General features: G+C 51.4%; 6 protein-coding genes and 1 long non-coding RNA gene across 13 annotated transcripts; 1 reads left to right on the top strand and 6 right to left on the bottom strand.

The window, feature by feature from the left end:
* Nucleotides 1-601: 601 nt before the first annotated feature.
* Nucleotides 602-10,245, bottom strand: Ak1 (adenylate kinase 1). The gene is made up of 7 exons (XM_042681000.1): nt 10,158-10,245; nt 6,429-6,467; nt 5,031-5,066; nt 4,773-4,936; nt 4,058-4,174; nt 1,212-1,403; nt 602-1,051 (listed from the first exon to the last, which is right to left on the bottom strand). Exons 2-7 carry the CDS (start codon nt 6,433-6,435, stop codon nt 983-985), a joined length of 585 nt encoding a protein of 194 aa, XP_042536934.1. The 5' UTR covers nt 6,436-6,467; nt 10,158-10,245; the 3' UTR covers nt 602-982.
* Nucleotides 10,246-13,373: 3,128 nt separating this feature from the next.
* St6galnac6 (ST6 N-acetylgalactosaminide alpha-2,6-sialyltransferase 6) lies at nt 13,374-35,383 on the bottom strand. 5 transcript variants are annotated; one of them, XM_042680902.1, is made up of 7 exons: nt 35,379-35,383; nt 26,958-26,977; nt 26,127-26,217; nt 23,612-23,791; nt 18,938-19,344; nt 14,900-15,007; nt 13,374-13,993 (listed from the first exon to the last, which is right to left on the bottom strand). In XM_042680902.1, the coding sequence occupies exons 3-7, from the start codon at nt 26,139-26,141 to the stop codon at nt 13,729-13,731; spliced, it is 975 nt and encodes a 324-aa protein (XP_042536836.1). In that variant the 5' UTR covers nt 26,142-26,217; nt 26,958-26,977; nt 35,379-35,383; the 3' UTR covers nt 13,374-13,728. The 5 variants fall into 5 exon arrangements, with proteins under 5 accessions (XP_042536836.1, XP_042536833.1, XP_042536835.1 ...); XM_042680899.1 differs by lacking the exons at nt 26,958-26,977; nt 35,379-35,383 and adding exons at nt 27,598-27,652; nt 28,412-28,494; XM_042680901.1 differs by lacking the exons at nt 26,958-26,977; nt 35,379-35,383 and adding exons at nt 27,460-27,652; nt 28,412-28,454.
* Nucleotides 35,053-44,180, bottom strand: St6galnac4 (ST6 N-acetylgalactosaminide alpha-2,6-sialyltransferase 4). Of its 3 annotated transcripts, none has more exons than XM_042680898.1 (6): nt 44,057-44,180; nt 43,562-43,699; nt 41,495-41,677; nt 39,594-40,006; nt 36,541-36,648; nt 35,053-36,059 (listed from the first exon to the last, which is right to left on the bottom strand). In XM_042680898.1, the coding sequence occupies exons 2-6, from the start codon at nt 43,571-43,573 to the stop codon at nt 35,870-35,872; spliced, it is 906 nt and encodes a 301-aa protein (XP_042536832.1). In that variant the 5' UTR covers nt 43,574-43,699; nt 44,057-44,180; the 3' UTR covers nt 35,053-35,869. The 3 variants fall into 3 exon arrangements, with proteins under 3 accessions (XP_042536832.1, XP_042536830.1, XP_042536831.1); XM_042680896.1 differs by having other exon boundaries at nt 43,562-43,716; XM_042680897.1 differs by lacking the exon at nt 44,057-44,180 and having other exon boundaries at nt 35,878-36,059; nt 36,561-36,648; nt 43,562-43,676.
* A 4,153-nt stretch (nt 44,181-48,333) lies between these two features.
* Nucleotides 48,334-56,943, bottom strand: Pip5kl1 (phosphatidylinositol-4-phosphate 5-kinase like 1). Its single transcript, XM_042681164.1, has 10 exons — nt 56,891-56,943; nt 55,926-56,123; nt 54,732-54,785; nt 54,382-54,536; nt 54,087-54,211; nt 53,770-53,804; nt 53,630-53,685; nt 50,450-50,562; nt 49,503-49,656; nt 48,334-48,695 (listed from the first exon to the last, which is right to left on the bottom strand). Exons 1-10 carry the CDS (start codon nt 56,918-56,920, stop codon nt 48,428-48,430), a joined length of 1,188 nt encoding a protein of 395 aa, XP_042537098.1. The 5' UTR covers nt 56,921-56,943; the 3' UTR covers nt 48,334-48,427.
* A 1,728-nt stretch (nt 56,944-58,671) lies between these two features.
* Nucleotides 58,672-62,461, bottom strand: Dpm2 (dolichyl-phosphate mannosyltransferase subunit 2, regulatory). The gene is made up of 4 exons (XM_042681082.1): nt 62,361-62,461; nt 61,996-62,085; nt 59,976-60,078; nt 58,672-59,295 (listed from the first exon to the last, which is right to left on the bottom strand). The coding sequence occupies exons 1-4, from the start codon at nt 62,361-62,363 to the stop codon at nt 59,240-59,242; spliced, it is 252 nt and encodes an 83-aa protein (XP_042537016.1). The 5' UTR covers nt 62,364-62,461; the 3' UTR covers nt 58,672-59,239.
* A 1,798-nt stretch (nt 62,462-64,259) lies between these two features.
* Nucleotides 64,260-99,537, bottom strand: Fam102a (family with sequence similarity 102 member A). Its single transcript, XM_042681039.1, has 11 exons — nt 98,946-99,537; nt 76,756-76,876; nt 76,525-76,554; nt 74,153-74,269; nt 71,591-71,637; nt 71,261-71,418; nt 69,283-69,387; nt 68,995-69,190; nt 68,413-68,534; nt 68,231-68,300; nt 64,260-66,829 (listed from the first exon to the last, which is right to left on the bottom strand). The coding sequence occupies exons 1-11, from the start codon at nt 99,089-99,091 to the stop codon at nt 66,784-66,786; spliced, it is 1,158 nt and encodes a 385-aa protein (XP_042536973.1). The 5' UTR covers nt 99,092-99,537; the 3' UTR covers nt 64,260-66,783.
* Nucleotides 99,538-115,963: 16,426 nt separating this feature from the next.
* Nucleotides 115,964-123,369, top strand: LOC122108861. The gene is made up of 3 exons (XR_006147645.1): nt 115,964-116,082; nt 120,505-120,651; nt 123,276-123,369. It is a non-coding gene; the product is annotated as an uncharacterized LOC122108861 (long non-coding RNA).
* The last annotated feature ends 9,781 nt before the right edge of the window (nt 123,370-133,150 follow it).

A 133,150-nucleotide genomic window follows, 5' to 3' on the forward strand; every position in this document is an offset into this window, starting at 1 on the left:
AATCGAACCCAGGGTCTCATGCATGCAAGGCAAGCGCTCTACCGCTGAGCCAACTTCCCAGCCCGTCCCTGAGACTCTTATCTCCAATTAACCACCAGAAAACTGGAAGTGGCGCTGTGGCTCAGGTGGTAGAGCACTAGCCTTGAGCTGAAGAGCTCAGGGACAGCAACCAGGCCCAGAGTTCAAGCCTCATGACTGACAAAAACAAAAAGTCTCATAGACTTTCCTGCTTCAGCTGGCTTCAAACCCTCATCCTCAGATCTCAGCCTCCTCAGTAGCTAGGATTACAGGCGTAAGCCACCAGTGTCAGGATCTATTTTAGATGTAGAAACAGCTTGAAGGGTGGGCTGGGACCCGGATGCAAGCATATGAATGGCTCCCTTTAGCCCTCCTCTCTCCTCAAGAAGGTACCCTGTCCTCTCCCCCCCCCCACTTAGTCCCATGCCCTTTGCAAACCCTCAGAGCTTCTGCCACCAAGAAGACAGATTCACTGCCCATGTCACTGGCTAGCATGTGCCAAGCTCACTGCCCAGGAGCCCCAAAGCTCATGGCTTTGTTGTCCTGCTGCCCAGACCGCCCAGAGTCACACATAGAAACCGTGCTCAGAGAGACAAGGGGTCAATAGCAGGGATGCAGAGGAGCCTGAACACGAGGCTCCACGAGCAAAGACCCCAGCCTCTCTGCCACCAGGGGGATCCCAGGCCTGGGGCGGCCTGGTACGGCCTGCGCCAGCACAGCCTGGCACCAGAGCAGGAGGAGAAGCGCGAGGAGATGGAGCCTCAACTGGGTTTGGAAACAAAGAAAAAGGAGTAAAAGCAATGTCCTTCGAAATTCCTTTAGTGCTTCGCCACCCACAAAACAGGATAAGGTGGCTTCCTCCCCGCTAGCAGTGAGGCAGGGCGGAGGCCCTGGGCTCTGGCCAGCACCGCCTCAGGCAGGGCAGGGGTAGGGTGGCTCCGAGCTGGAGAAGGGCTCTACATGGCTACTTCAGAGCATCCAGGTGGGTGCAGACCTGGGAGAAGACACTGTCCACCGTGCCTTCAGCGTTGACCTGTAAGGGAGACCAGCCATGAGGCAGGAGCCTGACCTCCCCCACGGATCAGGCCAGGCTCCCCAAGCCAGCCACCATGACATCAACCTCCCACTGGACTAGTAGGGAAACTGAGGCCCAGGACACTGTGATGAGAGGCAGGGCCAGTCGGGAGGCCCACCTTACACACGATGCCCCGTTTCTCATAGAAGGCAATGACCGGCTCTGTGGCCTTGTAATAGGTGTCCAGGCGCTTCTTGATGGTTTCTTCGTTGTCATCTAAGCGGCCGCTGGTCTCCCCGCGCTTCAGGAGCCGCTTGGTCATGGTTTCGGGGCCCGCGTCCACATACAGCAGCAGTGTGGGCTTTCCGATCTGTGAGAGGCAGTCCGGGAGAGGCAGGCGCCATGTCACAAGGACCCATTCCTGTCCCATCTTCCCATCCAGGTCTCCATCCCTTCTCCAAGGCAGCTTGAGGGACCTTCCCTGACACTTCCCTGTTCAAACTTCCTCCACGGCTCCCAGCGCCCTCTAGAGGAAGCTCAAGTCCCTACCAGCGCCAGAGGCCCTGTGTGGTTCATGCTTTGCCCTCTCCGCCTGGGTGGCCATGCCTGGGCCCTCAGCCAACTCCTTCCCATGCCGGAGACCTGTCCTCTCCCCTCTACTGTGAATCTTTCCCCACACACCCGAGCTTGACCCAGTGCTTATCTCTCTACCTAGCTTTAGCTAAAATTTTGGTCTTCCCAAAGGGTTTTCCTGGATCCAACCCTGGCCCCCAAGATGTCCCTCCTGATAGGATGTAACAAAAAAACCAAGGGACCACCCATGGAGGGAGGGCTGCTGGGGGCATCCAAGCAGCGTCACTGTCATTGGAATAAGAGGGTCTTGTCAGGGATGATGTGGAAGGGTGGGGAAGAGGGGGCCCCATGTCCTCTCCCTCTATTCTGCCACTAGAGTCCCTCCATAGTCTCCCGTACTGACTGACTTCCACACTGAAGTCAGAGCCTGCAGCCAGCCCTCCCCTCTCCTGATCATGGGTCCTTGAGGACAGCAACTCTGCCTCTGTCAGCCTGGGCACACTGGGCACACTGGGCACACACAGCCCAACCTGGGCACACTGAGGAAGAAAGGACCCTGTCCCCGCCAGAGCTGGCAGAGAGACAGAGCCATCGTGACCCCCCCTGGGCCAGGACTTTAACACAAACATGAAGGCCCACCCCTCCCCTGGGCTGGACTGTCCATCTGGCTGGCCCCTCTAAGGGTTTGTGCACAGCTGTCACGCACTCTCCACATCAGGGCTGCATGGGCACCGTCCTTCCGCAGGGTCCGCACCCAGGCTCTCCTGACTCTACCTTCCCTGTGACTGTGGGCAGGCCCCAGGCCCTCACAGGCCTTGGTTCCCTTGGTTATAACGCACTTTGTGAAACACGTTCCTCCCCCCTGGGTGGTTAAAGACTGTAGAGGCTGGGCACCGGTGGCTTATGCCTGTGATCCAAGCTACTGGGGAGGCTGAGATCTAGGATTACAGGCATGAGCCACCAGCGCCTGGCTTCCCAAGCTTCTTTTGCTCAAGGCTAGTACTCTATGCTTGCCTTGCATGCAGGAGGCCCTGGGTTTGATTCCTCAGTACCACATAAGCAGAAAAAGCCAGAAGGGGGCGCTGTGGCTCAAGTGGTAGAGCACTCACCTTGAGCTGAAGAGCTGAAGGACAGCGTCCAAGCCTAGAGTTCAGGCCCCACGACCAACAACAACAAAAAAAAAGGCTAGCACTCTACCACACTTGAACCACAGCACCACTTCTGGCCTTTTCTGCTTCCATGGTACTGAGGAAGCAAACCCAGGGCTTCATGCATGCTAGGTAAGCACTTTACCACTAAGCTACATTCCCAGCCTGTGTAGGACAATCTTTATCCACCCTTAGTGGAGGTTATGACTGCACAGAGACAGCTCCTGGAGAGGGTGGTGCCTCAGTTTCCCAGCCAGGAGATGGGCATTGTTGACTCCCAGGACAGTTCTGGGACCTTAAACCAGAGTGACCAAATCTCGAATCCCATTCTTCTACTTCAGAGAAGCCTTGGCGCCCCCTGGTGTCCAGAGCTGAGAACAGTGGTGGGGGCCCCCAGAGGCCACCACAAGAGTCCTGTGTGGAGATAGTCCCCCACAGCACCCCCATTTTTTAGCCTTCAGGTGACCTCACACAGTTTGTACACATGAGCCATCACAGGATGCCCAACCAAGGCAACAAGGCTGAGCCAGGCAGAACTTCCTTGAGTTCTTGCAGACAGTCAGAGGTCAGGAAATACAGTCTCTGGCTACAGCCCACAGAGGTCTGGGTAGGACTGAGGTGCGGCCTCTTCCTCCTAGCACCTGTAGTTCCATGCCCCCTCCCATGGCCTTGTACAGACAGCATGAGTGTCCCAGCCCACATGTGCACATGTGTGTGCCACACTCTTGGCTTTCTCTGAGTGTGCATTACGCAGTGCCTGTGGCCTTGTGTAAGTGTCCTGTGGTTTTGCATGTTGCCTATGGGCAAAAATGTGCTTGTGTGGGTAGTACCTCCACCCTGTGGACAGTGTTCTTCCATTCGAAGAAGCTGAAAGCCATTGTCCCAATGCCTACTCTTTCCAGCCAGACTCCCCTTGTCCCCTGAAAGAGACTGATGCCCCTTCTTGGCACTCCAGGCTCCAACCAGCCCCAAACCTGCTCACCTCTCCCCACATATCCTGTTTTCCTCCTGTCAGTTGTACATACAGTTCCAGCCCTGCCAGTGCTTCTCCCTACCCCTCTCACTATGTGTTTATGAGGAGCTTTCCCTTCAAGGCAGCTGACAGACCTATCTCCCCACATTGTTCAGATAGGGAAGATGACTGATCCAATGTCTCAAGGGATTGACTTGGACCCTAAGCCTACTATGGCCCTTCCCCTCCATCTATACCTTTTAGACTTCTAAAAATGACCTTCACCTTCACAGGCCTCTCCGGTCACCCTCTTCTCTCTCCCCTCAGCCTGACCCCAAGCCCATGACTTACCCGACGCTCAAACTCTTCTCCTTGCTGCACCTCTCGAGGGTAGCCATCGATCAGGAAGCCATTGGATGTTTCAAGTTTGGCTATCATGGCATCTCGGAGCATCTCCAGCACAGTCTCCTGCAGACAGAGCACCAAAGGAAAAGCCTGAACCTCCCTTCTCCAACCCCTTTTCTAGGGCTTTGCTTGTGCCAGTCCTGCCTCTGAGCTGCCCTCCCGCCTTGAGCGCTCATTGCTCTAGTGAGCCTCCCTCTCCTGTGGCCTCCTCTGACGGAGGGCTTGGCAGGAACATGGTTCACTCTCCATGGAGCCCCTAGACAGCCTCGCCCTGTCCTGCGCCCTGAGCAGAGCAGGCCTTCCCCTCCTTGGTCCGGGCAGGGAACCGACAGTGACCGCTGGCTTGTATTTCCAAGGGTGGCACGGTTCACATGGGCAAAGAAGACTACTGCATTATAAAATTAGGCCCAAATCAGAGGAATCGGAGGGAAGAGGTGGTCTGAAAGCTGGATGAGAGGGAAGATCGCAGCAGGCGGGAAAGGACACGTGTGGTTTGAGTGGACAGAAAGACCTAGGTGGCAGGCGAGGTGAGAGGCGGGGCAGGTCCCCCAGGTCTTGGTCTTTTACCAAGGCCAGTGGGGAATCACAGGAGGCATGGTCAGTGTGCCACAGGCTTTGCTGACTGGCACTTCCTTGGGGCACACAGCACCCTCACACTCACCAGTGGTACCAGCTGGCCCTTCTCCATGATTTCTGCCAACTTCTTGCCCCTGTCTGAGCCAGAGCTGACCTCGGCACGCAGAAGGTCTCCGGTGGAGAGGTGAGTGTAGCCATACTTCTGTACAATTTTCTCACACTGGGTGCCCTTCCCTGAGCCAGGCCCACCTGCGAGGACCCACAAGCTCAGAACTCCTCTGAGAGCCAGGCCTCTAGGGGCTGCTGGGGTCCCTCCCCAAGACCCTCCCAACTTGAGACTCACCCACCACAAAGATAATCTTGCTTTTCTTCAGCTTCTCTGTGGAAAAAGCACGGGAAAAAGATTCAGCCACTTGTTAGAACATAGCCAGAGAGACCGCTCAGAACTGGGGGTGTGTGGAGGGAGAGGTGACAGAAAAGATGATATTCCAGAACAAAAGGGCCTGGAGGCTAAGAACACAGCACAGCTGGAAGTCTGGGTGCCAGCCTCCACCCTGCCTCCCCGTGGGTGGCTGGAGGTCAGTCACCTTATGCCTTCCTATGTCCCTCTTCAAGTTGCCTACTAAATAAACAACAGTCTAGCCTTCTGTCTTGCTATGTCCCTTGTCCCTCCCAGGCCTGGCCGCCCCAACGGTATTAATGTGGAGGAGTTGGAAACCACAATGCATGTTGCCATGGAGATGGTTGCCAGGGAGGAGCTTGCTGTGGTGGGCAAGTAAAATTCCTGTCCAGACAGGGAGGGGAGCTTACACACATTCCGTTTCAAACTCTTGCCTTGTTAGAACTCACAGCCCAGGCTGGGATAGAGCTCACGGGAGAGCGTTTGCCTGCCATCCACAAGGCCCTGGATTCTATTCCTCAGCAACCCCCAAAAAGAAGAACCCACAAACCACTGAGCCAAAAAAAAACTGAAGCCTAGAAAGGAAGTGGCCTAGTCAACATGTCAGAACCCAAATGGGGACCTGTGCTCCACTTCTGACACGTCCCCTCCTGGGGTCAAACGAGCCTGCCTTGCTGTATAATTGCAAAAAAGAAGCACTTGACCCTGACCCTGGAGGTGGTGGGCATGGCAGCCACAGGGAGGGAAGCAGAATGAAGGGGGAGGCTAGGAAAAGCAGAAGCTATGACCCTGTGGCAGCCCAAGTTTGGAGCTAAGGGCAGAAGGCTGACTGCTGGCCTCCAGGGTACCTTTAAGAGCAGCCCAGGCCCAAGGCCCAGGGCCAGGGATTAGACAGGTGGCACTGCCAGAAATCAGGCTGACCCATTCCTGACTCTCTGCCCACCCCATGGCTCCCTGTAGGTCCCAGTGCACAGAAGCTAAGAAAGTCCAGACAGCCTCAGGCCCACACCTCTCTCTCTGAGTGGCAGGAAAAGTGGGTACATTTGGCACACTTGGAGCCTGTCCAGAGGGCCGTCTCCACCCCCAGCCCCTCCCCAGCCCAGAACCCACCCTCTTCAGAAGAGACTCAGCTCCGTAAATGCCAGCGTGGGAGGTGAGCTCTGCCCTCCTCCCCCCAAAACCTTGGGGAAGCCTCATTGTTTCTAAAACTAATCTTGGAGTGATGCATCCTGTGAGAGGCTGAAGGAGGAGGCTGGAGGCCCCAGATGGACCCAGGACCACCTCCAGCCCTTCCCATATCTGCCCTTCACAGACGGGCACAGGCAACGCCGAGACTCATACCTTCCATCTTGCTGAGGTCCTGGGAGCCGGGTCAGCACTCTGCAAGTCAAGGCACGGGGATGTGAGAGCTTCTCCCCACCCTGCCTGGGCCTCCACCAAACCTCACCCACAGCACCAGCAGGTGTGGGCCGGACTCAGAAGCCAGAGGATACAGGGAAGTCCAGGAGGCGGGGTGACCTTGGCAAAGTCCCTTTCCTGTTGGCTTCTATTACCTCACCTATCCCAGGAGAGCTTTGGTCTCCAAGAGGACCAGGGTGAAGGCTGCACAGAGGGGAGGAAATAGGACTCAACCCTGGAAACTCCTAGAGACAGTGTGGGATCAGCATCTGCCCAGACTCCCTGACAACGCTCCTCAGGGCCAGGAAAGCTGAGAGGAGGATGGCACAGAGGCCCAAAGCCTGTCTGGGGGCCATAGCTCTTCCCAGTTGGGGCATGCGCATGTGTGTGTGTGTGTGTGTCTGTCTGTCTGTCTGCTTGCCTGCCTGCCTGTCTGTGTGTCTTCCCTGTCTGTGTGCTGGCTCTATGGCTTAAACTCAAGAGCCTCACACCCTTGCTTGGTTTGTCCACCAAAGGCTGGCACTACCACTTGAGCCACACCCCACTTTCAGCTTTTTTTGTATGTTGTGCTGGTTCTGGGGGTTTAACTCAGACCCTGGGCACTGACCTTGAGCTTTTGTGCTGCTCATGGCTAGTGCTCTACCACTTGAACCAGAGCTCCCCTTCTGGCTCTTTTCTTGTAATAGATAATTGGCGGTAAGAGTCTCACAGACTTTCCTGAAAGCCCTAGTTCTGAACCATGATCCTCAGATCTCAGCCTCCTGAGTCACTAGGATTATAGATGTGAGCCACCCATGCTCAGCCACTTCCAGCTTTTTTGGTGGCTGAGTCTCAAGGATATTTCTGCACCAACCAGCTTTGAACAGGGATCCTCACGTCTCTGCCCTGCACACCCCTCCATACCCCATCTTGGCCCTGCACATACCACACCGCGGCCTCCCCATCTTGGATCCTCTCTCCAACCTGTACCCTCTCCCTCCCAACTTCCTTATTCTAAGGTCTGGGGCCACTGTTCCAGATGTTTCCTTTGAGAAACAACAGACCTAGTCACTGGCTGGCTTACAACCTTCCCAGTATGGCCTCCTCAGCTTCCCAAACAAAGCCTGAAACTCAACCTACCTTATAGAAGCCTTGGAGATCTGACCCCTGCCACCTCAGCAGGTTCACCCCTATCAATTGTCGGTGATTCTGTCACAATGCCCACCATCGTGATGTCTTTCTCTAGGCATTTGTGATCTTGCACTCAATGTTTGGTTGTCTCTTCTCAATTGTGATGGCCTTAGGCCTCAGCTCTGAGTCACCTCTTCTAGAAAGCCTTCCTAGATTTCTCCCTTCACTCCCACATAGGCATGCCTTCTCTGAATCCTTCCTTCCTTCCTTTCTTTTTCTTTCTTTCCTTCTTCCTTCCCTTTTTCTTTCTCTTTCCTTCCTTTTTCTTTTTCTTGGTGTCTGCAGTAAGGCTTGAATTCAGGGTTTGGGCACTGGCCCTTAACATTGTTTTTGTGTGTGTGTGTGTACTTGTCTTGGAGGCTGGATTCAGGGCCTGGGCACTGTCCCTGAGCTTTTGTGCTCAAAGCTAGCACTCTTATCACTTGAACCACAGCTCTACTTCTGACTTTTTGGTAGTTAATTGAGTCTCATAGCTGGGTGCTGATGGATCATGCTTATAATTCCTAGCTACTCAGGAGGCTGAGATCTGAGGATCACAGTTCAAAGCCAGCCCTGGCAGGAAAGTCTGGGAGACTCTTATCTCCAATTAACTACCAGAAAGCCGGAAGTGGTGCTGTGGCTCAAAGTAGTAGAGCACTGGCCTTGACGGGAAAATCTCAGGGACAGTGCCCAGGCCTTAAGTTCAAACCCCATAACTAACAACAACAACAACAACAAAAAGTCTCACGGACTTTCCTGTCTAGGTTGGCTTCAAACTGTAATCCTCAGATCTCAGCCTCTTGGGTAGCAAGGATTACAACTATGAGCCGCTAGTGCCTGGTGAGTGACCTTCAACCTTTTCATCTAAGGCTAGCACGCTATTACTTGAGCCACAGCTCCACTTCCACTTTTGATGGTTAACTGAAGTGTCTTACTTTCCTGACTAGGCTGGCTTTGAACTGTGATCCTCAGATCTCAGCCTCCTGAGTAGTGAGGATTGCAGGTGTGAGTGCCTAAACCTTTCTCTGAAAAAAAAAAATTGTGGCAGGATTGGGATTTGAACTCAGGGTCTCTCCCTCTCTTTCTTTCCCTCTCTCTCTGTCTCAGCTGGTGCTCTCCCCTTGAGGCACACTTCAGCTCCTCTCTGAACTTCGGAAGCTTCACTGGGCACAAGACAGGAAGGACTCGGATACTCTGCTGCACCTCGGGCCTCCACCTGATTGGGCCTGGCTGGGGCTGAGTGTAAGCTGGAAGCTTCCTTCCATCCTGATCACAATCTGGGAGAGAGAGCTAAGTCTTGGAGGATGGGGTAAGGGAGCTCCAGGGCCTGGCAGGGGTCAAGTTCAGGTCTACATTTTCTGCTGCTTCAGGTCTGGTGCCCAGGCCCAGAGCAGGGCCTTCTGCAGCTTTGCTAATGCTGCACTGACTCAAGGCGTGAGTTATCGCTCTTCGTCCTGCTGAGTGTGCAGAAGGAGGTGTCCAGCTGCCAAGAACCCCTCAGCCACCCAGAGATAGGGGACTGCCAGGGGCAGTCAGTAAAGCCCTGAGACGTGCCCTGCTCCCTTCTGGTAACCTAAGCCCTTCTCTGTCCTGGGGACACCTGCCACTTCCTTGGTCCAAAATAACTTGGGTGCTGAGGAGTCCTCCCAGGAGCCAGGGGTCCAGCATGGAATTGAGTTACAAGCAAAGGCCCAGGCCTCATGAGGCCCCCAGGACAGGGCCCCAACAGCCGAGCCTGGCTCACCGGGCAGCCACCAGGGTAGCCTAAGGAACTGAGGCTCAGAGGACAGTGACTTGACCCCAATCACAACACAAGGCTGGCACAGTGCCTAAGAATAGCCCTTATAGAGCTTGCAAGCAGCTAGGGTTCAACTCCTACCTCTACCACTCAACTGTGTGCCCTTGGGCACGCTTATCTTTGCTCTCTGGCTTCTCCACTGCTGCTGAGAGGTCTGGGGTGGGCAGCTGAGCAGCCATGCCCCAAGCACAGACCCCAGGGGATTCTCTCCAACCAGGAGGCTGAGACAAGAGTGGGGGGGGGGGCCCTGCTCCTCCAGCACTTGTAGTGGTGATGGCAGATTAGGCTCTCTAAGCACACGACCCCAGGACTTCTGGGGGTGGGGAGCCAGGCTACAGCTTCCCTTCCCTGGGCCTTAGCTGGGACAAGCCAAGAGCAGGGACCCTGAGTCCCAAGAATGTAGGCTGGGACAAAGGGGTCTGGAAGGCTGGGAGGGGCTATAAGAATCATTCTCTCTCTCCCCCCTCCTCCATCTCTCCTCCCTCCCTTCCTGAGATTTACAAACGCACAGCAGTGTGGCACAAAACCCGAAATCCACAGGCAAGAGAGCACATACAAATACACATAGATCATAACTATGGATACACACACACACACACACACACACTCACACCAAGGGGAGCCCGACACAAACACCCGCCCCTCCCCCCAGTAGCACTTCCCCACTCCCTGCAGATGGCCCCCACGAGGCATCCACATGGGCTGTCGGGCAGTCAGACACTGACCTGGGGGAGGGTGCGGTGGGCGCTGGGGCCAGTGCGTGCCCTGCCCGTCCTCACCAGCCGCCTGCAAAGGCGACTATTTATAAGGCTGTCAGCGCACGGCATGCTGGGAGCCAGCACTCCACGATGGCAGGGAGGGAGAGAGGGAGGGAGGGAGGGAGAGAGGGAGGGAGGGAGGGAGAGGAGGGAAGGGGGACTGGACTAAGCAGAGCCCTGAGGGAAGCCAGGGCAAGACTGGCACCTCACTGTGTCCCAGGGGCTGTGCTCCAACACCTAGTTTTCCATTCCTGTCACTTCCACTGTGCTTGCTTCACTGAAGGGGGCTTCTTCTGTGACAGTAGGGGAAACTGAGGCCCAGCAAGATGAAATACTTTGAATAAAATCCCACAGTGTGATCCAGGTGTCAGCGGCTCACACCTGTAATCCGACCTATCCAAGAGGCTAAGATCTAAGGAGCACAGTTCAAAACCAGTCCAGGCAGGAAAGTCCATGAGCCTCGTATTTCCAATTAACCAGCAATAAGGCTGGCAGCGGAGCTGGGGCTCAAGTGGTAGAGTGCTACTATTGAGCGGGAAAAGCTAAAGGGGAGCATGAGGCTCTGAGTTCAAGCTCCAGTATCAGCACAGTAAATACATAATTTTGGTGAAAGGAAGAATTCAAGGCTGGATAAAGGTTCCTTGCCTGCTTCACCCTGAAGTTCAAAGTTGGGCCCAGGAGGGGGCAGGGTAACGAGAGATGGGAGGGATAAGAGGTGTGTGGGGGGGGGTGGAAATGCAAGGTGGGGTGGTCCTAAGTGGGCCTGGCTTATTAGCATGGCCTCATCATGATCCGCCTCCAGGTGACGGGTACAGGCCCAGATTCAAGAGCTGGAGGCTTCAACTGCCAATTGAGAAGATAGGCTTGGTCCTGGCAGGGTGATTGAAGGTTCTTAAGAAGGGCTGTGGAGAGGTGGGTTACCTTTATGGAGAGGAAAACTAACTTTGGTGATCAACAGCCAATCTCCACAGGGTCCCATCTAAAGCGGTGACGGGGGTGGAGGACCAGGCTCTGGGCCTCCTGCCTTCTGCATCCCCTAATACTCCGAGGGATGAGCTTCTTCAGGGCCCTCACCCAGAAACTGACTGCTCCAGACCCCTACAAACCTTGGCCTTGTGTCCTCCAGTGGGCAAACTGAAGAACTGCAAGTGATCTGGGAGAAATTCTACCCAGAAACCTGAGCTGGTCCAGATTCCCAGAAGTCTTTGCATGGAATTGGAAGCATACCCTTATCTCCAGGCCTTCACAGGGCACCCATGTCAGGACCCAGCAAGGAGTGCCGCCTTCCACATCCTCACCACCCCCTGCCAGTTCCATCCTGGGCCCTACGACCTCCCAGCTTTTGTCCCAACCATTCGTCCCAGGTGACAGCCCCTCCCTGCCCTTTTTTTTTTTTTTTTGTCAGCTGTGGGGCTTGAACTCAGAGCCTGGGCACTCTCCCTGAGCTCTTTTACTCAAGGCTAATGCTCTACCACTTTGAGCCACAGCACCACTTCTTGTTTTTTGGTGGTTAATTGGAGATGAGTCTCACAAGGACTTTTCAGCCCAGGCCGGCTTTAAACCTTGATCCTCAGATCTCAGCCTCCTGAGTAGCTAGGATTACAGGCCTGAGCTACCCGTGTCCAAGATCCCCTTTTTAACAAGGTGTGTAGCATGTAGCTACCTAAGAGCACATCCAGAATGGAAGACAAATGCAAGATGCCATTCTTGTGACCCAGCCCTGGTGGCCCATTATCCTGGCTGGCCTGACGCCCAGGGATAACTCTCTTTCTGGTCTCCAGCAGCCCCTCGGAGATCCCAGCAGGCAGCCAGAGCTTGTCTCACAAAGTCACCCTTTGTTCAGCTTCCTTCCCAAGGACATCTTATCTGCCTAAACAAGTTGTAATCTCCCGAGTCAGGGACCCCTTGTCCCCTGCCAGCCCGGGGTACACAGCCCTTGTGTGAAGAGGTTGGCAGCAATATGAGCTGCCACCGTTTACCACACCCTTGTCAGACTCCTCTCGTGTGCCCTGGCAGAAATTTTCCCTGCCCTCTGGCTCCCAGGCTCAGAGCCGAACTTCTGGCCCTGTCTGAATTGAAGCCACTCGATTGCTCGTTCATTCCCAAGATCCAGGCCTCCCCTCCCTCTCTCCCAGGCTGTCCCCCAAGGCCAACATCTTCCTCCAACCCCTTCCCAGAAGCCAGGCTCTTCTTCCCTCACCAGAACTTGAGCTCCAGGAGGGTGGTGTCTGGGCTTGTTTTATCCACAGAATTGAGATACAGTGACGACTTACCCAAGGTCATACAGACAGGGCGAGGTAGGTGAGGCCAGAAAAGCCAGGTCACAGAGTTGTCAGGCTTAGCTTGAAGACTCACCAGCAAGTTGAAAAAAGCTAATTGCTGCAACTCTGTGAGCTCCCAGCCCAGAGATGCATGCCTGGTTCTTCAGAGCCCTACCTTCCCCAATCTGAGATGGAGAGAGCTAGCTTCATCCAACACACGGAACACAAGGCTGGAGCTTCATTGGGTGTGTTTATTCCTGTACAAACCATTACAAAACCAAGTCGAGGGCTGGCACGGCCCTCATAGCCTGCCTGTGCCTTGAGTCCAGGCTGGTGGCCTCCACCTCCATCCCTCCCACTCAACAGCCTCCACCCAGGCCCAGGTTGGGGGAGATAACTCCTAAGCCCTCGGCATCTCCAAACAAAGACTTCCTGGCACCCCAGTATGGCTGGAACCCTCTTTTTTCCGCTCCAAAGGCTGCAGACTTTCTGCAGGAGACCCTGCCTACAGAAAAGGAGTCCTGGCCCTTTAAGAGGCCAAGTTAATGGCAGCTGAACTGAGGCTAACAAAACATACTGAAGTTTTCCCCATTCTTGTCTGTCTCCCAGCTTTGGGGAGTTGGTGGGGGAAAAAATGCCCTCAAGTCTTCCTGAAGAAAATGAGGAAGGGCCTTCTAGCCTCCCGATATAGCTGAGCTTCTTAGTGAAGAGTGGTAGCTGGGTACAGTCTTAGGACAGGGTGGTCAGTGGAGGGGGAAGAAAGTCTCAGACTTCACATTTGAACCTGTTGTGAGCCTGGGGAGGGGCTTGTCCAAGGTCACTTAGGGAGAAGCCAATACCCGGTCACTGGCTTCTACTTCTTGGGCCTGCCACAACTTCCACAAATTCTCTGGCCTGGTCCAGACAGTTCCTATCCACTCACCCCTCTCATCTCTTTGATGACTGGAATTGAGGGTGTAACACCAAGTTCCCAGCTCCTTGGGATAGGACACCAGCTAAGTAAGGAGTGATCTGGGCTCCATTCCTGGGGTTCTGAACCAAGGCCTCATGGGAAAGGAAATATCCTTAGCCTCAGATTGACTCAGAAAGACCCCTATACCCTGATTGACTAGTCTCAGACCCTGACTGGACAAGAAAGACGACCTGACACCCCTGATTAACCACAAAGAATCCCAATTCCCTGATTGGCCAAGAGATATCTCCCAGGTTGGAGGATTGGCTGAAGGACACACCCCTCCAGGCCCTGATTGGCTGAGAGGTACTCTAGCCTTGATTGGTCAGAAGTTGCCATGGTTCTGAACTGGGTCCAGAACGGCTTCTCCAGTGTCCCTCACGAGGTCCCACAGGCAAGATAGCCTAGGTCCAGGAAGGGTGGGAGAAGGTGATGCCATACAGTTGCGCCCAAGATGAGAAGACCCTCTTCTCAGTGATGAAGCGGTGGTGGTTGCCCTTGCGGCTGTGCTCATTCTGGATGTAGGTGACACACTCATCTGGCCCCTTGGGCTCATAGTAGTGGTAGGGTATGCGCTGCAGGCGGGGCCGCTGGCTGGGGCAGAGCAGATGGGGTATCAGGGCAAGGTGAGCACCAGTGGGGTCCTGGCCCTTCCAGCCCCTCACCACCACAGGGTCTCAGTGGGGGAAATCCCTGCCCCTCCCTGAGCCTCAGTTTTCCACCTGGAAAATGGGCAGAGTGGAATAGGTTCATGACTAAACTTTTTGCTGTTGTTTAATTAAAAAAAAATTGGCTGGTGCCAGTGGTTCACACCTGTAAACCTAGCTACTCAGGAGGCTAAGATCCAAGGATCATAGTTTGAAGCCAACCCTGAGAAGAAATGTCTGTGAGACTCTTATCTCTAAATAATCAGCAAAAAGCTAGAAGTTGAGGTATGGCTCAAGTGGTAGACTGCCAGACTTGAGTGGAAAAAAATAAAGCCAAGCAAAAGGGGCAAATCCTTAAGTTCACGCCCCAGTACTGGGATATAAAAAACAAAAAATCTTTTTGTGTGTGTGCTCATCCTGGGGCTTATTTTTTGTGCTGGTCTTAGGGCATGCACTCAGGTCCTAGGCACTGTCCCTAAACTTCTTTTGACCAAGGCTAGTGCTCTACCACTTGAGCCACAGCTCCACTTCCAGTTTTTTTTTTTGGTAGTTTTATTGAAGATGAGTCTCAACCTGCTTAGGCTGGCTTTGAACTGCAATCTTCACAGGTCAGTCTCATGAATAGCTAGGATTACAGGCATGAACCATCAGTGTCCAGCTAAAATAACAACTATTAATATACAAAGAGGCTGAGCTCGGGATACAGGCCCTTAAGGCAGCTCACATCTCTGAAGAGCAGCATGGACACCCCATTAGAGAGACCCTTGAATACACTCTAGCCAAGATGCCCTGATTCCTCCGATTCATTCTATAACCAGCAACCGGGGGCACTTTCCCCAGAGGGCTCACCTGCAGTAGTCAGGGGGGACCATGCCATAGACGTGCACATGATCACACAACTCCACCGCAATCGCCAAGGTAAACCAGCCTGTGCTCAACCACGAATGGGACTTTTCCCTGGGGGCAGAAGGGGTCACGATGAAGGGAGATGCGGGCAGCAAGGGGAGGAACAGGCATGGAAAAATAGCCAAGCCACCCAGTTTCCCAGAAATTTCCTAGCCACCCTTCAGGACCCTGCCTCCCCCTCCCCCCACCCATTGTCACCTCCGTCTATTTGCACTGTGGGAGTATGCATGCTGGCAGGATGCTTTCCAGAAAGAGGCGGCGCAGGGAGAATGCTCCTTTGAGGGGAAGAGGAGAAGCGAGGCATGCTTGGAATAAGGTCTGGGTCACAGCTGGGCAGGCTGGGAGTGGCTGTGACCACAGCATGCGAAAAGCGCTATGCCAGAGATAGAATCAAACTCCTAAAGGGAGGATTGATTAGAGAAGGCTGCGCTGGAGGAAGCATAGCACAAACCAAGGCGTAGGCCAGCAGCCAAGAACCTGCCTCACTACAGATGCCACCAGTCATGGATGGCCGGAGCACTCACACGTGTGTCAATTACACCCTGGGCTTCTGGGGAAGTGTGAGAAAAACAATGTAGAATATGTCATTGATGTTTTATGTGTCTCTGAAAATATTTTACATTTATGTAGTGGAATGTTCTTTGTCAGCAAAACTGGCAAAAGAGAGAGAAATTACCAGTATCAGGAATAAAGAATGAAAACACCGGGCTGGGAAGGTGGCTCAGCGGTAGAGCGCTTGCCTTGCATGCCTGAGGCCCTGGGTTCGATTCCTCAGCACCACATAAGCAAAAAGAGAAAAGCCGGAAGTGGTGCTGTGGCTCAAGAGGTAGAGCGCTAGCCTTGAGCTGAAGAGCTGAGGGACAGCGCCCAGGCCCCAGAGTTCAGGCCCCAGGACCGGAACCAAAAAAAAAAAAATAAAAATGAAAACACCTATAGATATTTAAGGGATCATAAGAAAATTCCAAGCCAGGTGCCAGTGACTTATGCCTGTAATTCTTGCAACTCAGGAGGCTGAGATCTGAGGCTCAAGATTTAAAGACAGCCTGGGAAAATAAAGAGACTCTTATCTCCAATTAACCAGCAAAAAGAAGTGAAACTGTGGCTCAAGTGGTAGAGCTCTAGCCTTGAGTGAAAAAAAAAAAGAGACAGTGTCCCTTTGAGTTTAAGACCCAGTAGCAGCACGCGCACGTGCGCATGTATACACACACACACACACACACACACACACACACGTGCGCATGCGCGTGCGAGGGAAAAAAAAAACCAAAAACTCTTCCAGAGACAGGTAGCTCAACACTTGTAATCCTAGCTACTCAAGAGGCTGAGATTCAAGAATCCAGGTTCAGAGCCAGCCTGCATAGACAAATTATAGAGACTCATATCCAATTAACCTACAAAAAGTTGGAAGTAAGCTGGGCGCCGATGGCTCACGCCTGTAATCCTAGCTACTCAGGAGGCTGAGATCTGAGGATTGTGGTTCAAAGTCAGCCCAGGCAGAAAAGTCCATGAGACTCTTATCTCCAATAAACCACTAGAAAACCGGAAGTGGAGCTGTAGCTCAAATGGTAGACTGCTAGCTTTGAGCTGAAGAGCTGAGGGACAGTGCTTAGGCCCAGAGTTCAAGCTCCACGACCGACCAAAAAAAAAGTTGGAAGTAGAGCTGAGGCTCAAGTGGTACAATGCCAATTTTATGTGGAAAAAAAATAAAAATAAAAGCAGGAGGCCCTGAGTTCAAGCACCAGTTCCAGCACTACAAAACAAAGGAAGAAAAAAAGAAAATAAGGGGAATGCTAGGCACTGGCAGCTCACGTCTGTAATCCTAACTACTCAGGAGGCTGAGATCTGAAGAGAGTGGTTCAAGGTCAGCCTGAGCAGTAATGTCTGTGAGATTCATATCTCCAACTAACTTCAAAAAAGGCAAAAGTGGAGCTGTGATTCAAACAGTAGAGCTCTAGCCATGAGCAAAAAAGCTCAGGGATAGCATCCAGGCCCTGAGGTTAAGCACTAGGACCAGCACAAAAGAAAGAAAGAGAGAAAGAGAAAGAAAAAGAAAGAGAAAGAAGAGAAAAAGAAAGAAAGAGGGAAAGAAAAAGAAAAGGAAGGAAGGAAGGAAGAAAGGAAGGAAGGAAAAGGAAAAGAGAAAGAAGGAAATGATAAAGGGAAAAGGAAATTTCAAACAACCTGTGTATATAAATGTAACAATTCAGATGAAGTCAACTTCATAAAATCCATATACTAGGGCATGGTTAAAGTGGGGAAAAAATCTCAGCAAACTAGGAGAACTTCCTGAGAAATTTCCTGATGAAGGGAAGCCACCACAGTTACCACTTCTAACACAATTGACATTGTACTGAAAATCCTCACCATTGCAATAGGGCAAGAAAAAAGAAACCAGAGGCATAGTTTAGAAAGAAGAAATAAAATTGTCCTTATTTGCATTCAACGTGATTATTAAAAACTTTCAAAAAAATATCTTAAAAAAACTATCAGTGAGCTAGGCAGTTACAAGGTCAACAAAAACTTTAGCATGGCTAAAGTGGTAGAGTACTTGCCTTACAAGTACAAGACCCTAGGTTCAAATCTCATACTACCAAAAAATTTCCACTATTTAAAAAATAAAAACAAGCCAGTGCTGGTGACTCACGCCTGTAATCCTAGTTACTCAGGAGGCTGAGATCTGAGGATTGCAGTTCAAAGTCAGCCTGGGCAGGAAAGTCTGTGAAACTTATCTCCAATTAACCACCAGAAGACCGGAAGTGGCACTGTGGCTCAAGTGGTAGAGCGCTCGCCTTCAGCTGAAGAGCTGAGGGACAGCGCCCAGGCCCAGAGTTCAAGCCCTATAGCTGACAAAAAATAAATAAATAAAAACAGTATCATATATAATAGCTCCAAAATCTAATAAAATATGTAAAACGTTATATGGTGAACATATTGTATCAAATGAAATACAGTAAAATACACTTTTTTTTTGGTCAGTTGTGGGGCTTGAACTCTGGGCCTGGGTACTGTCCCTGAGCTCTTCAGCTTAAGGCTAGCGCGCTACCTCTTGAGCCACAACACCACTTCTGGTTTTCTGGTGGTTAATTGGAGATAAGAGCCTCATGGACTTTTCTGCTCTGTCTGGCTTTGAACTTCAATCCTCAGATCTCAGCCTCCTGAGTAGTTAGGATTACAGGCGTGAGCCACCGGCACCTGGCAAAGTGAACAATTTTTATTTCTTTTTTTTTGGTTGGTATGGGGCTTGAACTCTGGGCCTGAACGGTGTCCCTCAGCTCTTCAGCTCAAGGCTAGCGCTCTACCACTTCAGCTACAGCGCCACTTCCAATAATTCTATCCATTTATTTTTTAGTTTTTGGCAGTGGTAGGGCTTGAACCTAGGGTGTGGGCACTGTCTCTGAGCTCTTCAGCTCCAGGATAGTGCTCTACCACTTTAAGCCACAGCACCACTTCTCAAAGTGAACAATTTTTAAAAGGACTTTTTAAATGTGGCTACAATGAATTTTAAATTACACATGGGCTCACATTGAATTTACATTGGAGCATGCTAATTTAAGTTTTCAAGGGAGATTAGTCAGAGAAGAAGGGCATACTGGGATGATGGACCTTTAGAACACAGCGTGCTGGGAGTAACTGTGCTTAAAGCAAGGCATGCTGGGAAGAGTCAAGATTTTACATATGGTGCAATGGTATAGAAAGCCTTCCTAGAAAGTCGCTAGATGATGCTGTATAACCTTAGAGCAGAGCATGCTAGGAGCCCTTGTTCCCTCAGATGATGCATGCTGGGAGAAAGTCTAAGGAAGATAAAGCCATGCATAGGACACGGGAGATGACTCTGTTAACAGCTGGACATAAAGAGAACTTTCTTTGGAAAACTGACTAGAATGTGACAAGAAATGATTATATCCCCAGAGCAGTGCATGCTGGAAGCAACAGGCCATAAGGCAGGGTCTGAGAGGGAGGGAGCAGGCATGATGCTGGTACCTGTCCTTGCCCGTCTCACCCCGGAAGAGGTCGTCAAACTGTTGCATGCGGTTGGGAGAGACGGCGTAGGCCTCCATGTTGGGGAACACCAGGCCTGCCCGCTGGATGACACGCACAAGACTGCCTTGGGGCTTCTGCATCTTGCTTGGGGGACCCCAAAAGATGAAGACAGTTTCAGGGGTCCGATTGACAAACTCCTGGGGCCTGCGCAGCACCCGAAACACACTGGAATGAGCCACCACTCGGAAGGTGGTTTTGTTGCCTACGTCAGCCGAGTAGCCTGTGGTGGGTGCATCATTCATGCGGATGGTGCACTCAGCCCGCTCGATCTCTGGGCCCAGTTTGGTGCCCAGAAGGTGGCTGGAGCTGGTGACAATCACACACTGGTGGCACCGGGAAGGCAGCGTCTGTAGAGTAAAGAAAATCAACAGTATTAGCCAGGTGCTGGTGGCTCACGCCTGTAATCCTAGCTATTCAGGAGGCTGAGATCGAAGGATCAGGGTTTGAAGACAGCCCAGGCAGAAAAGTCCTCATGAGAATCTTATCTCCAATAAACTAATCAAAAAAGCCAGAAATGGTGCTGTGGCTCAAGTGGTAGATCGCTAGCCTTGAGCACAAAGAGGCTTAAAGATAGTGCCCAGGCCCTGAGTTCAAGCGCCAAGACTGGAAAAAAGAAAAGAGAGAGAGAGAGAAAGAAAAGAGAGAAAGAGAGAGAGAGAGAGAGAAAGAAAGAAAGAATGAAAGAATGAAAGAAAGAAAGAAGGAAGGAAGGAAGGAAGGAAGGAAAAGAAAAAAGAAAATCAACAGTATCACCATCAGTCTTGTAGACTCGAACTCTATATATCCACACCTCCATAGTCAGGAACAAACCATTCAACATTCAACAAATATTTATAACCAGCTTGCCTAGTGGCCAAGTACTAGGCACAGAGTACTGAGCAAAAACAACTTGCTCAAGAGCCAGGAGCTGGTGGCTCACACCTGCAATCCTAGCTACTCAGGAGGCTGAGATCTGAAGCCAGCCCAGGGCAGACAAATCTTGAGAAACTCTTATCTCCAATTAACCAGCAAAAAGAAGGAAGTGGAAAGTGGAAGCACACTAGCCTTAAGAGCAAAAAAAGCTAGAAGAGGATACAAGGTCCTGAGTTCAAGCACCAGTACCAGCACCAAAGAGAGAGAGAGAGAGAGAGAGAGACAGACAGACAGACAGACAGACAGACAGACAGAGCCAGACAGACAGTGAATATAATAATGTAATACAAGCTAGGAAAAAGGCAGCCCAGGCACAGGTGATCAGGAGGGACCAGGACAAAGGCTCCTTTAAAATGGTCATTCGGGAGGCCTCTCTGGGTAGAGTCCTGAAAGGTGGAAAATATTCCAGGAAGGAAAAATAGAAAATACAGACCAGGGCTGGGAAGGTGGCTCAGTGGTAGAGTGCTTGCCTTGCATGCATGAGGCCCTGGGTTCGATTCCTTAGCACCACATAAGCAGGGGAAAAAAAAGGCTGGAAGTGGCGCTGTGGCTCAAGTGGTAGAGCACTCGCCTTGAGCTGAAGAGCTGAGGGACAGCACCCAGACCCAGAGTTCAGGCCCCACGACCGGACCAAAAAAAGAAAATACAGACCAATGTGGAAATTTAGGTGGTACCTTAGAAACCAAAAGGGGCTGAATTAGGCCAAGCTGACAATCCAGAGAACTGGGCATTCTCCGCTGGAGTGCAGAACCTGGATTTGAACCCATGATGGCATGACACAGATTTCCAGCTTGAGCATCAGCTGAGAATGCCTCTCCTGGCCGGCTCCCCATCTCCACCAACAAGCCTTCCTGACAGCACATCCTGTTCTGTGCACAGAGGCCCAACACAGGCTTTCCTGGCTCTCAGGAGCTCCCATCAGGTTGGAAGCAGCTACAAACCAGGCTCATCTCCTTCCTCTCCACCCCACCCACACTCTAGTCCCCACTTTCTCCTCTCTCCTTTTCCTATTCTTTGGGTTCTCAGGATACAGAAAGACTCAATTAGATGCCAGTCTATCTCTAAACACCTGCTAATGGGCCTCTTCCTAGTGCAGATGTGTCCAGGCAAAGGCCCTAGAGAAAATTCAGTGAGGGAGAAGAGAGAGCTCCTACAGGGAGAACTCCAGAAATACAACAGCTACTCAAGTCAGGAAGACAGAGGAGACAGTGCTAAATCCTAATACTAGATCAATAAGGAGCCAGCAGGAGTTGACAAAATACTTTGGCTCTCTCTCACATGCTGTGTGCCCTTGGACAAGTGATTTTACCTCTCTGAACCTTCGTTACCCCAGTTCTTCAAGTATGACAATAATACTCAACTCACAGGATGTGCCTGAGAGTTGCTAATGATCACAGAGCCCGACACTTTTTTAAAAAAAGCAGCCAATATTACTTCTGCTTTTGTGTTGTCCAGGATCCCAGTATCCTGCTCTCAAGTCTTGGCAGACACCAGAGAGACCCCATAAAAACCAGAGACATACTTCTACAGCAACCATGACTTGGCAGATGGTAGAATAATAGCACTGAAAAGAAAACCTTGTAGCATGCCAGCCAGTGAGTGAAAGCAAGCATCAGAGAGCAAGTTCAAGTACCAGTTTCGGACTCAGCAAAACTAAACTAAATAAATAAAACAAATAAAACCTTGGAAAGAGTTGAGGCCCAAGTTGAGCACCTGTGGCATACACCTGTAATTCTATCTACTCAGGAGGCTGAGATCTGAGAACTGAGGCTCAAAACCAGCCCAGGCAGAATAACCTTGAGACTTTTATCTTCAATTAACCAGGAAAAAGCCAGAAAGAGAAATGTATCTCAAGCAGAACACCAGCCTTGAGCAAAAAAAAAAAAAAGGGACAGTGGCCAGGCCCTGAGCTCAAATCCCAGCACTGGCAGGTACAGGTATGCATGCACACGTGCACACACACACGCACGCACGTACGCGCACACACACATACATCAAGGACTACTGAAAGGCAGGGAACTTATTCAAGGTCACACAGCATGCAAGGGGCTAAAGTCAAAGAGGCTGGAGCCTTGACTCTTATGGCTCATCCTTTCCTTCAAGAAGAAAGAGGTGAACAAGGCGCCGGTGGCTACGCCTTTAATCTAGTTACTGAGGAGGCTGAGGTCTGAGGATCACGGTTCAAAGGCAGCCTGAGCAGCAAAATCTGTGAGACTATTGTCTCCAATTAACACCAAAAAAGCAAAAAGTGTCCAGATACCCATGGCTCACCCCTGTAATCCTAATTGCTCAGGAGGCTGAGACCCGAGAATCATGGTTCAAAGCTGGGGCAGGAAAGTCTGTGAGACTCTTCTCTCCACCAAAAAAACAAAAGTGGAGCTGTGGAAGTGGAATTGCTCAAGTGATAGAGCACTAGTCTTTTTTTTTTTGGGGGGTCCAGTCGTGGGGCCTGAACTCTGGGCCTGGGCGCTGTCCCTCAGCTCTTCAGCTCAAGGCTAGCACTCTACCACTTGAGCCACAGTGCCACTTCTGGCTTTTTTCTTTTTGCTTATGTGGTGCTGAGGAATCGAACCCAGGGCCTCAGGCATGCAAGGCAAGCGCTCTACCACTGAGCCACCTTCCCAGCCCCTAGAGCACTAGTCTTGAGCAAAAAAAGCTCAGGGAAAGCTGGGGGCCAGTGGTTCACACCTGTAATCCTAACGGCTCAGGAGGCTGAGATCTTAGGATCATGGCTCAAAGTCAGCTAGGGCAGGAAAGTCAGTGAGACTCTTATCTCCAATGAATCCCAGAAAAAGCCAGAAGTGGTGCTGTGGCTCAACTGGTAGCACACTAACCTTGAGCAAAAGAAGCTTAGGGAAGCCGGGCATTGGTGGCTCACACCTATAATCCTATCTATTCAGGTGGCTGAGATCTGAGGATCACAGTTCAAAGTCAGCCTAGGCAGGAAAGTCTGTGAGACTCTTATCTCCAATTGACCATCAGAAAACCGGAAGTGCCCCTGTGGCTTAAGTGGGAGAGCACTAGCCTTGAGCTGTAGAGCTGACAGTACCCAAGCCCAACCAAAAAAAAAAAAAAGAAGAGGGGTGGGAAGGTAGCTCAGTGGTAGAGTGCTTGCCTTGTATGCATGAAACCCTGTGTTCAATTCCTCAGCACCACATAAGCAGAAAAAGCCAGAAGGGGTGCTGTGGCTCAAGTTGTAGAGCGCTAGCCTTCCGCTGAAGAGCTGAGGGACAGTGCCCAGAACCAGAGTTCAGGTCCCACTACGGACAAAAAGAAGAAGGAGAAGGAGAAGAACAAGGAGGAAGAAGGAGAAGAAGCAGCAGCTCAGAGACAGTGATCAGGGTCTGAGTGCAAGCCCCAGGACTGAGAGAGAAAAAGCAAAAAAAAAAAGAGCTGCAAGTGGGTGTGTGGTAGAGTGCCAGCCTGGAATGAAAAAGGCTAAGGGATAGTACCCAGATCGTGAGTTCAACACCTAGTGCCAGCACAAGAAAGAGAAGGGGGGGGGGGGAGGAGAGGGGAGAGAGAGAGAAAAGGAGGGAGAAATGCAAGGTGCTAAAGTAACAGAGGCAAGAGCCTTGACCCCAGGGCTCGCCATCGTTTAGGAGGGAAGAGGTAGAGGAGGAGAGGAGACAGCACCACTGATGGGCAGTGGGGAGGAGCCACAGGCACCAGGCAGCTCTCAGGGATCTCTGGCTGTTCTACCTTGTTGCCAAGAAGGGGGATGTAACCGTGGCTGATGCTCCACTTCTTGAGGTTGACAGGCCGACGTGTGCGGCCCCGCAGAGAGCCGTAATGGAAGACCTCATTGGCACTGTTGGAGCTGTAGAGGATGAGGATGGTGATGAGGGCAAAGAGGATCACGAACACTGCTGACCGCTGCTCCTGGAGAGGAAAGAGGCTGTTGAGGGCCCAGGCACCCAGCGGGCTTGGCATCTCACCTCCTTGCTGCCCACCATGCCTGGCTCCCTCTGGCTTTTCACACCAGAGCAGTCAGGCCCCCAACTCCTCCAGCAACCTGAGGTTCCCCCTAGCAGAGCACTGACAATCTGCTACCCCCTCAGACTGGGTCCCTGAGGACTGGGACAGGGTCAGCTTTGTACCCAGGTCCCAGGTCTGCAGCACAGGAGGTGCTTGGGGTGGGTTGGCTCCAGTGAATTGGGTGTAGGGACAGGATTCCCTCCAAATGCAGCTAAAAGGATGCTTAAGAGACAGGTGAGGGTACCAAATTAGAGGGCTTGGGTCTTCTCCAAACCATTCTCCATAACTTATCCTTATATAGTCAGTTTTCCAGTACCCGAAGCTCCCAATCCAGAGATTTAACCAACCAGGAATCAAAAATGTAGTTAGCAGGGCCCCAGTGACTCATGCCTATAATCCTGACTACTGGGGAGGAGAATTGCAGTTTGAAGCCAGCAGGGGCAAACAAAGCTGAGAGACTCTTATGTCTAAGCTACAAAAGGCCATACCTGGAGGTATGGCTCAAATGCCTACGAGAGAAAAGGCTGAGCAAGGAAGTAAGGCTTTGAGTTCAAGCCTCAGCGGGCACACACCTCTGATGGCTGTATCTTTACTGAACATGCACAGACTTTTCTTGTCATTACTCCCTAAATAACACAGTATAACAATTCATATAGCATATACATTGTATTCAATATTATAAGCAATTTAGAGAGGATTTAAAGTCCACTGGAGAATCTATGTAGGTAATATGCACATTCTCAGCTATTTTTTCTAAGGGACTTGAGCATCCCTGGATTTTGTATCCTCAGGAGATTCTAGAACTAGTCCCCCATATATATAAGGGAACAGCTATTTGTCCAAGCCCTTCTATTTGCCTGCTCTGTGGAAATGGATGTAAGCCCTCTGCATATTTTCCCTTGGCAGTAGAGGATGCTGGGGATGCTGCATTTGGGTCTGGGTGCTGGTGGGCTTACGAGGAGGACTCCTGCAGTGCCCACAGCTTCGCAGATAAAGGCTTTTTCCCCAGTGCCCAGATTAGCAGCTCTGAGCAGCCTAGGTGGGCACCCCAGTGACTCTGGCTCCTTCTGTGAGCCTGCTTCCCCCAAGTCCCACCCTTCTAGAGCACTCAGCTGCCCGCAATGCCCACAGGCAAACAGCTTTCCTTCCCAGAGCTGGCTCCATCAGGGCCTGGCTCTTAGCCCTTGGGTGGAGGCACTCTTTAAGGTTACATCCTGATAAATGCCTCAGAAATTGAAAATATACGAAATGAGAAAATACATTCAGTAGTACATGTAGCCTTCTAACTGCGAGTGCTGATGAGTCCCTCTCATGAGCACAGGGCTTTCTGGAAGTGGTGAGTCAGTGCCTTGCCAAGTATCACAAGAGTGTCACACTGCATATTACTAGCCACAGGAAAGATCAAAGTTCAAAGTGTAGTCCTTACTGATTGCATGTCCCTTTTATACCATTAAGAGTCAGAAATGACAGGGCTGGGAAAGCGGCTCTGTGGAAGAGTGCTTGCCTTGCATGCATGAGGCCCTCGGTTCAATTCCTCAACACCACATAAGCAGAAAAAGCCAGAAGTGCTGCTGTGGCTCAAGAGGTAGAGCGCTAGCCTTGAGCTGAAGAGCTGAAGGGCAGCGCCCAGGCCCTGAGTCCAAGCCCACACACACAAAAATCCTAAGTCAAATCACCACCCTGTCTGTGACATTTATATTTCTTAGTTTCAATCCTTTATTACTCCAATATCCAGAAAACACTGACATCCAGAGTACTGTGAACACTAGGCTACCACAACCATCCCCTACCTCCAGATGTCACCCTCTGCCGAAGGCTATCATGGAAAAAGTGGTGGAGGCTTGGCACACAGTAGGTGCTCAGGAAAGCATGAATAAATAAATGCTGGAGAATCTTGATATCATCTGTGATGATCACACTGCATCATCTTCTGAACTCTGCCCTCCCCCCAGCCCCCTGCTCACTTCCGGTGCTCCATCCCACCTCCAGCGCTCCATCTCCTAGTCACCTTTACCTGACTGATAGATGTAGAACAACAGGGGAGAGGCAGGAGCTTCCCAAAGCCACTCAGCACATCAGTGGCCACAGCAGGACTGGAACTGGAATGCCTCCCAGGCCAGCAGCTCCCTTTGGCAGGTTAGAGAGTCATGGGGGTCGCGTTGGAGGCAGGTCCAAAGGAGCCCATTTCACAGTGGAAAGTGAGAGACTCGGACTGGGATAAGGAAGGAAGGGGACTTACTTTGTTGCTACTCATCTCTCTCCGGCGTCTGCTGAGGGGTAGGGGCCAGCGTCCTGCAGGTGGCCCGGGGGGCAGGGATGTGGGGTCACACCTGCAAGCCACCAGAAAGGATTATGGCCTGGGCACCCTCTGCTGGGTCCAGCCGGTCACAGGCCTCGCCCTCTCAACCCTGACATCTCTCCCACATGCCCAGAACTTTAAGGCTCAGGGTGGTATCCAATTTACAGAGAGAGATACTGAGGGGCAGAAAGGGAAGGAATCAGTCTGAGCTGGTAAAGGTGGAACGCTGTGTGGTTCCACATCTACTTTCTGAACACTAATGGCAGAAGCCTTGTTCGCATCCTGCTCTAACCTCCAACATCCCTTGTAGGCCTCCAAACTCCTCTGCTGGTTCCCTTGGGTCTGAGGTCAGCCTTTCTGAGACTCTCCCTCCAACACCCTCCTGACTCCCACTCATTCTTCAAGCCTAGGGTAGACCAGCAACTTCCTGGGTCCTCCTCCAGCCTGGGAGCTCCTGGAGGCACAGTTCACACAGATTCTCCCCCTGGGCCTCCACAGCTGCAGGGACAGAAGGAGGTACACATCCATCAGAGAATTCAGACATTGGCAAGTGCCATCCAGGGGTCCAGGGCAGTCACAGAGGTCTAGTCCTGGCTCGGAAGACACTACCAGCGCTGACACTCCTCATCGGTCCAAGGCTCTGGTCTCAATCCTGGACAGCTTTCCTTCTGGCCCCAGCCAGGGCCTGGGGAAATCAGGCTCCTCGCTCCCGGGCCCTCCCTTCTCTCCTCCCCAGGGCCTGAGCCCTTCTGCACGCTTGAATTTCCCCACCTGTAACCCTGGCATGCGAACTTGCCTCCAGTCCACCTCCACCAGGCTGGGCCAGAGAGTGGAAAAAGGGCCTGCCTGGGGGAGAGGGCTCCCCCGCTCTGTCCCCTCCTGCAGAGGCCTCTCCCTCCGGCCACTATCTCCGCCCCCTGACCTAGCAGCTGGTTAGCTGTTTACTCCCACGCCAGGAATAGCCCCAGAAACTCAGGCCCAGCTCCACACACCCTGCTTCTGATTGGCCAGTCCCTGGCCCCGCCCCTCCCTAGCGCCCCACCCACCCCAGTCCAGCCCAAGGAGACCCTCCCCCCCAACTCCCATGGATCGGGAAACTGAGGCATATCAGAAAGGGGGAGCGCTTGTCCCCTCAGCCCTGCGGCCTTGGCCATTCAAGGCCCTGGCCCAGGACCAGACCTTCCTTCTCCTGAACCCCCCCTTCCTGTGCTTGCCCCTGCGCTCCGGGCACCTGGCAAGCTCCAGGTCCCAGCCCACGCCCCCACTTTCCCACCTTTGCCTGAGCAGTGCCCTCAGCCAGGACCACGGTCCCCCTGGTCAGCCCCGTCACAGTCCTGCTCTGAGAAGGCCATGGTAAAGTGACAGCAAGTCAGGTCAGGCGCCAGTGCCAACTGTCGGGTCCACCACTTACTGGCTGGGGGGCTTCGAGCAAGCCATGTGACCTCTCTGAGCCTCAGTTTCCTCATCTGTGGAATGGGATAACAAGAACAGGGGAAGGCGAGGTTACTGGGACAATTCAAGTCGACCCGGCAAGGGGCGCACTGGGCGTGGAAGTGCCCCATAAGGCCAGCAGCCCTTAAGTCTTGGGTTTTAGGGGTTTTTCCCTTCTCCACTGCTCAAGGCCCGTGTCTCCATGATGAGGCTGCCCGTGAACACCCCCACCTCGCCCGCCCCCCCGCCAGGACTCAAGGCCCGGCCCTGGCATCGCCCCGCTGAGCTCCCACTCTCCATTTCACAGATGGGGAGACTGAGGCTCAGAAAGGAGGCCTTGCGGCAGCCCGAGCCGGCTTGGGGAGCCTGCTTCACAGGACAGAACCCGGCGGGGTCCCCCGGGAAGAAGCCCGGGGGTGCGGGGCGCGCGCCGAGCACCGGCCTGGCGGCGGGAAGCAGACGGGGGGGGGGGGGGGGGGCTGGGCCCCGGGGCGGAGGGCGGGACGCCCCACGATGCCCCCTCCGGGGAGATGGGCCCCCACTGCCCCCTCCGCGCCCCAGGCTCCGGGAACCTTAACCCCACCCAGCCCGCGGGCGAAGCGGGCGGCGCTGAGCCCGGTGAGTGGGCGGCGGGAGGCCGCGCGAGACCCGGGGTCTCGGGGTGCGGCTACCCAGAGGGAGGGAGTGCAGGGGGGACCCCGGAGCCCCGCGTCCATCCCCTCCCCGGCGGCCCCCGATTTCCCCTGTGCAGGCAGAGCCCCCCCACGGCGCCCTCCGCTCAGCCCCCCGCTCACCTCCGCTGGGGAGCGCCGGGCCCCCCGCGGCCCCCGACCCCCCTCACATGGCGCCGGGAGCCGAGAGCCGGGGTCTGCGCCGCTCCGGCCGGCCGCCCAGGCCCCGCTGCAGCCCCGGCCCGCGGGGTCCTAGCGCCGCGCGCCGCCGGGCCAGGCCGGGAGGTGGGCGGAGCCTCCGGCGGTGGCCCCGCCCCGGAGGCGCGCCCGAGGGAGAGGCGCGGGCGCGGAAGGCGGAGGGGCGGGCGAGCCCCGTCCTGCGGCCCCGTGGGCGCATCAGTCACCCCGTCTGGACAGCTCACTGTGACTGTGACACTAACAACAGCCTTCTGAGCCCTTGTACGGTGAGTCTGGCCCACTTCTCACTCTCCTTACAAGCATCAGGTCCCTGGATGGGGAAACTGAGTCCCAGAGTGCTCTGGGCTGGGACGCTGATAATTTCTCTCGGGACATCCCAACAGAGAGCCATCCTTCCCAGAGCCTGGGAACGCAAAGTCACCCCGGGCGAATTTAAAGCTCACATACAGATTCAAGACCAGAGCACTCCGATTTGTAGCCTTACTACCTGCCTTACTTCTTGTTTGCCTCTGGGAACTGGAGAGAATGAGGATTTAAATATATCTTTTTTTTCTTTTTGAGGGTTGCCAGTGGCTCACACCTGTAATCCTAGCTCCTCAGGCCGCTGAGGTCTGAGGATTGCAGTTCAAAGCCAGTGTGGGCAGAAGTTTGTAAGATCCTTATGTCAATTAATCAGCAAAGTGCCAAGAAGTGGAGCTGTGGCTCAAGTGGTAGAGCACCAACTCCATGTGGGGGAGCCAAGAGGGAGGTCAAAGCTCTGAGTTTAAACTCTAGTACCAACACACACACGCGCGCGCGCACACACACACACACACAAGCACACTAAGCATTAATCACATTATTTTATGTAACAGTGAAAAGTAACTTAAGTAGTCCTTGTTAAAACCAGGCACCAGTGGCTCACATTTGTAATGCTAGCTACTCAGGAGGCTGAAATCTGAGGATCACAGTTCAAATCCAGCCAGGCAGAAAGGTCCATGAGACTCGTATCTCCAATAACCAGCAAAATACTGGAAGTGGAACTGTGACTCAAGTGGTAGAGCAGAAAAAGCTAAGTGATAATGCCCAGAATTCAAGTCCCAGTACACACACACACACACACACACACACACACACACAGTAACCATTGTTGGGGGACTGGTTGGGTAAATGTAACCCATCTAAGTACTTCTAAGCCTATTAAATTGAAATGCTATAGGTCAATGGGCTCTTCCAGAAAAGGGTGTCCAGGCCACTTATGGGATACTTAAGTAAAGAGAGCAAAGTTTAAAGAACCGTTTCTTGGAAAACAAAGTGGTAAAATTTTCCATTCTACTCCTGGGAACGTATACTCTGGGGAAATCCTCGCAGATGCCCACACCCAAGTCCACAGCAGCACTGCTTGAGATAACACAAGTAAACCAGCCAAATTACCCATCAATAGGAGAGCGGACTACTTTTGTACTACACATTTGCACTAAAGAGTTATTACACAGCAGAGGAAATGGATGAGCTTCAGTCATATGGATGACTTGTAGAGACATGAAAAAGATAAATGTTGGAAGATGAGTGAAATGATACAGCATTATTTAAGCACAAAGCAACAGTAGCTCAGCTCTTACAGCAGGGCCTGAAGATAGCTTTACCTATTACAATGATGACAGGTTTTTTGTGGGGTTTTTGTTTTCAGTCATGGGGATTGAACTCTGAGCCTGGGTGCTGTCCCTGGAGCTCTTCAGCTCAAGGCTAGCGCGCTACCACTTAAGCCACAGTACCACTTCTGGTTTTCTGGTGGTTTATTGGAGATAAGAGTCTCACGGGTTTTCCTGCCCAGGCTGGCTTTGAACCATGATCCTCAGATCTCAACCACCTGAGTAACTAGGATTACAGGCGTGATAACAGTTTATAAAACAAAAAACGAGGGCTGGGAAGGTGGCTCAGTGGTAGAGTGCTTGCCTCACATGCATGAGGCCCTGGGTTCCATTCCTCAGCACCACATAAACAGATAAAGCCAGAAGTGGCGCTGTGGCTCAAGTGGCAGAGCACTAGCCTTGAGCTGAAGAGCTGAGGGACAGCGCCCAAGCCTAGAGTTCAAGCTCCACAACAGACAAAAAAAAAGTCAAGAACACAGTTGTAGTCCGGTACCTGTGGCTCACTCCTGTAATCCTAGTTACTCAGAAGGCTGAGATCTGAGGATCACGGTTCAAAGCCAGCCCGGGCAGGAAAGTCTGTGACACTCATCTCCAATTAACCACCAGAAAACTGGAAGTGGTGCTGTGGCGCAAATGGTAAGAGTGCTCACCTTGAGCTGAAGAGCTCAGGGACAGCACCCAGGCCCAGAGTTCAAGCCCCACAATCGACAAAAAAAAACAACAACACAGTTCTGTCCCCAAGGGAGGATATGAAAAGGTGTACACATGGTAGTAATAGTCTAGTCTGTAAGAGGGACTTGAATTCAAGATGTTCATAATATTCTTAAGCGTTATGTTACAAATATGACATTATGTATACAAGGTAAACCGCACAGAAAAGAGAAAAAGATAAAGCAAATGAAAATGAGATGTACTTGCATTAAGATTAAAGTGTTGGGGGGGGGGGGGAAATTAATGTGTTATGGGCATATTGGCACACACATGTAATCTCAGCACTCAGGAGGCTGAGGCAGAAGTACCTAGTCCAAGGTCAGATTGGGCAACACAGTGAGACCCCACCTCATAGCCAGGCACAGGTAATCCTAGTGAAGAGGCTGAGATCTGAGGATCACAGTTCCAAGCCAGCTTGGACAGGAAAGTTTGTGAGATTCTTATCTCCAGTTAGCTACTAAAATGCCAGCAGTGGAGATATGGCTCAAGTGGTAGCGCATCAGCCTTTAGTGAAAAAGCTAAGCAGGAGCCTGAAGCTGAATTCAAATCCTAGTGTGCTAGCACATATGCACAGGGCACAACAGCACATGTGTACACACACACAAACACACACACACACACTCAAGTCACCACATGACACGTTAATAGTAGTTCTGGAATGCTATTTGGGACATTTTTTTTCTTTTGGCTCAACTATATTTTTTCAAAAATTAAGAAAATGGTCACACAAGATTTTTTGTTTTAATTACAATTTCTGGGCATCAGTGACTCAATCCTATAATCCTAGCTACTCAGGAGGCTGAGATCTGAGGATCAAGGTTCAAAGCTAGCCTGGGCAGGAAAGTCTATGCGACTCTTATCTCCAATTAACCACCAAAAAAGCCAAAGTGGAACTGTGGTTCAAGTGGTAAAGCCCCCAGGCCCTAAGTTCAAACCCCAGGACAGTACATGCACAAAAACAATACAATTCATACAATGTTTGTAAAGCTCCTGAAAAAGTGTGGACAGAATCCACCCCTGACAACAGAAGGAATTCCAGGATGGATGTGAGCAACGGGAGTGAAGTCACTCTCACTTTTAGCTTTATAAGCTTCTACATTCTTTGTAGGGTACTCATTCAGTAAATTATTAGCACTTTGCTGTTAATTTACCAAATTAGTAAATTTGTTACTTTTTTAACTGCTAAACAGGTCCTTGGTGGCTGCACCTTTAATCCTAGCTGCTCAAAAAGCTGAGATTTCGAGGCTTGAGGCTTAAAGCTAGACTCCATCTCCAATTAACCAGCAAAGAAGCTGGCCTGAAGGTGTGGCTCAAGTAGTAGAGCACCAATTATAAGCAAAGATTAGCCTGCTTGAAGCAGAATTCAAGCTCCAGTACTGCCCACCCCCCAAGACAAGTACAGACTGTCGCCAAAGTTCAAAGCCAGACCATGAGATTCTTATCACCAAATAACCAGCTAAAAGCTGTAAGTGGAGATTTTCAAGTGGTAGACAATTATGTAGGAGGATTTCTAGCCCCCAGAGTGTAAAAGCACCAGCCAGAGGGGGTGGAACATGGATGAATGCGTGTCTTCCCTTTGGAAGCCTACCTGATCCCACCCAGGTGGGGCCAGAGGCAGAACAGAAAACTAGGAAGGAAAGGCAGTCAGGTGGGAAGCACCGTGGCCTGAGGCCACGTGGTAAGGTTCCCCAGAGGTGGTATTTTGCCTCCAGCTCTTCTGCACTCAGGCCCACCAGCAGGAAAGTGAGAAGGTGCCAGATTTAGACCTGAAGCTCCCCTCAGCCTAAGGCTCTAAGCCAGCCTGGACTGACAAAAACAGCCTTACCTTAAACACCTAAAACCAAGCCAGGCACCTGTAATCCTCACTACTCAGAAGGCTGTGATCTGAGGATGGAGCCTCAAAGCCATCCCAGACAAGGAAGTCTAGACTCTTATCTCCAATTAACCAAACAAACAAACAAACAAAACAACCAGAAGTGGGTTGGGAATGTGGCTTAGTGGTAGAATGCTTGCCTAGCATACACAAAGCACTGGGTTCAATCCTTAGTACCATATACACAGAGTTCAAGCCCCTGGACTGGCAAGGAAAGAAAGGAAGGAAGAAAGGAAGAAAGAAAGAAAGAGAAAGAGAGAAAGAAAGAGCTAAGGGACAAAGCCCAGGCCCTGAGTCCAAGCTCCAGTACAAGCACAAAAAGAAAAGAAAACCAAGATTAAGACCAAGACCTAGAGGGAACAGGGCTTGCCAGACTCCCCAGAGCTGTGCACACAGGGCCGCTGGAATCCAAGCCTTCCTTTCAGCTCTGACAGAAAAGCCAGTGGGAGAGGACAGTGACCAGGAGGTGGAGGCCTGGGCTGGCCCGGAGCACCATGCTTATCTAGAAGCACAAAGTACCTTTGTCCTCCCAGACAAAGCCTGGGACACAGGTGGCCCCAAACCCAGGATGCTGGAGAATGAGCACCAGATCTGGTCCTGGGACACTTTGGGGCTGTGATCCTCACCCGGCTTCCCATCCAGGCTCAGATGGAGGTTGGGCAGATCATCAGTGGAACCATGAAATGGACAGAAAAGCAGAGTCCTAAAGAAGAGCTCCACACCTAGGTGCACCTCTTCTCCACAGAGATGTGGGGTATCTCCTGACACCCCCCCCCCACTCACCTTCCAGCAGCTATGGGGCCAGGAGAGGCCAAGGAGAGGGGTCCTTGGCCTCATGGTGGGATGGCCTCCTGCAGGCAGGCCGGAGGGGACAGCTGGGGACATCCACACCTTCCAGAAGGAAGCGATTGGTGAAAGTCTCCTTCCAGTCACCTCATCAGAAACAGACAGGTTTGGGGCCAACCCAGAAGTAAACATTCCACCCAGGGGCAGGGCTAGGACAGAGAAGCCTCTGTTCTGGGCCCAAGGGCTGAACTCTGGCTTCCTGCGAACAAGGAGGAAGTGGGGAGGGGTCTGAGTTCTAATCCCTTTAGGACTCACAGAACCTTGGGCCTTGAACACCCAGAACAAGACCCTAAGCAGGGAGACAACTAATGCAGAAGGCTGGTGCTACCCTCCCCTACAAGACTCGGTAGAATGCTGTTTTGTTTTTGTGCAGGTACTGGAGCTTGAACTCAGGGCCTGGATGCTAGTTAGCTTTTTCACTCAAGGTTGTCACTCTACCACGTGAGCCACAGCTCCACTTTGGCTTTTTGCTGGTTAACTGGAGATAAGACTCTCTTGAATTTTTCTGCCCTGGCTGGCTTTGAACCTTGATCCTTAGACCTCAACCTCCTGGGTGGCTAGGATCACAAGTGTGAGCCACTGACATATGCCTCATGGTGTTTAAATAGTGACTCCCACATTTCCAATGCCAAGCTGACAAGCCCCAGGGGGAGCCCAATGGCTTTGAACGCTTGTGAGGTGAGGACTATTTTAATACTTTCACAGATGAAGAAACTGAGGCACAGAGATAGCGTTTATCTGCCAGGGTCCCTCAGCCTGGCTATGAGTGGAGTCAGAATTAGGTCACGCTTCACTCTCTGGCATCCATTTCAGCTGCCACCCAATTCTTGTCTGCCCAACCCCTACTTAAGAGACACCGGTCACTGCCTGGCCAACGGCTGTGGTTTGGCTGCCAGCCTACTCCCCCACCAGAGGTTTTCCTCCCTCTTCCTACTCATATACCTTTCCCGGCCACCTGGAACTGGCTAGGCCAAGGCAGGGTACAGCAGCAATTCTGGGGCCCAGAGGCCAGGTCTCTGGGCTCTCCTGAGAAGTCAGAAAAAAAGACATAATGTCCCTCATGAGGCCCCAGTGTGAAATGATATTATACCTCTTTGAAAAAAAAAAACAAAAAAAAAAAACAGTTTCAAGTTGGTGACAGAAAGATCAAACTAAATACCAGGCTTGAGGTGACTACAAAGGTCACATTGGCACACCCTGAACCTAAAGCACTAGACCCCAGGGCTCCATACTTTAGTCTCCTGATTTCTGGGTGAAGGAAGAGGGGCAGGCCTGGCTGAATCCAGGTTCAGCCATTGTATCTCCTCTAAATGAGCACTAGCTTCCCCTCCCAGCATGCCCGTGTACCGTATGTGCTGCTTTCCCACTCTCAAGCTCAGCAAAGGCCAGGCGCTGGCCTGAGGCCTGGGCTACCACATCCGACCCACTTCTAGGCAACCGTCTTCCCCTCCCAGCACCCACCCAGCACTGCCCTCCCCCTTCCTGCCTTATAAAGGAACCAACTCCAGAGTTAATAGGGATTTAACTGGCAACATCTTTGGAATTTGACCCATGGGCCAGGAAAGAGACTAGGGGTGTCATTTCCTTCCCACTCAGCTCCCACTGAGCACAGAGCAGAGATCCCAAAGAAGACAATGTCCTGGGTAAGCACCACCAGGGCAGCCCCTGAGGAGTTCTGGGGTACAGAAGGGGCTGGGCTATATGGCAGACAGAGTCTGGGGTAGGGGGCGGGGGAGGGCATAGGGCTTGGCCTACCCTCTAGTAAGTGGGTTATGGGTCTGCCAGGGGTATGAGGCCCCATCCCCAGGCCAGACCCATAAGCACTCGAGACGCAGCTTCCAGAAAACACACGTTTACCCGTATGTTCCAAAGATGGCCCTGGTGGTCACGGCTCAAAGACCCTCACACCTATCAAACTCCAGGTTCTAGGCTGTCCCCACCAGGGCTACCAGCCTGAGAGAATGTGGCACCAGGGGCAGCTGGGGGCAGGACTGGCACAAGGTCAGGATGCTGGTGAGTGGGAGGGGCCACTGGCCCCAGGACAGAAGGCCACTTGAGAGACCTGGTGATGGGGTGAACCCCTAAATGAAGACGTGGATTCTTCAGGAAGCAGGTGTGGAGATGAGGGCACCCTCTCCACTGCCCCTTGAGTCAGGAGACCAAAGACCCCTCCTAATGTCCCCAGGGTGGGACAGGAAGAAACCCTAGGTCCATCTGGCAGATGGCAGGAAGCAAGAGTCATAAATTAAGGTTCACTGCTGGAGTGTAGCGACCCTGGCTGGCCGCAGGCCGGCTGGAGGGATGCCAACTGTAGGCCCCGGGCTACTGGGCCCTCCAGGATGGGTGGGCGAACACAATGGGCCTCTTCTTGGCCCAGCGGGAGAACACGGCCTTCTCCGTGATGAAGCGATGGGCGCTGCGGGGCGCCCGCTCATGGGCCAGGTACATCTGACACTCGTCCAGCCGGCCCTTCTCGAAGTAGTGGTAAGGCACGGAGGGGTGGCTCTTCTCCCTGCCAGGCAGAAACAGAGTTACATGTAATAGGCCTAATATGTATGGAGGAACACCTTTGCAGACTCCTCTCCCTAAATGGTTTAAGAACCTTTTGAAAGGTACAATACTTTTCCCCCTCTCTAAACGATTCAAGAACCAACCTTCTAAGAAAGGAAGGTGAAGTATTTTGTTGGCACCCAGGACCTCATGCATGCCGGGCAGGGCCTTTACCACTGAGCTGCCTACATACTCGGCCCACAGGTACGGTGCCTTCCTAGCTTCTATCCCCCAAAAAGGGGGAGCTTCCAGGAGGTAGGGGACAGCCTCAGACAGCACTACAGGGCTAGGCATCAAAGCCGATTCCAGAGGTTCTCCCCCCCAAGGCCCAGTCTCAGGCTAGGCCACCCACCCTGAGGGCCCCACAGTGCCCAGACTTTCTGGCTTGAGACTCAAGGGTTACACCCTCCCTGTCTCCTGTGCAGCCCTGCTGCTTGTCTGACCTGCAGTAGCTGTCGCTCACCATCCCGTAGACCACGATCTCCTCACAGAGCTCCAGGGCCAAGATCATGGTGAACCAGCCAGTGCTGAGGAAGGAGCCCGACTGCCTCCTAGGGGATGTGCAAACACTGTCAGCCCAGGGCAGCCCTTCTCCCGGGCCCAAGACCACACCCCTCACCTGTAGAGAGAGGAGCCTAAAGGGAAGCGGAGAAAGAGGTAGGGCCAGCCAGAGGTTAACAGAGGGCCTGAGGCAATGCTGGATGCAAATCAGGCAGGCCTTCAGCTGCAAAGAATTTGAGCAATCCCCAGAGGACAGAGGTGGGGGGGGGGGGGAGCCGGGGTTCAGCCCATCCTTATCTCATCGACCCAAAGCATGGTGGCTAGGGGGGAATCTGTTTCTAGTCAAAGGCTCCATTCTGGCCCTGCCTCTGCTGTGGAGCATCAGACTTGTTCCTGTACCTCTCTGAGCCGCAGCAGCCTGTCTGTGAAATGGGGATAGTTTCATGGTGGTTTGGGAGAGGGAACCACCTATGTCAACCCAGGCCATGTCCCCAGATCCCATCTGGCACAAATGGTTGTGCGGCAGCCCCAGGCCTTAGCTCAACCTCTACCAAGAAGTTCCAGCTGGTTCAGTGCATTCAAATGAAGCACCTCTAGGCCCTAGGCTGGCCCTGAACCTGTCACACTGGATGCTAATGTTTTCAAGGAAGGAGACTGCTGGGAGACAAATACATAAACAAGATAGTGTCAGAGGTAACATGCAGTACGAACAGGGAAACAGAGGCATGAGGTTAAGAATGTCACTGTAGGACTTTGTAGGATAGCAAAGAACAGATAGAGTGTGAGGAAGGGCTTCCTTGAGGAGGTGACATTTCATCCAGCCCTGAGTAAGCAATAAGAAACTAATCAACAGCTAGGAGCTGGTGACTCAACCTGTAATCCTAGCTACTCAGGAGAATGAGATCTGAGGGTTCAGGTTCAAAGCTGATTGGCAGGAAAGTCCATGAGACTCTTATCTCCACCATAGTACCAAAAATGCTTCAAGTAGAGCTGTGACTCAAGTGGTAGAGTGTTATCCTGAGCAAAAGCTCAAGGACAACCCTCAGGCCCTGAATTCAAGTACCAGGACCAGAGGAAGGAAGGAAGGAAAGAAGGAAGGAAGGGAGGGAGGGAGGGAGGGAGGGCGGGCGGGCAAGGGAAGAACTGGGGAGCCACACAGGCCAAGGCCTTCAGGTAAGCCAGTGTGAGTAGAACAGAGAGAGAGGAGGTAAGGTCTCAGGGCAGGTGGGGCTGGACGGCCAGGTCAGGACAGGAGAGGTGAGAGGGAATCTGGACTTCATTCTCCATGGGATACAAAGCTACTGGGGGCTGAGGGCAGATGGCTGATGGAAGTGAATCCAGAAGAGTACGTGGAGAGGCCGGGATTGCAAGGGGCGAGGGAGAAAGCCAGGCCCGGCGAGAGGCTGCTGCAAAGACATGAGAGCATGGTAGTCTGGGTCAAGGTGGCCCCCAGAGGCACAGAAGAGGAGTGAAGAGCCAGTTGTATGTATCGTGATTGCAGAGGGGAGCTGAAAAAAAGCCCAAGTTTCCAGCAGAACTACCAGAGGCTGATGTCAACTTCCTGAGCCAGGAAGTGGAGAAGGAGCAGGGGTGTGGAGAAGGAGCTGGTGGGAGTTGGGAGGCCTTTTTGGGATAAGGGATAAAACAAGATCTTAAGACTAAGTATAGTGGTTTATACCTGTAATCCAAGCCAAAAGGGAAAGTTAACTAAAAACAAAAAGGGACAGGAGCATGGCTCAAGTGATACAGTGCCTGCCTAGTCAATACAAAGCCTCAGTTCAAACCCCAGTACAAAAAACAAGGGCCAAGCACTGATTGCTCACACCTGTAATCCTAGCTATTCAGGAAGCTGATGTCTGAAGATTGAGTTTCAAAGCCAGTGGGAAAGAAAAATGTCAAGTACCAGTCTTGAGAAAAAAAAAAAAAGCCTAAATGAGAGCTCCAGGGCCTGAGTTCAAGGTCCAGCAACAGCATAAAAGTGAAAGAAAAGAGCTGGGCGCTGGTGGCTCACGTCTGTAATCTTAGCTACTCAGGAGGCTGAGATCTTAGGAACAAGGTTTAAAGCCAGCCCGGGCAGGAAAGTCTGTGAGATGCTAATCTCCAATAAACCACCAGGTAACTGGAAGTGGAGCTGTGGCTCATAGTGGTACAGCACTAGCCTTGGGCAAAAGCGCTCATGGCCCAAGTTCAAGCCCCATGACCACCACCACCACCACCAATAAAAGTATCAGAGAGCGATCTTGGTGTATTACTCAGTGCCTGGTGAGTGAAAGGGGCCATGTTTCTGTAAGGCACCTCAGAGAACAATTCAGATGTTAGAGCACCCCTCCTAAGGGCACTGATGCCCCCTCACACCTCCTCAGCCAGCCAAGGCTCGCAGCATGTGCTCACAAGCTCACCGTGCTACTGTTTTGTTTTGTTTTTTGTCAGTCCCTAGCTCTTCAGCTAGCACTCTACCACTTGAGCCACAGCGCCACTTCCGGTTTTCTAGTGGTTTACTAGAGGTAAGAGTGTCACAGAGGGCTGGGAAGGTGGTTCAGTGGTAAAGTGCTTGCCTTGTATGCATGAGGCCCTGGGTTTGATTCTTCAGTACCACATTAGCAGAAAAAGCTAGAAGTGGCACTGTGGCTCAAGTGGTAGAGTGCTAGTCTTGAACTGAAGAGCTGAGGGACAGTGCCCAGGCCTAGAGTTTAGGCCCCATGACCGACAAAAAAAAAAAAAAAAGAGTGTCACGGACTTTCCTGCCTAGGCTGCCTTTGAACCTCAATCCTCAGATCTCAGCCTCTTGAGTAGCTTGCTAGGATTATAGGCATGCACCACCAGTGCCTGGCTACCACTGGATTTTAAACTTGATTGGAACTTCAATGGCTGAAAGGCCCTCCACCTTCAGTCCCCCCTTAGAGGCCAGGACTGTGTGTGACTCTACCATGGGCCTCTGCTGAGCCCCGTGAAAGACTCCAGACGGATAAGAAGCCCCGCTCCAGGCCCCACTCACCGGTTCTTGCCTGTCTCATCTTGGAAGATCTGGTCACAGTAGGTCATCATGCGCTCAGTGAAGGTGTACACCTGCAGGCCTGGGTACATCCTGGTGAGCTGCAGCAGCGTGCGGTAGGTGCGGCCGCCTAGGGTCCGGTCCATGTGCTTGCCTTGGCCCCACACCACATAGATGGTATCTCGGGCTTGTTGGAAATAGTGGGAGTAGTTGCGTAGCAGCAGTGGCACGCTGGTGTGCGAGATCACACGCAGGGTGCTGCGCTGGCCCACGTCCGCCTCAAAGCCCATGGTGGGCGCCTGGTTCATGCGTAATACGCACTCTGCAGTGTCGATCTGGGAGCCTAGACCTGAGCCCAACATCTGGCCGGAGCTGGACACCACAGCACAGCTGTGGCATGGTTCACGCACAAGTGGCTGCCAGGGGAGGGGAGGGTGAGAAAATGTGAGAGGGTTGGCAGGTGGGCATAGGGCTTCCAGGCACTTGCTCCTTGCCCACTCTGACACATCCACCAACCTTCCCAAAGGCAATCATTTCAGTTCTAAGGTCTGATTTCAACCCAACTGGAAGACTGGACAGGTGAAGTAGATCCCAAGAGAGACAGAGATAAGATTCTCCGTGCAGAGCTGTGTGTGGCTGTGCTTAATTCCTTATAGTCCATCCATCATGGAACCCTGTTAGGGTTACAGGAGTAAACTGGCACAGACCAGTTGTCATGTATGTGCTTGTTGAGTAAACATGAACCTCAAAGCCAGTACTGGTGGCTCATGCCTGTAATCCTGGCTACTCAGGAGGCGGAAATCTGGAGGACTGTGGGTCAAACCCACAGAAAAGTAACAGAAAAGTCCATGAGACTACATTTCTAAAAATAACCAGAAAACAAGTAAAAATAGCGAGGGATACAACTGTGGTTCTAGTGGTAGAATGCCTGTCTTAACAGCAAAGGGCCCGGACTTTAAACCCCAGTATTTTTACAACAACAACAAAAAGTCGGGGGGGGGGGGGGCGGGGGGAGAAGGGTGGAGGAATCTTCGGTGTCTACAACAGCTTGGGGATCGCTAGTTCTCAGCCTGAACCCTGGCTCTGCCTCTTCCTAGACAAAATCCTCTGCCTCTGCGAGTCCATTCCCCCACTTGTAAAATGGGGCCCACGTGTGAGAATGCAGGGGGAAATTCCTGGGAGAAAGGGGAAGTTGGTGGCTGTTGGAACCCAAACAAAGGACGTTTGGAGGACAGGCTGCCCGCAGGTCGGCCTGGAGATGGAGGATACTCACATGCTCAGTGTTCTTCTTGGCAGCAGGAAAATTCCCACCCCAAAGGCCTGGAGCCTATTCTATTTTCCCAAGGGAAAGCCAACAACGCCCTATCAGACTTGTGAAAATCTGTCCAGAGAGGGCTGCAAAGGAGGTGCTTTGAGGGCTGAGGGTTGACAGATAAGGTTTATGTTTGGGGATGGTGTACTGTGTCAGACATTTTTTTAAACCTCATTGAACTATACATTTAAAAGTGGTGAATTCTGAGCCAGGCACCAGGGACTCACGCCTATATTCTTAGCTACTGAGGAGGCTAAGATCTGAGGATCATGGTTCAAAGACAGTCCACGCGAACAGTTATTTCCAATTAACCAGCTAAAAGGCAGAAGTGAAGCTGTGGCTCAAGTGGTAGACCACCAGTCTGGCATGCAAAAGCTAAGGAACAATACCCAGGCCCTGAGTTTAAGACACACACGCACACACATTCATCCTAGAACTTGGGGCTCAGAGAGGTGAAGTAGCTGGTAGTAATCCCCATAGCTGGTGAGCAGAGAAGCCAATCTCATAATGCCCCAGGCTGGCCTGGCACAAAATTGGCTCTCACTGCCCTTGGATTTGGGGCACCTTGAAGTCCTTTGCCAGGCTGACTCACCTTTCCATCCGGCACGCTGCTATAACCACTAAAGTGCAAAGGCCCCGGAACTGTGGGCTTGGAGGGAGGAAGGCGGCGGTCCAGGCAGGTGGCCAGGCAGAGGGGCATGCAGGCCCAGCAGCACAGAAGGATGTAGCCAGCAGAGGCGGCCAAGGAACACAAGGCAAAGAGCAGAAGGCGACCCTGAGGGAGACAATGCTCATGGGGGCGGGGCCGCACCTGGCCTCCACATCCAGATTCCACTTCAAAAGCTCCAGGAATCCCTAGTCTCCATTAACCAGACCTTCCGGGTACTGCCAGGCACCTAAGAGGCCCTGGAGATAATGTTAATACCTTCCTTCTTGATAAGAAACTGCTTTGCAGAGAAGCTTGTGGCTTAAGGCTAAGTGGCAAAGAAGGGCAGGGCTTATCTTAGTCTAGGTTCGGCAGAGCCCAAATTCTTACCTGGAAGCGCTTTCACTGTGCAGCCTCTAGTAGGCCTCTGCCATACCAGTGACCATCAGCCCACAGGTCTCAGGCCCTATTCTGTCCCCAGCCTCAACTAACTCAGTATATCCTCTTAGCTGATGCCCAGGATCTAGGTCAAAAGTCCAGGAGCTGGAAGGGAACTTGAGAAGTTCTTTCAATAACCAAAACGCTGGGCTGGGAAGGTGGCTCAGTGGTAGAGAGCTTGCCTTGCATGCATGGGGCCCTGGGTTCGATTCCTCAGCACCACATAAGCAAAAAGAAAAAAGCCGGAAGTGGCGCTGTGGCTCAAGTGGTAGAGCGCTAGCCTTGAGCTGAAGAGCTGAGGGACAGCGCCCAGGCCCAGAGTTCAGGCCCCACGACTGGACCCAAAACAAAATAAAATAAAGAAACAAACAGAAAGCTGCTGCCCAGAGCTCCTGCCTCCAAGAACCAGGTGTCAAAGTCAGTGAAACCAAGAGGTCCTTGGGCCCTCTAACCTGGGCTGGGAGCTGCTGGCAAACTCGACCAAAGTCCCAACAAGCTCTCAAGGAGTCATTGCCTGGTAGAGGGCAGAGCCACAGTTCTATACCATCATCTGTGTCTCTCTGGTTTCTAATTTTCCTTTTTCTTGTACTGGTAGTAGGTCTCAGACTGAAGGCCTAGGCACCATAGCTCCACTTAGGGTTTGGGGGTGATTAATTGGACATAAAGGGCCATTGACTTTGCTGCCTGGGCTGGCTTTGAACCTCAAAGATCAGATCTCAGCCTTCAGAGCGGATTACAGGCATGAGCCACTGTGCCAGCTCTGCTTTTCTTCCCCACCCCCCACCTTTGGCAGTGCTGTTTCAACTCAAGGTCCCATGCCGCCTAGATCGACCACTGAGCCATCTCTGAGAATCAGAGGTGGGAAAGCTGCCCCCACTCTCCGCAACCCCCCTCTACCTCCCCACACCCTGCTAGATGCCCACCCACCCTTTCTCTTTTGCCCATAAGCCACATCAGCATCAGCGTCTAAAAATAAGTCTCCTCAGTGCTGCCAGCTGTTCAGGGGAGGGGGTTCAATCCTGAGGCCTCAGGCTCTGGATAGCACCTGGTCCCTTGTACACAATACCCAGAGACCTTGAGTGGAGGATAAAATCCCTCTCCCCAATGTCCGCTTCCCCACCCCCACCCCCACCCCCACCTCGGGGCTCCTGATTACAGAAGCAGCCTGAGCTGAGTTCTCGCAGCTTCTAGGCTATCCAACCCCAGGAGTCTCACCCGGGGATCCCACAGCGCCATGACTTCCATTCCACGGAGGAGAAGAGCAAGAAACCAAGATTGGGGGGTGGGGGGGTGTGGTCCCACACCACAGACACCTCCTAACTGTAAACCTAGCTACTCATGAGGGGGAGATCTGAGGAGTGAGGTTCAAGGCCTGCCCCGGCAGGAAAGTCGGGGAGATTCAGAACCCACTCACTACCCCAAAGCAGGAAGTGGAGCTTTAACTCAAGTGGTAGAGCACCAGCCTTGAGCAAAGCAGCTCAGGGACAGTGCCCCCCACGAGTAAGCGTCAGTGCGGGGGGGGGCTGAAGGTTCTCTCCCCGGGGACCCCGGGCCCCCACCCCCGGCGGCGCTCACCGGAGCCTTCATGCTGCCGCCGCCTCTCCGCAGTCCAGAGGTCGCTGTCCCCGAGGCTCGGGCTGGAAAGAGGTGCGAGCCGGGCACCCGCCAAGACCCAGAAACTCAGAGCCAGGAAGCAGTAAGGCAGACCTGGTCCTGGGATAGGGGGGAAACTGAGGCAGGGAAGGGTTAAGGAAACCGGTGTCCAGGAACGAGACGCCCCGAAGTCTCGGGCGACAGGACGTCGTCCCGGCGTCCCCCCCCCGGAGCCCGGGGCGGCGACCTTGGGGGACCCCCGGCCGGGGCGACCCCGGGCGACGGGGCGAGAGCTCCGGGAGGGCGCTCGCGCCCAAGGTCACCCCGCGGGTCGGGGGCGGAGGGCGCCAGGATGCAGGAGCCCCGCTCATCATCCATCACGCCCTGCCCGCGGGCGCCGGCGCGGCCTGGGACCTCCGGCACGCGGGGTTTCCACCCTTCAGCCTCCACCGCCCCCTCCCCCGGCCGGATGCTAACCAGGCGGACGCGGTGGGGCGTGCGGAAGACTCACGACCCGCTGCACGGAGCTCCATGTCCCGCCGGCCGCGTCAGCCAGGCGGCAAACGCGAGCCCGGGGCGGAGGCGGCGCCGCGGCCGCAGCTTCTGCGAGCGGAGCTAAGCGTAGCCGGAGGCGAGGGCGGAGCCTGCGGCGACCGGGCGGGGCCGCGGGGGCGGGGCCCTGGGCGCGGGGCGGGGCCCCGGCGCGGGGGCGGGGCCTACGGGAGGCTGGCGCGACCTGGGGCGGGGCCTACGGGAGGCTGGCGCGACCTGGGGCGGGGCCTACGGAAGGCTGGCGCGACCCCGAGCGGAGTCTACGCGGTCCAAGCCGGACGTGTGCGGCGGGCGCCCGGGCCCGGCGCGGGGGCGGGGCCTCAGGCTCGGGGGCGGAGTCTGAGCTTGGGCTTCTGGGTTTTGGCCTTGGCGGTGACGGCTGGGCTAGGGCCTGCACCGTGGACGGCGGATGAGGGCCTTGGGGAGCGCTAGGTGCCCCTGAAATGGGGAGGGGAGGGGCTTCCGCCAAGCAGCCCTGGGCTGCAGTCTGGGAGGGTGGCTAGACTCAGCAAGTAAAATGTAAGATACCTGTTAAATTTGAGTAAGTCCTCAGATAAATATGAAAAGAATGGCCAGGCGCTGGTGGCTCACGCCTGTGATCGTAGCTACTCCGGTTTTCTGAGATCTGAGGATTGAGGTTCGAAGCCAGCCGAGTCACCAAAGTATGTGCGACTCTGATCTCCACCGAACCACTAAGAAAGCCAGAAGTGGAGCCGTGGCTCTAGTGGTAGAGTGCTAGTCTTGAGCAAAACAACAAAAACACCTGGGATAGCACCCATGCTCTGAGTTCAAGCCTCAGCACTGGCACAAAGAAGGAAAAACATGAGTTTTTTAATATAGTTGTTTCTTGATTTCATTTTGGTGTCAGTCCTGGGGCTTGAACTCAGGGCCTGTGCCCTGTCCCTTACTTTTTGTGCTCAAGGCTAGCGCTCTACCAGTAGAGCCACAGCTCCACTTCTGGCTTTTTGGAGATAAGAGGCTCACAGGCTTTTCCTTCCAGGCTGGCTTAAAACCAGGATCCTCAGATCTCAGCCTCCTTGTTGGTTGGGATTACAGTTGTGAGCCGCTGGCACCCTACTTGTTTTGTTGCTTTTAAGACAGCTTCTCACTACATAGGCCAAGCTGGTCTCAAATTTGAGATTCTCCTCCTTTAGCCTCCCACATGCTAAGATTATAGTTGCACACTCTCATACTGTTTCCTTTCCTTTTCTCCACTATATTTATTTCACTCTGAAATCCCTCTGCCCATTCCATAAATGTGTTCCCTTGTCCATGATCCTTTGTACCCCCACCCCAGCCTCAGCACTGCAATCAGCCCAGTCCCATTCTCAGGGGACTTGCCCAGAGCCCGGTGCACATGGAGTGCTGCTTAATGTGGGTTCTGTGGGTTCTGTGCCGGTACTGAGGCTTGAACTCTGCCTCACACTCTTGAATAGTTTTTTTTCCATTCACTGCCACTGTTTTACCATTTAAGCCACACATCTACTTCCTGCTTTTTGCTGGTTAATTAGAGATACGAGTTTCTCAGATTTGTCTACTTGGGCTGGGTTTTTGTTTTGTTTTGGTTGGTCATGGGACTTGAACTCTGGGCCTGAGCACTGTCCCTCAGCTCTTTAGCTCAAGGCGAGCACTCTACCACTTGAGTCACAGCTCCACTTCCACTTGGGCTGGTTTTAAGCCAAGTCAGATCTCAGCCTCTGAGCCATCAGCACCTGACTCATCAGATGTGAACCATCAGCACCTGGTTCCTTAATATTGGTTGATGAGTGAGGCCAGCCAGAATCCCGTGGGGCACCGGAGGTCTCCAGGGGGAGTGTGGGGGGGGAGGGGAGGGAGGGTAAGTATAGGGGGCTGAGGAGGGGGGGAGAGATACAGATTCACTCCAGTGTGTGCCCTCCAGGTCAGTTCCATGGGACCACACCCACACCCAGGAACCGTGACAGCAGATCCCACGAGTCCCTGCCATACTGCCTGACCACACCTGAGTGTCCTGCCCTCCCCACAGCCCCTCCCCCTTTTACTGAGTCCTTACCCTCAATGTCTCAACTTCCCACTGAGCAAGAGCAGAAGATGCAGGGACTGAGAGAGGTTGAGTAACCTTACCATGGTTACTCATCACTAGCTATGAGGAAATCACTGTTTTAAAACCAGAACCTACATCAGCCCTCCCCTTCCTCATCCTTTCCCTCCAGCCATCTGTCTTCAGCATTATGGGATGGCCCTGTAGAATGTCAAGTGGCTTTTCCAAGTTCCTGATGGCCTGGTGTAGCGTCCATCCTGAGCCCACACAGCCCCACGAACACACAGCTCCCTCCAGCTGAAATGTCTCCTTTCCTTCACACCTCCAGCTCCTCTCCCCATACATCTCCTCTATGTCTTTTTTTTTTTTCTGTGCCAGTACTGAAACTTGATCTCATGACATGGGTGCTGTGCCTTAGCTTTTTCACTCAAGGCTGGTGCTCAACCACTTGATCCACAGCTCCACTTCTGGCTTTTTGTTGGCTAGAGATAAGAGTTTCATAGACTTGCCGGGCACTGGTGGCTCATGCCTGTAATCCTAGCTACTTAGGAGGCTGAGATCTGAGGATCACGGTTCAAAGCCAGCCCGAGCAGGAAAGTCCATGAGACGCTTATCTCCAATAAACCACTAGAAAACCGGAAGTGGCGCTGTGGCTCAAGTGGTAGAGCACTTAACTTGAGCTGAAGAGCTGAGGGACAGTGCCTAGGCCCAGAGTTCAAGCCTATACCAAAAAAAAAAAAAGTTTCATAGACTTTCCTGACCCTACTGGCTTCAAACCACAATTCTCAGATCTCACTCTCCTGAGTGATCACAGGTGGAAGCCACCAGGTCCCCAGCGTCCCCAATATCCAGGTGGAGGGACCTTCCAGGGTTCTGACTGTGAACGCATAGACCATGCCCAGATCTTCAGAGCCCAGCATGGAGCCTATAACATGGGAGGTGCTCAATAAACATTTAATGAGTTAAAGAGGTCCTCTAGCATCCTATTTCACATATTAGATGACTGAAGCACAGAGAGATTTAGCACCTTTTTCCTGGTTACACAGCCAGGCTCTAGAACAGCTCAGGAAGAAAGGCCTGCTTGGGTGGTTGGATTGGACTGAGGGTGGAAGTCAGGCTGGTTCCTAGAGGCGGGAAGGAGGGGGTAGCCAGGGGATATTTAGGCTTCCCATAGGTCTAGATGGTAGCCTCATGGGCCACCATGGTGGTAGCTCAGAATCATGGGTCTGACCACTAAGCCTTGTGCCCATTTCACAGAAGAGAAAAGTGACTCTCCAAGAAGGGTGGAATTCACTAGAGATCAACGCGACCCTGCAGAATGCTCCACAGAGCTCCAGAAAACCCTAAGAGGATCTCCCTTGCAGGGCCTGGGTCTTTGGGCTGACCTTGCCACTTACGAGTGCATCAGCCCCTCAAAGTCTATGGGCCTCAGTTTCCCCATCAAGGCAGCTTCCTCTTTTTCCCAGAACTGAGGGATCTGGTGTTTTGTATCCTGGTTCAGCATTACTACTGAATGGTATCTTTTAGCCCCTTCACCCCCCTCCCAAGCCTCCATTTTGTGGTCTGTAAAAAGAGAATAATAGGGTTGGGGGGGGGGGGGTTGTTCCTTTTTTAGGGTTAAATAAGCCAATAACGTAGGGGAGTCCTTGGCACCACCGTGAATGGGGCCAAGTTGTTGACCATGAGGTGGGGCATGCTGCCCTCGTGTGGCCATCACTTGGAACCACAGGAGGGCTCCCTGCATGTTAGAGCATGCTGCCCTCGTGTGGCCATCACTTGGAACAGCAAGCAGGGTTCCTTTCAGGCTTTAGGGCATACTGCCCTCGTGTGGCCATCACTTGGAACAGCAGGTGAGCTCCCTGTATGTTAGGGCGTGCTGCCCTCGTGTGGCCATCACTTGAAACAGTAGGTGGGCTCCTTTCATGCTTTAGGGTATGCTTCCCCCTGTGGCCATTACTTGAAACAGCAGATGAACTCCCTGCATGGGTTACAGGGTGCTACCCACGTGTGGCCACCACTTGGAACAGCAGGCCAGCTCCCTGCATGAGTTACAGCGTGCGTGCTGCCCTCGTGTGCCAACACTTGAAACAGCAGGCCAGGTCCTTGCATGAGTTAGTGTGCTGCCCTCATGTGGCCATTACTTGAAATAGCAGGCAAACCTCTGCATGAGTTGGAACGTGCCGCCCTCGTGTGGCCATCACTTGGAACAGCAGGAAAGCTCCCTGGTTCTGGCAGGGGCCCTTGTCCAGATGGGGAGCATTGAAGCCAGACGTTGGTCACTCGGTGTGTGTCTCCACCCACTGGCACAGGCGACGGGCATAGCAAGCTGGACTGACAGTGGAGAAGGACCTGCCTGGGTAACGCAGTGTCTTCCACAAGTGTTCCAGCCGCTTGCGGAGCCCATAGACTGTGGAGAGATCCACCAGGCCCAGGAAATAGCGTTGCTCGGGCCCATCCAGGATGTGGAGGGCATTGGGGGAATCAGGCAGCAGCCGACGGTTCTGGGCTCCTGGATCTTCAGGGCTCTGCACCCCGTGCATAGATCTGCATGTGGGCCAAAAGGAAGGTGAGAGGGCTGCCTCTGCCAGGAAGCCTCAGCCTGTTCCCACACTCTGTGTGCTCTGGTCTGGGGCACCAGGTACATTGGAGGCCCCAATGGTCTCAAGCTGTACTGCCCAGCATGCAGTCACCAGCCACAGGAATGCAGCCAGTCCCCACAGAGAGGTACAGTGTGGATGAAATAAAACTGCTATGCGTTTGTGTGTGTGTGGGGGGGGTTCTGGGGCTTGAACTCAGGGCCTGGACACTGTTCCTGAGACTTTTCACTCAAGGCTGGTGTACTACCACTTGAGCCACAGCTCCACTTCTCTGTGGGGGGTGAGGGGGAAGATAAGCGGGGAGGGTTATTGGTGTTAAGAGTCTTATGGCCTTTCCTGCCCAGGCTGGCTTTGAATTGTGACCTTCAGATCTCATTCTCCTGGTTTGCTACGATTACAGTGTGAGCCACTTTTGCCTGGCTCAAGAACTTTCTATGGCAGAAATCAAAGTTTGTTCTGCTGCTCCAAAACCTTCCAAAGCCCCAAACTCCCTGCTGAAAAATGGGCAGATTCTATAAGTCAGCCACCATGCCCGTGTGCCACTGTACTTGGTCAGTTCTGTTCCCTGCTCTGTGGCTCATCTGTTCCCTTTTGCCTCTACCAACCAGTTTCTCCAGTCCTCCACCCTGTACAGCCCCCACATACATGCCCCACACAATGCCCTTGCCAGCCTTTGCCTGGATTATATCCCACATCCCACTGGCTTGTCTTCACACAACCATTCTTGCCACTGCCCTGGGGACAGGGTGCTCACCTAGCCGTGCAAAAGATGAGGCTGCTGCCCTGGCCCCGCTCATCATCATGGAGACGCTGGAAGGCCATCAGGAGGCTGTAGTCCAGAACATTGAGCTCCCGCAGGAAGGTGGTGTCCAGTTCTATCTGGCGGAGCAGCCAGCTCCTCTGGGACCCTGCAGCACCCGCCCAAGCTCTCAGCAACGTGCCAGCCTCAGGGCTCCACTTGCTCCTGCCCTAGGAGGGCAGGAATCATTATCCAACCCACTTCACAAACGAAAACTCAGCTACAGTTTATGTCAGTCACCCAGTTACTCATCTGAAGCCAGGATTTTAACCCCATCTGATTTCAGAATCCAGGCTCGTGTGTGTGTGTGTGTGTGTGTGTGTGTGTGTGTGTGTGTGTGTGTGTGTGTGTGTGTGAATGTGCTGATATTGGGGTTTGAGCTCAGGGCCTCCACTCTGTCCCTTAGCTCTTTTGCTCAAGGCTAGCCCTTGAGCCACAGCTCTAGTTCCAGGTTTTTTGTTTTGTTTTGTTTTGTTTTTTTGGGTCCGGTTGTGGGGCCTGAACTCTGGGCCTGGGCACTATCCCTCAGCTCTTCAGCTCAAGGCTAGCGCTCTACCGCTTGAGCCACAGCGCCACTTCCGGTTTTTTTTCTTTTTGCTTATATGGTACTGAGGAATCGAACCCAGGGCCTCAGGCTTGCAAGGCAAGCGCTCTACCACTGAGCCACCTTCCCAGCCCTTTTTCTTTTTTTTTCCTGCTTAATCAGAAATGAGAGTCTCAGATTTGTCTGTGCAGACTGGCTTCAAAACATGACTTCTAGATCTCAGCCTCCTGAGTAGCTGGGATTTGTCCAGCTCTGAATCTGGTCTTAGAGAATTTGGGAAGAGGGAAGTGCCAGGGTCCTCTTCCCAACTCCACCCTGAATGGAGGAAGAGGAAGCCAGGAACTACTCTGTGGCTCACCCAGGTTGATGGTCTTGCCCTGAAAGTTGAGGTCCTTCAGCACGAGAACAAGAGGGCTTCCCTCAGGGGCGGGCTCCACCCAGCGGCTCACCTCACAGCCCTTGATGTCATACCTAGGGGGTGGGAGGAGAAGTCCAGCTGGTGACCCTCACAAGATATTCATTAGAAACAGTCGCTGGCTGACTGCTCAAGTATATGCCAATACATGGCATTCCACCCCTCAGCCCGCCTGGTCTGTGTCCCTGATGAAAGATGAAGAAACAAACATAGAGATTTCCTCTGACTTGCTTGTGTCACACTGTAAGTGAAAACCAGAGCAAAACCCAGTGCTGGTGGCTCACACCTGTAATTCTAGACAATCAGGAGGCTGAGATCTGATGATCAAGGTTCAAAACCTGCCTGAGCAAACAAATCCAAGAGACTCTTACATCTACTAGCAAAAAGCCATAAATGGGAATGTGGCTCAAGTAGCAGAGCAACAGCTGTAAGCAAAAAAGTCAGCCCTGAGTTCAAGCCCCAATATTGTCACACACAAACACACAAAGGCAGAATTCACATACAGGTCTTCAGAAGCACAGCCCACATGCAAGCCCTGCCGGTGTGTCTCCCAACACATTGTATCCTGGACACAAATATTTCCCACTTGGGGCCAGAAGGAAACAGCTGGGCCCAGGGAAATTGCTAATAGAGAACCTGGGACAGAGACAAGGTTGGATGCAGTTAAGAGAGGTTGGCTTTGAATCCTTGATCCTACTGGCTGTCCAATCTTGGCCTTCCAGTTTCTCAGCAATAAAATGAAGCTGGTTAGTTAGGTGTGGTGGTGTCTGTCTGAACTCCTGGAACTCTGAAGGTGTAGTCAGGAAGCCAGGTTGTGTTCAAAGTGAGCCTTGGCTACATGAGGAGACCCTGTCTATATGTATAGAGAAAGAACGAGAGAGAGAGAAGAAGAAGAAGAAGAGGGAGGAGGAGGAGGAGGAGAGGAGGAAGAGGAAAAGGAAGGTGAGGAGGAGGAGGAAGGAAGGAAGGAAGGAAGGAAGGAGAGAGAGAAGGAAGGAAGGAAAAAGAAAAAAGGAAGGAGAAAGAATACAAAATTTATGATGGTGACAACAGCCACCCCTCAGGGTGCTCCTCCTCTTCCTCCTCTTCCTTCTTTTTGGTGTCAGGGGGAGTAGTGATCCTAGGGCCTCAATTCAGGCCCTATGCACTGTCCCTGAGCTTTTTTATTTCTCTCAAGACTAGCACTCTACCCCTTGAGCCACTCAAGTAAATTATATATAAGAGTCTCATGACTTTCCTGGCTGGCTGGCTTCAAACCTTGATCCGCAGATCTCAGCCTTCTGAGTAGCTAGAATTACAGGTGTGACCTTTCCAGCTCAGGGTCCTTCTTTTTTTTTTTTTTGTCGGTCGTGGGGCTTGAACTCTGGGCCTGGGCGCTGTCCCTCAGCTCTTCAGCTCAAGGCGAGCGCTCTACCACTTGAGCTACAGCGCCACTTCTGGTTTTCTGGTGGTTTATTGGAGATAGGAGTCTCACGGTCTCTCCTGCCCGGGCTGGCTTTGAACCGCGATCCTCAGATCTCAGCCTCCTGAGTAGCTAGGATTACAGGCGTGAGCCACCAGCGCCCGGCTTCAGGGTCTTTCTTGATGTAAAGTTTTTTTTTTGTTTTTGGTTTTTTTGTTTTTGCCGGTCGTGGAGCTGAACTCTGGGCCTGGGCACTGTCCCTCAGCTCTTCAGCTCAAGGCTAGCGCTCTACCGCTTGAGCTACAGTGCCACTTCCGGCTTTTTCTGTTTATGTGGTGCTGAGGAATCGAACCCAGGGCCTCATGCATGCAAGGCAAGCACTCTACCACTGAGCCACCTCCCAGGCCCGAGATTTTCTTTTTTTAAGATTATGCCAGGTCCAGGTTGCTTATCCCTATAAATCCTAGCTACTCAGGAGACTGAGATCTGAGGATCATGGTTTGCAGGCAGACTGTGAGACTTATTTCTAATTAATGTAAAAGGCCAGAAGTGGAGATGAGGCTTGAGTGGTAGAGCTTTGACAATACCCAGTCCCTGAGTTCAAGACTCATTACCAGCACAGACACGAAAAAACACCTACAGCCAATTAAGCACCTAAGCTTGAGTTACTCAAGAGATGCTGGCTGTGTGTGTGTGTGTGTGTGTGTGTGTGTGTGTGTGTTGCATGCATGCATGCATGGCGCTCCAGTTCTAAGGCTTGAACTCAAGGCCTGGGCACTGCCCCTGAGCTTTTTTACTCAAAGTTAGTGCTCTACCACTTGAGCCACACCTCCATTTCCAGTTTTTTGTGAGTAGTTTATTGTAGCTAAGAGTCTCATGGGCAAGCTGGGCACCAAGTGGCTGTCACCTAGCTACTCAGGAGTCTTAAGATCTAAGGATTCCAGTTCAAAGACAGCCCAGACAGGAAAGTCTGTGAGATTCTTATCTCGAATTAATTACCAAAAAGCAGGAAATGGAGCTGTGGTTCAAATGGTAGAGATCCAAACTTGGGCAAAAAAGCTCAGGGAAGGGGCTAGGAATGTGGCTTAGCATGCATGAAGCCCTGGGTTCAGTTCCTCGGTACCTCATAAACAGAAAAGGCCAAAAGCAGTGCTGTGGCTCAAGTGGTAGAGTGCAAGCCTTGAGCAAAAGAAGTTCGGGGACAGTGCCCAGGCCCTGAGTTTAGCTCCAGAACACACACACACACACACACACACACACACACACACACACACACACACACACACACACACACAGTCTCATGGATCCTCTTGCCCAGGCTAGCTTCCAACTATGATCCTCAGATCTCAGCCTCTGGAGTAGCTAGGATGACAGGCGTGAGCCACCAGCACCCTGTTCCCTTCTCCTTTTTTTTTTTTTTCTTTTTTTGGGTCCGGTTGTGGGGTTTGAACTCTGGGCCTGGGCTCTTCAGCTCAAGGCTAGCGCTCTACCACTTGAGCCACAGCGCCACTTCCGGCTTTTTTCTTTTTGCTTGTGTGGTGCTGAGGAATTGAACCCAGGGCCTCAGGCATGCAAGGCAAGCGCTCTACCACTGAGCCACCTTCCCAGCCCCCCTTCTCCTTTCTGTACCACGTGGCCGGTGGTGGTAGGGGGTTGGGGTGGTGCATGTGAGTTGGGGTCGAGGCTCTGTTTCTGCTCCAGGGGGGCGTGAGGGGACTCACCTCTCAGAGATGCGGCCGGTGGGGTAGAAGACGCTCTGCATGATGATGAAGTACTTCTGAGGCGGGGTGGGGAATGAGGGAAGTCAGGATCTCCCCTCCGGACACCCCTCCGCCCAGTCACCTGCCTCTACCTCACCCACCTTCTTTCCCTGGGCCACCCGCAGACTGTGCACTCCTGGAAAGGGACAGGGCGTCAGGTGAGCACCCCAGAGTCCGCAACCCCAGAACCAGGTCCCTGCCCGCTCAAGAACGGCTCCTCCCCCTCAGCCCATCCCTCAAGGCCCCGCCCACACTTTTCCTCAGTTTAGGTCAAGATGCCCAGCCCCAGCCACACAGCTCAGAGGTCTGGGCCCCGCCCCCCGGAGTGTCCAATCACAGCCGGTTTCTCCTGGCCCCGCCCACGCACCCGCCCTCTCCGGATACTTTGCCACGCAGGCCCCGCCCCCGGCCCCGGTACCCAGCAACCGGGCGAGCAGAGAGTGCGGGTGCCGCTCCAGGTGCTGTACGTAGCGGGGCAGGTGGGCGAGCAGCACCTGTACCTCCTGGCGCTGCTGGGTCTTCAGGAAGAAGCGCTGGTCGTGGCTGCGGGGCGGAAGCACAAGGTTCCCCCCAAGCTGGCTGGAGCGGCTCCCACCGCGTCCCTGAGAACCTGGGCCGCCCGTGAGTCTCAAAGAGCGCGCCCCGCATCCCCGCCGCCCGCATCCCCGCATCCCCGCCGCCCCGCCATCCCCGCCGCCCCGCCGCCAGCTCACGACAGAAAGAAGCTGGCCTTGCTCTTAGAGGTGCTGAGGAACTGGAGGTAGGGGCCACCGGGGCCCAGCGCAGCCTGGTAGTCCTCCTCCACCAGGCCCAGGGAGCGCCGCAGCCGCGCGAAGGCCGGGCCGGCCAGGGTGCCCAGCTCGAAGCCCTGCGGGGGGGAAAGCGGCCCCACGGGGGTCAGTGCCGGTCCAGGTGCAGGTGGCCTTGGTGCAGGAGCGTCAGGATGACCACACCCTTCCTCCAAAGGCCTCAGGGGCTACGTTACCCACCATGCAGTCAGGAAACTCGGACAAGGGGAACAAAGGCCATTACGGGCCCCTTCCACCCGTCTCGGGCTTCCTACCTCCTCATGAACCTGGGTCATAACTTCAGAGAAATCCTCCTGGGTGGGTGAGCCCTGCAGAGATAGGTAGAGGGCCTCAAGGAAAGTCAAGGCCTCCCGCCGCCCACCTGAGGATCTTTAAGTGTCCTGTACCTGCACCCCAGCCTCCATTTGGGTCCTTCAGCAAAGCAGAACCCATGACGTCCCTGAGTGTGCCTGCAATGGGCTGCCACATTGCCCAGGGTTGGAGGAGGAAGAATGACGGAAGGCAGGGCCTAGATGTGTCTCATTTACCACTGGGTCCCCAACACCAAAGTCTTGAGTTCAAGTTGCACATGTGTCCTCAGACACATGAAGCCAATTCCATCCCAGTACATGGAGATAGCCCAGAAAGCCAAATGATCGCCTGATGCAGGCTGGGGCCAGATCAGAGAGGCTGCTGCCTGGAGGAGATGACTTCTGAGCTGAACCCTCAAGGGTGCTCATGACAATGCAAACAGCACTAGTGGCTACCAGCAAGGAAAGGGATCGCAGTGTCTGCAGCCAGGGCAGAGGACAGAACGTGGATGGACTGGACTGCTGTCCCTTGCAGGGTGGCCAGGCCAGGCTGGAGGCATAGGAGATTTTTAGCAGGTGATGAGGTTAGGTTATGATTTAGAGAACTCCCCCTGGATCTTGTACTCTCCCTGGTCCTCCTGCCTGTCCTGTAGGATGTGGTCAGACTAGGCACATGGGCACACACAGAGACAACATATATGCTCACCCGCCTGCCCTGCTGCTGAGCTGGCAGCTGGGTGACCCTTTCTGCTGAGCTAGCAGGGCCCTAGCTTGAGCTCCAGGGAGAATGGGCTGGGCTGGCCTAGTGGGGGTGGGGTCCCTTAACCATACACTCTGGAAGAGCTGAGAGGGCCTCAGAAACCAAGAAATATAATCCCCCCACCACCTATACAGATGGGGATACTGAGGCAAAGCCCACGACAAATTACAAATCACACAGCAATCAATTCAGTAAGGGGGTTCCTCACACAGCCAACATCCACAACATTCCAGTTGCCAACCTGGAAGCGCCCACCATCCCATCCCTGCACAAGTCCCTGCCTTCTTCCTCTGAAGTGCCCTTCTCTGGTCCCAGTGTAGCTTTATTAGCAAGACAGACCATTGGCTAGGTCTTGCCCTCAGTGTTTTTGGGGTGTGCAAGATGAGGTGACCATTCACCGTGGGTGGGTGGTCGATGGAGACCTGCGTGGCAGCCCACAGTCCTGCCTGCATCATACATGTCAACCTGTGCAGCTCATGTCCCGGGTCAATCTCAAACAGGCCCAGGCGACACTGCTTGTCCCGTAGGCGCCAGAGGAAGCCACGGCGGCTAGAGGTGGCTGTTCTGTGTCCAGCCTCAGGAGAGGGGGCCAGGATCTAGGAGGAAGAGGCACAGGAAGGCAAAGAGCATGTGGTGGCATCTCAGAAGGGGAAAGACCCAACCAAGTCCAAGTCCCATTTCCACTACCTATGAGCCGTCCCTTCATCTGGCTCTGCCTGGGTCTCTTCAGCGATAAGGTAGGGTTCCTCACCAGGCTCACTCACCTGGCTCGGAATCAGCATCTAAATAAAATGTAGGCAGAGCCTGTGTTCTGCAGTCAAACCCAGCTGAGATTGACCTGTTCTCTCGATGCACAACCCTAGTGGGTAAATCACCTGGGTCAACCAACCCAGGCCCCTTGGTGACTGGTATTAACTCTTCTGTTGAGTTTGGAATCTGTGCACAGGTCTTGAGAGCAGCCGGGGGATGCGGTGAACTCTGCCCCCGGGTCTGTACCGACTTCTCCCGGCCAGCGCCGAGGGTCAGCATGACGCTGAGGTCATACCATTCGTTTCATTACTAACTGGGCGCCCCCCATGTGCCCCCAAACTGGCCGAGAGCTCGAGCTCCTTAGCAACCCTATGAAAGAGCTTTCATGATCATTTATCCCAGAAGGACACTGAGACAGACCTGGCGGGGGTTACCCGCCAGATCACACCCCGTCTTCATACCTGCGCCCCAAGCGGGGCGTGTCCTGGTCCTCACCCAGGCAGGGCCCCTCCCTGGCTGGCACGGGGGCGTGTCCGCGCCGCTGGCGGAGGGGAGGCCCAGTTGCCGCCCACCAACCCTTCTCCCTCCGGTTCCCCCTCAAGTCCGCACATACCTTGCGAGGCCCGGGGCTTGGCCCGGCCATGGCCCCCCTTCAGCAGCTTCCTGGGCTTGAGCTGCGCCCCGGCTGCCCCGCTGCAGGCACCAGGCCCCGCCCCTGCCTCGGGACGGACCAATCGCGAGGCAGAGATGATTACCGCGCCCTATCCGCGCGGGAGGGGCGCTGGTGACCGCCGGCGGGCCCCGCCCCCGCGGCTGCAGCATCCTTGGGACCCAGGTCCCGGTGGGGTGGGGCTGCCGGCCTTGGCTGGGGTCCTGGAAACGGATGGTCGACTCTCCCCTCAATTTCCCCCGGGAGTGAGGTGCAGGTTTTGGGGCCTCTAGGGTAAACTAAGTCCTGCCCCGCCCACCTATTCAGGCATGAAATTCCCACTGACTCTTGTCTTTGCCTGTGAAGAAACTAAGGTCCAGAGAAAGAAGTGACTACCTCCAGGTCGCACAGGAAGTCAGGCATCCATTCATTCATTCAACACCTATATTTGGCACATCCACTGGGGAGGCTCAGTAATGAAGGAGCAGGAGGAACACAGCTGCCAGCATGATCTTTTAAAAGAATGCATCAGATGATGTCACTCTCCTGCTTTAAGCAAGTGGCTTCCTACTGCAACGGGACAAAAACTCTTCTCCGTGGCCCCAGGCTGTCTGTCCTACACCAGACCCATCTCCCATCATTCTTCCTCCCTATGTCCCCTGGCCAGCCACCGAAGTCTCATCTGCAGGCGTTTTCATTTGCTGTGCCCTGTCTAAAGTATTTTACCCCCAGACTCCCCTCTGCCTCGTTCCTTCTTGTCATCTTACAGGGCTCCATCTATGCCCTCCTCCCCACAGTATCATGAGATCAGCAAGGGAGGATGTGGAGAGAGGCCACAGACAGTCCTCAGAGCCCAGTATTTCATAGTAGAACAGATGACATCAAGCAGGTGACCAGTCATCAGAGACACCAAGAGCATCTGAGATGCACTTGGGGGATGTCACAGCCAGCTGGGGCCGAGGATCAGGACTGGATCAGATTTAAAGGCCTTTACTGCACGCTGAGTGGGTCATCTTCCTTGGAGTGATGGGGCCAGAGAGATTCAGTGCAGCCTGGGAGTGGGGGAGGGGAAGGAAATCATGAAAGAGGCCAAAGAGAGGGAGGAGGGTCCTGGAGGGAATTTCCAGGTTGACAAAGAGTCCTGGAAGTGGGGCTGGGAGCACACTTGGGGAATACTGGGAAGGGGCAGCCAGAGGGGAGGGGAGAACATTCGCAAGACACTCCTATTATAGCAATGGAGCTGGGGGAGGCACCCAACGCCCAGTGGGCAACTGAGTGAACACCCACCATTGGGAGGACAGAAGATTCCTATAGGCACTGGAGCACTGGAAGAGCTGCTGCCCACAGGGGGCCTAGCAAGGGCTGGAGCCTGCACTGTCTCACCCCACCAGAACACAGAAGGGGTCTTTGACTCATAGGCAGCTCAGGACTCCACTAAGCTGGGTAAACAGACAATGGGCTTAAGCTTTAGGGGAATGACTGGAGGGTCCCTAAGGGGCCTTGGCCAAGGTACCATAGGGAAGGTATGGCAGATGTGTGCCTAGACTTTTGCTGAACCCCAATGTTGAGTGCTACCCACCCAGAACCACATCTGTCCTAGTTCCTGCCTTATTCCATGTCCAAAAGAGGGACAGTGCAGAAGAGGCATTTGAGTCACTGAATAACCAAAGCCTTCCATCTGAGTCCAAGGAAGGGTCAGCTCTGCCCCCTACAGCACAGCTCCTCATTCACAAATGACAGAGTCAAACACATGATCAACATTTATTCTTAACTTCTTCCAAACAGACCTGGGGCTGAAGGGACTGGCGTGGTCCTATGGTCCTGGGGTCTGTCAGTCCTTTCCTAGGGCTTTCCAGGTCCAGAGGTCCTTGTGGGACCTGAGCTGTGTCAGACCCGGAAGAACTGACTTGGTGGAGGGGAGGACATGCAGGAGGAAAGGAGAGGTCACGTGCAGTCCCAGAACCTGCGAAGTCCATCATCAGCATGAGACAGGAGGGAAACTGGGCAGGAAGGCAGAGCCCAGAGGAAAAGGTGACAAGGAGTCTGACAGAGAGGTCAGGACCATCATGGTTCAGGCTGAGACAGAAGCAGTTAAGTGGGCAGCTTCCAGTCCTTCTCTCTCCTGGTTTCTGGAATGGTGAGTGGGAGAGGGAGCCCCAGTCTGTCAGAGGCTGGCTCCTAAGCAGCTCTCTGGAGATGGCTGTGGGGCAGCCAGGATGAGGCCACCATGCCCAGATGTCCTGCAGGCTGCAACCCTTGGTCCCTGGCTTGGAGGGAATGCAGAGGAGCCAGCACCTCAACCCTGCCCACCCCTCACTGGGCCTTCTTGGTCTTCTGGTTCTTCAGCATCACGTAGGTGATGAACAGTCCTAGAATACAGAGCAGTCAGGCCATGAAAGATCTGCGCTCAGATCTTTCTGGAGGGGTGGGGGAGGCTAGGAGGTAATTGGGGGAGGGGTGTGGCAGAATGGCCCACATGCTAGGTCCTGTGCTTGTCCAACCACCTTTCAGACTCTACCTCCTCATCCACCTACACTGATCTAACAATCACCAAAGGAGTGGCTCCATCAGGCAAGATGCTGTTGATACTTCAGATCCATGAACGAGGTCTACCTGTTAACCACCTCCCCTACCTCTCTTCCTATCACACAGCTATCTGCTGGTTGATTCATCCGAACTATTCCCCTGGAATAGTCTAAGTCTGTGCTGGTGCTGAGAACAGTAACCACCAAGACACAGTCTCCAGTCATGAGAAATACAGGAACTATGAGTCCAGGTGGGCTTGTATAACAGTAGCCTAGGAAGTGATTAGGGATGGGAACATGCAAGACATTAGAGTTCTCCCTGGGGAGACCAGAGAGGTTGTTGACTTGTGGCTTTGAAAGAGGAACAGGAAAACCCCTGGGAGAGTTGGTTGTGACGAGCCTCAAGTAGGTGTGCAAGTGTCAGAAGCCTGCCCAGAAATGAGCCCTCCATCGCCCTGCCCAACGCCTCAAGACAGCCATGATCAGAGAAGCAGCAATGGGTGCTGGGAGAAGAGAAAACTTACCCACAAACAGGAGTAGCAGGAGGCCGGCAGCCAGCGGGATGACAACCGCATAGGCTCGGGGCAGGAAGTATTTGTGGATGACATGCTGGCTGTCGATGAAGGGCTGGCATGGGGGGCAGAGCTCTAGTGAGTACTGCTTACCAGAGTACTTGCCCAGTCCCAAGCTCACCTCCTCCATCCACGGAGCTATGTTGAGAATACTAGAAAGGCATCTGTTTTTCTTTAAAATGATAGCTTTTATTTTGGGGGGGAGATGTGGTAGGTCAGTACCATTTCTTCCTTTCCTTTCTTCATTTTAAAAAATAATTGTTGGACTGGCAATGTGGCTCAGTGGTAGAGTGCTTGCCTGGCATGCATGAAGCCCTGGGTTCAATTCCTCAGTACTAAATAAACAGAAAAGGCCGGAAGTGGCGCTGTGGCTCAAGTGGTAGAGTGTAGCCTTGAGCATAAAGAAGGTCAGGGACAGTGCTCAGGCCCTCAGTTCAAGCTCCAGGACTGGAATAAATAAATAAAATTGCTTCCTGGGTATTTACTTGATGATGAGGATCTGAGTACCTTAGGCCAGCAAAGACTCTATGATCCCTCCAGGGATTCCCAGCCTGGGCTCTTGGGTCTTCTCTTTTGTGCCAGTACTGGGGTCTCGGTGCTGTCCCTTAGCTTTATCTCTCAAGGTTGTCACTCTACCACTTGAGATACACCTCTACTGGCCTTTTTGGTGGTTAATTGGAGATAAGAGTCTCACAGAGTTCCTTGCCTGGGCTGATTCTGAGCTGATTTTGAACTACAATTTTCAGATCTCAGTCTCCTGAGTAGCTAGTAGTATAAGCATGACCCACCAGTGCTGGCTTATACTGCACTTTTTTGCTGGTCCTGGGGTGTGAACTTAGGACCTGGGCATTGTCCCTGAGCTCTGTTGCTCAGGGCTAGCACTCGACCACTTGCATCACAGCTCCAGTTCCAGCTTTTTTTTTAATGCTTAATTGGAGATAAAAGTCTTATGGGGGGGGGGGGGCTGGGAAGGTGGCTCAGTGGTAGAGTGCTTGCCTTGCATGCATGAGGCCCTGGGTTCGATTCCTCAGCACCACATAAGCAAAAAGAAAAAAGCCGGAAGTGGCGCTGTGGCTCAAGTGGTAGAGCACTAGCCTTGAGCTGAAGAGCTGAGGGATAGTGCCCAGTCCCAGAGTTCAGGCCCCACGACTGACCCAAAAAAAAAAGAAAGAAAAGAAAAAGTCTTATGGGGGGGGAAGTGGCATTGTGGCTCAAGTGGTAGAGTGCTTGCTTTGAGCTGAAGAGCTCAGGGACAGCGTCCAGGCCCAGAGTTCAAGCCCCGTGACTGACCAAAAAAATAATAATAATCTTATGGGGGCTGGGAATGTGGATTAGTGGTAGAGTGCTTGCCTCGAATGATGAAGCCCTGGATTTGAATCCTCAGTACCACATACACAGAAAAAGCAAGCTAGAATTAGCACTATGGCTCAAGTGGTAGAGTGCTAGCCATGAACAAAAGAAGCTCAGGGACAGAGCCTAGGCCCAGAGGTCAAGCCTCAGGACTGGCAAAAAAAAAAAAAAAAGTCTTATGGACTTTCCTGCCCAGACTAGCTTCAAACCATAATCCTCAGATCTCAACCTCCTAAGCAGCTAAGATTACAGGTGCCCCGCTGTATTGCACTTCTTAAGCAGCAACTAACAAATTTTCCCACATCGGAAGAAAAAAAAAAAAACTTTTTTAAGTCTTAAAGGTACTCATTAAGTCCTGGTGTTCGCCATGCCCAGGAGCCAGCTGACTCACCAGAAGGCAGAATAACTTTAAACAGGGTTTCACAGTGTAGCAGAATGCGACTTTGGGCTAGATCCTTCTCCTTGCGCCTATTTCCTCGTCTATAATTCGCTGGGGCCACCAGCATCCTTCTCAGATAAAGCAGGTGAAGCACCCGCACAGTGCTTGGATTAAATGCTTTTTGGGGGGCGGCTACGAGATCCAGAGGTGGGGAAGGTGAGCGCGGGAGATGCAGACACGTACCAAGAGAATCACCCAGACGGTGTAGTAGGTGAAGATGAGCAGGCTGACGGCGACGAGGCCCAGTCCCACCACCTGGTCTGTCCCGGTGGCCTGGAGGAGAGGGAAGGCTCAGCTGACAAGTGACTCTTTGGGGGGCACTGCCGAAAGGGGGCGACGCCGCCAGTTTTGGCGCTAAACTTCCCATCCATTCAAAAGCTGTACAGAGGGGCAGACTTGGCGCCAATCTCCAGGCTGTGTGCCGGGCCTCGGCGTTTTCACCTATCCAGGAAACCGAGGGAGAGCAACCCTGGTGTCTGAGCCCCAGCCGTCCCGTCCTACCCGCTAAAATCTTCCCAACCTGGGCGGCACCCGGACGCCAAGCTCACCATTTCCCCGACGCTCCGCCACAGGAGCGACGAGGCACATCCGGTTCCGGCTCTGGATCAAAGAGCACGCCGGGAGTTGTAGTCCGAGACCTGAAGTCACTGCCTCTCTTTGCATGTCGGGAAATATAGTTTTCAATGACATCATGGGGCGGGTTGTTTACTCTATCTCCCCAGGTAATGGAGCCGATCTGGGAACCCAAATTGCCCGGCCTTCCTGGCCACAGTCCTGTCGTGCCCGCTCACCCGATGGTAACGTCTCAACACATCCCATAGTCCCTAAGCCAGAGAGAGATGGGCAGTGAGGTAGAAAAAGGGTACTCCATAATCTAAATGAGTGGTAAAGTCCATACTGTGATTTAGGACTCCCTACTTCCAGGTCTCGAGACCCCCGATCTGGCAGTGGGAGAGGAGGGTCTGGCCCGAACCCGCAGGAATGAGATTTTGATTGGCAGAGAGGGAGGCACGCCCTCACCATCATTGGGTTTGCTTGGAAACTTCTCTGCCAGCCTCCAAGGCCTTGGGTATCCCAGATTTCGGGTTGATTCCTCCCGAGTCTCGTAAGCCCTTTCTTGAGAACAAGCTGAGGCTGGGCCAGAGCACCTCTGATGCTTTGCCTCTAGCTCAGTCCCTGAAACGCTGTCCTCCCCCAGAGCAGGGGGTCCTTGTCCATCACCAGATACCACTCTCCTTCCTCAAGCTGTCTTTGCAGGTGGCAGCAGAGGTTCCTTCCTCTGTGCCCCAGATCCAAGTGTATCCCTGTCCTGACTGGCTTATTAGCTCATTTCCTTGGGTCTGCTTCACCTGTGAGCTCGCTGAGAGTAAGGTCATGAATTGTACACCCAACACCTAGAATGAGCTTCCCAGTCCTGGGAACTCAGGGCCTAGGTGCCGTCTTTGCGGTTTGTGGCTTAAAGCTAGTAGTCCACCACTTGAAGTGAGGCTTTACTTCAGCTTGTTTTGCTGACAGATGTCTTACATAACTTTCTCTGATAGCCTTCTGAGTAGCTAGGATTGCAGCCAGCTTTAAGTTTTGATGACTGTTTAGATCCTGGAATGCTAAATCATCTGAAGAATCAGTGCTTCCTGTGGAGTTCTGTGGAGGCCCTGGGCCTGCCTTCTGCTTGAGGTTAGGGGGAACGGGAAGGCCTAAGCTGGGCATGGGATGCTCTGTGCCATCAGTCTTTTTTTTTTTTTTGGGGGGGGGGTCCGGTCGTGGGGCCTGAACTCTGGGCCTGGGCGCTGTCCCTCAGCTCTTCAGCTCAAGGCTAGCGCTCCACTTGAGCCACAGCACCACTTCTAGCTTTTTTCTTTTTGCTTATGTGGTGCTGAGGAATCGAACCCAGGGCCTCAGGCATGCAAGGCAAGCGCTCTACCACTGAGCCACCTTCCTATCCCCATCAGTCATCTTCTGGGGCCCATCACTGACTATAGTAGTTGTCATCCCAAGGCTGGTAGACCAACTCTCTTGGCCTATAGCCCCATTCTTTTCCCTAGCTAACTTTCCCTTCCCAGAGGGGTATATAAATAAGGCAAGTGATACCTAGCTTCATAGGTGCAAAAGATTACCCTGGAGACAGAGTGGGGGCAATTTTGCTTTCTGGTAGATTGGGGACCAGGGTCTTGGTATGAAAGCTCCTTGTCACTTCAGAGCTCCCAGAAGACTGGGCACAATCAGCCTTTCCCAGAACCTGGCTCCACCACTAAGCTACTCTGTGACTTTGAAGGGCTCAGGTTGAGCCTGCACACAAGGCCTGCCAGGAGCTTAAGAGAGCAGAAGGCAGCAGCTATTTGCCCCCATGCAAGGCTCTTAAAGTCCACCTAACCCATGTCTTTCACGTGTTCTCCATCTGCTGGACTCCACCATGCCAAATAAGAATTTTTTTAAGAAGCAACAAAATTAACAAAAAGCACATTTAATTGTCACCCCCCCCCCCAAAACCAAGACACTGTAACTAGGCTGATTTTCCCCCTTACAACATTATTTTCTACAATAAGCTGGAACAGAGATGCAAAACACAGCCCACCATATTGGGGTGCAGTGGGGGCAACATTGTTAAGATGGGAGGGAGATCATAAAAATGTGACAACCTCCCCCACCTACTGCATCCCTAAAGAGAGGAAAATGGATATTCTGTATCCTGACGGATCATGCAGTGTGACCAGGTGTGTGTGGGGAATCCAGAAAAAAAAAACTAAAAATATTGTAGATCTTTATTTTTCTTTATATCTCCTAGTAGAAACATTAAACTGTCTTTCAAGAAGATTCCAAACTGGCATTGCATAGACCAATTCCTTTCCAAAAATATCTCTAATATATCCTATCTCTATATAGAATCTGAAGTCTCCAGCGCTGTGGGTACCTGCAAGAATCACTGAGCTCAAGGGGCCTCAGATTGAAGTTTCCACATGAGGAGGCCAGAGTTGCCAGCCTCTGGCTCCGGCCAGTGTTCATTTGGTTATGGCCAAATTCTCAACCTAGTTATCCTGGCCCAAGGGCCTGGCATGGGAGGATGTGGCAGGCTCTGTCTTCTTCTAGGGTGACTCCAGATTACACCTTGGCTGGGTAGGGCTGGGGTTCCTGGTTCAAGAATCTCCCTGGCACTCCCAAAGCTTTGTGCCTAAAATCCCAGAACTTTGACTCAAACCCAAATTACACCCTGAATGCAATGCCCCCCTAAGTTGGGGGCAAGCCATGGACATGGAAGGGTGGTGCTCTCCCATCTTCTAGGACGATCACTGAATCTGGGGCTAGTGCAACCAGCTTCCCTTTAAAACATTTGGTATCTGCCCAGCAGAGACAGACTCTCAGTGGACCAGAGCTCATCCAGCCAGGGCCACGCTCAGCCCTACCTCCGAACATTCATGTTCCAAAAGCATGATTGGATAATTATAATGATGGCAATAACAAAACCCCTAGAAATGCTCTGGTCCCAATACCAGGGAGTTCCATGACCAAGATTCCCAGCCCTCGCCAGCTGGGGACTGGACCCCTCCCAGCCTGGGGAGGATACCTGCTCCCCATCCACAAAGAACCAGTATCCTGTCCCCTTCGTCTCCAGCCCTGCTGGAACCCAGCCTGCAGGTAGAATGGGAACAGAAGCACCTCCCTTGGATGGGGGAGGAGGAAATATGAAACTGAGAGAGAGAGAGACAGACAGACAGACAGACAGAGAGACAGAGAGAGACAGAGAGACAGAGAGAGAGAGAAGAAACAAACAAACGAAAACCCCAAACCCAGCCTGCTGGGTTTATAAATGAGTGAAACTCAAAGGCGCGGGGTTTGTTCAGGGTTGGCCGCCAGCCAGGCCCTACTTCAAGTGGGTTTTGAGGAGTAGTGAAGAAAGTGCTGAGGAGGCCTTGGGGAGGGCTCTGGGCAAGCGACTGCTCCCACTGGGAGGACCTCCTGCCCCAAAGTGGGCGATGCTTAAAGACAGGGGCTGAGGCTTGTGTGGCAGGCAAGAAGCCAGTTATGGCCCGACTCAGCCCACCACATCTCCAGCACAGCACTGGCCCCAACTCCAGCCCGTTGATCTGAGGTTGAAGGAAGGAAACTTTGTTCACTCAGCCCCACCAGGCTCTGTCCTGTAGGAAAACCAGCTGCTCAGGACCCAGCCCTGGGCAGAGGGCACCATGATGCTCCATCTTTCTAGGCTCTGGCCTGTGCTGGGCTGGAGAATGGAGGCAGGGCTCCGAGCCAGCCGGGCTGCCAGCTCCTGGGCCAGCCTGCCTGCACTGCAGGCAGTACCTTTGGAAGGGGCCGGGAGGAGGGGGGAGGGGTCAGGTGAGGGCCAGGGAGGCTGTGCTGGGGACAAGCATGTGCAAAGTGCGGGCTGCCAGGGCAGCAGAACATTCCTTAGGGGCACGGGGGTCTTAATCAGGAGTGTGGGTGGGGTTTGAGGTCTTGGCTCCCAGGGGAGGCCCACCAGCAGGTCCCCCAGGACTCAGGAAAGGGATACTGAAGCAACAAGCAGAGGATAATGGGTGGGAAGGATTCAGGGGGTGGCCTAACCTTCCCCCTAAGGGCAAGGGGGCACTGGAACAAGGCCCTGTTAGCCAGGTGCTCCTGGAGTGAGCAGGATCCAAGGGACAGGCCCCATGACCACAAGCACCCCTACGTGGGAAGAGCAATTATACATCCTTGGCCAAGGCTAAGCAGATCTCCAGAGGGGCGGTACTGGCCTTTACAGCAAAGCCCACCTGCCCTGCCTTCTAGTGGTTCTGAGGAGAATATTCACAGTGGTGCCTGCCCTGCGGGACACAAAGGTCTCTGGTGGGCAGCAAGACAATGGAATGATGCTTTGAGGGCAGGTGTGGGAGAAAGGACATGGACGAGGCACGGATGAGATGTGGCATGGGACTGAAGGGAGGCCCCTCCTGGAATGATGCGGGTCTGGAACCTTCTCCAGTCTCGACAGCTGCCTCCTCAATGGCTTTCAATCACAACTGGCTCGTAGACTCCAGAGGAGACCCTGCGGGGGAGAAATAAGTCAGCTTGGCCTTTCAATGTTCTGTAACTGAGCACTGCCCACCTCCCTCCACCCAGGCTCCCGGGTTAGTTCATCAGCAGTCACTATGAACCAGCCCTGTTTTACATAAGCGCTAAAACCAAGGCTCAAGCTAGGTACTTGGTGCATCTTGCCTGCTATCGTTGCTACTCAGGAGGCTGAGATCTAAAGACAGTTTCAAAGCTATATCAGAGTCTGTAAGAGCCTACAGAGCTGGCACACGATAGGCCAGAGCCTTTTCAGGACATCAGCAGCTTATATGGGTCCTGTTCTGATCATAACCCTGTCAAACCAGGATGCTCTGCCCTATTTAACAGATGAAGAAACTGAGGCCCAGAGGGATTGGGTCAGTTGAAAGTTAGGTGGCCTGATCTCATCTCCCTGCTTGAGTGAGACCTACCCACAGACATTCAAGGCACAACATGCTGCCCTGCTATAATCTTGCTGCTGACCAGACTGGCTTCCCCTTACCTCTTGAGCCAAACTTTCTTCATATTCTGAGGGGGCTTGTAAGAAGAAAGCACAAAGAAGCCCCTTTGTTTTTTTCTACTTGATCCTCTTCTACAAGTGGAGACAATGACTATAATTTCAAGCCTACGCCAGCAGGGGTCAGCAGATCAGCACAGGAGAGCAAGTCCCATGACCAGGGTTGGGCTGGGTATCCAGACATGGATACTTCCCCACCTGGTCAGTGCTGGGCTGTGCAGGAAGTCAGTCAGTCAGTCTGTCTGTCTGTGTCTCTTTCCTCATTAGCTGGTTTGCAAGCTTTCTCAGTGAGTAAAAAGGTGTGGGGAGCCAGGCACGCAATAACTTGCTCTGAATGAAAGTCTGTGAGAACAGAGGGTAGACTACAGAGTTCTAGCAGAAGTTTGACCTTGTCACTCCCTCCTCTACAAAGGTCACTTCTGCACAAATGATTATTGTTCCTGGTTGTGCCCTGGCCCCTAGCTTTGTGCTGGGTTTAACTGGTGCTCAGTAAATATTGGTTCAGTAAACCAATGTGTCCTTTCAGGGGTTCCCAGACTCAGGAGGAAGGACAAGGAAAGTTATTAAGCCATTGCCATATACTGAACCCTGTGCCAGGCACTTTCCCAGGTGACCCTGTGCACCAACCTGGTCACCAGCACTCCTTACAAGGTTTTCCGGGGAGGCGGGAGTTTCCCATGCTGCCAGACATGTAGGTCCCAAGGTCAAATGTGGGCCCTCTCCCGGGGAGATATGCCTCCTCTAATAAACCTTATAATAATGTTTCTCCTGTGCCTGCCTGCCTCCTTTCTGTTGTGACAAGAAGTGGCACCTAAAGACTGCTTGTCACCACTTTGCCCCTGCCACCTGGCCACCCCTCGCCTGGTCTTTGATCCCTACCTGTTGGCCAGTTGAATTCCACTCAGCGTGGTGGAGCCATCACGACTCACAAACAGCCGGAGGTTGCTGTCTGTAGGGACAGAAGGGAGGATGGAAGCTGAGCGGGCAGAGCAGACAGCATCGTGCCCCAGGTGGCTAGGAGACAGCACAGCCCCCCAGGAGGCTCAGGGTGGGCAGCTCACCTTCAGTGTTACTGCCATCTGTAAAGTCCTGGCTCTGCATGATCTTCTCCACAATGTCATCTGCATCGATCCGAGTGTCGTCTACCCAGGTTGGGTGGCTCTCCACGGAGTCCTTCTTTCGTCTGGGTTAGAGAGGGGCAGAGTCATGCTAGCCAGGGCAGCAATGGACACAGCCACACAATGATAGGAAGCCATCCCTGCACCTCCAGCGCTTCCGAGTGTGCTCTGTGCATCCCATGCTTCATTTTGCTTAACCTCCCCACCTCCCTCAGTGCAGGGGCTGCCGTTCACATGGTCTGATAGCTAAGGACATGGGGCACAGAAGAGGTGAAACAGCCTGCTCAAAGCCACACAGCATGTACACAGTGCATCCAAGGCTCAATCTCCAGATCTGCTGAGCCCACAGATCACGCCCTGGCTGATGCACAGTCCCATAAAACATTACACGAGTGACATCCCTAGCCCCGGCTGCATCCTCTATGCCCATCAGTAATAGACTTCTGACCATCTGATACCCTGAGGTGGTGGCCCTAATGTCTCTGTGTCCCAGGAGAATCAGCAGAGGGGACTAGTGGCACTCACCGAAACGAGCGTTCTGACAAATGCAGGGGGCGGGGTGGCCTCGGGGGCTTCTCAGGGGGGCGGTGCTCCCGTTCACTGCCTTCTGGGACCTCCACAGCCATGCTGAGACCACCTGAGGCACTGCTGCTAGTGGACGTGTTTCGGCGGTGTGTCAAGTCTGACAGGCTGGAGGAGCGTGAGTGCTCAGTGCTGTAGCCTGTGGGTTGGAGAACATGGGAGGGGGCATCACAAGGGGTCCAGGGTTATGGATGGTTAGGGAAGCCACAGGGACAGGGGCAGGCCACTCACCGGAGATCTTGGACTGCTGGCTGGCATAGCTAGAGTTACGGGAGTGGCCAGAGTGGAATACTTCCTCGGGGCTGGACAGACCCTGGTCTGGTTCTTCTGGCAGCCCTGGAGGACACAGGGGACAAGGTTACATGGAGTTTTACCTCACCCTCAGTCATTCTCTCAGAGCCTCCACTAGGGGGCACTGAACAGATAGTAAGACTGAGATCCAGAGGAGTAAGCAGCCACCCATCCCCAGCCACGGCTCATGCTGTGTCACCACAGCCCTGATCACCCTGGTCCCACATTCCATGCACATCTGCTAGGGGCCTCCTTGCACGGAGAACCTGCTGCAGGCCAGCAAGGAGGAGTGCTCAGCAGCACTACACCCCAGCCCTGGTCAGTGGGGCTGAGGAGGGACAGAACACATGGCCGCCAGACCTAATCTGCAGGAGACTGGTCTACTACTGTGATTCTCGGGATATGGAGGATGGAAGGAGTCAGAGAAGGTATCAGAGACAGGGCCCTCCAGACAGAGAAAATAGCATTTGCAAAGGCCTTGAGGCTGGAATAAACTTGGGTCTTTGGAGTGCACAAGATAGAACAGAGGATTAGGCCAAGGCCCAAAGGGACACACACAGGTCAATAACCTTGTCCTGGGCTGTTTTAAAACCAACTTTCTTGGTTAGGGTGGCTTTGAACCTCAATTCCCAAATCTCAGCCTCCTAAGTAGCTAGGATTATAGGCATGAGCCCTTGGGGCCCAGCTAAGACAAACTTCCTTGATTGTCCCCAGCTAGAGACACAAGTGAACCTGGTGGGACTGAGGCAGGGCTCTGTGACCGGTCCCCCCATCCATCTCCACCATCTCCTCTTCTTCCAAGAGGAAGGAAGGACTCATCCATCTCCTCCTCCAGAGGTAGTGGCCCAGGCCTATGCATGTTCCCCACTACCCCCACAAAACCAGGGTTTGGGGGTTTGGGGTTTTTTTGCTTGTTCTTTTTTGTTTTTGGTGCCAGTACCAGGGCTAAACTCATGGCCCCAGGTGGAGACAGGCAGAAACTGGCTTGCTGCTCTAGGCTTCACCTGGCTGGTTCAACAGGAAAGCTGGGCCTGGGGAAAACCTCAGTCGGAGGCCTGATGGTCCCTTACTGTAACCAGACCACAGGGGCCAAACTACCCAGAGAGGCCTATGCCTCCTTCTAATTACTTAGCACAAAACAGGGTACATGTGCTGCCTTGCTCACTAATCACCTTGGGGACTGTCTACCTCCCAGCTTTGAGTTCACTTCACAAAGGGTGTGCAGGGCCAAAGCTCATCCCTTTGGGGGCTCTGCTTTACCCCACACAGAAACAGACCTGAGTGGGGGGGGGCAGCAAACACCTGAGAGCAGACCAAAGTCTCCTCTTGCTGTAGCACCTTCCTTTCCTGACAGCCACAGTCTCCTCAGGGGTCTGGGTTCCTTTTCATAACATCAGTAATACCAACAACATAATGCACCAGGCAGCTGCGTCCATTTGCTCAGTTAATCCCTAAAACAAGCTGGGATGCAGTTACTGTCACCAATCTCATTTCCCAAGGGAGGCTGGAGCCTGCACCATGGCCAGCCAGGATCAGATGGGAGGACCCCTCTTCCTGGTACCACCACTCATACCCGAGACGGCAGTTCACATGCCACTGCCAGTCAGAGCCTACCTTCAGGCATCTCTCCCCAGCACTGTCTCTGTAGGTGGAGATGCTCGGGACTTATAGTTCTGTTAGTGCCTGCTTGTCCTACTGGGCTGCAGGGCCAAAAGGACAGGGAGACTGCTCCAGTCTCAGTGCCAGGAGCTGCTGGAACCCTAGGTCAGCACACTGGGTGCTCAGACCAGGTGGGCCAATGGCAGTGTAAGCAGTCATAAATACTATTGTCCTCTGCCCTCCTCTTCATAAGCATCTTCCCTGGCCAGCTAAAAGCTGAGATCACTGGCAGAGGAGGGGCAGGAGGATGGGGCAATACCTGAGCCTAAGATGGTGGGCCGGGCCTTGGGGGGCCGGGACCCTGTCAGGGAATTGGTGCTGCCGCTGCCACCACTGCTGGTCCCGCCACCTTTACATGTCAGCTGCAGGGAGGAGTCCTGGCCCGAGATGGAGATAGACTTGGCAGTGGATGGTGGCCTTGGGAAAACAAATAGGCATGACTGGGGTGCGCCATCTCAGATGAAGATGGGAACCCCAGAGCCTGAAGGAAGGAGGTCTCCTGCCCTTCCCCCTACCTCACACCCACACCCACCCATCAAAAGCCCAGGATGAAGCTCCCATCACCCCCTGGGGCCTAGCCAGTACTCACGTCTTAAAACAGGGGTCTCCAGAAAGCAGGAACATACCAATGGTAACCTATGGGTAAAGGGAAGAGATCAGCCCCAGCCACTAGCACTACACCCAGGCATGGCTGCCCAGCAGCCTCCTGGCTCTGCCTCACAAGGGAAGGGATAGGACTCCAGTCCTGACTGCTCCCTGAGCTGACCACACCGAGCCCGTTTCCTACATGGAGGATAGAATGGGTGCTGTGGCCTGCCTGGGAGTGAGGGGAGACCCAATGAGATGAGGCTCACTCAGCTGGGGCCCAGCACAGGGCATGATTTCAAATCATAACCAAGACTGTGAGCTCCTCAGGGTGGGGGCCATTCAGCCCCACTCACAGCAAGACCCAGGTGTGTGTGAGGGGCAAAGACTCAGAGGGGTGGGAAGGGTAGAAGACTCCCAGCATCCCACGTGGGGATAGGGGTACTTAAAGGGCCCATCATGGCAGGCAGGAGGGGGAGTAGGGCTCCCAGTGCTCCCAGAGTGGGAACAGGGAGCACTCACAGGGTCCTCCATGAAAGACTTTTACCAGTAGGGACTGGTGAAAGTTCAATGAATAAAGTAAAAACACAAAACCAATTAGGAACTTAGCACACACAGAAGTGGAGCTATGGCCCAAGGGGTAGAGCACACTTGGGCAGAGACTCTGGCAATGGTTTCAATGTGGCAATGACTGGGTCCCCAAATCCAGGCTGAGATGGAGTGATAGGCTGGGAAAGCAGTGCTTGAGTCCCATGCTTTTCGTACATCATTTTACTTGGCTACAAAGTAAGTTGTAGACTAGCAAACCAAGACTCCAAGAGGAGAACTGACTGCCTAAGACCCTGCCAACAGTGTGTGGGGAGCTGGACTTGAACCTGAGGTCATCTGGCCTCTGGATCCCCTTGACTATTCTCCCATGGGGTGAGGGGGGTTTAAAATGTCCAGCTTCTATCAGTTTGGACCTCCTCTTTTTTTTTTTTTTTTAAACTAGGTAGCCTAGGCTAGTTGGGAACTCATGATCTTCTTGCCTAACCTCCCAGGTGCTGTGATTGCAGGTACGCACTACCACATCCAGTAACCTAGATCTATTCTGATGCCTTTCTGGTAACTGTCTACCACCTGTATCCAGCTCTGCCAGCCACAGCTGACTACCACTGAGTCAGCACTGGAGGTGGCATCACACCTGTTTTCTCAGTCAGGTGGAAGGGAATGGAGTAGGAGGAAGAGAAGACTGTGAGCAGCAGACATCCAGACACCTCTGTTCCCAAAAAGCCAAACAGGGGGCTGGAAAGGTGGCTCAGTGGTAGAGCACTTGCCTCGCATGCATGAGGCCCTGGGTTCGATTCCTCAGCACCACATAAGCAAAAGGAAAAAAGCCGGAAGTGGCGCTGTGGCTCAAGTGGTAGAGCACTGGCCTTGAGCTGAAGAGCTGAGGGACAGCGCCCAGGCCCAGAGTTCAGGCCCTACGACCGGACCCCCCCCAAAAAAAAGAAAACTAAAAAACCAAAAAGCCAAACAGGCAGTTGCTTGACAGCTGCTCGCCCTGCCTGGCTCTGGAATGGTGCACACAAGTCTAGAACATCAGCTCTTTAGCTCTTGGATATCCACAGAACCAGGCTGCCTCAGGTCACAGGGACACAGGTTAGGGTTAAGACTTGAGTTGTGGAGTCAACAGATGGGATCATAGACTAGATCTGCTGTGACCCTGGGCAAAATGATGGAACTTCTGCATCTCCACTCCCTTTTGAGGTAAACCTGAGACAGACAGACACCAGGACCCATGGGAGAGCTGTTGTTGGGTTCATGAGGTGGGAAACAGAAAGCACTCAGCACCCCCAAACATGGATACAAGTAAAATGCTGACCCCAGCAACCATATCTTCCTAATAACACTCAATACCTGTTCACGTGAAAACCTATACTTTTATTTTTTGGCAGTAGGGATTTAACTTAGGGCCTTGGGCTTGATAGACAGATGTTCTATTGCTGCTAAGCCTTACCTCTAGCCCTTATGTGAGCTATTTTTTTTTTTGGGGGGGTCCGGTCGTGGGGCCTGAACTCTGGGCCTGGGCGCTGTCCCTCAGCTCTTCAGCTCAAGGCCAGTGCTCTACCACTTGAGCCACAGCACCACTTCTGGCTTTTTTCTTTTTTGCTTATGTGGTGCTGAGGAATCGAACCCAGGGCCTCAGGCATGCAAGGCAAGTGCTCTACCACTGAGCCACCTTCCCAGCCCTGTGAGCTATTTTAAAAATAGGATCTTACTTCCTTCCCCAGGCATACCCCTGAACCATAACCTATTTTAGGTTTTCCTTAGTTGCTGGGATGATAGGCACTCCCAGGCACATGCCATCGCATCCAGCTTCCCTTGTCTCAGGGACTTTTCTGCCTACCCTGGCCTTGAACCACCATCCTCTCATTCTCAGCCTCCCAAGTAGCCAGAGTTATAAATGTGAGCCACTGGCTCACTGGCTGAAAATCTGTATTTTAACAACCCTCCAGGTGATTCTAATGAGAAGCTGGGTTTGTCCCCTTCCCTCGGGGTGGTAGAGGCAGCAGGGTCTGGGTACCTTGAGGATGGAGTTGTCCTGACGAGTGTTCTTTGTGTCATAGCCCTCCAACAGGCAGCAGCGCACAGTGGAGCCTGAGCCAGCAAACTCAGCCAGGTTCAAGTCAGCAAAGCCCAGCTAGGAGGGAAAGAGGAGCATGTGGGAGGCTGCACGGAGTGTGGGCATGGACTGACGGACAAACGCACAAGGGTTAACTTGGCAGGGAGCGGGAAGGGAGGGCAGACAGGATAGGCCCACCCCATAGACCTGACTGACTGTTGCATAACCAAGACCAAGGACAGAGTCCCTGGGTCAGAGGCTCCAATGTGGCAAAGCAAGACGCTCACATCCCTGAGTCACACAAAGAGCCTTTTGTGCTGAGTCCCAATGTGCACAGAGGCCAGCGTGCCAGAGATGAAAGGACATTGTTGTCTGTGACACAGACACATTGTTCCTTGGGAAACAAGGCCGTGCTGTCGGGAGCTGCCAGGAGAGCAGGCAGAAGACGAGGCAAGGCCCATGGGAACTCAGTGGTGGGCTGGGGGGGATGCACAGCCCCACGGGGGCTCAGGAAAGGAACCTCTGAAAGTGGACATTCCCTGGCAGATCATGGGGCAAGGGAGTGATGCTCAGGTTCCAGGATCTGGACTGGCCCTTAGGAACTGAGGTTGCTCCTCTGATCCTGAGTCCAAGTCAGAAGTGAGGGACAAGGAAGGAAATGACAGGAACATAGGAAGAAGACCAAGAGCCAGATGGAGCCAACTTGGCCTGACCAAAGGGGAGGTTGAAGAGAGGAGGGACCAGGCGTGGGGACTTCACAGACTAGCAAACAAATCAAGGACATGCAATCCAGCACTGGCTGTATACAAGTCTCTAACTGCTGTGTTTAAAGACACAGGCTCCAGAAGCAAGGGATCCCAGACCCACTGACTCACAGAAAGACCCCATTTTCCAGACGAGGATACAAAGTTCAGGAAGGGGAAGTAATCCACCAGCCACACACAGAGACAGGACTGAAATCAGGCCCGATAGGTGCCAGGCCCTCCCAGAGAACAGCAGGGATAGGGCCCAGGCTCATGCCGAGATGCTCTGCCGCTATCACGTCCATGAAGATGCTCCTGGCTATGTGCAGACGTTCCCACACCCATCGATCAACAGGCGGAGAAACTCTAACCCTCTACAGCTAGCCTGCCACCCTGCCCTCTGCTTCAGAGGGCACGCAGACCAGGGCAGGGTATATAGAAGTCCATGGTGTTCCAAAGTTCTGACAATGGAGAGGTGCTCAGCCCCTCCCCTCAGGTCTTCCCAATGGGTGAGAGATGAGGAGAAGGCCTGTACCCACCCCCCACCCCTACCCCCATGCTGCTGGGCTAGCCTCCCAAGACTTCTCACAGAGAAGATAGACTGTGGGCAGCGCCAGCTTATTCAAACCAAGGCATCTTTCCCACTTGTCCCATAGATGAAGCTCAACTCTAAAGTGCTGAGGCTGGGAAAACCTATGGAAAACCCACATGTCCAACATCAGGAAGTGGCTGCGTCAACTGTCAGCAGCCACGCACTAGGATGCAGCTGCCATCAAAAACACACAGAAGACTACGATGACATCAAAAGATGCCTACAATGTGTTGAGTAAATAAACAGCTAAAGTTGTAGCATCTGTCCATCCATTTTTAAAATCATATTACTTGTGGGCACACAAGTATGCATGGAAGGGGCTCTGAATGACATACATGATTTTACTCACTACTCTGTACGTATGATAGATTATTTTTTCTTCAAAAGGTTAGGTGGTTATAGCTTAGTGTTAGAGCACCTTGTTTAGCATGTACAAGGCCCTGCGTAAAATCCCTCCTCCCCAGCCCCTCTTCTCAATCTCTTTATTTTGTTGTGCTGATACTGTGGCTTAAACTAAGGGCCTGGGTGCTACCCCTTAGCTTTGGAGCTCTACCACTTGAGCCATAGCTCTACTTCCAGCTTTTTGGTAGTTAAAGATAAGAGTGTCAGTTTTACACGTCAGGGCTGGCTTCCAACCATAATCCTCAGATCTAAGCCTCCTGAGTTGCTAGGATTACAGGCACGAGCCACCAGTGCCTGGTCAGAAAGATCTTAACCAATCCAATGATGAGGTCCTGGGAGAGGCAAAGAAGAAGGGAGACAGAAATATGGTCTCTCCTTTGTGAGTTCTCATACTGTTTTATAGCAGTAAGCAAATACTGTCTTTATATTAAGTACGAAGATTATGAATAAAGAAAACCTCTCAAAACAATATACCTCACATAGGACTCAGGGTCATCAGTCTGGGGCAGAATGGGGTTGGAAGTCCTGGAAACTTTTCTAGGACTGTCTCCTGCCATGCACCCCATCCTACCATCCCTTCACATGGACCCTCTTACCTTGGAATAAGCCTTCCCGCCTTTCAGCTCCTGTGTGAGGAGGGAAACACAAGCATCAGGAATGACTAGGGGACTGTTTCCTTGGGTAACCCCCCAAATCTAAGCCCCAAGAGAGAACAAGGGGCAGAGCAAGTCCCCACATTTTCTATTAGAGGGGACACGTCCGGGGAGTAGTCTAAAACCATCACACCACCAGCCTGTGCTCCTCTTGCCCTAGGAGCTTGGCCTCACCTTGCGCACGGACACACGGAAGATACAAGGGTCCAGCAGGCCTGTAGCTGGGTTGGCACTCATCTTACACACAAAGGTGAACCTCTTCCGCCACCGCACACAGTTCTCCTGAACCTCCTCCCTGCAGAGACCAAGACGGGACAGGAGAGCATAGGGGATCAGAGACACGGAACTGTCAGTTTTTTGTGATACAAAGTGAAATTAACCTGGGATAGTAGATAGCTCACTCTTGTAAACCCAGCTACTTGGGAAGTATAGGAGGAAGTGTAAGTAGGAGAAAGTATAGGTAGGCAGAAGTCAGCGCCAAGGAAAACCTAAGACCAACCAAGAAGTAAGTAAGCAAAATGGGGCTTGAGGGTATTGTATTCGCATGGTAAAGGGACAAATGGCAGCACCTCTGCCCTGAGTTTAAATCTCAATATTGCCAAAATAAAGCCACTATGTTCCCAAGAATGTGCTAGTATATTTGCTGTAGAAACACAAAAAGCACTCAGTGAAAAGGGAAGAAAACATAGAGCAGTTATTAGTGAGGTCAGGCTGGGCAGCCGCCCTCCAGGGAGCCAGTCCGCTGACCAGCTTGTACCTCCTCCACCACCTTGACCTTGGCTGGCTCCTGCCATGACATGTGGCCTTAACTCACATCAGTCTGCTCAGGTGGGACTATTCAGACAAGACATGGAAGCCAGGTAACTTCCCAGATCACCAGCCAGTCAAGTGCTGAGCTAGCTGGGCCTTCAGCTGGGTTCTGCCAGACTGGGGTGTCTTCTCACCACCAGTAATAACACCGACAACAGTAATCATAGCATCTACCCCTCTGCAGTGCCTCCTGTGTGCCGACACTGTGAAGGAATTGGAATCTCCCTCAGCGAGGCCACTATGCCTTAGAATGATGGACACAGCTCATCTAAGCCACACCTAGCTACTTTGGGGTTCGGTGGGATCCGGGGACGGAAGCAGCAGCAGCTTGTGGCAAGGGAAGCTGAGCTCTGCAGCGCAGCAGCAGCCCCTGCCCCCAACCCTGGCAGAATTAGAGCTCAGGAAGGGGTGGCCACGGAAGGGCGGGGGCGCTGTGAGACAGCATCGAAGCTCATCCCACCTATCCAGCCAGCCAAATGGACAGCTGAGGAAGTGACCTCTCTCCACCCTGCGTGACGGGAGCACAGGTTACCTACCAGATTGGGGCCTAAGGGTGAAGGTCATCCACAGCCAGGCATCTCCTGACCACCAGAATGCTTTTCTCTCATAGCTACCTTGGGCCGTGGGTCTATGCTATCCCCTGTACTACAGATGATGGCACCAAGGCTCCAATCGCATCCCTAGTATCGGACAAAGCACCCCAAAGGTAGGATGTCCACCTTCAGAGCCACAGTGCTCACCTATCATCTCAGCTGGCTGGCACAGAGCCCAGGAAAGCCTGGCAGCTGGAACCCATAGGGCCTGGGGCCAGCAGGGCCCTGCTATGGACTCGAGGCATCGTGTTTTTGGAACCTTGCAATTCTCAAAAGGTTAATGAAGAGTTACCAAGTGAACTAGCAATTCTCCTATGTACACACCCAACAGTAAGGAAACTTACATTCACAAAACACTTGTATGTAAACATGCACTACAGCATTATTCCCAACAGCTAAACATGAAAGTAATCCGAATGTCCATCAATTGGGAAATGGAAAGTAATACTTGGTCTACTCATAGGATAGAGAAGAAATAAAGCACTTATAATGTAACATGGGCTAACCTTCAACATATGGATGGCTAAGGGTAAGAAGCCAGACACAAGGAACCACGCAGTAATGATTGCGTTATTAGGAAAAGCCCAGAACAGGCAAACCCACAGAGGCAGGAAGTAGACTGGTGGTGGCCAGAGGCTGGGGAGTTGGGGAAATGGGGAGTGACACCTACTGGATGTGTGGTTTGTGAGGTGATGAAAATGTTCCACAAATGACTACTGACGGATTCATAGCCATGTGAATGTTGGAAACCATCACCTGTTGGCTAAGGGTTGTAGTTCAGTGGTACAATAAATACTTGCCTAGCATGGACAAGGCTGTGGGTTCAGTCTCCAGAACTTCAAAAACATTCACTCAATATCTTCAACTATGGGCTGGCAATATGGCTTAGTGGTAGAGTGCTTGCCTAACATGCATGAAGCCCTGGGGCTTGATTCCTCAGTACCACATACCAGAAAAAGCCACAAATGGTGCTGTCTCTCAAGTGATAGAGTGCTAGCCTTGAGCAATAGAAGCTCAGGGACAGTGCCTAGACCCTGAAATTCAAGCCACAGGACTGGCAAAAAAAAAATTGCAGGGTGTTGGTAGTTCATGCCTATAGTCCTAGCTACTCAGGAGGCTGAGATCTGAGGATCGTAGTTCAAAGCCAGCCCAGGCAGGAAAGTCCGTGAGATTTTTTTTTTTTTTTTTTTTTTTTGGTTGGTTGTGGGGCTTGAACTCTGGGCCTGGCACTGTCCCTGAGCTCTTCAGCTCAAAGCTAGTGCTTGAGCCACAGCGCCACTTCTGATTTTCCAGTGATTTATTGGGGATAAAGAGTTTCACCGCCTTTCCTGCCCAAGGTTGGTTTTGAACTGCGATCCTCAGATCTCAGCCTCCTGAGTGGCTAAGATTACAGTTAAGAGCCACCAGCACCTAGCTACGTGAGACTCTCCACCACCAGAAAACCAGAAGTGGCACTGTGGCTCAAGTGGCAGCGTGCTCATCTTGAACTGAAGAGCTGAGGGACAGCATCCAGGCCCAGAGTTCAAGCCCCAAGACTGACCCCCCAAAAAGTCTTAAATGATATACTTTTCTTTCCCCCTCAATTGAAGTATTCCTCCTCTCTGAAAAAAAAAAAAAAAGCACAGTGCATTAGCTACATGAAGAATGCACAGCAGGATGCTGTATAGGATTGAGAAGGTGGGTGCTGCTATTCAGGCATGTGGCTAGCATTGGCCCTGACTGCAGTAAGGATGTGAGCACTAAGTACAAAGGCCCTGAGATGGAAAGATGCCTAGTAAATGGGGAAAACAGTAAGGAGGCCAGTGGGGGAGAAAGAAGACATCAGTGAGGGCCAGGGGTCAGGTCCTGCTAGGCACAATGGTGAGGACTCTTGGTCTTACTATACCAGCCGTTGTCCTGCTTTCATGGATCCTAGTTTAGACAGACGCCAACAGCAGACACTCAGGAGATGAATAAAGGGACAGAGGAGAAGATAGGTGCCTCCCAAGTAGCCAGTGGGAACTTGAAAGGGTTAAGAGCTGAAGCCCCACCCCATCCAGGAGTGGGAGCAGCTGCTGGTGACCTGACACCTGAAGAGGCTGGGACTCTGGGCGTGTTAAAACACCCAGAGGGATTAGGATCAGGCTGAAAGGGAATTGCAGGCTTTTTCTCCCCACTTTGAGGGACAGCCGTGGGAACACCAGCCAGGAAGCTGGAGGCCCATTTGTGGTTCCTGCTGGTCCTGCCAGGTCAGGCCAGAGAAAGCCATGTGGAGCCCTCTCAGGCTCAGGTGACAGGCACACCCCCTCCCTCTGCCGGAAGGTGATAGAGCTCACAGGATCAGAATCAGTGCTGGGCCTCCCTCCTGTTTCCATAGGACTGTAAACAATCACTGTGAGATGTCACCACTCCCATGGGAAGAGGCTGACTGCCAGGCCCTGGCCCACCCCCAGGGGGTCACTGCTTGGGTGAAATAAACACCACAGCAGAAGGCACTTCCTGAAGGCCTGAACACTGAGAGAGATGGCTGTTTATCAAGGCTCAGATATGCTGTGAGGCCTACCCGAAGTCCCACAGCTATAGGCTGAAAAGCTGTCTCTTTATCCAGGCTCATCTGTGTTCAGGGCCTGTGTCACAGCCCTGCAGGTGAGGGGTGGCCTCCAGGACTGCAGGATGGCACAAACTCTCCATCAGATGCCGAACCCTCTGGAGGGAGGAAGCTGGGCATCCTGAAAAGGGTGGAATGAGGGCCCAGGGAAGGCCAGGGCAGGAACAATGAGATGAACAGACTCAGGTCTGGAGATAGGGGAAGGATGCTGGCCAAAAAAAAAAAAGGAGGGAGAGGGCAAGACTGAGCGGAATGAGTGGCTCACATCTGTAATCCAGCTACTCAGCTCTCTCACTTGAGGCACAGCTCCACTTCTGGCTTTTTGGACATTAACTGGAGATAAGAGTCTCATAGACTTTTCTGTCCAGGCTGGCTTTGAACCATGATCCTCAGATCTCCACCTTCTGAGTAGCTAGGATTACAAACTTGAGCCACTGGCTACTCCAGACTTGAGAGCAGCAACGAAAATGATTAAAAAAACAAAAAAACAAAAAACTTAACATGTACAAGGCCCTGGGTTCAATCCCCAAAACCAGATAGATGAGTAAATAACATTACAAAACCAAGGCACAGAGATCATTCCCACCCAAGGAGGCCTAGAACTCCAGGCTTTTGGCTCTAGGGACAAGTGGCTTATTTATACGTGTGAAAGGACAATGGACAGAGGAAGGGAGCAGCTAGCCAGGTCTGACCACAGTGCAGGTGAGGGCGGCCGGGGTCACTTCTTTTGTTTTTGTTCAAGCATTATTCCCATAATCAACATTTAAATTTTAAAAGGAGAAAAGGGAATGAAAGCCTCCCCAGCTATCTGATTCAGGAATTTCTCAAGCAAAGCACTTCCAAGTGGGGACATTACATGCAGTGCAGGGAACCTGTTAGCAGGGCTGGAAGTGGCTGTCCCACAGCCTGAAGTTTCAGGGTGCTTTCCCTACCACCTCTGGTGGGGACAGGTAATTACAGACACCAGTTTCATTTTTAGTTTTAAGATATACAATTAGACACAAATTCCAGTAATGCAGGAGAGTCCTCCACCCACCGCAGCCACCACAGAAGCTGATTTTAGCTATTTCTGAGCTGTCCTGAAATAGTGGAGGCCCCCCAAGCAGCTGTCCTCAGAACACCCAATCTCCCCAGGCTCTCCTGGCCCCAGGAAGGCCAGCCCAGCAACCTGACTGCCTCTGGCAGCCCTGCAGAGCAGGGTGGAGACACCCAGAACTGGACTTCCATGCTGAGCTGGCCCTCTATGCTACAGAGGCTTACTGTAGTATTCGCTCTGGGAGTGAGCACCTGTGTGAACCTCCTGCAGGAACCTGGGCAGAGCAGGGGACAGAAGACACTACACAGGAAGTGACTGGCAATCAGGATCACTGGCGTCTTAGAGGAAAGAGAATGGCTGAACAGCAGGCAACAGGGCAGGAACTTCAGGTGAAGAATGCTGCCTTCCCACGCTCCCATCAATCAAAGACTTCTGAAGAGGCCTCAGAGATGGAGGGTGGGAAGCCAGGCTGCAGGGAACAACAGGCCTTGGCTTCTCAGAGAAGTTTGGAAGTTCCAGCAAAAGTGGCCCCAAAGTCTGGGGCTCTGTGATACCCCAAGGTCAGCTTGCTGCCACATCCCCAGCACTTGGAAACAAAGCTGTTACTATCTTGGGAGCTAGCTCCTGTCCACAGCTACCAGGGGCCCTCAGGGGCTCTCTCCACAGTTGGTACATGCCCATCTGGTAGTCATCAAGGAGCAGAAGGCTAGGGAAAAAGACCGGTGACTGCGAGGTGACCCTGTGGCCACCCTCAGCCCTTCACCCCCCAGTTGTGAGTACCTGGCAGGGAGCAGGTACTCAATGTCAAGCACAAAGCGGGTGTGGCCAAAGCGTGTCCAACAGTGGGATCCCCAGTACAGATTCCCAACAGTCCCCACTAGAACTGCAAACTCCATAGGACAAAGGTCCTATGAGCTACCCTGTGTACTATGGCACATTAAGCAGCAGGGATCCAATGGCTCAGGCTTGGAATCCCAGCCACTCAGGAAGATGAGATCTGAGGAGCAAGGTCTGCAGCCAACAGGGACAGGAATGTCTATGAGATTCTTATCTCCAATTAACCACCAAAAAGCTGGAAGTAGAGCTGTGGTTCAAATGATAGAGCCTAGAGTAAAAAGAAAATTAAGGGACAGAGCACAGGCCCTGAGTTCAAGGCCCAGTATCAACACGAGGCGGGGGGGGGGGGGGGGGGCGGTCCAGATAGTGCCAAATCTCCCCCAACCTGAGAACTTAAGAACTCATTGCTAGGGACCTAGGAAGGGTACTTTAAACAGCTTCCAGGCGACTCTGGTGCAGGGAGCCAAGCACCTATGTGGGACCCCAGGGAGTTCCCAGCCCCTTGGCTCGGCCCCTAAGACAAGAATCACTAGAAAAGTTGTGTCACTCAAGTCCTCCATCACCTGCTGCCCAGCCTGCTGCTTCTCAGCTCTGCCCACTCCTGGCCTGCCTCTCAAGACCTAGGTTTCTGGAGGCGTGAGCAATCTCACTGATGCAATCTAGGTTCCCAGCTGGTGAGAGGCAGGCCTGGCCAGGAAAGCAAGAGTCTAATAAGGAAATAATTTAAATCGACAACATCTGCCAGTGCTTCCCTGAAGAGAAGAGTGCGGCTGCCTGGGGAGGGGCCCACCCCAGGGACCAGCCAAGGCATCTGTCCAGGGGCTGTGGGCCAGAAGAGCCAACGTGGCAGCCCAGCAGCGCCTGGCTCCTGCCAGGAGTTCAGGGCCGCGTGCAGGGGAAGCAGCTCTGGCCCAGCCAAGCCCCTCCTTCCATAGCACGGGCAGCAAGAAGTTCTCAGAAGCCAAACCACTTGATGCTTGAAACCAGAGTGCTCAATAACCACCACCGCTTCCCCACCCACACCCACACCAGCTCCAAGCTGCCTTTTCTGCTCTCCTGCCAATGAGAGTCCTAAGAATGGCTCAGGGATTGGTCATGGGCTGGTAGTACTAGTTGGCATCATTGACCCAAAGAAGCAGAGTAGACAGCCATCTGGGGCTCTGGAAATTCTTTAAGACAGACAAGGGGTGAGGGGCAGGCCAGGAAACTTAGGCTTGCTGGGAAAGAGTTATAGTTAAAAGTGTCAGGGTCAAGCCAGGCGCTGGTGGCTCATGCCTGTAATCCTAGCTACTCAGGAGTCTGAGATCTGAGGATTATGGTTCAAAGCCAGCCCAGGCAGAAAAGTCTATGAGACTCTTATCTCCAATTAATCTCTCAAAAACCAGTAGTGGGACTGTGGCTAATTTGGTAGAACACTAGCCTTGAGCAAAAAGAGCTCAGGGACAGCACCTGAGCCTTGAGATCAAGCCCCACAAGAGACAACTAAAAACAAACAAAAAACACAAAACACAAAACTCAAGGCAGACTGATGCCAGCTTCCCTGCTTACAGATATGGACAAGTAAATGTCCTGCTCTGCCTTTTGCCCAAGAACCAGATGATGTGGGTGGCTCAAGCTACACCCTTGACAAACATCCATGAATGTGATTCTCATCTGATGTTAGGAGTCCTGTGCTCTTTTTTTCTATTTTAAACTCCATCCCTAAATCTGGTTACTCCCTCTTGCTTAGGTGAAGGGATCCAGAGTAAACTGTTGTCTCCAACACAAGTGCTGGTTGGTCCAACCCTACCACCTAGTGTGGCCCAGCCCAACTCTTGCTTCCAGGGTACCCTCCCATGTCCTAGGTGTTTCTCAAACACTGTCTTCCTGCTGAAAGCTGAGAGCTCACACCTATAATCCCAGCTACTCAGAAGGTTGCTATCTAAGGGTTTCAGGTGGAAGCCAGCCCAGGCAGAAAAATCCATGAGACTCTTAACTCCACTTAACTACTGAGAACAAAGGGTGACAAGGTATACTGAACTTATAAACTGATTTGAACTGTAACCCCCTGTACAAAAAAAAAAAAAAAAAAAAAAGCCAGACATGGAAGTGTGGCTCAAGTAATAGAACACCAGCTTTGAACAACTGACAAGGCTGGGAATGTGGCTTAGTGGTAGAGAGCTTGCAGCCCCGGGTTCAATTCCTCAGTACCACATAAACAGAAAAAGCTGGAAGTGATGCTGTGGCTCAAGTGGTAAAGTGCTAGAGCACTGAGAAGCTCAGTGACAGAGCCCAGACCAAAGCCTGCAAAAGTACCTAAGGCACTAAGCCAAGCCTCTCCCTATTCATCCTCTCAGATCTACAGTCCACCTCCACCTCCCCCATCATGGGCTAGGAACCTAAGCCCAGAGTGGGGAAGTCACCTGCCCAAGGACTTCCAGCCAGGAAATCTATAATCTGAACCCAGAACTATCTGGCTCCTAAACTGAACCCCTGTGCCAGGACTGTGCTGGGCCAGAGACCCCAGGAATTCAAAGCAAAAAGACACAGTAGGCATAAGGTATGGATATAGTCACAACCTCCCCTCCTAGAACCCAGGACTTGAGCACTCAGAGGTGGGGGCTGGCTCTGTTCAGAGGATTCTCCTTTCTGTACCTCCCAGATTCCCAGCAGGCCCATTCAAAAGGCATGAGGAGGCAGAGACAGGTCCAAGGCCAGCCTCTATCAGCCAAAGGACATTCGCCTCTCTGGGTCTCTGACACCACCCTGTCCATCTCATGGCATTGTACAAGGCCTGGCATAAACATGGTTGGTATCCACACTGAATTGAGGGCAGGGTCTGGCCTTTCAGAAGAATCTAAGAACCTCAAGTTCTCCTCAGAAGGCAGGCGATCCAGAAAAAGCCCCTGACCTAGTCCTCTTCCCCTTTCCTTGCTGGAGGACCAGAGACCTGATTGGTCATTTCCTCAGGCCCGGAACTGGGCTGCGACAACATCCAGGGAGAAGGTCTGGCAGGTGGCCAGGAATGTGCTGGCTCCTGGCTGACTCAGGCCTGGGTGGTGTTTGATGCACCAGAAGAGGAAGGAGAGAGAGAGGAAGGAGAGATACCTGTCCCCAGGGCCTAGGTCATGGTGTCACCTGTCCTCTTAGTCTCTATCCTTTATTTGAGCTCATCCTGAGGGCAATCCCAGCCCCCTTAACATGCAAGGTTCCCTCTCCTCAGCCTGGGTCTTAGGTGTACTAGAGACAGCAAGGCTCCCAGAGCGGAGGCAGGACAACCTTCCATCCAAGGATGGCAGCTGGGTGCTCAGTGAGCACCTGATAATTAAATGAAAGTTCTGGTACCCCTACTCCATAAGGGCAGCCCTAGGTCTTCCTGAACCAGCTCTTGGTCAGGGCTTCCCAGGTGTGACCACACCTTGTTCTCTACAGAGTCCAAAGGGTCAGGGACTATGGCCATCACTGGATCTGCAATCTAGGTGTTCCCACGGATTGACACACTATTCCCTGTGGCTCCCTCCATGTCTGAAGTGACCACAAGATCATCAGGGACTTCTCAGATAATCAGGGACTTCTCAGCCGCAGTCACTTTTCCTCACAGCCTGGCACCAACTCAGACCTGTTTTTCCAGCTGTCCTCAGCAGCAATCTGAGATTCCAACCACAGGATGAAAGGCTCAGGGTCAGGCAGGACCACGAGGCCCTGACTCACTGGTATCCACCTCCTCCCTGGCCACTTGATGGATCTCTGTAGACTCGCTGACCAACTCTAGACTCATCCTTGTCTCTGTCACAAACTCTATAGGTATTTACTGAGCATTTACTATGTGAGCTGGGCTGAGCAGGACAATGGGAATACATCCAAATGGGCCAGGCTTTGGTCTACACCCAAGATGGACATGGCTGGCATCACCCAGGTCCAGATGTATCATGTGATCCTATTAGCTGAAACAAACAAACCCCTTAGGAGCTGCAGCAGCCCAGGGTCAACCTGTTCTTTGCCCTTGGGAGGCACATCAGTTATTTTGTACATCTCCAGCTGGGTGCAGGTGGCTCACATCTGTAATCCTAGCTACTCAAGAAGCTGAGATCAGGGCTGGGAAGGTGGCTCAGTGGTAGAGCACTTGCCTTGCATGCCTGAGGCCCTGGGTTCGATTCCTCAGCACCACATAAGCAACAAGAAAAAAGCCGGAAGTGGCGCTGTGGCTCAAGTGGTAGAGCGCTAGCCTTGAGCTGAAGAGCTGAGGGACAGCGCCCAGGCCCAGAGTTCAGGCCCCACGACCGGACCCAAAAAAAAAAAAAAAAAAAAGAAGCTGAGATCTGAGAATCATAGTTTTGAAGCCCACCAAGGCAAGGAAGTTCATGAGACTCTTTTGTTGTTGTTGTTGTTTGTTTTTGTTTTTTGGTCAGTCTGGGCCTGGAGGCTGTCCCTCAACTCTTCAGCTCAAGGCTAGTGCTCTACCAGTCTCATGGACTTTCTTGCCCGGGCTGGCTTTGAACCTTGATCCTCAGATCTCAGCCTCCTGAGTAGCTAGGATTACAGGCGTGAGCCACCAGCACCTGGCTCATGAGACTCTTATTTCCAATTAACCATCAAAAATCTGGAAATGGAGCTGTGGCTCAAGTGGTAGAGTGCTTGCCTTGAGCACGAAGCTCAAGGACATCACCTAGGCCCTGAGTTCATGCCTCAGGACGGACAGATGGATGGACGGACGGACGGACACGGAGACACGGACACACACACACACACACACACACACACACACACACACACACACACACACACACACAACAATACATCCCCAAAGAGAATATTCAGGACAAGTAGTAATGCTCCCTCCCTTTCCATTTTCCCCCCTTTTTTTCCTTTTTCTTTTATCAGTCCTGGGGCTTGAACTTAGGGCCTGGGCACTGTCCCTGAGCTTTTCTGCTCAAGGCTAGCGCTCTACCACTTGGGCCACAGCTCCACTTCTGGTTTTCTGGTAGTTAATTTGAAATAAGAGTCATATGGACTTTCCTGCCCAGGCTGGCTTTGAACCGCAATCCTCAGATCTCGACCTCTTGAGTAGCTAGGATTACAGGTGTGATGAGCCACCAATGACTGGCAGTGCTTCTCTTAATGTCTGTGTCTAATGGTTTCCTCCTGCGCTTGTACCCCAGACAGGGAGCACAGTGTCTTGGCCAGGGCAGTGGTCCAGCACTAATCACAATTGTTTCAATGGGTGAACCTCAAGAAGAACGAAGAGAAACAACTCAAGGGAGATAGGGAGGAATGTGAACCTTTCCTTTCTGCTCCCAGCTCCAGGTTCCTTCCAACCATTGTCCTGGACTGATACCCCCCAACTTCCAGCCTTTACTGAACATGTGCTGTGAGCTAAAGGCTAGATGGCGTATGATAGATGTTCATCCACTGAATCCAGGTACCACAGTGGGACTTACTATCCCATTTCTCATAAGATGAAGGCAAAGCTCAGAGACCCAGCTGTCTGGCAAGTTCAGGAGCCCACCAAGCCTCTGAACTGCTAAGCCTCACATCCTAACAATCCCTGCAGTGATTTGCAAGAGACAAAGGAAAATCCCTAGCTAGAGCAAACTGCTAGCAATTGCCAAGATGAGCTATTGCCTTGTAAACAAGATACACTCATTACAAAGACTCCAAAAAAGTCCCAAGGAACTTCTCCAGGCACCAGAAAAGATGTCTTGTTTTGTTTATAGAGTTTTAGTGCCCACCCAGAAGCTTCCAGAGGTATAAGAGGTGTGGGGCAGGCTTGTTTCGGGCATAGAAATGGGCAGCTCTGCCGGGCACCAGTGGCTCACGCCTATAATCCTAGCTACTGAGGAGGCTGAGATCTGGGGATCACGGTTCAAAGCCAGCACAGGCAGAAATGTCCATGAGACTTTTATCTCCAATTAACCACCAGAAAACCGGAAGTGGTGCTGTGGCTCAAGAGGTAGAGCGCTTACCTTGAGCTGAAGAGTGCAGGGATAGCAACGAAGCCCAGAATTCAAGCCCCATGACCCACCAAAAAAAAAAAAAAAGAAAGTTAAAAAAAAAAAAAGAAAGAAAGAAATGGGGGCTGGGAAGGTGGCTCAGTGGTAGAGCACTTGCCTTGCATGCCTGAGGCCTTGGGTTCGATTCCTCAGCACCACATAAGCAAAAAGAAAAAAGCCGGAAGTGGCGCTGTGGCTCAAGTGGTAGAGCGCTAGCCTTGAGCTGAAGAGCTGAGGGACAGCGCCCAGGCCCAGAGTTCAGGCCTCACGACCTGACCCAAAAAAAAAAAAGAAATGGGCAGCTCTTAGATCCTCAAAAAGAACACACCCATGCAACCAGTCACTCCTTCAAAACCAAAACAAAACAAAACAAAAAACTAGAACTTTGCAGGCCTAAAAGTCCCTTCTAGAACAACCTCTACCCCAGCTGGGATAACTTTACCTTAATTGAACTAGAAAGCTTTATTTTTTGGTCAGTTGTGGGGCTTTAACTCAGGGCCTAGGTGCTGTCCCTGAGCTCTTTTGCTCAAGGCTAGTGCTCTACCACTTTGAGCCACAGTGCTACTTCCCGTTCTCTGGTGGTTTATTGGAGATAAGAGTCCCACAGGGGCTTTTCACCCTAGGCTGGTTTCAAACCACGATCCTGACGATCCTCAGCCTCCTCTCAGCCTCCTGATTAGCTAGGATTACAGAGGTGAGTCACTGGCCAGCAACTGGCATGCTTTTGAACGTGATATAAATTTCATTGTATACTCCTGACTTAGGTCTTCATCGTTCAATGGTGCTTGTTGTGTGACTTGTCCTTCTATGTGCTCAACAATGCAAGGTGACAATCTCAGTTTTGCTTCCACAGTGACAGGACTGAGAAGCTGTCCTTAGCTGCTTACCTGCTCTTCTACAATCTGCAGTAGGTCCACCACTGACTGCTTTTTTTTTTTTTTTTGGGTCCGGTCATGGGGCCTAAACTCTGGGCCTGGGCACTGTCCCTCAGCTCTTCAGCTCAAGGCTAGCGCTCTACCACTTGAGCCACAGCGCCACTTCCGGTTTTTTTCTTTTTGCTTATGTGGTGCTGAGGAATCGAACCCAGGGCCTCTGGCATGCAAGGCAAGTGCTCTACCACTGAGCCACCTTCCCAGCCCCCACTGACTGCTTTTGCTGGTTCTTTTTTTTTTTTGGGGGGGGGGAGGGGGTCCAGTCGTGGTGCCTGAACTCTGGGCTTGGGCGCTGTCCCTGAGCTTCTTTGGCTCAAGGCTAGCGCTCTACCATTCCGGCTTTTTTCTTTTTGCTTATGTGGTGCTGAGGAATCGAACCCGGGGCCTCATGAATGCAAGGCAAGCACTCTAGCACTGATCCACCTTCCTAGCCCAAGCTTTTGCTGGTTCTAACACACAAACGTGACAAATCTAACTCTGGTTCAATCCCAGAGCTTATTGTCTAGGCCATTCCCAAGAGCTTCCCTATCCCAAGCTCCCTCCCAGACCACCAGCCTTTCCCAGCTCAGATTCTGCCTCTGCCTTACCCATCCCTCACCTCAACATGGATTTGAGACCCAATGCCACGCTTTGACTGGGTTCATGTGCCACAGGTGTCCTGCAGGATGGGAGCCACATCCTGGAGACAGGACTAGGGCTCCAGACACAGAAGGTGCCTGAGAACTGGGGGAAGTGCAAGCCACAAGCTTGCTGCTTCCATATCTCTGTAGAGTCTGGCCAAACAGCAGAAGTAGTGGGAGGAGAGGGCGTTTCACGTATAGGAAGGATCTAGACTGTTGCTCTCCTTGTGCCAGGCTGCCCACCTACTCTCTCAGCAGAGTTCGCCAGTTTTTTAGCTGTTAGGGACCTAGCTGTATGGCTCTCTTTACTCCAGATGAGTAAACTCCACTTGATGGTGGAGGAAAAGATGCTGTAGGGACAAAGCCCAGTCAAAGCAATCTGGGAACACTACAGAGCCAACTGCAGAACCTGAGTCAGGCCTCGTTCTCTCTGCCCCTTGCCAGCCTGCTATTGCTTGGCTACCAGCCGTGGGGGTCCATCCAACCCAGTCCTTGGGGCCCTCAACTGCCTCTCAATTGCAATCACTGAGCCCATGGTGGCACCCAGCTGCCTGGTAAGCCGTGAAGGGCTGCTCCTGACACGGATTGATACTTTGGGCACAGCAGGGAGGGGCTGGGCTCCGCAGCTGGCAGTAGGCAACACGCAGGCACCAGCACCCATGCTGGTTCAGAGCCAGGGGAGAAAAGTCCCAGGCAGGAGCAGTGCCTAGCCACAGTTTAAGTCCCAGGACTGAGAAGCCACGGAGGCTGTCCAGGCTGTCCCTGTCCAGGAAGGGCTCCAGTCTGGGGAGGGAGTTAAGACATATGGATATGGTCTGTAGTACAGTGTAATGAGGGCCCAAGGGGTGACATGGAGGAAAGGCCAGAAAAGGCTTCCCCAGAGGAGATGGTGCTTGGGCTGAGAAACGGGGAGGGGGGAGGGAAGGTGGGATGAGGGATACCAAGGGCTCCAGGCGCTGTCACCCATGCTCTGCCAGTGCCTCCACTTTGGTGGAGAGCTCTCTACCATCTGCCAGAGCTGTCCCTGAGCTGGCTGTGCAGATGTTCCAGCCAGGACAGTCCAAGCCAACAGGGCCAAGAAAGCATGCAGGCCCCGCTGCGATGGCCCCAGGCCCTGAGCAGGGAAAGAAGTCTCCTTAGCATCCCATCAGTCCTGGCCTACAGGGCAGTGCCAGCTGCCACGAGGCACAAACACTTGGCCTACCTCATGTCTCAGCCCAGAGACAGGAGGACAAACTAGCATAGACCAGGAGCCAAGTGGACGTCTGGCAGGTAGTTATCTGGCCACATCCATCCAAGAGTACTGTGAGGCAGGCCCAAGCAGCCTTGCTTTAAGAAAGCTGCAAAGGAAGGTCATAGCCAAGAACACAGGCAGTGAATGGCAGTTCTGGAGGGCAAAGAAGAAACCTACCAGCAGAGAGGGTCTCTACCAGAACTCCCCTTCCTCCAAGTACTGAAACAAGCTGGATGCAGAGGCTGAGGGCTGCCGGCTGCCAAGCGACGTAGAATCAGATGAGGGTGAGGGCATTTCTGGGCCTACATTTAAAAACTCTTGGGGCTGGGAATGTAGCTTAGTGATGAGTGCTTGCCTAGCATGCATGAAGCCCTGGGTTCAATTCCTCAGTACCACATACACAGAAAAAGATGGAAGTGGTACTGTGGTTCAAGTGGTAGAGTGCTAGCCTTGAGCCAAAGAAGCTCAGGGACAGTGCCCAGGCTCTGAGTTCAAGCCCCAGGCCCAGCAAGAAAAAAAAAAAAAGTCTTCCAAGCCTGGGGCATCAAGAGAGGTTCAGAGCAAAAAAAGACTAAGGATTTTCTAATCACAGCCAAGGATACCAAAGCCAGATACAGGCTGAGCAGCTCTGAGCCAATCCATCAGACCCAGTGTCCTGGCAATTCAAAGCACCTGTCAAGAGAGGTGGATAATGAGGACAACCAACCCCACCATACACACACACATTAGCTCTAGGTCTCTTGCTAAACAGATCTGTCTTACCCCTATCTTCAAACCTTTCAGTGGCTCCCTGGTTAAGATTCTGATGGATTTAAGAGGGCTTACTAAGTAGTCCCTGAATCCATGCAGAGTCCCTAGACTCCTGAGGCTGTGCACAGACTCACTAGCAACCATTCCAATGCTCAGGCAGAGCCCCTAGAAAGCAAGTCAGGACTTCCAAGAACTAAACAGGCAGGGCTGGGAAGGTGGCTCAGTGGTAGAGCGCTTGCCTTGCATACCTGAGGCCCTGGGTTCGATTCCCCAGCACCACATAAGAAAAAAAAAGAAAAAAGCCGGAAGTGGCGCTGTGACTCAAGTGGTAGAGTGCTAGCCTTGAGCTGAAGAGCTGAGGGACAGCGCCCAGGCCCAGGCCCAGAGTTCAGGCTCCACGACCGGACAAAAAAAAAAAAAAAAAGAACTAAACAGACAGGGCTCAAAGCGACTCCAGGCCTCCCCCAGCTAGGCAGCACCCACAGACTTACCATGTGGTTGCTGCTAACCACCTCCACTACCGCTAGAGCAGCTCCCAAGAGGGAACACTGAGCAAGAAACAGGCCTCAGGGAACAGCCTTGGCTCCAAGGAACCAGATCACCTCAGGTCAGGGCTGCTGGCAGGGAGATGACAGGGGCTGCCAAGGTGGCATCTGCCAGCTCCATGGAGTTGATGCAAAAGCCAGGCACAGGCTGGGCAGACTCAGTTCTCTCATCAAGGCCACTAGCAACATAATCTGATCTGACCTTGATGGGAGCCAGCTGACCTAGTCCCTGACCTAGTCCCATAGCCTCATGCCTAGGCTCACCTCTGAGGTCTCCTAGCCTTGCCCACTTGCCAGCAGGACACTTTCCACAGGTCTTTCTGCCCCTGTGCCAACTAATTGAAGGCCTTCCACAGGAGATCTGGGGTCCAGGCTGACCCAGGTTAAATGAGGAACAAACACCAGGGGCCCAGGTTAAATGAGGAACAAACACCAGGGGCCCAGGGATGCACGGTGGGGTCAAGCAGAGCCCTGGGCCAAAGCCCCTTGAGCCAAACAAACTGCTGCCAGCAATGTGTCTGATCTTCCAACTTAAAAGAAGCTGAAAAGTCTGGATTTTTATATGATCAACAACGACTGAACAACAAAAAGGTCAACAAACCCCCAGCTACATTCAACTACCGCGCACTCTAAATGCTCGTCTTCCAACACCTTCTAACTCCCCTGCCCATTCTACTTGTCACCCTCTCCAGTCTGTCCCTGCTTCTCCCTATACCTGTCACTACCCGTCCAGGCCAGGCCAGCACTGCCTGCCACCCACTCCAACTGTCTCTCACTGAGTGAAGGTTAAGCTTTCCTGTATCTCCAATACCTCCCAGCCAACAACTATCATCCTAGCCAGCAAATCAGATCACATTGTACCCCTGGTCCTCACAGAACTCCCAAGGCCAGGAACAGTCTGGCGTGGATACCTTCCACCTTAATTTACTACAGTTCCCTGCCCTCCCTACACCTACTCCTTCCAACCCTTTCCTAGACAACCCCCACCCCCTGGCCCCAAGCAAGTGCCTTATTCTGTCTAGGGGCCTCTACTTCAAGGACTCTTCCCCACCTTCTCCAATCCCCCTCAGCCCTAAGGCTCCTATGCAGTGTTCCTTCTTCAGGGAAGTCCTCCTTCTGTCAGCAATGTGCCCTATAATGAAACAGTGACTCCATGAGAGCAAGGATTGTGTCCAGCCTGGCTAGGTGCTCATTCAATGCCTGCCAAATGAATGGACAGATGTCTGAAAAAATGTCTACCCGTTGGCAGGTATGTCTACTTCAGATCTGCCTAGCCCCCAAGTTTCCATGACACTTATCAGATACTTCCCATATACGTCGCAAGCACTCGGGAGCAGGGCTATCTGGTCCCACTCACCTCTAGAAGCAAAAGGCCAAGACAGTCTTAGGGACCCATGCCTGCCAGCCCCCTCTTCCCTCCTGAGGACTCTGTCCAGCATGTCTTGCCTATCTTGGGAGATCCCTCTGCATCGTCAGACACCTGCTCCACTCACTAGGTATGATACTGGGTGTTCATCTCCAATCTGTCTTCAGAGTTGAACCAAGATACCCAAAGAAGGGCAGCTCATGACAGTAGACTTGAATGGCATTGCACAGCTTTTTCCAAGAAAGATGGGTGAGGGAGTGAGGGGCAGGGCCCTGACCAAGTCTATGGTCTATATGAGGAAAGGCCAAACCAGCCTGGCCTCCCCAGGTTCTGGGACTGGGCATAGGGCCTACAGCTGCAGGGCTGACTTGCCCAAGGCCTTCCTTCATGCTCCAAGGTCTCCTGTCCCAGTGGGCACAAGGCCGTAGCCACAGAAAGCAGGCAGTGCCCGAGGTTTAAGCAGCCAGGGCTCTTTCAACAGGTTGCTCAAATAAAAACCCCACTGAAGGCCAACCAAGGATTCAAAGCTGCCAAAGAAATGCCGGGGAGGGGCCTCTCCAAGTCACAGTCTGCTTCTCAGACTGCCTGGCGCTCACGTCTAGAGCAGGAGGAGCCCTTCCTCTCCTCTGGACCCAGCCTGCCTCCTCTGAGGCACAAGGGACAGAAACGAAGGCCAGACCAGAGTCTGCCTGACTGGATCATTTGGAAATCCAATGATGAAACCCTGGCAAGTCACTTCTTTGCCCCAGGCCTCAGTTTCCCCACCCATTGTATTTTTGGCATTCCTCTCTTCCTTGCTGTAGGTTTAGTCAGCATTTCCCTCTAACTCCCCTTTCCTGGCACTACCAACTACTTACAAGCCAAAAGACCAGTGCCAGCCAGAAGGACAGTCCTGGGATGTTTGGATTCTTCCTGCCCAAAGGCTACCTTCAGCAGGTTGGCTACTTCTTGACTATCAGACTCAGCCTGGACCTCTACAGCTACTCCTATCCCAAGTTTCTCTGATGCTATTTAGATCTCCCTGAATTGGTGAGAGACATGAGGACTGAGGCAATTGCCCCACTGTGTCTTAATGCTAGCCTGTGTCTGGCATCAAATCCACACAGAGACTTTAGCTTCATCTCCTTCTTATGGTCCTGTCTCTAGACTGTCCAGCTCTGGACTTTCCTGTACCACAAACCCATGGAAAGAAGCCTTTTCAAGGGCCTAAAGGTGTCACATGGGCCAGGAAGGGCTTCTGAAACACTGTAATCAAGGTAGAGTGGCTTTAAAGCTGGATGAGCTAAGTTCAAGTTATCTCTTACTCTCTTGCTGACACTGGCCCAGTCACCTCAACTCTCTAAACCCCAGTGTTCTCATCAATCCGAGGACATCTCAGCTCATGAGGGAGTTGTAATAGTTGAAGTGCCCTGCAAATCACTGGCATAGAGTAAGTCTACAATCAAGAGTGGCTTACTCCATGAAAGGTAGAATGTGTTTGTGAATTTAACTAAGCCCACTGTAAAATTTGTGAAATTGTGTACTTAATCACAATAAAGAATTTGCAAAAAAAAAAAAAAAAAAGTGGCTTACATGTATAATAATCCTAACTACTCAGAAGGCTGAGATCTGAAGACTGAGCCAGCCCAGGCAGAGAAGTCCATGAGGCTGCCTCTAAAATAGCCAGCAAAAAAGCAGGGTTTAAGGGGCAGAGACCCATTGAATACACACAAGCCCCTCCCCCATCATCACCAAAACAAAACAAAAATAACAACAAAAAATAATGGCTTAAGACATAAATCCTAGCTACTCAGGAGTCTGACACCTGAAGATCACCATTTGAAGCCAGCCAGACAAGCAAGTCCATGAGATTCTTATCTCCAATTAACAGCAAATATCAATATGGCTCAAGTGGCAGCAAAAAAAACTAAGAGGCAGTGCCCAGGCCCTGAGTTCAAGCCATAGTACTGACACAAAACAAAACAAAGTAATAAATACTTTCTCAAATACCATTTAGTGGGGACCTCTAGCAGAGCGTGTAGCTTCACCTTTCAGGCCTTAGTTCCTCTCCAGATGGCTGGAAGAGGGGAGTGGCTAACAGGGAAACCATCTGTAAAACACTGAGTACAGTATTTGTCACAAAGTACAGGTACTCAGAACATGGTAGCTGTGAAGATGACTTGGTACACAGGTGTCAGAAAGATGAGGCTGACAGGCACTGGTGGCTCACACCTGTAATCTTAGCTACTCAGGAAGCTGAGATCTGAGGATTATGGTTCAAAGCCAGCCCGGGAAGGAAAGTCTGTGAGACTCTTATCTCCAATAAACCACTCAGAAAACCGGAAGTGGTGCTGTGGCTCAAGTGGTAGAATGCTAGCCTTGAGCTGAAGAGCTGAGGGACAGCGCCCAGACCCAGAGTTGGAAGTCCCACATCAACCTCCTCCCCTCCCCCACACACTCACACACACACACACACACACACACACACACACACACACACACACACACACACACGATGAGGCTGAGGAACAGCCACCTGTTCTACCTGTTCAAATCGGGTCAGGTGGAGCTGTCTTCCCAGCTGTTGCCATGGCACTCACACTCAGAGCAACACACTCAAGCTAGAAGGGTGGATACTGCAGGGTGGGACCTCCATCTATCATTCTGACACCACCCATACTGCCAATACTAGGCCTGAGCCACCTCAGAGGGCAACCCTACCTGGATCTGGGCCTAGGATCTAGTCTGGCCCAGTTACTCTAGTCCTCTGAGACCATGTCAATACAGAAGGATGGCTGAGGTCAGGTCTCTGAAATACTGATCAGGCAGGGGTGTGGGTGGAGGGAGTAGGAATCCGGGAATCCTCACCACCTGACCAAAAGCCCACAAAAGACAAAGCAGCTCTACAGTGGCCTCAGATTTCAATGTCACGGGCTCTTCAAGCCACACTTGCCCAGCAGCACACAAATACCCAAGTGCCCAGGCTGGGGCGTCACAGCAGTCAGCTCCTGCCTCCTCAGCCCACTGAGGCTTCCTCCAGGATAAAGATTTGGAAAGACTGCTTGGTTCACAGAACCTGAGGCTCCTTGCCAGGAGGGAAGAAGGGAAAACAGGTGAAACCCAGACCATGTGGCCTGAGACCTGGAACTTTCCAGACTTTCCCAGATGAGAGAGGGCAGGTTAGGGCAATGGAAATACTGATAGTTACGGGTGACTGTGCTGACAGGGCCTGGGAAGCCAGGCGAGGCCATCAGGCTGAGCTTGACAGGATTCAAGGCACCATTTCCATCCATTCCCAGCTCACATGTAGGCCCCCTGTTGACCCCATGGCGGTATTCTCTTACAACATGCCCCTCTGCTCACACTACTGCTGCGGCAACTGCCTGAGCTAACATGGTACATTATCCATCTCCCTCACAACCCAGAGGTGGGTGTCACTTCCCCATTTTGTAAAAGAGAAAACAGGTTCAGATATACAACAGGGTGTGGTTAAAAGCTCATACCCAGTTTGAAGCTGGGCCCCACTGCAAAGTAAATCACTCTCTCTTGAGTCTCAGTTTTTACCTTTGTAAAATGGGGGTAACAATCTCATGAGACTCCCAGCTCCCCCACCCTGCATCTACCCCTGCTCCATGTCAACAGACAAGGCATTAAATGAGAGATACTGGTAAGACACAGAGTACAGCACCAGTAACTGCTGGCTCTTTTCATCAGAGTGGTTAGATAAATCATCCAAAGTCACTCAGCCACGGAGTGGCCAACTCCAGACCCCAGCTTTAGCACAGCCCCTCTGAACGATGGGCCACTCTGTGGGGTGGCTATAGGACCACAGGCTTCTGGGGTTACAGAGGATTACCACCCTCACCCTCCCACCACAAGGGGCAGCCCTGTCAAATTCCTCAGATAAATAGTTCCCAGTAGAACAGGGAGCAGCGGGTAGAGAAGGACCCCACCCTGTCCACACAGGAGATTCCAAAATCTGTTAGGCCAAAGCAACTTCCCTCCTTCTGGCACGGCATTTGGCCTTTGGGTTCATCCAACAGGTCTCCAAACTGGCCAAGCTCTGCTAACAATTGCCTTCTGCTAGATCTTTTGCAAACTAGTTACTTCCTCTTTCTGGGCCTCAGTTTCCACATCTGTAACACACACCTGTTATCTCACCATAGTTTAAGGCAGTGCCTACTAACTGGGCTCACAAGGAGGTCTGAAGAGCACAAAGCAGACCAATTAAGGGTAGCACAGTGCCCCAAACCCTGGGCCAGAACCTGTACCACCATCTAGCTACTGAAAACCCTCCCACGACTCTGATGGAGAAACCTGTGTGAGGCCGTTTCCAAAAAGGAAATATGAGCCAGGAAGAGCCAGGGTAGGATCCCCTATCTGTTCAAATCCAAGGACCTGTCTGGACTGGCCAAGACTGTGTGGCCTCAGGTGGGCCCAGTCTGCAAGGGGGCAGCCTAGACACTCCGTTGCATTCAGCAACAAGCTGGGCAGCTGGACTTGCCAGGACGGGGATCAACACAAAACCAAACTCAGGGCTTTTAGGGAGGGCAGCAGCTTCCAGACAAGGGTATTTGCAATTCAAAGCAGTCCAGCTCCAGCCAGAGAAGGACCAACACTCAGAGCAGATTGGGCAAGCCAAAATCCAGCCACCACCTCCAGTGCTGGCCTAGGAAGACCTGGGACTGGGCCTTCCTAGTCACTCAACAGTGCCAGAGAACCTGTAGCTGGCTCAGGCTTTAAATCACACGACAGCTTCGGTGGCCAAGCTGGAGTGCAAGGTAGCCTGGACCACCCCTTTTCTACTCACTCTCTTAAGGAGCCAGTCCCACTGGGCTCTATATGCAAGTCTGCAGAATAGCCCTATTGTGTGCAGCATTCAAGGCCCCAAAAGAGCTGGGGAAAAAAGACCCCGGGTATATCTGGCTGGTCAGGTGCATACAGGTGACAGATTGCATAGATCCAGTCCTGCCCTGGGCAAAACTACCCAAACATATATAATCTCTAGGACTCACCCGATCCCACAGGGGGCTTCCGTCTCTGTCAAGTGGCTAGGTCTGGCTCGTCAGCCCCCTCTCCTGCAAGTACCAATGACCCAGTTCTTACCTTGAAGACAAGCTGACAAAATCCCCGCCATCCAGCAGCCGGACCTTGCAGAAGAGGACCCCGTTCACAAAGGGGACCGCAGTCAGCTCCTCCAGGGTGAAAGTGGTTTGAAATTTGAATTTCTTCTTCTTCATCAAGAAAGCCATGAGCGAGTTCCCTGAGTCTGAAGCCCCGAAGGCCAAAATATAAGGAGGAGCCAGAAACCCCCAGGATCCTTTTCTCTACACCACACCCCCTCCTCAAAAACACCGGAGCCGGATCCCACCCAGATGGTGGCCGAGGCGCCGAAGCGGGACGAGATCTGAGTTCGGAGCCCCAGGTCTGAACGATCAATCCAGTTGGCTGGCTGGCTGGCTTCACCCTCGGGGCGCCAGGGCTCGGAGGGGCTCTGAGCGGCCCGGGGCTTCACCGGCATGTAAACAGCGGAGCATGGACCAGGAGGCAAGGACAGAGGTGGCGGGCGGCGCGCGAGCGGCGGCGCAGCCCTGCAGCATCCCGAGCCGCGGACCCCAGGGAGATCACGCCGTGCGGCCGGGCAGACCCCGGAGACTGAAGGCGAGCGGCGGGCCGGGGAGGCCCGGAGCTGCGGGCGGCCCCGCCTCCGCCCCGCTGGCGGCCGGGGGAGGCGCCTCCCCCGCGCACACGCCCCCGCACCTGGAGCCGGCCGGCCTGCGCAGGTGAGGCCGCGGGAGGCAGGAGGGCACCCAGGGGCGATAGGAAAGCACCCCGCGCGTCCCCGGAAAGCGCGGCGGGAACGCTGAGGGCTGGGAATGTCCGACCGCAGGGCTCCTCCGGGCAGGCACCCGATCGGCCCCAGTCAGCAGGGGCGCCGCCTCCTCCCCGGTCCCGGGACCCGCGCCGCGGGGCCTGGCGGAGCTGAGGCGCCCTCCGGCCCAGCCGGTGGCTGCCGCCTCGCCCGCAGCCTCAGCCCAGCACCAGGCGAGCAGCAGTAGCGCCGCCGCCGGCACCTCGGACCAGGCCGCCTGAACCCTCAGCTGAGCGACACCGCTCGGAGAATGCCAAGGCCCTACACCGCCGCCCGCGGAGCCGCGGACGAGCGCGGCAGGGGCGGGGCGCCGGCGGCTCAATCCACCCACGATTGGGCGAGCCGGCGAGGCGTGCGCGGAGCGTCATTGGTGGATGGTGGCGTAGGGCGGGACTCACGGGAGGCCGAAGCGGCTACTGCATTCTGATTGGTGCATGGTACATCCTAACCCGCCTCCTCAGGAAGGCGGGGCGAAGGAGCCCGAGTGGGGCGGGGGGAGTGTGTGCAGCCTGGCTGTGGGAGGTCTCGGGGTGGGGAGCTGGAGCTGGCGGGGACTGGAGGGGAGCTCCAGCCGAAGAAAAGAAGAAACAATGCTGAGGAGAAACAATCTGAAAACTCTGGCTGCAACAGCCTTCCAGGGTCCTGCCAGACTTGAGGTCATTAAACACTCAAGCAGGCCCGGAAAGCAGTGAGCCCGATTTCTTAGAAAACTGACCCCCCAGAACTATAGCCCAAGACCCGAGCAGATCTGAGGAGGTGTCAGAAGTCGTCACTTCTTGTCTCGATTCCAGGCTTTTATCTAGGCCTCGTGTTGGCTTTTGGGGTCTGTTTGTCTACGGCTGATCTCATTGGTTAGATTAACCGCTCTAGGGGCAGAGAACACGGAGGAACCCTCTGCATTTTCTAGTTCATTCACTCAGTCCTCAAATGTTTAGGGGGTCTGCTCTGAGCCAGGCAAGACCCAGTGGTGTACTTGCTCTCCCACATTGTTTCAAGCTGAAGAGCAGGTCTAGCGGGGTTCAAGTGGCTCACACCTGTAATCCTAGCTACTCTGGAGACAGAGGTATGGGACTCATATCTCCAGTTAACCAGCAAAAAGCTGGAGGTGGGGTGTGGCTCAAATAGTAGAATGCTAGCCTTGAGCAGAAAAAGCCTAGAAGAGTGCAATGGAGTTCAAGGTCCTAAGTTCAAGCCCAGATGCAAAAAAAATATATTTTAAACCACTTGGAGCAGCAAATAGGCACATGGGCAGCTGTAATAGGAACTGAGGGGAGGCACATGGCATGTGGTAGGAAAAGGACTTAGAAGAGTCTGGCACAAAGCAGCTCAGCCTGCTTGGCAAAATACAGGCAGAGAGAGCCGCCAGCTGGTAGCTAAATCGTTTTGAGCACCTCCATTTGGCTGCGTGGTGAAGTGGGGGGGGGGGGGGGCACTGTAGCAGCCTGATCTGGCAGTCTTGTACATCAGAGTAAGGAGGAAGCCATCACCTGGTTTTGAGTCACAGTGACCGAGAGAGACTTTCTTTTTGTTGGGGGGAGGGGGAGAAGCTGGTTCTGATTTCAAGTACTGTGGAGATGAGATGAGAAATGGATGAGTGAGAAGCCTTTGTGGTGGTACAGGCAGAAGGTGATACAGGATCAAAGCATGGTGGGGCTAGTAGGGGACTACAAAAAGAGGACATTGGAGATGCAGAAGGGCTGGGCTTTTGGACCTAAGGACTTATGCTTGGAGATGAGTTGTGAACAAGGACCCCTATTTCTGTTCACTTGCTTTTCGTTCTTTCTTGTTTTGTTCTGGTACTAGGGTTTGAATTTAAGGGCCTTAGCTTTTTTGCTCAAGGTTGATGCTCTACTCCTTGAGCCATAGCTCTACTTCCAGCTTTCTACTAGTTAATTGGAAATAAGAGTCTCATGGTCTTTCTTGCCCAGGCTGTCTTTGAACCTCTAACCTTAGATCTCAGCCTCCTGAGTAGCTACGGTTACAATCGTGAGCAACTATCATCCAGCCCATTTCTGCTTTAATATTATTTATCAGTGATGGGGGGAGGAACAAGGGAGTGGAAGTCCATGGTTCTCTCTTATAATTTAGAAAACATAGCCTCTTTAGAGAAGAGAGATAATAGTAAGTTTTTGTCCTAGTAGGTATTTTATAAATATACACACATATCACATATATACACATATCTCATCAAATAGTTCAGACTGGACTTGAACTTGCAATCCTTCCTGCCTCAGCCTTCTAAATGCAGGGATGCACCATCACACTTGGCCTACATATTGTCCTTTTTTAAAAATTTTTATTTTTTTTGTAAAGATGCTGTACAGAGGGGTTACATTTACATGTGTAAGGTAATGAGTATATTTCTTGTCAAACATTATTACCCCTTCCACCTATTGCCTTTATCATGCAGGGAAGTTGAGACCTAGAGGATTTCAATCCCTTAACTCTGGTGCCCAAGCTCAGAGTGTTAGGCTATACATGGTCCACCCAGCAGAGAGAGTTTGTTTTCACTAATCCTGACTGGGTCTGCTTATAAGGGAAGAAAGAACTGGTGGCTACCTGAGTCCAGGAGGGGATTTTAGAGAAGGAAGCCAGCCCAGGATCTCCCTAAGCATGGCTGGTTTCTCAACTGTGACCATGAGTAACCCTAACCACTCTAACAGGAAGTAGGGTAGATCTTACTGCCAGGCTTGGTTCCACATATTATCTCTCTCCAGCTTGAAGGCTGGGTACCCAGGAAGTTTCCTTTCCCTCATTTCCCAGGATGTTTCCCTTCCCTCATTTCCCAGAACAGCACAGCAAATTTGGGGTGAGGCTAGCCTGGATTAGACTCTTGGTTCTGTCATATTGGCAATATGAGTTCAGTTTGGCATACTAAGACTTGGGGGCCTACTAGTGGGATTGGGGTTCAGAATGGTATGGCTAGGACTCTTTGTCTTAGACCCAACTTGAGTTCCAAATCTGGGGGACATGCCACTGACCACTTGTGACACATACACATTGGGTATAGTTTTACATGCATAAAAAGAAATCTTGGGGTCTGGGAAGATGGCTCAGTGGTAGAGTGCTTGCCTTGTATGCATGAGGCCCTGGGTTCGATTCCTCAGCACCACATAAGCAGAAAAGGCCGGAAGTGGCGCTGTGGCTCAAGTGGTAAAGCACTAGCCTTGAGTTAAGAGCTGAGGGACAGTGGCCAGACACAGAGTTCAGGTCCCATGACCACAAGAAAGAAAGAAAGAGGGAGGGAAGAAGGAAGGAAAGAAAGAAGAGGAGGAGGAGGAGGAAGGAAGGAAGGAAGAAAGAAAAGAAAAGAAAGAAATCTTGGCACTACCCTAAACATTTCCATCTCTTAAGCATCTCTTTACCAAAAAGTACAAATTCAGATGCCAACTTTTGCCAGGCACTAGTGGCTCACATCTGTAATCCTAGCTACTCAGGAGGTTAAGAAGTAGTGTTGTGGCTCAAGTGGCAAAGGGCTTGCCTTGGGCTGAAGAGCTGAGAGACAGCTCCCAGGCCCAGAGTTCAAGACCCACGACCGACAAAAACAAACAAACAAAAAAGGTCTCAGGAGGTTAAGATAGGGGCTGGGAAGGTGGCTCAGTGGTAGAGCGCTTGCCTTGCATGCATGAGGCCCTGGGTTTGATTCCTTAGCACCACATAAGAAAAAAGAAAAAAGCCAGAAGTGGCACTGTGGCTCAAGTGGTAGAGCACTAGCCTTGAGCTGAAGAGTTGAGGGACAGCGCCCAGGCCAAGAGTTCAGGCCCCACGACTGGACCCAAAAAAAAAAAAGGAGGTTAAGATATGAAGATCACAGTTAGAAGTCAGCCTGGGCAGAAAAGTCCATGAGACTCTTAGCTCCAATTCATCACCTAAAAACTGCAAGTGAAGCTGTGGCTCAAAGTGGCAGAGTGCTAGCCTTGAGCAAAAAAAAAAAAAAAAGCTTAAGGATAGTACCCAGGAGGCCCTGAGTTCAAGCCCAGGACCCCACAAAAAAAAAAAAAGCCAACCTTTTTTTCTAGAATGTTGTGAGGGTTTCCTCAGGCTATGCCTGTGAAAGGTTTAGGTCTGGAGGGACAAGGGACAAGAGGGAAGCTCTGAACTACTTCTATATTTTTCCAAACCCCAAATTCCAAGGCATGGCCTATTTTACCTCCCTGACCCCTGACTAGAAAAGGAATCTGATACCAAGCTTTTCAGATAAGTTATCTAGAAAAGGAAACCCAGGGAAATGACTGAGTTTCAGGTAGAATGGTCAAGGAACGTGTCTTGGCAGTGTCATCTTAGCCAAGACCACAATAATTAGGGAAACCCAAGAAATCCAGGAAGCTCTGGGGTAGAGGCATTGTGTGAGGAATTGGTATGGTCTGGGGAGACTCCAAGTGACGAGAATGGAGTCAGTAGAGGAGCAGAGAAAGGGTTGGGGTATGCAGGACTCTACTTACCTTACCCCTTGTGAGACTAATGAGAATACGGCAAGCAGCCTAGGGAGCTGTTTCAGCTTATCTGGTGACTGACAGACGATGGCCCAGACTGAGATGGGAAGAAAAAGAGGACACATTTCAGAGGAAATACTGAGCGCTTGCTGAGCAATGAAGCAATGGTAATACTCAAGTGATGTTACTCAAAATCATGGTCAAGTTAAAGAATACAAGAAGTAGTAGTTAGAGTCTGCTGAATATCCTGTTTGAATTTGATTAAAATGCTACAAGATTCTGTGTGTGTGTGTGTGAGTGTCTGTGTGTGTGTGTGTGTGTGTTATATGTGTACATGTGCATGTGTAACACATGCAATACTAGAGTTTGACCTTAAGGCCTTATGCTCTTACTTAGCTTTTTCACTCAAGGCTAGCACTCTAGCTTTTGAGCCACAGCTGCACTTCCAGCTTTTTGCTAGTTAATCAGACTAAGAATCTCATAAATTTTTCTGCCTGGTCTGGCTTTGAACTAAGAACTTCAAGTGTCAGCTTCCTGAATAGGTGAGCTTTGGCACTAGATTAAGGTGTAGGGATGGTATAGAGGGGAAAGAAAGTCAGCCAGAAGGAGGAGCACCTTAGAGAATCTTCACCTTACCTGATCCTGGACAAACCGTTAATGGTTTTTTGTTTGTTTGTTTGTTTTGGTCAGTCATGGGCTTGAACTCTGGGCCCTGAGCGCTGTCCCTCAGCTCTTCAGCTCAAGGCGAGCACTCTACCACAGAGCCACAGTACCACTTCCTTGATGTTGTTTAGTTAGCTCTCTGTCTGACTGGACGTTTTACCCTGGGGTCTCCTTGTCCAGTTCTAACCTGCCACATGACAGATGCTCTGTAAATGTAGCTAAAGGAATGTGTCTGTGTATACATAGATGGATTTATTATGTATGTATCTACATTATATATGTATGAGTGAAATGAATTTATGGGTGAGATGGATGGCTGTATCTCTACTCCTCACAACTACCAGTATCAGGTTGCTAATATTTAATGAGCAAACCAGGTGCCGGTGGCTCATGTTTATAAGCCTATGTGCTCAGGAAGCTGAGATCTGAGGATCGAGGTTCAAAGCTAGCCCAGGCAGAAAAGTCCATGATACTCTTATCTCTAATAAACTACTCAGAAAAAGTCTGAAGTGGTGCTGTGATTCAAGAGGTAAAGCACTGGCTTTAAGCACAAAAAGTTTCAGGGACAGTGCCCAAGCCCTGAGTTCAAGCCCCAGATCTGGCACAAAAACAAAAACAGACCAACAAAAACCCAGTACTTTAAACTACAATAATATATAAATCTTCTTCCTTTTTTTTTTTCCACTCCTGGGGCTTGAACTTAGGGCCTGGGCACTGTCCTGACATTCTTTTACTGAAGGCTAAGTGCTCTACCACTTGAGCCACTGCACCACTTCCTACTTTTTCTGAGTATGTGGTACTAAGGAATTGAACCCAGGGTTTCATGCATGCTAGGCAAGCACTCTACCACTAAGCCATATTCCTGCCCCCCTCCCCCAATATATAATTCTAAGAACTTTTTTTTTTTAATTTTTTGGGTCCGGTCATGGGGCCTGAATTCTGGGCCTGGGCACTGTCCCTCAGCTCTTCAGCTCAAGACTAGCGCTCTACCACTTGAGCCACAGTGCCACTTCCAGCTTTTTTCTTTTTGCCTATGTAGTGCTGAGGAATCGAACCCAGGGCCTCATGCGTGCAAGGCAAGTGCTCTACCACTGAGCCACCTTCCCAGCCCCTCTAAGAACATTATTAAAAGTTCTTCCATACTTCATTGTGTCTCTCTGGAAAGAACACAAGGTTCTTAGCTAGGCCCCTCTGCAAGCAAATGCTCAGTCCCTCCCTGCCTGCTTCCTTTGTGCCCTAGCAGCCCTGTTGTTCAGGGGTTCGGCTAACCCCCACCTGCCCACCCGGTTGACATTTCTAAATTGTGTCTTTAGCTCAAGCCCCCACGATCCTCCTTCCCCACCAAGGACAATACCCGCTCCTGCTCTGTGCCCTTGTGTTATCCAGCAGAGGAAAAGGAGACGAGAGCTCACACTCCTGTTTCCTGTTCCTGCAGAGTTCAGGATAATACCTATACATTCATTGGAAGCAGGAGAGGGAAGGAAGGGAAGACAGAAAGAAAGGAAAAGAAAGAAACAGAGAAAGAAAGGGGAAACTGATGGTGGGGTGGTGAATGTCACTTGTCCAAGTCACCCTGAGGACAGCAACCCAGCTGGCCTGGTACTCTCTGTCACCTGATCCCCAGCACAGAAGCTCCTTCACACAGCCAGGCCATGCCAAACCACCTTCCCATCCTGCTTGCCAAGGGCAGTCAGTGCTGATTCACCGGTGACTGGGTTTCAATTATTTGCAGAACCAGAATGGCAGCTGAGGCACCAAAGCAGCTGACCAAGGGCATATTGATCTGCATTGGGCTCCTTGCTGCTATCTGAGCCAAGCACATGAGAAGATAAAGGCTCTAAAGAACTTGCCCACAGCAATCCATCCGGCTTATGCCTCCCACGGCCGAGCCCACAAGTCCCCCTGTTGATCAGCCAACTCTGTCCAACCCAGCCTGACCAGCAGTCACAGAGGGCAGTCATGGTTCAGAGCACGAGATCTGGAGTCAGGCGGGTTCCAGGGATTACTGAGTCAAAGGGTATTTGCATATTTACAAGTGAGAGATGCTGACAAATTGCCCTCTAGAAAGATTGGACACATTCAAATTCCCACCAAAAGTACCAGAAAGTACTCACCTTTACCAATCTGTTTGAACAAACAAAACCAAACAAAAGAGCAATCCTGTAGAGCTTGCATAATTTTTATTAGCACATTTTTCATTGTCTGTTTTAAAGTTGGAGTAGAATGTTTATTTGTAATAGCTTATTACGTACTGTAGATTAACTACTGTTAATATATGCCAAAGGAATGCTTTTTTTTTGGGGGGGGGATGGGTAAACTGGTCCTGTGCCAGTATTAAGGCTTGAACTCGGAGCCTGGGCATTGTCCCTGAATTTCTTGCTCAAAACTAATGCTCTACCACTTGAGCCACAGCTCTATTTCTGACTTTTGGTGGTTAATTGGGAGATAAGATTCTTTGGGCCTGATGCTGGTGGCTCATACCTGTAATCCTAGCTACTCAGGATGCTGAGATCTGAGGATCACAATTTTAATCCAGCCCAAACAGGAAGTCCCTGAGTCTCTTATCTCCAACTAACCACCAAAAAGCCAGATGTAGAGTTGTGGCTCAAGTACTGAATCATGAGCCTTGAGCACAAAAGCTCAGCGACAGTGCCCAAAGTCATAAGTCAAGCCCCAAGATGGAGAAAAAAGAATTCTCTTAAACTTTTTCTGTCCAGGTTGGCTTCAAACCATAATCCTCACTCAGCTTCCTGAGTAGGTAGGATTATAGGTGCCTGCTTGTTGTGGTTTCTTGAGACAGGGCCTTACTATGTAGTCTGCTCTGCTCTAGGACTCACTATGTAACCCAGGCACGAGATCCTCCTGCCTCCACTTCCCAAGAACTGAATTTTCAATCTTACTTAATTCAAATTAAAATGTAAATAGTTCTGCATGGCTAGTAGCTACCATATTGGACAGGGCAGGCATACAGGGAGGCTCTCCTGAGGGAGCTGCAATACTAACATAATTAGGCAGAGTCTGGTGATCCCTGAGTGACTTGGGTCAGCTCACTTCACCTCTCTGAGCCTCAGTTTCCTTGTCTGTTCACTGCAATCCACAAGAGGCAGGCCCCTGTCTCCTAGGTTTCTTTGTATATTTTATTTGTAAGTCGGGAGCAGGGGGGGGGTTGGGGGGGGTGGGGGGGGGGGAGAGGGTGCCCTTTTGTGTGAAGGCTCAGGCCTGACATTGCAAACTCAGGCCAGGGTTAGAACTTAAGAGTGTGTTTGCCCCCATATAAGTTATATCCAGAGACCCAAGGGTGGCTTCCCCACAGCTTCCTTCCTATTTCCCCCTTCACCTCTGAAGCCAGTTTTGCTTTCTAAACCAGGGCTTTAGCTCCTGCGGACCTTTCCTCCAGGCAAAGCACTGATAGGACAAAGTCCCACCTTCCACCTATGTTCCAGGGCCAGAGAGATGGCTCTGCCTAAGCAGTCTTACCATTTACACAGCCTGCAGATCACCCAGCAACCTCCCCAGCTACCCTCACCTGCCTGAGTCTGCTTCTTACCCTAAGGTCTGCTCAACCCTTCATTCATTGACTTCATTCATTCTTTATTTCTGCACTAGGGATTGATCCCAGGGCCTTGCACTACCACTTGTAGTCCCAGCTCTCTTTTTTATTGTTTTTGAGACAAAGTCTTGCTGCCTCCTTTGCCAGGCCAGCCTCAAACTTGCCATCCTCCCCTCTGCCTCCCAAATAGCTGGGACTTCAGTTGTACACTATCATGCTTGGTTTCATTCATTTTTTATTTTTGTTTTGTTGGACATGGGGCTTGAACTCAGGGCCTGAGCACTGTCCCTGAGGTTCTCTGCTCAGGGCTATTACTCTAGCATATTTTGAGCCATAGCTCCATTTTTGGTTTTCTGACAGTTAAGTGAAGATAAGACTTTCATGTCCAGGCTGGCTTTGAACTGCAATCCTCAGATCTCAGCCTCCTGAGTAGCTAGGATTACAGGCATGAGCCATTAATACCCTGCTCTTTTTTTTTTTTTTTTTGCCAGTCATGGAGCCTGAACTCTGGGACTGGGCACTGTCCCTCAGTTCTTCAGCCCAAAGCTAGTGCCCTACCACTTGAGCCACAGCACCACTTCCAGCTTATTCTGCTGCCTTTTTTTTGAGTGGGGGTCCAGTCATGGGGCCTGAACTCTGGGCCTGAGTGCTGTCCCTCAGCTCTTCAGCTCAAGGCTAGCGCTCTACCACTTGAGCCACAGTGCCACTCCCGGCTTTTTTCTTTTTGCTTATGTGGTACTGAGGAATTGAACCCAGGGCCTCATGCATGCGCAAGGCAAGCGCTCTACCACTGAGTCACCTTCCCAGCCCCACCCTGCTCATTATTTTTATTCACATTTGTATATCCTACCATCTGCTGTAAGACTAGGGCTGCCAAGAGGGAAAGGCAGTGGTAGCCCTGATGATAACAGCTCATATACCTGGGCTGGAGCAGTGGGAACACAGAGGGGGCCTGCCCTGGTATAGGCAGGCAGAGTGGGCTTCCCTGAAGAAGTGTGTACACCAAAGTCTGATGAGGATGAGGAAGTCAGGCAGGAGAGAGGGAACTTGGCCAAGAAGATGCTGAGAGCTGTCACATAGCAGGAGGAAATGTAGAAGCCCAGGATCTGCCAGAGGCGTAGGAAAAGCTAGACAGGAAGGAAGGTCCAATGCCCTAAGAGAGCCTTGTAGAATGGATTCTGTGTGTGAGTGGAAAGTTAATTGGAGATAAGGGTCTCTTTGATTTTTCTGATGGACTTTTCTGCTCAGGCTGGCTTTGAACCTGGATCCTCTGATCCCAGCCTCCTAAATACTTAGGATTACAATCATGAGCCACCAGTGCCTAGCTTGTAGGCCACATTAATGATATACTTTATTCTGAAGGTAATAGGGAGCCATAGAAGGGATCAGGGAAAGGATGACTAAGCCAGGCCAGCCCTGTATGTGGCTTTTGCCTCTCTATAGAATTCAGAAACTTATCTCCTCCACCTTTCCTGCCGCCTGGGTCATAAAGTACATTCTGCACTAAATGTGACCCAGTGTGGGTTCCAGTCTAGCCACTCCCTGGCCTTGTGGCCATTAACCTCTTTTACCTCAGTGTCCTCCCCTGTAATGTGGAGATAATGATACCTTCCTGTACACAGTTATATTAGCCAGAAGGGAAAAGTGCATAGGCATAGTCGCTTGGGATATGGAGTCCTGCTGGATTCCTTCTCTCAGAGGGGCTTCCCAAAGGGAAAGGACAAGTCTCAGCAAGGTGTCGCTTAGCTCCAGCCCTGAAAGGCATAGAGGGAACAGTTGGCTGAGACTTCTCTTAGACAGCCTGAACATGTGCTTGGCTACCTAGAAGGAGACCTCTTGATTCGATTTGGTTCTTTTGGATCTTTCTAGACTTCTACCTAGTATTCAGGAGTTAGCCACATGCACAGAGCTTACATAACCTGGCAAGCGTCCAACACCCTTCACCCGGTGATCAGAGCTGTATTTACCCTGGAGAGGTGTTCTCAGGTCGTCAGCCTGTCCATTCAGATACCTGTGTGCACACTGCGCACCGCCTTTCCACCTTTGCTGAGCTTAGCTGTTTTGCTGAATTCTTAGTCACAGTCATTGGCATTGATGTTAGCGAGGGCTGTCTTTAAATGTCAAGAGCATGGGTGGGGACGCAGTGGGGGCAGGGAGCATGGTGGAACAGCAGGACTAGAGATCCCAACCAAGGTGCTTAGAACAGCTTTTATGTTAAGCCTGTTGCTTGGAGTTTCTTTTTTTGTGTGTTGGTCATGGGGTTTGAACTCTGGGCCTGGGCACTGTCCCTCAGCTCTTCAGCTCAAGGCTGTACCACTTGAGCCACAGTACCACTTCTGGTTTTTTGAGTGGTTTATTGGAGATAAGAGATGCCCAGCCTTTCCTGCCCAGGCTGGCTCTGAACCGCGTTCCTTAGCTAGGATTACAGGCATGAGCCACGGCGCCCAGCTTGCTTGGAGTTTCTGTACTACACCCGGGATGTGGGTATAGAGGCCACTCTAGCTCTGTGGAGCTCTTTACAGATGTCAACAAGGCTCAAAAGAAGTTATTTTATATAATGTATATAAAAGGGCTTTGCAAATTTACCTGGCAACAGGAAGTACTCAACAAATATTGGCTAGTAATATCTCAATGTGTTTTGTAATCTATCTTTCTACTCCAGAGACAGAAAGAAATTTATCCTGTTGAGGTTTTTCCGTCTCTTGACATCCCAGGTCCAGAAACAGAGAGCCCTTAGATTTTATTTATTTATTTATTTATTTATTTATTTATTTATTTATTTTTATTGTGAAAATACTGTACAGAGGGGTTGCAATTACATTAGCAAGGTAATGAGTACATTTTTTTTTTTTTTTTTTGCTGGACGTGGGGCCTGAACTCTGGGCCTGGGCACTGTCCCTCAGCTCTTCAGCTCAAGGCTAGCACTCTACCACTTGAGCCACAGCGCCACTTCTGGCTTTTTTTCTTTTTGTTTATGTGGTGCTGAGGAATCGAACCCAGGGCCTCATGCATGCAAAGCAAGTGCTCTACCACTGAGCCACCTTCCCAGCCCCCCATGAGTACATTTCTTATCAAGCATTGTTGCCTCCTCCTTTGTTTCCCCTTACCATCCCTTCCAATTCCCCCCCCCCCCCCCCCCCGCTTGGATTTATTTTATTTTATTTTTTGGTGCCATTCCTGGGGCCTGGTGCGGTCTCTGAGTTTGTCTTGTTTTCTTTTGTTTTTTGCTTAAAACTAGCACTATGGGCTGGGAAGGTGGCTTAGTGGTGTAGTGCTTGCCTAGCATGCATGAAGCCTTGGGTTCGATTCCTCAGTAAGTGGTGCTGTGTCTCAAGGTAGTAGAGTGCTAGCCTTGAGCAAAAAGAAGCTCATAGGCAGTTCCCCTGGACTAAGTTCAAGCCCCAGGACTGGAAAGTAAAACATAACAAAACAAAAAATCTTAACCCTACACATTTATTTTGGGGGGGGGGGTCCGGTCGTGGGGCCTGAACTCTGGGCCTGGGCGCTGTCCCTTAGCTCTTCAGCTCAAGGCTAGCGCTCTACCACTTGAGCCACAGCACCACTTCTGGCTTTTTTCTTTTTGCTGAGGAATCGAACCCAGGGCCTCAGGCAAGCGCTCCACCACAGAGCCACCTTCCCAGCCCCGACCCTACATATCTTGAGCCACAGCTCCACTTCCAGCTTTTTTTGGTGATTAATTGGAAATAAGAGTCTCACAGATTTTCCTGCCCAGGTGGGTCTTGAACCTCCATCCTTAGATTTCAGCCTCCTGAGTAGCTAGGATATTGTATTTTTTTTTCATATCCTTGCCCTATCCTTGTTTTTGATAACAGCCATCCTAACCCTGATCATGTGATTTTATACTTTGTTTTCCCTAAATATTAATGATGGTAAGCATCCTTTTGTTTACTTATTGGACATTTGTAAAATGTTTTTGGAGAACTGTCTATTCAAATGTTAATTCAAATCCTTTGCCTACTTTTTCTTTATGTGAGTGTGCATGTGTGTTTGTGAGTGTGTGTGTATGTGCTGTTACTAGGGCTTGAACTCGGGCCTGGAGGCTGTCAGAAAAGCTGTCTTTTCTATCAAGGTGCGTTGCTTAAAAGTTCCTGCTTTGAGCCAGGCACCGGTGCCTCACACCTGTAATTCTAGCTGCTCAGGAGGCTGAGATCTGAGGATCACGGTTCAAAGCCAGCCTGGGCAAGGAAAGTCCGTGAGACTCTTATATCCAATAAACCACCAGAAAACTGGAAGTGTCGCTGAAGCTCAAGTGGTAGAGCTCTAGCCTTGAGCTGAAGGATAGCGCTCAGGCCCACAGTTCAAGGCCCATGACCAACAAAAAAAAAAAAAGTTCCTGCTTTGGTCTAGTAGCTTGGCTCTTGGATAAGGAATCTTTTTCTTTCTCTTTTTCTTTTTTTTTTCAGTCCTGCAGTTTGAACTCAGAGCCTAGGAACTGTCCCTGAGCCTCTTTTGCCCAAGGCTAGCACTCTATCACTTGAGACACATTCTTAGCCCATAAGGAAGCATTTTTGAAATGTAAGATTTTGTCTTAAACTAGCTTCTTTTCAAGATGGAATTAAGATATACCTCAGGTTGTTCAAGATAGCAGAAGCTATGTTGAAAATGAACTATGCAACTTGGTGGGGAGAGGGTTGGGGATGGAAAAATTGGGAGAAAATGAAGGAAGAGGTGACACGGTTCAAAAAGAAATGTAGCCAGGCGCCGGTGGCTCATGCCTGTAATTCTAGCTACTCAGGAGGCTGAGATCTGAGAATCATGGTTCAAACCCAGTCCAGGCAAGGGAAGTCTGTGAAACTCTTATCTCCAATAAACTACTCAAAAACCGGAAGTGGCACTGTGGCTCAAGCGGTAGAGCGCTTGCCTTGAGCTGAAGAGCTGAGGGACAACGCCCAAGCCCAGAGTTCAAGCCCCACGGCTGACCCCCCCCCCCCCAAAAAATGTACTCATTACCTGACCTATGTGACCTATGTAACTGTAACCCCTCTGTACATCACCTTTATAATAAATTTTTTAAAAAGCAGAGTGCTCTGGTATATTTTGAGATTACTTGTGTACTGTTAATCTTATTTCAAAGTCACATTATGCAAATACATTTTGTACTATTCAAACTAGCCAATCATGAGCAGATAATGAACCTGAGCTCAACCAATCTGAGCAAAGGGGTAGGGCCTGCTGTATTAGGGATAGTGGGGCAGCCTTCCTGCTCTGTGAGCTTGCTTGCCAGTTTTTAACTGATAATGCATCCTTCTGCAGAAGTAAATTCTGCCTTGCTGAGACAATTCTTTATTTTTGTGCCTATTATGGATCCAGTGGTTCTTGGAGAACATATTTATTTATTTATTTTTCTGGTCCTGGGGCTTGAATTCTGGGCCTGAGCACTGTCCCTGAGCTTCTTTTACTCAAGGTGAGCACTCTACTACTTGAGCCACAGCGCCACTTCCTGCTTTTTTGAGTAGTTTATTAGAGATAAGAGTCTCACAGAGTTTCCTGCCCCAGCTAGCTTTTAACCATGATCTTTAGATCTCAGCCTCCTAAGTAACTAGGATTACAGGTGTGAGCTACAGGAGCCCAGCTGGAGAGCATATTTATAACAAGGGTGTCCCTTAGCTTTTTCCGCTCAAGACTGGGGTATTTTACCACTTGAGCAACAGCTCTACTTCCTGGTTTTGAAAGATTAATTGAAGATAAGAGTCTCACAGATTTTTCTACTTGTGAAGGCTTTGAGCTGGGATCCTCAGATCTCAGCCTCTGGGTTGCTAAGATTACAGGTGTGAGCCTAGGCACTGTCCCTGAGGTTCTTTTTCTAAGGATAGTGTCACTTCTGGCTTTGATGCACAAAATTGTTCAATGTTCCTGAAGTCTAGTTTGTCTATTTTGTTGTTGTTGGCTTTGGTGTAATATCTTAAGAAATCATTGCCAAAACGAATGCTGTGAAACTTTTTCATATGATGTCTTCTAAGACTTTTTTTTTTATAGCTTTGAATCTTACAGGATCTTTGATCCTGTAAGATTATTTTGTGTATAGTGTTAGCTAAGGATCTAACACCATTCCTTTGTAGCACCATTTGTTGAAAGAGTGTTTTTCCCTCATCAAATGATCTTGGCAACCATGTTGAAAAATCATTTGGACACTTTTGTAAAGGTTTATTTCTAGACTCTTTATTCTCTTCCACTGGTCTAGAACTCTTGTCTTCAGGCCAGTGGCCATACCGTTTTAATTACTAAAGCTTTGTAGAGAGTTTTGAAACCACAACCTGTGAGTCCAATAACTTTGTTCTTTTTCAAGATTTTGTTGTTATTGTTAGTTGGGATCCCCTGAGATGGATTTTCTATATTTGAAAAAAAATCATTGAGATTTTGCTAGAGAGTGCATTTGTTAGAGTCTGTAGCTTGCTTTGGGTAGTATGGACATAATCCTTTTTAGCTTGCTTATTGTTAATATATAGCAATGTAATTAGTTTCGGTTATTTTATATTTCATTGTGTTGTACAAAATAAACAGTCAACGACTCTTAGAGGCTGCTCCTGTCTAGAACATTCTCTTCAGGCCAGCTCAGCCCCTCTTGGGTGAGAACATCCACACTGGATTCAGCCAGTTTTACCAGGATCTGTTGGGATGTTTATAGTTTTTGTTTTACTATTGCAAGTTATGCAGCAGTGAGCACTCTTGGAACCTGCCCCCTTGGACCTGCCCTGCCCTGCTCCCCTCCCCCACATACACACTCCAAGGCTGGGGTGACCTGAAGGGTAGTTTCCAGAAGTAGAAGTTCTTTGTCAAAGAGCCAGAACAGGAGACCAAACCAGATCTGCCAGAGGGCAGGAAAGGTCCCTTTCCCTCTCTAAGGTAGCTGCTGGTTTAGCTCACCAGGTTAATAGGAGCCCAGCTGTTGTTTTGGCCAGTGTAGCAACCAATCCGTGGCCCAGACTGTCTTGGTAATAGGTCCTGCTGTGCCATCAGGAACCGGAAGTTGACCTTTTCATGTCAAGAGGCTCCAGCAGGTGGCTGAAACTAAAGCACTTGTCAAAATCCTAGTGTTTGCCTTTGAGCTCACTTGGAGAAAGTAGGAATGTCCCAAATGAGACCTGGGAGAGAGGCCAGAGCCTGGAGGCCTCTGATTAGCATCTCTGTGCAGGGGTGACTGGCCAGCTGGATGAATTCCCTCCCAACGTCAGGAAAAAGCCAGCAGCCTTTTCTCCTGACTCATCATGACTGCTGCAAGTGGGGCGCTTGTGGACACTTGGGAACAAATGTCTCCTGGGCGCATCCAAAGATTTGTCCTGATGCAGACTCACAGTGACTGCAGGGTGGGGGTGGGTGGGCAGGGCCAGTCTCAGGCAGCAGCCAGCTATCGGGAGACCTGGGCAAAGTGTTCATCATGTCCCTTCCCATCCCAGCAGCCAGGCGACCTTTGGCAAAGTGCGTACCTCATCTGGGGAGCATTGTACATGCTGTCCCCTCTCACCTGCATGTTTTTATGCTTTGCCTGGTCTCTCCTTGTCACTTCAAAAAAAAAAATCTTTTGTTCCAATATTGGGGCTTGAACTCGGGGCCTCTTGCTCTTTTTCACACAAGGCTGGTACCCTACAAGCTGAGCCTTTTGCTAGTGAATGGGAGGTAAGAGTCTCTTGGATTTGTACACCCAAAGCTGGCTTCCAACGGTGGGGGAGCTTCTGATCTCAGCCTTCACAGCAGCTGGGATTACAGGTATGATCTACAAATGTACAGCTCCTCCTTGTCACTCTTTAGGCCTTGGAGTCAAGTGTCATTTCTTCTGGGAAGTCTTCCCTGACCCTTGGGGAGGGCGGGTGGGTCCTTTCTAGATACTTTTAGAGAACTGCTCTTAAAACAGTGACAACCCTGGGGGCCATTGCTACTCCTGTCTGTCTGCCCCAGGCAAAGGTCCCTGAATGTAACACCTGTATCTTGATCTGTATTCGCTGTCTGAAATAGTGACAAGCACCTGCCTAGGGACAGTGTTAGTTTCTCCATCTGTGAAATGGAAGTTTTTTTGTTTATTTTTGGTGCCAGCACTCAAGCTCAGGGCCTGGGCGCTGTCCCTTAGCTTTTTTGCTCAAGTCTGATATTCTATCACTTGAGCCAGAGTCCCACGCCCAGCTTTTTGCTGATTAATTGGAGATAAGAGTCTCTCAGACTTTCTCACCTGAGTTGGTTTCAAATTAGGATCTTTAAATCTCAGCCTTTTGAGTAGCTAAGATTATAGATACTGGTGCCTAGATGGGAGTTTTAATATTACCTGGTTTTTAGGGTTGTTAGAATTACATTAGCTTTGGAATCTGGTCTGTAGAAGGTACTAGCACTTATGTTAGGAGCTAGTTGAGGGTCTATGAGGTTCCATTGAAATAAGTCCAGAAGGTGAAGGGGGAGGGTTATCTACCCAAGCAGCCTCCAGAGTGGAATTACTTAATGAGTTGCAAGTTGTCTTTCTGCTGTAGTTGTTGTAAGGTCAGTGTTGCAGCCTGGGGGTGCTAGCTTAGATGACAGTGACAAGCCCCTCAGAAGGTATGGCTGTTCCTCTGCTCACTTCGTTATTCCTTTCTGCCTATGTTCCAGTTGACAAGAGCCTTCTCTCCATACAATAAGAGGACTGTTAGAGTGAGTTTTGCTGTTCCTGAGGCTAGTATCTGAACAGTAAGATTAACCAGGGACAGACACCAGTGAGAATCACACCATGGAGAGAGAGGCAGCTTGAACTCCTCAGGATAGTTGCCACATAGGGTCCCACTGTGTTTGTCTAGAAGCTTCGTCATCCAACCAGAACTTTTCTGTCAGTGGAGGATAGTATAGAACTTTGGGGAAGCCGTTCTCTGAGCCCTTCCTTTTTTTAGTCTAATTTTTAAAATTGTCATTATAAAGGTGATGTACTAAGGGGTTACAGTTAAGTCAGGTAAAGAATACATTTCTTTTTGGACAAGGTCATCCCTTCCCTTGTCCTCTCTCAGTTTTCTGTGCCTTTCTTAAAAGGTATCTCTGCATACATGACCTTATCCTATTGGCTGACTGAGTTCCACATAGCTCAAGATGGACCAATCAGATTCTACCCTGAGAATTGGCTTAGGGCAAATCTTTTTTGGCTCATGAACTAGCCAGCAGAGGGGAGCTACATGCCCAGGAAGTAGAGAATGAAACATTATTTGGGGCACTAAGAATAAAGGAAATGTGGCTTAGTAGAAGAGTGCTTGCCTAGCATGCATGAAGCCCTGGGTTCAGTTCCTCAGTACCATATAAACAGAAAAAGCCGGAAGTGACACTGTGGCTTAAGTAGTAGAGTGCTAGCCTTGAGCAAAAGAAGCTCAGAGACAGTGCCCAGGCCTTGAGTTCAAGCCCTACAACTGTCAAAAAAAAAAAAAAGGCAGGGGGGAGGGGAGCCTAGCAAGTCTTCCAGGTCTTTCTTTCATTCCCTGGAGAACTGCGCTGCCCTTTACCAGCAGACCCTTTCTTCCTGTAACAAATTCCCTCATCTTCTTCATGCAAGCCTTGTGCATGCATCTCCCCACCACACTAGCCCTGCCTCTGAGAGGAAAGGCTCTAGCCCCTGTGGCCAGCAGCACAGTGAGAACAGCGGCTGATTTACTGATGTAGTCGGGCTGACCCTGGGCCTTCCTTCCGGGAAGCGTCTGCATGGCTGCTCCCGTCACTGCCCGAGGGACAGCTGAGTTCCTGGGAAGAGCTCAGCCAGCCAGCACAGGAAGCCCTTGAGTCTGTGTCACCTCCGTCTCCGGCTGGAGGGGACTGGCCACCGGTGGGGAGCTTCTGTAAGATCAGCAGGGCCCAGGCTCTGCTTGGAGCCCTTGTTTTGATTTCCTCTTGCAAAATGGAAATTGCTTTACATACTATAAATACAAATGCAGACTTTTTTTTTTTCTTTTCAACTGTAGGGCCTGAACTCTGGGCCTGAGCGCTGCCCCTCAGTTCTTCAGCTCAAGGCTAGTGCTCTACCACTTGAGCCACAGCGCCACTTCCTGCTTTTTCTGCTTATGTAGTGCTGAGGAATCGAACCCAGGGCCTCAGGCATGCAAGACAAGCGCTCTACCACTGAGCCACCTTCCCGACCCAAGACTTTTTTTTTTAAAGCATTACACACATGCGGGAAAGTTGAAAAAAGAAAGCTTACACCTCTGATCCTCATCCAGAAACACACACACACCCTTTTCTTTCCAGAGAGGAAATCAAGATGTACATACTGCACTTAATATTGGAATCTGATATTTTGTGTGTATAGCCCAGTATTGAGGCTTGAACTAAGAGCCTGGGCACTGTCCATTAGCTTTTTCACTTAAGGCTGGCACTTGAGCCACACTACCTCTTATGGCTTTTTGCTGTTAGTTGGAGATTAGAGTCTCCAATTTATCTATCAGTCCTGTTTCCTATCATGATCCTCAGATCTCAGCCTCTTGAGTCATTAGGATTACAGTCATGAGCCCTCTTTCCTGGCTCTGTGTTACCATTTCTTTTGTGTATGTGTGCCATTCCTGGGACTTCAACTCAGGTTCCTAGCCCTGAGCTCTCTCATTCAAGGCTAGTACTGTACCACTGGAGCCACAGTTCCACTTCCAGCTTTTGTTGTTGTTGTTGTTGTTGATAGTGGAGCTTGAACTCTGGGCTTGGGTGCTACCCCTCAGCTCTTCAGCTCAAGGCGAGGGTTCTACCGCTTGAGCCATAGCGTCACTTCCAGTTTTCTAGTGGTTTATTGGAGATAAGAGTCTCACTGACTTTCCTTGCCCGGGCTGTCTTTGAACCGTGATCCTCAGATCTCAGCCTCCTGAGTAGCTAGGATTATAGGCGTGAGCCACTGGCGCCCGGCAAACCACTTCCAGCTTTTTGATGGTTAATTGTTGTGTTTTTTTTTTTTTGTTTTTTTTTTTGGGTCCGGTCGTGAGCCTGACCTCTGGGCCTGGGCACTGTCTCTCAGCTCTTCAGCTCAAGGCTAGCACTCTACCACTTGAGCCACAGCGCCACTTCCGGCTTTTTTCTTTTTTACTTATGTGGTGCTGAGGAATCGAACCCAGGGCCTCAGGCATGCAAGGCAAGTGCTCTACCACTGAGCCTCCTTCCCAGCCCCTTTGATGGTTAATTGGAAATAAGAGTCTCATGGACTTTCTTACCCAGACTGGCTTCGAATAATGATTCTCAGGTTTCAGCCAACTGAGTAGCTAGGATTACAAGTGTGAGCCACCATCACATGGCTATATTGCCATTTTTAATGTCAAAATAGTGATTACAGCATTAGATGCCTTCTTTGCTTTAATTAAGGCCTTGTTGCTGGACATCTTTGAAGGGTTCTGTGGCACACAGTTTTAGGGCACACCTTGGGTGTGCATTTCTACACAGTCTAGTTCCTTCCTGTGGCACGGATGGATGGGCAGGATGGGAATCACAATGACAGGTATCCCACCTGGAAACCTGCACCTGCTCAGCACAGCCCCTTTGGCAGCATAGAGGAAACAGTTTCCGTTTGTGGGTGAGGAATGGTGACTGGTAGGGCTGAAGGAAGTCTTTCAAATATGACCCCATGACTTTTGGCAGGAAGCCAGAACTAAAGGGCAAGCTGGGCACAAGATTCCCTTGGAGCAGCTTTGGAAAAGCAGTCTCCTGAGCAGGAGGGAAGTGCAGCTGTTTCAGTGTTGGAAACAAAGGGGAAGAAGAGCTAGTGTCGGGCCTGGGGGGTGAGCCTAGCCACAATCTGCCCTCACCCAATGACAGCAGCTCACTTAACCACATGTGGCCTCTTCTTCTTTTTTGTCAATCATGGGGCTTGAACTCTGGAGCCTGGGCACTATCCCTGAGCTCTTCAGCTCAAAGTGAGCACTCTACCGCTTGAGCCACAGCACCACGTTCAGTTTTCTGGTGGTTAATTGGAGATAAGAGTCTCATGGACTTTTCTGCTCAGGCTGGCTCTGAACCATGATCCTCAGATCTCAGCTTTCTGAGTAGCTAGGAGTTCAGGTTTGAGCCACCAGCGCCTAGCTCACACCTGGCCTTCTTGCCCACACTTTTTCCCAGATGTGGAATGGAACAGATAATAGTAGCCTGCACAGGTGAACACCTTTCTAAACTCAGGCATAAGTCCCAAAGATGTGAGGTGAGGAGTTTTTGTTTCTTCTCCAGAAGTGTGGATCCCTCATATTTCCTTCCTGTTGCCTACTGGATAATCCGCCTAGGGAAGAAGCTGAGGGAGGACCAGCCTGTAGAACGATGGATTCCTCCCAGAGATGGCCACACCCTAATCCTGTGTTCCTGTGTGCTTATGCTAAGGTACTTGATGTATTAGTCAGCTTCCTGTTACTGCTACAAAATACCTTTGGCAGCTAGCATAAGAGAGAAGGGTTATTTAGTTCCACTGTGGAGGTTCAAATGCATGGTACCCATATCAGCCATGATGCCGGTGAAGGTGACAGATGGCAACACATCTTGGCAGGAGAGCCATGGGGACAAAACAATCATATCTCATACTGAAAGAGAGAAAGCACAGGTAGAGTCCCGCAATCTCCTCAAGAGCAATCCCCAAATCCCCAATGACCTAAGAGCCTCCCAGGAGGCCCCACTTCCCAATGGTCCCACCATCTCCCCATAGCAACACCCTGGAGACCAGGCTTTTGTCTGTACATCTTCAGGGAACACTGAATTTACATTCTAGCCTAAGGTTCCTGGTGGAACTTAAAGTAAGATCATCCTAAATTTTCCCTGTGCTCTCAATATGATCACAAAGATCCTTCAATGTGGACAAGAAAGACAGAAGAAAGAACAGAGACAGCAGCATGACAGTTCCACCCTGAGTGAAGATGGAGGAAAGGACTATGAACCAAGGAATGTGGCAAGGGTAGGGAAACTTTTCTGCCAAGGGCCATTTGGATTTTTATAATACCATTCATGTGCCATGCAAGATTATTAATATAGGCAGATAGGCTGCAAGAAGCAACACAACGTATACAGAAACATACATGTCTATCTTGTTATGTACCAAACAATTTTGCAGACTTTGTTTGGCTTGTGTGTTGGACATTCCCCACTCCTGCAAGATAGAAGAGACAAGGAAAGGATTTTTCCCTTGAGCTTCCAGAAGCTCTGTCTGCCCTGCAGCCATTTTGATTTTTAGCCCAGTGAGAACCAACGTGGACTTCTAGCCTCCAAACTGTAAGAGGGATGGGTTGTTTTAAGCTATACATTTTGTGGTAGTGGGCTGGGAATGTGGTTAGTGGTAGAGTACTTGCCTACCATGCATGAAGCCCTGGGTTCACTTACTCAGTCCCATATAAACAGAAGAGGCTAGAAGTGGTGCTGTGGCTCAAGTGGTAGAGTGCTAGCCTTGAACAAAAAAGAAGCTCAGGGACAGTGCCCAGGCCCTGAGTTCAAGCCCCAGGACTGGCAAAAAATTAAATTGTCATGTTATAATCATGTTAAAAAATTTTGTCTGTTTTGTTTTGTCTTACGATCACCCTCAGAAACGGACAGGTATCACAGACTGTAGGAATAACTGGGGAGGAAATGGAGTGTGCTCTGGTTGAACACTAAGTGTCCCCCCCAATGCAAGTGTTCCAAGGTACCATGCCCCAAGGTGGGGCCTTATGGGCAGTCGTTAGGTTGTTGGGGACAGCCCTCAAAAGGGGTTATGGGACTCCAGGACTTTGTCAGTTCTCTTTCTCAGACCCCCTTCCCCTTTCTCTCTCTCCTTTCCCTCTCTTCCTCTCTTTCTCTGCTTCCTGGCTGACACATGCCTCCACCATTGCCACCCAGGGCCCTCACTAGAGGCCCAAACCAATAGTAGCTTAATCTCTGACCTCCAAAACTGTGAACTAAATAAATCATTTCTTTTTTTTTAAATTTAGTTGCTTTAGGCATTCTGTTGTAATAACTTGAAACTAACCAGAGGGTTCTGCTGCAGACATCCTGATAGAGGAACCCCATGAATAAGTGTGGGGTGAGGGCTCTTGTGTGATCTGTTCACACGCGAGGAGAAGGGGAGCTAGGTATACAGGGCCCTGAAATGTCAGGCGTGGGCATTCTAGAAGTAGTGGGGAGCCAGCCATTAGAGCTTTGAGTGGGGCAGAGAGATGATAAAGTTGGACTTTAACATTGGAAGGGAAAGTAAAAGAGCTACGGACTTGGAGTCAGAGCCCTGAGTCCAAATCTCAGCACCACCTCCCTAGGTAACCTTGGAGATAAGTTACAGATGCTGTCTGGATTTCCCCTGCCCTACCCACCCCACCCCCATACCGCCCCATTTCCCAGAAACATAGAGGTGAGCACTTTACCACTAAGCCACATCCCCAGCCTCTTATTTAATCTTTTCCCCATCCTGTCAATGCTCTCCCCTGCTTTTGGTTTATGGTTAACTGTTCCCACTGGGTGACATAAGGCCCTGCCTGGTGTGGCCCCGCTTTCCTCTTGGGTCTCCTCTTAGACCTCTCTTCTCATCACTTTCTGTAATCACCTTTCAGTAAACACCTGAAATGAATGTATTGGCCTCTCCTGTCTCAGGACCTTTACACAAGCCATTCCACCTACCAGGAACGCAATCACCCTTCTCTCCACCTGATTAGCTCCCTTCTAGCCACTGCTCGATGGCCTTGTGGTTACTCACCCTGCAACTAAATCAGGACCTTATACACTTGCCCTTGATTTTTATGTATAGCTAGTTGTCTGTAAGTACATACAGATGTGTGTGTGTGTGTGTGTGTGTGTGTGTGTGTGTGTGCTTACCTGGTTGGATCCTGTATCCCCCACTAGGTCATGAGGACCAAGATGCTAAGATGGTAGATATTTGCTGAATGGATAAACAAGGAACTAAGGAAATAAATACATGTCTGTTTACTGAAAAGGAAAAGCAACAAACCCAAGGATCAGTATTGTTCTTATCCTTTTTTTTTTTTTTTTTTTAGAAACATGTTCAGATGACATCAGCGCTTTGTACAAAGCCATCAGGTGCACTGGAAGAGGAGAGGTCACTGTGAGTGGGAGATCATGGCTGGAAGAACTGGGGTCTACCAGGATGCAGGTCTGCTGCCTTTGAGAGGATGTGCTGAGGACAGCAGAGCAGGCAGAAGAGGAAGGAACTGGAGGGGGGGGGCAGACACTGTGTCCTGGGGCCCAACCAGACCTTCCTAAGTCTGGCTCCCACCCTGCCGGCCATTCTGTCTTTCACATGCTCACTCTGACATGTTGCTGTTAAAATGGCTCTTTCAGGGCTGGGAATGTGGCTTAGTGATAAAGTGCTTGCATAGCATGCATGAAGCCCTGGGTTCAATTCCTCAGTACCACATAAATAGAAAAAGCCAGAAGTGGTGCTCCAGGCATAGAGTGCTAGCCTTGAGCAAAAGAAGCTCAGAGACAGTGCCCAAGCCCTGAATTCAAGCCCCAGGACTGGCAAAAAAAAAAAAAAAAGCTCTTGCAGGTGGCTGGCACTGGTCATGGACTGGCAAGGGAGGCTAGGCCCACTGGAGGCAAACTGTAGCTCTTGGTGTGTATGCGGGGGGGGGGAGGGGGGGTGCCCACGCAGGGCAGGATTTGGAAACAGGTGTAAGAACTTTCAAAGTATGTCTTCTTAGCCAGGTGCTGGTAGCTCACACTTGTAATCCTAGCTACTCAGTAAGCTGAGATCTAAGGCAAGAAAGTTTGTGAGACGTTTATCTCCAACTAACCAGCAAAAAGCTGGACGTGGAGTTGTGGCTCCAGTGGTAAACTGCCAACCTTAAGGGGGAACAAAAGCTAAGTGAAAGTACAAGGCCCAGAGTTCAATATCCCAGTACCAACACACACCTGACTCAAAATTCAAGGTATGGGTTTGGGGTGCGACAAGCCTGTGTGAGGTTCCATGTTCAGTCCCCAGATTCCCCCAACCAAAAAAAAATACAATAAACAAAAAGAGCTTATTTAGAAAAAAAAAAAAATGAAGCCGGGCACCGGTGGCTCACACCTGTAACCCTCAGGAGGCTGAGATCTGAGGATCAAGGTTTAAAGCCAGCCCAACCAGGAGAGTCTGTGAGACTCTTTTTTTTTTTTTGTCGGTCGTGGGGCTTGAACTCTGGGCCTGGGCGCTGTCCCTCAGCTCTTCAGCTCAAGGCGAGCACTCTATCACTTAAGCTATAGCGCCACTTCCGGTTTTCTGGTGGTTTATTGGAGATAGGAGTCTCACGGTCTCTCCTGCCCGGGCTGGCTTTGAACTGCAATCCTCAGATCTCAGCCTCCTGAGTAGCTAGGATTACAGGCGTGAGCCACCAGCGCCCGGCTTGTCTGTGAGACTCTTATCTCCACTAAGCCACCAGAAAACCAAAAGTGGTGCTGTGGCTCAAGTGGCAGAGCACTAACCTTGAGCTGAAGAGCTGAGGGACAGCTCCCAGGCCCAGAATTCAAGCCCCACAAAAAAAAAAAAAAAAGGAAAAAAAAATTAAGGATGGGATGGCATTTCTGAGCCTAGGTGATTAGACTTCCTGTCTTGCTTGCGGTTCTGATCAAGCCAGCTGCCATGTTACAAGTGCTGTCCTATGGAGGAGAGGCCCACATGGCAAAGAAACCAGAGGGGTTTTGGCCCACAGCCAAAGAAACAAAGTCCTGCCATCCACTAGGCTGTGACCCTGACAGGAAACTGGCCCCTATGGATTCCCCCATTGTGATTTTGTAAGAGACCTGAGTCAAAGGATGGCTCAGCAGCCCCTGGTTTCCTACCCACAGCAGGGAAGACCATTTGCTTGTTTTAAACTTATAAAAATTTGGGGAGTGATGCATGATGCTGAAATAAATAACTAACACAGTTGACCTCTTGCTTCAGTGTTCTCATTGGTCTGGGGTTTTGATATAGTCTTGTTTGGCTAAGATTTAGGCAGAAACAGTGGCAAAAGTCAGACTCTAGGTGTTGGCCTATACTTGGTCCAGAATGGAGGCTAATAACTTTACTGGATTTGTGTATGCATGTGTGTCAGTGTGTGCTGATACTTGGATTTAAACTCAGGGCCTAGTCCCTAGTCCTTTACCTTCTTTTTGCTCAAGGCTGGTGCTATACTACTTGAGCCACAGCTTACAACCTTTTGGTGGTTAATTGGAGATAAAAACTCTTTTTGCCTGCGCTAGCTTCGAATCTCAATACTCAGATCTCAGCCTTCTGTGTAGCTAGGATTATAGGCATGAGCCACCAGCACCCAGCCTTTACTGGATTATTAAAATGAAGATTCAACACTTAAAAAGTCTCAGAAGACAATTCAGGGACCATAGTTTTTAATATGCCAGGCAGAGCATGCGCATCTGTAATTCTAGCTACTCATGAGGCAGAGGTAGAAGGATTTTGAGCTCAGGGTCAAAAAGAAAATAAGGGATAAGGATATAGCTCAGTGGTAGAGTACTCCCCTGGCATTCATAAGACTCTGCATTCAATTCCCATTATATAAAAAAAACTTGGGCTGGGAATGTGGCTTAGTGGTAGAGTGCTTGCCTAGCATGCCTGAAGCCCTGAGCTCAATTCCTCAGTACTAAATACACAGAAAAAGCCAGAAGTGGTGCTGTGGCTCAAGTGGCAGAGTGCTAGCCTTGAGCAAAAACAAGCTCAGAAGCCAGTGGCTCACGCTGTAATCCTAGGTACTGAGGAGGCTAAGATCTGAGGATCATGGTTCAAAGCCAGCCCGGGTAGGAAAGTCCGCAAAACTCTTATCTCCAATAAACCATCAGAAAACCGGAAGAGGCACTGTAGCTCAAGTGGTAGAGTGCCAGCCTTGAACTGAGGAGCTGAGGGACAGCACTCAGGCCCAGAGTTCAAGGCCCACAACCAACCAAAAAAAAAAAAAAAGAAGCAGCAGCAGCTCAGGGACAGTGCCTAGGTCCTGAGTTCAAACCCCAGGATTGGCAAAAAAGAAAAAAAATTAAAAGTCAGGAGTCAGGGGCCCTAGGAGTCCTCCAGGATTTGTGTGTGTGTGTGTGTGTGTGTGTGTGTGTGTGTATGTGAGTCATGGAGCTTGAACTCTGGGCAAGCATTCTACCATTGGAGCCACAGCACCACTTCCAGTTTCCTGGTAGTTTTTTGGAGATAAGAGTCTCATGGAGCGGGGAAGGTGGCTCAGTGGTAGAGCGCTTGCCTTGCATGCATGAGGCCCTGGGTTCAATTCCTCAGCACCACATAAGCAAAAAGAAAAAAAGCCGGAAGTGGCGCTGTGGCTCAAGTGGTAGAGCGCTAGCCTTGAGCTGAAGAGATGAGGGACAGTGCCCAGGCCCAGAGTTCAGGCCCCACGACTGGACCCAAAAAAACAAAAAACAAACAAACAAACAAAAAGTCTCATGGAGCCAGGCATCAGTGGCTTACGCCTGTAATCCTAGCTGCCGAGGAGACTGAGATCTGAGGATCATGGTTCAAAGCCAGCTCCGGCAGGAAACTCTGTGAGACTCTTATCTCCAATACACCACTAGAAAACCGGAAGTGGTACCGTGGATCAAGCGGTAGAGCGCTTGCCTTGAGCTAAAGAGCGCAGGGAAAGCACCCAGGCCCAGAGTTCAAGCCCCACGACTGACAAAAAAAAGAAAAAATAATAGTCTCACGGACTTTCCTGCCTAGGCTGGCTTTGAACTGCGATCCTCAGATCTCAGCCTCCTGAGTAGCTAGGATTACAGGCTTGAGCCACCGGCACCCAGCCTTCTAGGATTCTTGTAGCTCCCTTAGGGACAGAGTTATCTTGGTTTTTTTCTTTTTCTTTTTTCTTTTTTTTTTTCAGGGCTGGAGTTCACTCAGGCCTTCACATTTGCCAAGAAGGAGCTGTAACTATGACTTGAGCCATACTGCCTGATCCTTTTGCTTTTAGTTTGTTTTTCAGATAGCATCTTGCTCTTTTGTCTGGGCTAGACTTGAACTCCTACTTCATCTGCAGTACCTGGGATTACAAGCATGAGTCCCAGCTTCGATGGGCTTTTTCAACAGAAGAGGATCAGCAAAGTTGACATGATGAGGCTCTCATATCTAGACCCGCAAATGAGAGGTCCAGCAAGGTCTCCGTCTCCATCTCAGAGATGGGGAAACTGAGGCTCGGAGAGGGCCAAGGCAAGCCTCAGTCTGCAACAGAGCCAGAAGTCACAGCCACATCCTGGACCCTCGACCCAGATTCCCACCAGGCCTGGCCAGGCACAGGACGTGTGTCAGCACCGCAGACCCCACAGAAGCCCTTAGGTAAGCTTCCTCCTTCCTCCCATTCAACAGCAAAGGAAAGTCAGGCATCAAGACAGGAGGCTTGGTGGGTGTCATGGCTATGTGCAGGCTGGGGGGCTGAGGGGGAGCTTTGTGAAGGGGTGGAGGAAAGAGGAAGGAAAGAGGAAAGTGGGGCCTCACAGGACAGATCAACTCTGGATGGCCCTTATCACAAATTCATATCTTTACAGCAGAAGCAGAAACAGGATGTGGGTTTCCCTTTAAGAGACTAGAGCTCCAAAGTGATACATGCCATTGGACACACGTGAGCATCACGGGAGAGGCAATGGGGCTAATTGGTCAGCACTCCTTTGCTGGAATCAGACAGGCTCCTGTCTGCATGACGATGGATATGCGGCTTGACCTCTCTGGGTCTTGGACTAGAACCTACCATGTAGAGGCTGTTTGGGCCAATGAGGTTACACTGGGTAAATGGAGACAAGAACTCTTTGTTTTTTGTTTATGTGGTACTGAGGAAGCGAATCCCGGCTTTGTGCATGCTAGGCAAGCACTCTACCACTTAGCCATATTCCCAGCCCAGGCTCTTTGCAATGTTGGAGAAGAATGCAGAATCAACAGAGTGGGTTAGCCAGCTGTAATCTGTTTTAGGCCTTGCCCCAGCCATACCAAATAAACCTGCCATTGAATACAAAGGACGAACCTGCTGTGCAAGTCCCACCTCTGGGCCTTGCCCTCCACATGGGTGGCCCAGGCTGGGAGGCCTGGGCCTGAGGGCTTTCTGACTCGGCCACTGAGCCAGACATGCAAGGCCAGGCTGTGACAGAGGCTGGCTGAGCCCCAGGCAGGCACCAGCTGCTTCACAGGACCAGAGAGGCAAGGGCCCCGCCCCTCCCCACAGAGAGCCCACCTCTCAGGGCCCTGCCTGGCACAGAAGTGTCACTTGCAGCCTCAGCTCTCAGTGGTATCCTGAGTGCTAGGATGACAGGAAGGGACGGTCAGGTCCAAGGACTGGACACTGGGCAAGGTGTTGGAGGTCCATCCTCAGCCTTCATCTCTCTGTATGGTATTGAATAAACCCCTGCTCCTCTCCAACCCTTACAACCAATGGTAGAAGTCAAACCAGCCAAAACACAGGCCTTGACAGTGCAGCGTGGCTCACTCACAGGCGTCAGGTCCTCTTCTGGGTTTTGACTCTGTGTATATCACTTGCTGGCTGAGTGATATTAGAACATCACTTAACCTCTCTGAGCAAATTTCTTCAAATTTAAAGTTTGACTAATCAAGATTTTTTTTTTTTAGAATGCTGAAGAGGAACCTAGTTCTGGTAGCTTATACCTGTAATCCTTGGTATTCAGGAGACTAAGATTTGGAGGATCACTGTTTGAGGCCTATCAGAGCAGAAGAATCTATAAGATTCCATCTCTAAAATAATCAGTGAAAAACCCTGCTGGAAGCATGGCTCAAGTGGTAGAGGGCCTGCTGAGCAAGCAAACTGAGCAAGGGAGAGGGCCTGAGTTCAAACCCTGATAATGACAGGAGGGGAAGAGGCCACACACATACTAAATGAGGACCTGTACAGTGCTTTGCCTGGAGTAGAGGGAATCAGTGCAATCAGATGGTCTAATTAGTCCTTTTTTTCTCTTACAATAATGTTGATTTTATCTCTAGTAATGTCACACTCCATTGATCCTAAAACATCACCGGTTGAGGCCCTACCACCACAAATGGACCATCAAGAGAGAACACTGGCCAGGCACCATTAGCTCACACCTGTAATCCCAGCTACTTTGGCAACTGAGATCATAGGATCAAGGTTCAAAGCTAGCCTGAGCAGACAAATTTGAGAGACTCTTATTGACAACCAGTGAAGAGCCAGAGTGAAGGTGTGGCTCTAATACTAGAGTGCCAGCCTTGATAAAAAAGACCAGTGGAGAATGCCCAGCCCCTGAGTTCAAGCTCCAGGACCCGCATAAAATGAGAAAAAGAAAAAAAACATGGCCCCTGGTAACCATAGGAACTCCATGGCACTTAGCTGGCTGCCTCCTGATGTGGACAATGGTAACATGGGAGGAAGTGGGCCTCTCAGAATTGATGAAATGCACTGTGTGCAGAGAGAGCAAAATAAACTTGTACTAAAGGCAGATAACGCGCAGTGGTTTCCTGTAGGCGATCCTCCCCCACCCCCCCAACCACAGCCACTCTCTGCGCTTAGAGCTGCCTTTTCCCAAGGCTGACACAACTCATTTCTAAGTCAGAAGCTTATGTGCTGCTTGTCCACCTGCCTGCCTAGTGTGAGAAGTGTGTGTGAGAAGAGTGTGAGAGAAGTGCGTGGCGTGATAAGTGCACATGGGCCAGCCACTCCTCTCCCACCAGACTCAGAAAAGGATGCATTTGAGGTTAAATCTCTAGTCCTGCTTTAGATTTGTACACTTCCTTTTTTTTTTTTTGGCCAATCCTGGGCTTGAACTCAGGGCCTGGGCACTGTCCCTGAGCTTCTTTTTACTCAAGGCTAGCACTCTATTACTTGAGCCACAGCACCACTTGTGGCTTTTTCTATGTATGTGGTACTGAGTAATTGAACCCAGGGCTTCAATCACTCTACCACTAAGCCACATTTCCAGCCTATACTTCCCTTTTCTTCTCTTCCTTTTTTTTTTCAGACAGAGTCTCAATTTGTCATCCTGGCTGGCTTGGAACTCACAATTCTCTAGTACAGGTGCAAGGCACGTGTCCAGGACAAGTCACTGCTTTCTGTCGTTGCCTGGCGCCCCGTACTGGTACATGAACTCACTTTTATCTGCAGATGGATATCGCGATTGTTTTTGCCTATTAGGTGGCCTAGTGCAGTGGCAAGTTTGAGGCCACCTAAGGCTACAAGGTGAGACCATGTCTAGGAAAGAAATGGGGTGGGGGGGAAGAGGAGAGAGACAGACACAAAGAAGAGAGAGGAAGAGAGGGGGGGAATAAAAGAAAGAGGGGAAGGGAAGCAGAAAGGAGGAAAGGGAAGGGAGGAAATGGTTGGGACAGGAAGGGAAGGTAACGAGGGAAGGGAAGGAAAGAAGGAAGGGAAAAGAAGGCTATTATGAACATTTCTTAGCAAAGCCTAAGTTAACATTTATTTTCATTCCTTGTGGGCAAATACCTAGGAGTGGATTTTCTGGCTACAGATTAAGTTCAAGTTTAACTTTCCAAGAACTGCAAAATTGTTTTGTAAACTCATGCCATTTTACATTCCTACCACCAGCAAAGAGTTCCAGCTGTTCCACATTCTGGTCATCTTTGGGAATTCTTTCTTTTTCGTTTTGGCTATAGGAGTGTAGTGGATTTGTCCTTGCGGTTTTTTCGTTGTTTTTATCTTTTTTTTTTTTTTTCTGGTTCTGGAGTTTGAGCTCAGGGTCTGGGCATTGTCCCAAAGCTTTTGTGTTCAAAGCTAGTGCTCTACCACTTTAGCAATAGCTCTGGTTATTGCTAGCTCTGTGTGTGTGTGTGTGTGTGTGTGTGTGTGTGTGTGTGTGTTGGTACTTCTGGCTTTGTGATGATGAATTAGAAATAGGAGTCTCAAGGACTTTCCTGTCCAGACTGGCTTCGAATCATAATCCTCAGACCTTCTGAGTAGGTAGGGACACCTTGCTATCATTGTGGGTTTTTGTTTTTGTTGTTGTTTTGCTTTGTTTTGTTTTGGTCATGAGACTTGAACTCTGGGCCCGAGTACTATCCCTGAGCACTTCAGCTCAAGGCAAGCTCTCTTCCACTTGAGCCACTTCCGGTTTTCTGGTGGTTTATGGGAGAAAAGTCTTTCGGACTTTCCTGCCTGGGCTGGCTTTGAACTGTGATCCTCAGATCTCAGCCTTCTGAGTAGCTAGGATTACAGGAGTGAGCCACTGGCACCTGGCCTTTGTTGTGGTTTTAATGTGTCCTTCCCTTTTGATTGTTGATGTTAAACATCTTTTTATTTACATGTTTTTGCCTTCACTTTTTTCTTTTTGGTTTGGTAGTATTGAGGTTTAAACTCAGGGCCTTGAGCTTCCTAGGTGCTCTACCACTGAGCCACAGCTCTAGCCCCTGCTGGTTATTTTTGAAAGAAGGTCTTCCGATGCAGGCAGCTTCCTAGGTGCAATCCACCTGTTAAGTTTCCTGGAGCTAGAATCACAGGCACACACCATTGTGTCCAGCTAGCTGTGTGTGTGTGTGTGTGTGTGTGTGTGTTGGTACTGGAGTCTGAACACAGGGCCTTGTACTCTTTTTTTTTTTTTGCCGGTCATGGAGTCTGAACTCTGGGCCTGGGCACTGTCCCTCAGCTCTTCAGCTTAAGGCAAGCACTCTACCACTTGAGCCACAGCATCACTTCTGGCTTTTTCTGCTTATGCGGTGCTGAGGAATTGAACCCAGGGCCTCACGCATGCAAGGCAAGCGCTCTACCACTGAGCCACCTTCCCAGCCCATGGCTTCATACTCTCACTTGGCTTTTTTATGCTCAAGTCTAGCACTCTACACTTGAGTCACAGCTCCACTTCTGGCTTTTTGGTTGTTAATTAAAGATAAGAGTCTCGCAGACTTTCCTGCTCAGGCTGGCCTCAAACCACGATCCGTTTTCAGCTTCCAGAGTCCCTAGGATTACAGGTGTGAGGCACCAACTCTCAGCACATCCAGCTCCTCATTGACAAAGGGGTCACTTGAACTTTTACATATGGGCTGGCCTCAAACCTGGATCGCAACAAACTCAGTCTCTCAAGTAGCTAGAATAACAGTTATAAGCCGCTAGCCTTCAACTTAATCCATCATCTCAACGTGCAACTTCTCTTCACTGTTTTCTTCAGGGAGGCCATGCAGGCTCCCAAGCTCTCAGAGCACGGCGAGGGACACTGAAGCCCTAAAAGCAAGGGGTCGGGGGTGGGGAGGTGTTCAAGATCACATAGCTGGCCCACAACAGTCGGGCCCCTGTTCCTGAGTATCCAGTTCCTCTGCACTCAGAACCAACCACCTCTAGAAAAGACTGCCATGCTCAGCTCTGCCCAGGGCCACCACTGACTATGATTATCTAGCTCCACCTACAGGATAAATTAAGAATAACGTGCCGGGTGCCAGTGGCTCACTCCTGTCATCCTAGCTACTCAGGAGGCTGAGATCTAAGGATCTTGGTTCAAAGCCAGCCTTGGCAGGAAAGTCTGTAAAACGCTTATGTCCAATAAGCCACCAGAAAACCAGAGAGGAGCTGTGTCCCTGAGTTCAAGCCCCACAACCAAATAGTGAAAAAGTATTGGGGCCTACCTGTGTCATGCCTGTGTAGGACCCAGGAGACACCCCCAAACAACATGGACTCATCCATGTCCTGCAGGCAGACATCACACAGGCAGAATTGCTTAATGACCGTGATCTTGAAAGGTTCTAACACTAATCGGTAAAGCCAGGGCAGGTGCAAAGCTTGCATGGGGTTTGCATGGTCATTAATTCTTACAGCAGTTAACTGTCTTGAGTGATTCTGCTGCTCAGGTGTCCCAGCCAGTCAGAAAACCTAACAAAGTATCACTGACCGGGAGGTTTATGACTCCTGTTCTCTGATGCTTTCCCTTATCTTTCTGGCCCAGCATGGTTAAGTATATAGGTTAATTATTTGGGGTGTGAGGCAGAGAATGAGGA

Source organism: Dipodomys spectabilis, unplaced genomic scaffold (genome assembly GCF_019054845.1).
Source record: "Dipodomys spectabilis isolate Male_0828 unplaced genomic scaffold, ASM1905484v1 ptg000067l, whole genome shotgun sequence".
In the NCBI taxonomy this organism is placed as follows: Eukaryota; Metazoa; Chordata; class Mammalia; order Rodentia; family Heteromyidae; genus Dipodomys; species Dipodomys spectabilis.

Excerpts from the sequence above, each read along its gene's own strand:
- Pip5kl1 (XM_042681164.1), bottom strand. The coding sequence starts at position 56,920 with ATGGCCGGGCCAAGCCCCGGGCCTCGCAAG. Across the intron at positions 53,805-54,086 it reads TCTGCTCGCCCGGTTGCTGG|GAGTGCACAGTCTGCGGGTG; the intron begins GTACCGGGGCCG and ends GTCCCTTTCCAG. Across the intron at positions 49,657-50,449 it reads GGGCAAGACCATCAACCTGG|GGTCCCAGAGGAGCTGGCTG; the intron begins GTGAGCCACAGA and ends CGGGTGCTGCAG.
- Fam102a (XM_042681039.1), bottom strand. The coding sequence starts at position 99,091 with ATGGCTTTCTTGATGAAGAAGAAGAAATTCAAATTTCAAACCACTTTC. Across the intron at positions 76,555-76,755 it reads TCCGTGTGTCCGTGCGCAAG|GAGCTGAAAGGCGGGAAGGC; the intron begins GTGAGGCCAAGC and ends CTCCTCACACAG. Across the intron at positions 68,301-68,412 it reads AGATGGCAGTAACACTGAAG|ACAGCAACCTCCGGCTGTTT; the intron begins GTGAGCTGCCCA and ends CTGTCCCTACAG.
- St6galnac6 (XM_042680899.1), bottom strand. The coding sequence starts at position 27,623 with ATGGCTTGCTCGAAGCCCCCCAGCCA. Across the intron at positions 26,218-27,597 it reads TGCTCGAAGCCCCCCAGCCA|GTGTGACCCCACATCCCTGC; the intron begins GTAAGTGGTGGA and ends GGTGGCTTGCAG. Across the intron at positions 19,345-23,611 it reads TCCCCCTTCTTGGCAACAAG|ACGCTGCCTTCCCGGTGCCA; the intron begins GTAGAACAGCCA and ends TTTACTCTACAG.
- Dpm2 (XM_042681082.1), bottom strand. Across the intron at positions 60,079-61,995 it reads CCGTCTGGGTGATTCTCTTG|CCCTTCATCGACAGCCAGCA; the intron begins GTACGTGTCTGC and ends CCCCCATGCCAG. Across the intron at positions 59,296-59,975 it reads CCTGCTACTCCTGTTTGTGG|GACTGTTCATCACCTACGTG; the intron begins GTAAGTTTTCTC and ends TCTGTATTCTAG.
- Ak1 (XM_042681000.1), bottom strand. Across the intron at positions 4,937-5,030 it reads CAAGATTATCTTTGTGGTGG|GTGGGCCTGGCTCAGGGAAG; the intron begins GTGAGTCTCAAG and ends GGGTCCTCGCAG. Across the intron at positions 1,404-4,057 it reads GAGAAGAGTTTGAGCGTCGG|ATCGGAAAGCCCACACTGCT; the intron begins GTAAGTCATGGG and ends TGCCTCTCACAG.
- St6galnac4 (XM_042680898.1), bottom strand. Across the intron at positions 36,649-39,593 it reads GATGAGACAGGCAAGAACCG|GAGGCAGTCGGGCTCCTTCC; the intron begins GTGAGTGGGGCC and ends CACATCCCCTAG. Across the intron at positions 36,060-36,540 it reads GTGAGCGACAGCTACTGCAG|GGAGAAGAGCCACCCCTCCG; the intron begins GTCAGACAAGCA and ends TCTGCCTGGCAG.